At 31.9% G+C, this 127,485-nt stretch overlaps 7 protein-coding genes, 1 long non-coding RNA gene and 1 pseudogene across 15 annotated transcripts in view; 6 read left to right on the top strand and 3 right to left on the bottom strand.

Moving 5' to 3' along the window:
• The first annotated feature begins 21,550 nt into the window (after positions 1-21,550).
• LOC146919660 (cyclin-D5-1-like) lies at positions 21,551-23,774 on the top strand. Its single transcript, XM_085713091.1, has 5 exons — positions 21,551-22,113; positions 22,224-22,310; positions 22,410-22,698; positions 22,784-22,917; positions 23,013-23,774. The coding sequence occupies exons 1-5, from the start codon at positions 21,781-21,783 to the stop codon at positions 23,226-23,228; spliced, it is 1,059 nt and encodes a 352-aa protein (XP_085569217.1). The 5' UTR covers positions 21,551-21,780; the 3' UTR covers positions 23,229-23,774.
• Positions 23,775-39,228: 15,454 nt separating this feature from the next.
• On the bottom strand, positions 39,229-42,283 carry LOC146919659 (uncharacterized). Of its 6 annotated transcripts, XR_015011575.1 has the most exons (4): positions 41,702-42,283; positions 41,007-41,047; positions 40,364-40,454; positions 39,229-40,193 (listed from the first exon to the last, which is right to left on the bottom strand). It is a non-coding gene; the product is annotated as an uncharacterized LOC146919659 (long non-coding RNA). The 6 variants fall into 6 exon arrangements; XR_015011574.1 differs by having other exon boundaries at positions 40,364-41,499; XR_015011572.1 differs by having other exon boundaries at positions 40,364-41,047.
• Positions 42,284-43,207: 924 nt separating this feature from the next.
• HEB1 (ARM repeat superfamily protein) lies at positions 43,208-49,020 on the top strand. The gene is made up of 5 exons (XM_085713090.1): positions 43,208-44,342; positions 44,831-45,295; positions 45,397-46,461; positions 47,156-47,375; positions 47,916-49,020. Exons 1-5 carry the CDS (start codon positions 43,284-43,286, stop codon positions 48,887-48,889), a joined length of 3,783 nt encoding a protein of 1,260 aa, XP_085569216.1. The 5' UTR covers positions 43,208-43,283; the 3' UTR covers positions 48,890-49,020.
• Positions 49,021-50,444: 1,424 nt separating this feature from the next.
• Positions 50,445-56,078, bottom strand: LOC146919657 (calcium-transporting ATPase 2, plasma membrane-type-like). Of its 2 annotated transcripts, XM_085713089.1 has the most exons (8): positions 56,032-56,078; positions 55,515-55,750; positions 54,183-54,237; positions 52,163-54,105; positions 51,886-52,044; positions 51,583-51,754; positions 51,151-51,449; positions 50,445-51,013 (listed from the first exon to the last, which is right to left on the bottom strand). In XM_085713089.1, the coding sequence occupies exons 2-8, from the start codon at positions 55,692-55,694 to the stop codon at positions 50,774-50,776; spliced, it is 3,048 nt and encodes a 1,015-aa protein (XP_085569215.1). In that variant the 5' UTR covers positions 55,695-55,750; positions 56,032-56,078; the 3' UTR covers positions 50,445-50,773. The 2 variants fall into 2 exon arrangements, with proteins under 2 accessions (XP_085569215.1, XP_085569213.1); XM_085713087.1 differs by having other exon boundaries at positions 55,515-56,078.
• A 9,184-nt stretch (positions 56,079-65,262) lies between these two features.
• Positions 65,263-70,455, top strand: VDAC2 (voltage dependent anion channel 2). The gene is made up of 6 exons (XM_085713086.1): positions 65,263-65,421; positions 65,505-65,572; positions 69,220-69,330; positions 69,410-69,496; positions 69,581-69,789; positions 69,883-70,455. Exons 1-6 carry the CDS (start codon positions 65,373-65,375, stop codon positions 70,187-70,189), a joined length of 831 nt encoding a protein of 276 aa, XP_085569212.1. The 5' UTR covers positions 65,263-65,372; the 3' UTR covers positions 70,190-70,455.
• A 6,451-nt stretch (positions 70,456-76,906) lies between these two features.
• Positions 76,907-77,549, bottom strand: LOC146919655 (large ribosomal subunit protein uL24z pseudogene; annotated as a pseudogene). The gene has a single exon (XR_015011569.1). The product of XR_015011569.1 is annotated as a large ribosomal subunit protein uL24z pseudogene (transcript).
• A 1,409-nt stretch (positions 77,550-78,958) lies between these two features.
• Positions 78,959-85,465, top strand: LOC146919654 (Phototropic-responsive NPH3 family protein). Its single transcript, XM_085713085.1, has 4 exons — positions 78,959-79,361; positions 79,493-79,562; positions 82,008-82,499; positions 84,518-85,465. Exons 1-4 carry the CDS (start codon positions 79,222-79,224, stop codon positions 85,238-85,240), a joined length of 1,425 nt encoding a protein of 474 aa, XP_085569211.1. The 5' UTR covers positions 78,959-79,221; the 3' UTR covers positions 85,241-85,465.
• Positions 85,466-94,571: 9,106 nt separating this feature from the next.
• LOC146919653 (adenylyl-sulfate kinase 3-like) lies at positions 94,572-99,983 on the top strand. Its single transcript, XM_085713084.1, has 7 exons — positions 94,572-95,023; positions 96,175-96,315; positions 97,507-97,656; positions 97,742-97,860; positions 98,006-98,090; positions 99,194-99,240; positions 99,420-99,983. Exons 1-7 carry the CDS (start codon positions 94,720-94,722, stop codon positions 99,519-99,521), a joined length of 948 nt encoding a protein of 315 aa, XP_085569210.1. The 5' UTR covers positions 94,572-94,719; the 3' UTR covers positions 99,522-99,983.
• A 25,230-nt stretch (positions 99,984-125,213) lies between these two features.
• The window catches only part of PUB49 (plant U-box 49), a 6,501-nt gene continuing 4,229 nt past the window's right edge, over positions 125,214-127,485 (top strand). Inside the window, exons 1-3 of the mRNA XM_085713083.1 lie at positions 125,214-125,528; positions 125,609-125,671; positions 126,134-126,237. Of these exons, the coding sequence (XP_085569209.1) occupies positions 125,401-125,528; positions 125,609-125,671; positions 126,134-126,237 (295 nt within the window). The 5' untranslated portion in view covers positions 125,214-125,400. The remainder of the gene's footprint in view (positions 125,529-125,608; positions 125,672-126,133; positions 126,238-127,485) is intronic.

Genomic DNA, 127,485 nt, shown 5'->3' with positions numbered 1-127,485 from the left:
ATCTACGTTGGCATAATTAAGGAAATGAGCAATTTTAAAAGGGAGAAGAGCAATTTCCATCGGACGCAAAACCACAACTATAACAAAAAAATGAATTTTTCAGATTTTAAGGCATAGACAACCAGGGGCGGATTTGGACTCACAATATTAGTGGGGCAAAAAAATTTTGTCAAATAATTAAATAATACTAAATTTAATAAAGACGTTACACGAGATCAATCAAATGCTCTAGCAGAATACTCGTGCATAGGGACGGTTGAGCGTGCTGTGTTCTTTTTTTGGAAGCAAGTCGCAATTGCGTATAAATTATATAAAAAAAAATAGATTCATGTATTAATATATGAGTAAAAATATAGACACATTTATAAACATAAAAGATGTTTGTATTAATATATGAGTAAAACTATAAAGTAAACTAATAAAAAAAAGTATAAAATCCTTTAAAAAAAAAGTATAAAAAAAACAAATAAAATTGGTGTGGCACTTGCCACACCATGCCCTGGCCAAATCCGTCCCTGTAGACAACACTTATGCTATTTTTAAATTTATTTTAGAAAAAAATAAATATGTTTGTTTTATAAAAAATTCAAAATCAATATGATCTGCCCATTGTTGAAAAATAAATATGTATTTTTTTTGAAGGAGAAAAATAAATATGTTGTTAAATATAAATTTGTACAAAAAAATGTTCGACCAAAATGGACCGCCCAACATTAGCAGTTGCATGGGCGGATCCAATGTGTGGCTATTTAGTTACACTAGAATTTTTTCAATTTTTTTTTACATGTGTTAAATGTCTATTAAAATAAGTGAAAGATGAATATTTTTCAGAACTGTAGGTAGAATAAAATTTCGAGGACGGTGTCAGCTCATTTTGTTACATTAGCAATTATTAGAACTACAAATGAAAATGATCTAATAACACTAGCTCAAATGAAACTATTAAAACTATTATTTTAAGTGAAATATTACATAGTTTTTAATTTCATAGGGTAAAAAAAAAAATTACACTATTATTTTAGCCACATCAAAAAATTAATCATGGATCGGTTCCTGAGTAGTTGTCTATAGTAATTTGAGAAATTCCCTTTGTATACTATGTTATTATGGTATAGATTAATAACAAAAAATAGTTCATCTTGAGAGAAAAGGTTGACTTTGCTTTTTATTCTTGTCAACGGAATTCTCAACAAGAGAATTTTGCTCTCAACTTCTAAGTTTCCAACAAATTAGCATTGGAGAAAATGACTCAATGGTAGAATTATAGCCTCATAGGCTTTAGAGACAACCTCATAAGGTGTTAGAGGTTTATAGAGACGCAAGTAAGCTGATGACCCAACCTAGAAATATTGGAGAATCACTCTTTAGGTTCCTAGCAATTGTTTACAAGTATCTTGAGTTTTCGAAAATACTTCATACGGCAGTTAACTCTCGTTCAGCAACGAAAAATAGTTAACTACCGTTGGAGAAAAGAACAATCTTTTTTGAACATCCAAGAATCAACAACTATTAGATAACCAATATAAAAAAATATTTATAAATGACTAATTAAAAATGGGAATAGATAGTGAGTGTGTGTGTGTGATGTTGGACAAAAATAAATTGTCAACGTGGCATTTCTCTTTTGGAAATTCAAGGTGCTCATAAGCAAAATAAATTATTTTTGAAAGGAGGTGCTTGTGAGTAATTGTTAGGAGTCCAAAGAGCAATTTTTAATATATTGACACCAAAAAATCAGTTCAAAAATAGCCCAACAGCAAAAATAGCCCATGAGCTAAATTTGTGAAGTTCGAAGAAAATTGTTCTTTGAGCACTCTTGGTTTGCTCTCAGACACCCCAGAATATAAAAAATACCCCGATGGTAGTAAATTACCGTTCAAGAGACTTATTAAATCGGTTAAACTGATTTAAAAAGTAATTGTATCAAAGCAAAAAAGTATCGAACGACACTTAACTGTCATTTTGTAGAAAACAACAAATTGTCATTCATCCAACAGTAGTTGCAAAATAGAGCAATTTGAGGGTACATGAAGAGCAATCTTCAATGTTTTTTTGAAAAGATCAAAATGGGATATATTAACAACGGTGTTGGGAACTCTTCAGTACAAGGTGTACTAGAGAGTCCAACCCTGGAAATCAGTCATTACAAAGTATAATTACAAAAATAAGGTCAGTCGATACCCAAACAAGCTAAAGGGTCCGACCACCATCTCTGAGAACCGTACACCAAAGTGGGATTATTGGCCTTTAGCCACCACAACGAATGAAATTTAACTTTGTCTAAAAGCTGCTCAATAGAGCTTATTTCGTTCAATCTTCAATGTTGAATAGATCAACATAGACATAGTTATTTTCCATACTTAGTAGTACTAGTTCATAATTTACTTGTTGAGGCAAACATTACTATAGAATGTAATGTTACATCTCTAAACTTCACAACTTCTAAAATTGTTTATAACCATCATTGAATGGTCATGAGTGCACTAATAAAGAAGCTCTATATTTTATCAATATAGTTGAGATAAGAAATAATTTCATGGTAAGATACTCCTCTAAAATAAGCCATCTACGAGTAAAGTGAGTAACATAAATTATTGGTAACTAAATCAATGATTGATATTACATGTGTACGTTACAAATTATGGACTATTAAAATATCATTTTTTGATTTTTTTTTTTCCCGCTCACTAACCAATAGCTATGGATGGGAATTGGCCAGGTCAGGTCAGGCTTTTTTTCTTAAATAGAGAAGGCCTGGGTTTTTTTTTAACCCTATTTAGCTTAAAAGGTCAGGCCACATGCCTCTCAAAAAGCCTCATAAGCTATTAGGCCGGCCTATTTAAGTAATATGAATAATATTATTTATTATTATATTATATTTTGTACTTTGAATTAAAATATAAATTTGTAAACTTTTTCAATAATTTAACCTTTTTTTGGTGGTGGCCGGGGTTCGAACCCCAGACCTTGCATATTTTATGCACTGTCCTTACCAACTAAGCTAAGCTCACGAGGACAATTTAACCTTTATTAGTATACATTAATTTTTTGCATATATAAATGTGTTATTATAAACTAGAATAGAAATATGATACAATATATAGTCGAATTCCCTAAAGCCTCGTGTTGATTATCAAAAGAGAATTTAATCTAATTGAACTATTAGTTCGCTAGTCCATTTAAACTTAGACCACATTACTTATTTAAAGATGTTTATAAGATATAGGCTTTTAAACAGGCTAGCAGACTGTATCAGGCTTTCAGAAGACCAGGCCGCAGGCTTTAAAAAAATATGACAGGCCAGACTTAGACCTTGCAAAGTCTAGCTCGGCCTAACCTATTCCCATCCCTACCAATGGCTTTAGAGAAGATAGAATTGTAGCATACTCCTCTAAAATATAAGGTTCATTTAATGGTAACATACTCCTCTAAAACATGTTTTTAATACAATCTCAATAAATATTTAGAATTTTCTTTTTACTCCTTACAATACAAGAAAAAAACACACTTTTTAGTTTCTGAAACATTTTTCTTTAGCATATTTAGGGACCAAAAATATGTAAAAGTTTGACAAAGACTAAAAATACCGACGAAAAATTTTAAAATGACTAAAAAGTGCAATTTTTTGTACGGACTAAAAATCAAAATTCTTAATAATTGTAAGAACCATTTACTTAATTAAACACTATAATATATTTTAACTACTATTTATGCATAGCGACAATACAAAAGTTATGCACATTTATCTAATCAAATTTATGTCAAATATCATTTGCGATCCTGTAAGTTATATGATTATAACAAGTTAGTCCTTTAAGTTTTTTTTTTTTACAAATAGTCTTTTAATTCATAAAATATATGCATCATTATCCTATTTTTATCAAACTCAATTAAAAAGTGTTTATGTCGACATTTAATGTTAGGTTGGTATGTTCAAATTCATCGCTCTCAAGAGTTCATATGTGTATTATTCAATCTTCTTGATTTGAAACAAAATTTACTGTTTACTAGATTTATAATATTATTAATGATATATTTATCTGTAAAATTAGATTTGATATAATAAACAAGAAGAAAATGTGTGTTAATAATCATATTTGATGTCATAAACACTTTTGAACCTACCACCTCAATGATAAATGGTCCGTAAACAATTTTTAACGAAGTTGATTGAAAAAATGGGTATAAATGTAAATATTCTATGACTTAAAGGACCAATTTGTAACAAATAAAAACTTAGAGACAAATTTGTAACAGAAAATACTTAAAGGGTTAATATGTTATTAACATCAAACTTGAAGGATCGTGAGAGGTATTTTGCCTACTAATTATTATTTATGTGGCATGGAATGAAGACAGTTTTGGGGGGTGACTAGTCACAAATTTTATGCCGGAGAATGACTCTAAAGTTGTTGATTTGAAATATTTTCTCCACAACAAAGAAACTCAAAGAGCAACCTAAGATACAAGTAAAATCCTTAAAAAAGAGGTTCTTAGTTGGCAGGTTTACGTGATAAACTTGCCAATCGAAGAAACCTGCATGATATTTCATCACGTAAACAAGGGAAATGACAACTCACAAGTGTGCAAAATGAGAAATTCTATTAATCTAGGGATGAGATTCATACATCGTTCTTTAAGTGTCGCCAGCAAGAGTATTATGTGTTGAGAGTGGTGGATGTGTTTTAATTAGTGGGCGTAGTTTTTTTTCAAGTGAGTTTTGAGATTACATTATATAGACAAACTAGTTTGGACACCCGTGCCAAGCACGGGCTAGAATTTGGTTATACTTGACGTAGAGAATATTATTATGTATCATGTATTGATTAAAGTTAAAGATTTGATAAAATAGTGGAGGTTGAACAACAAACAAATGGAAAAAAAAAACTCATACTTAAAGCTTAAAGTTTTGAATGAAGATGTGGTATCATTCTCACTTGTGTGGTTGTTCTTTCTCCAATGTGCCGATCCACACCAGTGATGTCTCCCCTTGAAGGTCCAACGACGGTATCATATACCGGTTCAACAGTGTGGGGGAACGGTTCTTGGTGGTGGATCACGTATACAGAGACTATGATGCTTAGTGGAGAGATGTTAATTTGTCAACTATGAGTAACAATTTCACATTATATGCAAGAATAGATGTTGAGCAACATATAAGTATGGTGACTCATATATCTAATATCTTACGATTGGTGCAATATCAATTTCACTTATATGATTGGTCTTAGTCTAATGTGATGATACAACCCATTGTAGGCTTCCACAGAAGACATAATATTATGATGATTTTTTAGTTTCAGTTTTTGGTTGTCATTTGTTGAATTTTTAGCCTTAAATTTTAATTTTTAGATGTCATTCGCTTTCATGCAATTTTTTTTATTCAACCTTTGTTGCTATAAATTTCTTTACTTTTGGTGTTTGGTGGAATCATAGTGGAAAATATAGATGTGTTAGGTCACAAAATACATGTTTAGTAGAAAGTTTATACTGATGTGGTATTTTTTTAATGGGTCTAATATTTTGGTAGCATAATTACCAGCAATCGCCAACGCCTTCAACAAATCCATAAACTATCAGTAACTCACTATATTACTGATACTCTCATGGGTAAAACATACTTTCCTTAGTTTGTTCCCTCGTAATTTCTCTCATGTTCAAATTCCTTGTTCATCTTCTTTCTTTTATTAATTTACTTTCTTTCTTCGCATGAAAGAAACAAACAAAAACACTCCTCTATGAAACCACCACCAACCAAATTTTTTTACGATGTTGTATCTTTGATCTAATTTCGCTATCTCACTATATCACATACACAGAGGTTCCTACCCTTAAGGGAGATATGTTAATGTGTCATGTGAGTTAAACTTCTATTTTGGATGCAATAATATATATTGAGCAACATATGAATGAGTTGATAATATGCCTAATGTCTTGAGTTTTAGGTGAAGATGTGGCGTCAATCTCACTTCTGGAGTTTTATTAGTCAAATGTGATGATTCAATTCATTGTAGGCTCCCTTATAACTACAAATATTATGATGAATTATTTAATTTTTTTATTTTTTTAATATAATATCTTAATTTTTTAATATTCAATATATATTTTTGGATGCCGTTCGATTTCATTCAATTTTTTATCCAACCTCTATATTTCAAATATTTTCACTTTTGATCTTTGATGAGATTGAACAATAGAAAACTACATATATGTTATGATGAGTTGATAAAGTACATGTGTACATGTTTATTAGACATTTTAAAATGATGTGGAGTTTTTTTATTGAGTCTATTTTTTGGTGAAATAATTACTCATAAATCTCTTACTCCTTCAAATAACCCATCAAATTATCACTAACAAACTCTTTTCTTAATATTTCCACAGACAAAACACACACTACTTTTTTCCCGTTATCATTTCTCTCATGTTCAAATTTCTTTTTCATATTATTTCTTTTTCTATTTTTCTTTCTCTCTTTTTCATTAAATATGGTAACATAAATCTTCTTCCATGAAACCACCATCAACCAACCTTTTTTACTATGTTTTGCCTTTGTCTAGCTTTATTTGGCTATGTCACCAGATCTCAAACGAAGAGAGTCTCACAATTAACGATGATATGTTAATGTGTCAATTGTTAAGAAACAGATACGTGAGATGATCAATATAACTAATGTGTTAAGATTTTGGTGATGATGTGGTGTCAATCTCACTTTTATAGTCGCACTTAGCTTAATGTGTTGTTCTAACCTATTTCAGTCTTCTTCAAAACTCCGAACATTATGATTAACTATTTTGTTAGTTTTTTGATGTCATTTATTTCATTTTTATATTAAATATAAGTTTTTGGATGTTATTCATTTTCATGCACTATTTTTTAATCAATCTCTATTATTTCAAATTTCTTCACTTTTGATCATTGGTTGGATTTAACTATAGAAAAATTCTCATGTAGAATGTTGAGTTGACATAATTCGTGCTTATTAAAAAGATTTAAATGTTGTGGTGTTTTTTAATTAGGTATAATTTTTTGGCAAATTAATTACCCGAAAATATCAAACTTTTTCGATAGACCTATAAAATTACCAGCAACTCACTTTATTTCTTATAACCTCATCGACAAATACACAATTCTTTTTTTTTTTTACCTGTATCATTTATCACAATCTCAAATTTATTTTTCATCTTCTTTCTTTTTCAATTTCCTTTCTCTCTTCTCATAAAAGTAAGAAATATAAACCTCCTTCTATTTAATTATTATCATCCCATCTTTATGACCATGTTGTGCCTTCATTTGACCTTATTTGCCTATGTCACATAATTACATACGTGGAGACTCTCACACTTGAGAGAGAGATGTTAATATGTCAAATGTGAGTTAAAATTATAATGGAGAAAAGAGAAGATGTTGAATAACATATAAGTGATATGAACTAAAAAAATTGTATGAAAATGTGGTATCAATCTAATTTTTGTGGTTTCTCTTAGCATAATGTTACGATATAACCTAATGTAGGCTACACCGGGAATTCCAACATTATGATAATTTGTTTTGTTAGTTTTTGCGTGTTATTTTTTTAATATTTTTAATCTTAACATTTAGATGTTGGACGTCATTCATTTTCATGCAATTTTTTTTGTCAAGGCAATATATATTTTTATTCAACATCTATTATTTCAAATTCCTTCTCTATTGGTCTTTGGTGGAATCTGAAAAAGAAAAATTATAGATGTTTATTAGACATTTTAAATTGATGTCGACTTTTTAATGAGTTTGATACTTTGATAGCATAATTACTTAATTATCTCAATTTTCTTCAACGTAACAAACCCATAAAATTACCAACAACTCACTATTCTCCCTTACTTTTTCTCTCATATTCAAATTCTTTTTTCATCTGATTTCTTTTTCTACTTTATTTTTTCTCTTCTCATGAAATAAATGAGTGAAAACATCTCTCTACGAAATGGCCTTATTTGGTTATTTCACCATATCATAGATACAAAGAGTCTCACGCTTAAGGGAGAGATGTTAATGTGTCGTGTGTGAGTTAAACTTCTACACATTAGATGCAAAAGTACATATTGAGCAACATATAAGTGAAATGTGGTGTCAATCTCATTTTTTTTAGGGGTGTGTCAATCTCATTTGTGGGGTTTGTCTTAGCCAAATATGAAGATCCAACCCATTGAAGACTCCCTCGTAACTTCAAACATTATGATGAAATATTTTGTTAGTTTTTTAATCTCATTAGCTTAATTTTTTTTATATTAAATATAAAAAAATCATTTTATTTTTTTGCGTTATTTTAAATTCCTTCATTTTTTGTCTTTGGAGGAATCTAAAAATGGAAAAACGCTAATGTGATATTTTGAGTTGACAAAATACATGCTTATTAAAAAAATATATGATAGATAAATTAGGGAAATAATTTGATGAGTTACATATATACTCAAAACCTTTGATTAGTTTTAGGATTAAATAGAAGCTGACCCACTTGTGTTGTTTTAATTTTTTGTATTATCCATTTAGGGTCGACCTACACTTTTGCGTGGATTTACTGGGTTAGGTTTATGTCCCCCCTAATTTGTATTTGTATCTCCCCCTTTTTTAATAATATATATATATATATATATATATATATATATATATATATATAAGCACAAATGAATAAAGTCTAGTTGAGACGTCATATATTCTCTTTAAATTGTGCTTTTAATTTAGAAAAAAATATTATAAATATGATATGTAAAATTTACATTTAGATGTCAACGTATATTGAAGGAGGACACAATCGAAAACCAAACTCTCCACTCAACGAAAAAGGGATTTGAGAATTCGAGAAGACTTTCAAATTTTAGAATGAACGTTGAATTTTGAAACAATGTGAAAATGTTGAAAGTTAGAAACAATATTTTATAAAATAAAAATCAATTAAATAACCTGAATTACCCCCTTCCCCTCAAAAAAGAAAAACATCAATTACCCCTTTAATTTTGTGATATGATCAATGTATGGATATCTTATAGGATAAATGCATAGTTGACTAATGATATGATAAATGTCTAATCTTGAATATTATATTAATGCATTCCTTTCTCACTAAAAACTGAAAATGTACATGCTGATGTGGATTAGTTTGATAACATTTAATGAGCTTAAGCACCATAAATGTACACGTGTACTTTTGCATTTTCTGAAGTCAAATCTTTATAATAGAGAAAGTTTTTTTTTATATATATTAAAACACATTTACGTGCATTTGTTATTTATTTTTTACAATTACGTGCATTTGTTATTAAAACATATGACATAATTTTAAAAAAAATTCAAGATAAACATTGTAGGAAATTCGTAAAATTGAAATTTGAAAAATTACCTAGTTATTGGTAAAATTTAATTTTAGATATCATTCAATTCTCCTTTTAAATTATCTTTGTTATTATTATTTCACAAAAAAATTCCTTTAGAATCTGGCAAATAGACTTTAATTTTACATAAAAAAAATTGAGGACACATCAAGGTCAGGACATGTCTCATGACTCAATAAGCACTTTCAAATTTTTTAGAGATCCCTTGTCAAAGAGATCTTCACGCTAATTGCGGAGATTGAATCCACACCCTTGAAATTGAGTCAACTCATTATTAGCAAAACCAATCTTGATTAGGAATGCTATTATTAGTATTATCAGTAGCAAAAATAGTGAATCAAAACATGATATATAATGGTATCATTTAAATAACATTTTTTCATCTGACTAAATAAATGAGACATTTAACAAAATCATTTTATTTTAAATTACCACATTAATGACTATTATTTAAAGAACCTTTTATTTTTTAGTCTATTATTTGTCTGACCTATTAAACGACACAGTTTAATATTTATTGGATCAACCCAATTAAAATGACACATAAAATATAATTATTTTAAATTATAAAAATATAAATTTCAAACTTTAATGAATTTTTTTTTGCGAATTTGTCAAAAACTTTTTTATGTAAATTAAATATTCCCTTAAAACAAATGAATATAAAACATTAATTAAAAGGTTAAAAGATTCAAATAATTCCTTTTTTTTTATACAGATAGGAAAATCGAACTATTTGAATTTTAAATGTCTTTCGTTTATTTTTTATAATATACTACTTCAATATTTGTTTGTTTTCATCTTTTTTTTTTGGTTTAGTTGTTTCCTTTTTTTGGTAGTGTTTAGTTGTTTCCTTTAATTAAGGGTTATAATTAACGCTATCATTTAATTGTTTTTTCTATTTCTTGTTTTATCCATCAAATGAGGCATTTTCATTCTAAATAATTAAATGACAAATTTTAACCTTTATATAATCCTTCTAATTTAAATGACATATTAATTAATCTTAAATTGCTTTATCATTATATTATCCTTAATAAATGCGAAAATAATTATATTTGAGAACTATATTAAATTATTAAGTATACAAAAATACATGAAAATTTTGTGTTAATATAATTCATTTTGTGTTATATTTGAGAACTATATTAAATGGATTTTTTTCTCAAAAAAAAAAAAATTGGCTTGTTAAAAATACCAAATACGTGAAACTTAGAAAGAAAAAAAAAAGAAAACAAAAAGAAAAAAGGCATGACATTGAGACAAAAGATTGAAAATAATACACTTTTTTATTGAAATGGTGGGTGGAATTGCTTGCAAATGGATGATATTTATAATAAAGGGTAGATAACAAAATTAACAATATTATTTAATAGTCCCCATAAAAAAATTATTTAATAGTAACTATCTAATTGACAAATTAAAGGAGAAAAAAATCATATATTGATTGTCAAATAAATAAGAGGAAATGACACTTAAATGATTGTGTATTATCTCATATATGGTCAAAAGAAATAAAAAAGAAACCATGTATATTGCTCAATGGTTGATTGAAGCTTTTGATACATTCATTCTATTGAAGAAACCATGATAAGTGAAAAGCCGTCATAGTAAAACATGATGATTTAAAATGTCTTCTTATTAGAAAAGGTTTGTCCAAATTAGAAGATGTGAACCAATTGTATGCAACCTTTATGATGATGTTTAACATGTCTGAGATGTGTTTAAAATCATCAATTAGGATTCATCAAATAAGAGTTCATGTGTAGGATTCATCAAATAAGAGTTCATGTGTAATATACGTTTTTGTGCAAGACATAAATTCATAAAATAGATATAGATAAAGGCTAAATCAATTTATTGAGATTAGTTTATCAACATATAAATTCATTAAATAATATTCAATAAACCTAAGGTATCTAAACTCTAACATCTTGATTCTATATCAAATACAAAACATTGTCTTGACTAAAAATTATATTGTTGATGTTGAACATCTTGAAGTCGTAGAATGTAGACACATGCTCTCCAATGAGATCCTGAGAAAGTAACATTATCAATTAACAATTAGATACAAATAAAAAAGAAAATCAACCCCATAATCTACGACCAATTGATTAAACTTCTATGATTTCAAAACACATAAAAAATAATGAAAAAAAATAAGGATTTGTTGATGGGGGAAGAGACACATGAAAATAATGAAAAACAAATTGTCTATATATAGGGGAAAAATCATGGCATGATCAATTTTGATTGGTTGATGAAAACTAAATGAGTCATTGTCCATCTTGATTGGCTAATAAAAAACCAAATGAGTCATAATTCAATTTGATTGGATGATAAGAAAACATTAAATGTGATGAAGAATGTGAAGATGCCACATGTACTTTTGCCCATAGAAGTAAGCTTTTGTATTATATAAAGATGAAACTAATTAAGAGAATGCAATTGTGCCAAGTGTCTCCTAACTTCCAAGAGGAACTTCTTTGGTAACTTCTCTTGTGTAAATTCTCTTCTGAATTTGAATACTTGGCTCTTTCGAATGGATAACTGATATTGTTGACACTTCTTGAGCAATCTTCCAGTGGCCGTATTCGGAAGTTACATCATTTGAAATCTTCAAGAGAACATAGCAGTTGTCTTCGACACGTTTGATTTCAAATAGTTCCTTCGCTTGAGGTACTTTCGCTCAAAGCATTTATTTGAATTTTTAGTGTAACAAAAACCTTACTACTTGACATGATCACTTATAAAACTATAGAATAACAAACTTCGCCTACTTTGGTTCGAAAAATTCGAAAATTATTCTGTAAATTGGCTCGCAAACTTCAATCTTGGTTTGAACAATATGCATCTGCTCATACTTCACATTCCTTTCGATGAATTAAAGATTATGTTAGTCGATGATACCTCTAAGATCACTTTTCCTAGGCTTGTTAGAATTTCTTTTTAGTTGGTATTTTGTTGTTTCTTCTTTTGGGTTTTTATGCCCTCTTGTTTACCAAAAATTTAAAATAAAATGTTAAAATATCTATAAAAAGAACATTGTATTTCAACGAGGCAACATTTATTTTTTTAAACTCAATATCTGATCTAACAACCGACTAATTCGAGAGGGAAAATTCCACCACCCACTTGCAGGGGACATTTAAAGTGAGAGCATAGCTCTGTATGGATTTAGTCCACCGAAATTGACACCAGAAAGAATCGAGAGAATCACACTTCAAGATCTCGAACCAACCACTAGGTCAACCTTAAATGGGTTAAAAAAGACAGCATTATCAAATAAAAAACATTTTTCTTTACAATTATATATTCTAGTAGGGTATTATTGGTTATGATATTTTGTCTCTCAAATTAATGAGATCACAGTATAGTACTAGCAACCATCCATCATCCATCGTCATACAATTTGATAAGGATAACAGTTAGCAATAGTATAAAAGTGGAAAATGAATAATGGTGGTGGTTGTGAAATGATGAAAACTAACACTGAATAGCTTGACGAAATGGGGGATTGATGAATGGTAACCAAACAACATTCAATTTACTAAATGCTACCAATGCAATATCACACATCCACTCTTAATAATACTAGTATTTCTCAAGCTCATACAATTCCAATCACACATTTTTATTTTTATTTTATTAAAGAGTTTTCCATAAACACATGCCACATTCATGCACAGTACATGTCTCTCATAAGTTATAAATCGTTTTTTCAATGAAAGAAAGAAAAATATCACGCACTCATATGATATGATATGGTACATACAAATTGAGGTTTGTCCTTATTCTTTGTGCAAGTGTGTGCAAGCCAGGCCATTCAATGACACATACATAGTGGATTGAATAAAAGCAATGGTCTTGGAACTATGATTTTACCCACCCCCATTCTGCATCTGTAAGCAAGAGAAGTGAGCATATAAAAAACGGTCAAACTTGCTGACCATCTTGGGCTTGCTGATGTTTCAGAGTCAAAGGTTCTAGTTTGCTAGTCTTCCCATCACTATTACCTAAGCTCAAGACACAATAGAAAAAATAAAACAAAACTCAACATAGTATCATCATATTTTCTTCAATTATTTATTTGTATATGCTTGATGTAGGGATGACAATTGGATCCAAATACGTTGGCTCATCTAAAAAAATATTCACAAGGAACCGGATGAATACCCGTATTTATGAGTTTGGATTTGAGCTTAAATAACTAACAACAAATTTGAATGAGTATGAATGCGGACACAGACAACCCACCCTGCAACCCACACATATATAAATATACAATTTAATTTTATAGAACACTAAAATGAATCCATTAATCATAAACCTTTAATTTATTTAATTTATTGTAATATGCAGATGTTTTTTTTAATACTTTGGATGCTTTCATTTGACTAAAAAGTTAATTTAAAAGATATCGCATCATATTTTAATTATATTGCGATGTTTTTTTTTTTTTTTTGTTGTTGTTTATTGTCTTTATTTGTTAAAGTGCGGGCAATTGCCACAAATGCAAACACTTAGGTGTCCAAAGGGTATGAGGATGAACACAAAACTTGTTACACAAGATGGTACGAGCATGGATACAAACATTTTTTAGAAACGTGTGTATGGGGATCGACGTTATGATGTCCGAGAGTTTATGTCGAGTTTGAATACCAACAATCTCTCATCAAGTGTGAATATACCACATCATTATACTCATGTAAACACGGGCACATCTCAAAAATGACATTTAATATGAGACGAAGGGAGTATATTCTATTGTATTGTGAGTGGGTGGCAAGTTAGGATAGAAGAGGAGCGTCTTCTCCTGCATCAGTCTTCTTCTTTTTATAAAAAAATGTTTGATGCTAACACCACACAGACTGGAAGTGGTCCAGCCTTTCACACGTGAAGACGCTCCTCCCTGCTAATGCTATTTTATTCACGTGTGTTATCATACATCCATCAATTCTTTTCTTAGCCTTCCTATTTGTGGCCCTTCTAAACCCTCCTCTACATCATTTTCCCCTTCAAATTAATCCCTCTCCGCCTCTACTTAATTAACCATTTAGGCACAAAAGACTATATAATCTATAGCAACTCATAGCTAGAAACAAAAATATAATTAAGATGGGTCAGTTTTGATCTCCCTTTAATTTACTTTCCATTGTTGAAGAAAAATAATTCCTTTTGCAAATCAATTATAGTACTCAAAGTGGGATTGAATTGATACTTATTTATATTGTTAAAATTGAAAACACTTGTTATGTGAAAATGTAACTAGTTAATTTATTAATAGATGTGGGGTTTAAGTTTGACCCAAAAAATGTGGGGTTTAAGTGTGATTGGTTAGTCTCACGTCGACTAAAAATGAGAAAAATGTTTGATATATAAAAGAGGTGACACGTATATTCCTAGTGTCTTGAGTTTTTAGGTGAAAATGTAACATTATCCTCTCTTATGGTCCTAAAGTATTGACATGTTTGCTCGAGGTTGCTCTCCCATGGACACTATCCAACAAATGGTATTAGAGCCTTGTTTCAACTTGGTCAGAGAGTAGAAGTAGATCATGATGTTGGATCAAGTTAAGATGTGGAAGACTCACTTGAGGGAAAGATTGTTAAATTCAAGTGTAAATGGTTCGTTCCACATTAAGTTCAATGTTGGGTGTATAAGGGGGTTGGACTATTGAATTCAAGTGTGAGTGGTTAATTTAACATCGACTATAAATGAGTGTTCAATGTTGGATGTAAGATAGGTACTCATATACATATTACCTTAAGATTTTGGGTGCAGATGTGGCGTCTGTCTCTGCTCTTATCTTGAAGCAACGATTCATTGTTGCTCATGACACTCTCGTAGACTCTCCTAAAATAGAGAAAGGAGAAAAATGTTAACAATAGACATTAAACTATCAATCTCTTCTCTTACGCGATACTATTTCAGGATTTAGGTGGGAGTTTAGAATGGGTGGATATAAAAAAGGCTTTGGGTAAAATAAAATAGGAGTGGAAAATAGAAAAAAATGATATTCATTCAATTTAAATGAGTGAGTTTAAATTTTCTTCCTAATACAAAATTCTATCAAATTAGGAAACTAAAAAACTGTTTTGAATAACTCCGATCCAAAATATGCTTCCATCCACCGATTAAATAAATGACTATCATGAACAGAGTTTTCTCTCAAAAAAAAAACAGAGTTTTTTTAAAAAAAAAAGGCTTAATTGCATGTTTTGTCCCTTATGTTTATTTTAGTTTTCAAGTTGGTCCCTTATGTTTTGAAAGTTTCAAGTTGGTCCCATACGTTTATTTTAGTTTTCAAGTTGGTCCCTTACGTTTTGAAAGTTTCAAGTTAGTCCCTTATGTTTATTTTAGTTTTCAAGTTGGTCCCTTATGTTTATTTTAGTTTTCAAGTTGGTCCCTTATGTTTTGGACCGACTTGAAAACTAAAATAAACATAAGGGACCAACTTGAAAACTAAAATAAACATAAGGGACCAACTTGAAACTTTCAAAACGTAAGGGACCAACTTGAAAACTAAAATAAACATAAGGGACCAAACATGCAATTAAGCCAAAAAAAAATTTAAGTCCGTTTTTCATAGCACAAAAAATTAGAATAGGAACCGAAAAAAGGAGATAGACTTAGATGAGTATTTATATATATATATATATATATATATATATATATAGATAGATATTTTAGTCATTAAAATAGTATAAATTGGTCAACTAACTAGTCTTTCAAATTTACTAAATAGCAATTTAACAATTTTAGAGGGATATGATAATTGATTCTGAAGGTGTAGATTGATTCTGATATGTTTGATTCTGGAGGTGTAGATTGATTCACTTTTAGAGGTATAAATAATCCATAATCACTCTTAAATTTTTAGAGGTATAAATATAGATTGATTCTACAGTTTTTTTTTAATTTAAGTCCGTTTTTCATAGCACAAAAAAGAAGAATAGGAAAAAAAAAAGGAGATAGACTTAGATGAGTATTTTTTTTATATATATATAAAAGACTTAGATTAACTCTTCAAAATTATATAGATATTTTAGTCATTAAAATAGTATAAATTGGTCAACTACCAAGTCTTTCAAATCTACTAAATAGCAATTTAACAATTTTAGAGGGATCATAATTGATTCCGGGGGTGTAGATTGATTCTGACATGTTTGACAAACATACACTAAATTGATCGATGTTTTACAATTTGATAACCTAAATTGCCATTTTCCAAACTTGAGGGATTAAATTAACTAATCTTTACTATTTTAATGACTCAAAGTCGATTTAGTCTTAATTAATTACTGATTGGGGTAAAAATGTATCCATGTGACATGCTATAAGATAAAAACTCATGAACGTGCTTGCAAATTGCAATGTATATGATGGAAAGATAATAGACTATTTATTTGGGGGAGACTTGTAGTGTGATATCTTATCTGGCAGTCAAGGACTGTTAAAGATGCCATTCCACCAGTTTTAATTGTACCCTAGATTTTGGATCCTGTGTCATTCAGTTTAATTTAATTCCAACATATTCAACCAGTTAATTTTAGTTATTTGACCTGCTATGTCCATTAAGAACTATATACTAATGACATAAAATCTAGTCTCTTTGATAAAATAAATAAATTAAGATTCACTATGTGACAGTGTTCACTGATTATGTGATTAAGAAAATGCTTTAATGCAGAATTTAGAAACAAAAATGTGAAGACTTGATATGGTGAGTCAATAGGTGAGACTTCTATGAATCACGGATACAAACATCGGATACGACACGGACACTGACATGCCAACACCGTTAATAATTTGAGAAAATCATATAATTCAGTGTAATTATAGGTGTCGGTGTCATGTCGGTATGAGATACGATACGTATCCGACACCGAGACACAGCTAATTCAAAAAGCGTCTTAGCTTCATAGGGTGAGAGTGAAAGCATGGCTCACACCATGACTGTGGTTACAGAGATATTGAACATGGACCAAAGAAACATAAGCGACAAAAAGATAAACTACATGGACCAAAGAACTGAAAGAAAGGCAACAAAAAGCATATTAATAAACTTTATCTTCATGCCTGTAATAGCACGCACTATGAGTTAATGCTAGCAGAACTTGTTGTTCTTCTATTACTATAAGTTTTTAACTGAATCTAAGATTTACTTTAGGGTTAAATATGTTTTTGATCCCTATAAATATACTAAATTTTCGTTTTAGTCCCTCTAAAATTTTCCTTCAGCTTTTAGTCCCTATAAAATTTTCAATCACTACTTTTGGTCCCTATTTTAAAGTTAATTTTTGTATTTTTTTAATGAAATTGTGCAGAAATGTGTAGAATATTGAAAAAATCTTTCTCAAAAAAAATTAGAATTTTTTAACAAAACATAAATTTAATATGAATTTTTAACCATAAAAAATATAAAAATTCATATTAAATTCATGTTTTTTTTAAAAATTCTAAATTTTTTTGGGAGAGATTCTTATAATATTATGAATTTTTTTGCAAACTTTTATTCAAAAATATGAATTCTACATATGATTTTACTTTAAAATAGGGACCAAAAGTAGTGATTGAAAATTTTATAGGGACTAAAAATTGAAGGAAAATTTTAGAGGGACTAAAATGAAAAGTTGGTATATTTATAAGGACCAAAAATATATTTAACCCTTTACTTTAATGTTCAAATATTGTAATACAACTAGTATTTTACTAGTTAAAAATAAATCAAAATGAGAAGAAACAAGGGAATAGCAAGGAATGGTTTTTATGATGACACGAGTTTGAATCATAGTTGTGTTAAATAAGTACGTGTGGTTTATGTGTTGTATATATTGTTGTACATGTCGTGACTATAGAAAATATAATGTCGATCCAATTGTTTGTATTTGATGTTGATGCTTTGTTTTTACAAATGATGTTGATGCTTTGACATACTAGTAGACATTATTAGGTTGTAAGAATCAAACTAAATGTCTAACGAACTCGAAAATTCAATTCAAATCAATTAAATTGATTTTGCAAACCGAACTAAATTTAAACACGACCTCTATCGGTTTGGGTATTGATGCATCAATTTTAAAATATTTAAAACCGATCATCTGAAACTCGAACGAAACTGCTATATTTTATTGATATTACAAATATTCTTTTTATATACTCCCTCCGGTAACATTTATAAGCAAAAAACAATTTTTTAGGTACATTGAATAATTAATGTATCTAACTTATAAATGTGATCGGATACATTAATTATGCAATGTATTTAAAAAGTCATTTTTGGCTTATAAATGTGACCGGAGGGAGTATGTTTTAGTTTCAATAATTGTTTTTTCTTTCTCTTTGTAGCTATGTACTTATTTAAATAGTATAAAAAATTGTAGTGTATAAATTTTCAAAATATCAATCCAATTAAACCGAATTAAATCAACTCATTATTTATGGTTTGAATTTCATGAAAAAAAATATTATAAAAGTCACACCATACCAAGCTGCTTATTTTTAATTAGTTCAATTTTTCCTAAACTAAATCGAATTAAAATGGTCTGCTACACCATAGACATTTATTAGGGGCTATTTTTTCTTTTATTGAAGAAACATTAGGGGATAATTTAGCACACAAAGATGTCTGAAACCAAAAAAGAGAGAGACAAGGGAGGCCAACAAGTGAGACCATTGATAATAATGTGCAATTGGAACTTGGGTGACAGGTAAGGTCACGGATCAACTTATAGAGACATAGTTTATGATAAAAAAGATAACCTAAAATCGACATATTTAAATAATAGGACTAATTAAAAGTATTATTTATTTTCTATATATTGTCATTTCAACCAACTGAATTTTAATGAAACATACAATCTTAGTGCCTATTTGATTGTGCGGCGTATTTTTCATGTTTACCTAAAATTGCGACAAACTTTCTGCATTCAGTAGAAGCTTGGTTTTTTTAGCTTCTACAAAAATTGTGACGGAAACATATTGAAGGTGTGTTCAGTGTCTTTAACGTCAAACCAAACATACTCTTGATGGTGCATTTCAATAATACACCCACTTTAGAAATTTTGTTCCTCATTCCTCATAATTTACAACATTTTGTACTTTCTGTTGTTTGTATATTCTTTATAACAAATTCTACTTTAGTATGCTAGAGGATAGTAGGATTAAGCTTTAGTCGCTTTCTTTTTTCTTTTCTTTGATATAAAAAAGCTTTGGTCGCTTTCTTTGTTTTTTTTTTGAAGCTTTGGTCGCTTTCTTTATTGATGGCTAATGTAGGCAATGAGAATATATACAACATATCAATATATATAATGGGTAAGCTACCTACTGTATTGCATATTAAATTGAGCAAAGAAATGTGACTCACCTCAACACTATTATATATGGTATTGTCTCTTTTTAAGCGCATTATTCAACAAAAATAAGTTGACATGAAAATTGGCATTGCCAAAGTCATGATTCAAAGGACTTATATGTGGGAATGGGAGGAAAAACAAGGGATTAGGCAGAAACAAGGTGGACGATGATGAACACTAGTAAGACACTAAGACCAAATGATATCATTTACTGTGGCAAAAGTGACCATTCTACAGCTGTCTTAAACTATAGTGAAAAATCAAAAGTGGTGTAGCATGTAATATAGCACTGGTCTATTGAGTTGGAAAGGGATTGAGAGTAGTGATCTCGTGTGTAGTTAGCCGCTCATATCCGTCCGATCAAAATTAGACGACTCAAATATCAACGCAGTTTTGAATTTTTTTGTAATATAAAATTTTGATTTTAAATTTTCTCAACCGTTCAATCTCGTTGATAACATGCAATTAGGGTGTCGACTGCTTCCAATTTGGATCATATAGAGTTGCGTTAGAATCATCTCAATTTCTCAAATAAAATTAATAGTTCTATTTAAAAAGAAATAGATAGAAAAAAATATTTATTTAAAAATATATATATTATTAATGATTTTTTTTTAAAGATATATTATTAATGATGGAATTTTATATCTATTTTTCATGTCTATCTCAACTTTGACCTTCGTAAATTCATTATTGAAAAGTCTATAATCCCCTAACTCCCAACATTTGGAGGTAATGTTAATCATTCCTGATTAAAATATCAAAGGATGATTGATACTCCTTATTATGGTCATAATTTCTCATATTGTATTCTATGATAAATAATGAATTATTTATGAGATAATTTTGTCTCAAATATTCAATTTTTATTTAAAAAAGTCTCTTTAACCCAGAGTTAGATATAAAAATAAGTAAAGTTTATGCAAAGTTGTCTCAACTATCAATATTATGTTACCTTGAGTGAAACTAAGTAAAGTCTTAACTTTGAACCTTATACTTTGAAAAAAAATGAGTATATCTTATTTTTATATACATCCAATCAAATAACATCATAATGCTACTTTTCTAGATTACTTCTAAAACATCTCTATAATTTTTTTTTGAATAATCTCTATAAATATTTATACGACATAATTTGATTAAATGTATGCATAAAAAATTACACCCTTTATGCATGAAAAAAAAAAGGTTAAAAAAACAAAAAAAAAAATAAGCTAGTAAATACATCTCATCAATTAGATCTTTAGGAAATGTCATTTCAACTACATATTGAATAAGTAGTAATATTTGAATAACCATTCGAGACAACTTTATTTTTTTCTATTTTTATTGGTAAAAAAGAATAGAGAAAGAAAAAGAAAAGAATAAAAATAATGTGAATATGAAAGAGAAAATTGTTAAAAATTTATCATAGTGGTACAAATATCATTGCTCATATTTTTGGGAGATTAGTCACTTTAGTCCCTGAATAGGAAAGAAGTCGTCACTTTAGTCCCCGAATGCAGATAAATTACAAAATAGTCCCTGAATGTAGACTCTGTTAGTCAATTTAGTCCCTGAATGCAGACTACGTTAGTCAATTTAGTCCCTAAATGTAGACTCCGTTAATCACTTTAGTCCCTGAAATTGACTAACAAAGTCTATATTCAGGGACTGGTTTGCATTTTCTTTGCATTCAGGGACTAAAGTTACTACTCTTTTTCCATTCAGGGATTAAAGTGACTAATTCCTCCGTATTTTTTGAACAAGAATTTATCATATTGAATTTGGGTCCTACATGAATTATTAAACTTGTACATATTAGTGAAGTTAAAATCATTTTGAAGAGTTTCAACCTTATATCTGCAAATTAACGTCCCATTATATCTGAATCTGTTTATTTTGGCGGCACCAAAACCGCAACTTCCCACTCACTCACTACTATCCACTCTTCCACTTAATCACACCACAAAACCTAACCTCTCTCCAAGCACTTCCTACTATTTATCACTTAGGTTCTTCCTCGACGAGTCTTAACTTTGAGACATTTTTTGTTCCAAATCAAAAACATGGGGAGCTATGTTGGCACCCCTTTTTCTTTGTCTAGTCTCATGTGTCATGAACAAGATGAATCCACTCTCATCTTCGAAGAAGATGAAGATGAAAACGCTTTCTTCATTAACTCATCACTTGATAATAACAATAACCCTTGGTTTCTTTTGGATGATGAAGAAGAATATATTCAATATTTGTTCAAACAAGAAACAGGACTTGGATTTGGATCCATCACTCATTTTTTATGTTATGATGATCATGATGTTGATGTTGAAGATGATGATTCAAGCAAAAGCTTATTCTGGTTGAGAAATGCTCGTTTGCATGCTATTGATTGGATTTTCAATGTTAGTTTTCACCAAACTAATCAAAATTTGTTTTTTCTTTTCTTACCTTTTTCCTCTTTCATTGTTTTTTGGTTGTTTTGTTACTAAAAATTTGTTATTTGTTGATTCAGACACAGGCAAAATTTGGATTCTCAGTTCAAACAGCTTATTTATCAATCAATTATTTTGATCGGTTTCTTTCAAAACGATCCATTGATGTAAGTTTAACACATATACTATCACTATAGTTTTCTAATTTCTATTTATTTATTTATTTATTTAATTAGATTTTTGCTAATTTAATTTATTTTATGCAGGAATCAAAACCTTGGGCTATTCAATTGTTGTCAGCGGCATGTTTATCAATTGCAGCAAAAATGGAAGAACAAAGTGTTCCTCCACTATCAGAATATCCAATAAAATATCGATTTGAGAACAAAGTTATCAAGAACATGGAACTTTTGATTTTGAGTACTTTGGAATGGAAAATGGGATTACCAACCCCTTTTGCTTATTTACATTATTTCTTCACCAAGTTCTGCAATGGATCAAGATCAGAAATAATAATCACAAAAGCCACACAACACATTGTGACATTGGTCAAAGGTAATTTTCATTAATTAAATGAAAAAAAAAAAGTGAGTATTTTTTGAATGAATAAAAAATAATGTTTTTTAATTTGTTTGTGCAGATTTTAATTTGATGAATCAACGGCCATCCACAATTGCATCTGCTTCTATACTAGCAGCTTTTGATTCCACATTAACCAAAAAGGAAATTGATCTTCGGATTAGTTTAATCTCATCATGTGGAAATCTAGAAAATGTGAGTTCAATTACTTCAAATTTTATTTTGATAGGAAATAACATAAATATAATAAAGTTTTATGATGTTAATTTTGTTTTTGTTTTATGCAACAGGAGCATGTATTTTCATGTTACAATGTTGTACAAGAAAAGATGAGAAACAAAGTTAACAAGACACCTTCATCGGATTTATTATCAACAGAATCAAATTCCACGAGTGTTGTTGTTGAAAACAAATCTAATGCTTGTGCAGGAGTTAAGAGAAAGCTTGGTTATGAGGACATAAACATTGAAGATTTTCCTCCAGGACAAAAGCTACGTCAACCTTAATTTTTGAGAGGATCAACCTTAATTAGTTTGTGATTTTTATATACAAGAAAATTAATTTGATTGGTGTTTATTTAATTGCTGATTGGATTATTATAGCCTATAGGATTTTTTTTTGTTTCTATTGAGAAATTATGATTGTTTTTTAGTTAAACATCATCCACTATTTTTGTGGAATGATTTGGTATTGATTTAGTACCCAACAACAAAAAAGTTTATGCAAGTGACTACCAAGAAGATAGGGGAAAAGAAAGAAAAAAAAAAAAGGAAGAGTAAATAAATAAATGAAAAGTTCTTGACCAAAAAAAATAAATAAATGAAAAGTTGTTATAGCTTTTGTTTAGCCAATAGTAAGTGATGAATTGGTTGATTGAAAGTTCACAAGGATTGTGGTGGTGAAGTGAAAGATGTTACATGAGTGGAACACAATTTATTATCCCTATTGTGTTTGCTTTTACAACTGTAATTTCTTTTTGTATTTTTTCTTTCATTTATTGATTAATTATTTTGTTGTGACTGGAATTATTGAATATTACTACTACTTGCACTTGGGATGCTTTGCTTTCTATGAACTGAGACAGGGTTGCATTGCATTGAGAATGGGAAAATGGTTTTGTGCGATTTGATGGGTATGTGTAACAATTGGGTTGGGGTGATTTGATAAAGCATGTTAAAAGTTGTAAGTGATTTAATTGATGGGTTAGGACGAGGGAGTTACTTTTCAGGAACTGGGAAACTTTTCCATTAACTGTTTTGGTTGTAGTGTGATTTAGTTATGTTAAGTGGGAAGATTGGATTTTGGTGCACTGGACTAGTACGGTGCATTGCTTTTTTTTTTTTTTTTGAAGAATGTACGGTGCATTGCTTCTTGCTTGTACTTTCTAAACTAATAATTAAAGGACATAATCTAACAGAATTTTCTCCTTACAATAATAATATTTTGTTAGATTAAAGGACATAAGCTTAATTAAAGGATACAAAGGGTATAAGCTTTGCCCTCATTACTATCAACCTATGAGACACGGATACATGTGTGGGTACATACGGGTACGCGGATACACATTTTTTTTTTTTTTAAATTTAGGATATGATACGATACGGTTAGGATACGGGGGCACTTTAACATTTCCCTAAAATTTATGTGTATTTTTTTTATGTTAAAACTTATATGTATGTAAAATACTTGAAGAAAATTAACACTGATTACTCTTCATTATTATGTTATTATAAAAGTTACAATTTTTTTTAAAAATAATACATGTGATCAAAATAATTTTTTTTAAAGTTTTCTTATAAACCATATTACATTTTCATATGTTGGGATATCGAGAGAAACATCATGAAAAGAACTCAACACAAATTTTATTTAATGTTGATTAACTGAATCACTACTCTCGCTACGTTCATCCATAAGAAGTATAATTTTAAGTGGTTCATCGAGAAACATTCTATTGATGCATGTCTAAAATTGAATCATATAATCTATAATGAATTTTTACAACATTGTCTCACTGTTTTACTTTTCATCTTTTTTCTATGATACGTATCTGTGAAGTAGTATCTTAGAAGTATCCTTGTGTATCTGTGGAGTGTCACATAAGTATCCTATAAAATATTTATTAAAAATTAAAATAATTAATTCTGATACTTCGCGGGTACGTATGCGCGAATATCCATGGAGTATCGGTATCCGATGCGTATCTGATACGGGTACGTCTCTGTTTTGGAGTATGCGGGTTTCATAGCTATCAACTAGGAGGACTGCTAGTGGGGTAGGGCACTCGAGGAGGATTTCGATCTTCTTTCCCGTGTTTTAAATTTTTAGGTACCTCTTAAGGTTAAGGTGTTTTGTTGACGGTTGCTTCATGATAAGGTGTTGACTCGTCTGAATCTCTTTGTCAGAAGGGGAAATCTCTTATTTTTGCTGTGATTATGTTGAGTCTATTAGTCATTTGTTTGTTATGTATGTGTTTAGTAGTTCGTGTGTTATATTCAAGTGGTTAGGCTGGGATTTTGTGTTACCTTCGGACGTAGATTATGTCCTTAGTAATGTTTTAAGATATAGGGTGGGAGGAATGTTAGGTTCGGTCATCTCTTGGTCTAACATTATGTTGTGTGGTCTTTCTCGAGGTTTCAGAAAATTTTCATCTTTTTGGATAAGGTGATCTTTGAACACGATCTTTGAACACCAATTGATGGACATGATTAAATTCATCTCGTGGAAGTGGTTTTTAGGAAGACACAATGGACACTCTTGCTCTTACTACAAGTGAGAAATGGAATCAGCTCTTTGTTGGCATCTTTAGACACTCGTGAGGGTGTTCGTATTGGGACTATGGGTGACCTTGCGTTGTTCTATCCCACGCTAGGTTGGATTCTTCTCGGTCTGAGACCTGGAGGTTGATAGGAGTATATCGTTAACATATCAACTAATATCTGATTAATGTTAAATTTTATATACATGATCTATGTAATAATAATTTTCGATCTAACGATAAATTGTTTAATACAGTTACACGATAAAGATTTATCAAATATGTCATTATTTAGATTGAAATTGTGGTGTCAATTAATCCTAACCTATCTACAGCTATCTTGTCATTGAAAAAAAAAAATCTCAGCTCCTCCATAGCTCTTCTTTCTATTTTCTCATTTTTATCCCTCTTGGTGTTGCAACCTGTTGGCAATGTTATTGTAGCCCTTTGGCCTATTAAATCTCTTTTGATAACTCGAAGTGAAAATAACTTTATTAAAATAACCCCTCAAAGAAAACTTCAAAAAGAAAAAAAAAATGTAAATCTTTAGATTTTTTGAAATTTGGTTGGATATCGGCGGTATTTCGTAGATCAAATTTTTTAAAAATTTAAATTTGTTTTAAAATAAATAGATATAAAAATATAATATGATCTTGAATGATTAGATGGAGGGGTAAATTAAATACTCAAACAAACTTCATAAGTACAATTCTGTTCATCAAAAAATAAAACTTGAAATAATTTGGATATAATTTATATATACAACGTGAATAGCTTATAACTTTATAACCACAAAATGATAGTAAACATTATGAGAGATATCAGCCATTGTTATAATATTAGTGAACGAAGTTCAAACCAAGCACGTTAACCCTCCCAATCCATAAGGTTTTGTTTAGGAGTTTGGAGGGAAGGGAAGAGGAATGAAGGGTTTTGGGGATAAAAAATGTGAGGGAAAATAAAAAAAATCTTTCACATTTTTTGAAAGAGTAGTTTTTTAAAGAAGGATAAATTAATCCCCAAAACCTTCTCTTTCCATTTTCCTCTACTTCTTTCACTTGGTCATTCCTTTTTTTTGCAAATCTCTCCCCTCTTTTCGCCTCTAAACCTGCAAACAAAGCCTAAGTGTTGATTTCTTTTGTGATCATAAAATTGATTTTGTAAAATTTATTATGACTAAAAATGAGGTAAAGGTAAAATCATTTATGTTCGGATATATAAACGAGTTAGCAATAATTTTGAGTACACAAATCAATTTTAGAATAAAACATGACAAAATCAATTATATTCCTATGTAATCAATTTTGGCTCCCATAAATATGGAGTGAAAACATTCACAACTCCCTAGCTCAATACCAACAAAACACCTTATGACTCTTATTCTAGTTTTAAATTAGAATCAATTTTACCGACAATATCAATTCAACTCGAGAACATGCATCACCATGTGAAAATTAATTTTACACTTCTAAAATCAATTATACCTAATCCAAAGTGAAATAAAAACACAGGATCCTTTTAAATACAGCATCATAGTACACAGTTAAAATTTAGTTACTTCTCAGAATCCTCTGAATTTAAAGCAAGTAAGCAATAGAGTTTTCAATCTTCATTCATCTTGGAATCACGGGTCAAGTAGTACTATGTGATGTGCCTAAGGAGCAGCTTCTATGATTGATTTTTTAACTGTCTAAAGTATGTGAAGAGTACACTACATACATACCATTCAAATATATATATTTTCAAGCACATAACATCAAAGATATTCAGTAGGTGAAACATCTTCAAGAATGTGTTATATGTGGTTATCAATTATTCAGCTATCATTGATCAAGTGAAGTCACTCTGCAAAAGTCTTATTTGTCAATACTCAAATAGGGTCAATCTCACTGGCCTTATATGCAATTTTAACAGCAACATGTAACCAACAACAAAGGTGGAGGGGCTATGTAACAGAATCATATGCTTCATTCAGTCTCCATGCATGTGAACCATATATGCAACAAAACAATGTGATCACGGTAATTATTTGCTTATAGCAAAATACAAGGTTTATGCCAGACTGTATATGTATGCATGCAATTCGGAAGGACTTGTGATGTGATCAAATTTCTGACACAAATTTCTTCTCATTTCCCATTAGTCTTATCTTCAATAAACGACCCCTCACATATTCCAAAAATAATTTGAATAAACGACCCCCCAAAATTGATTATTTTTCAATAGAAACTAATCCAAAGTACACATGATAAAATGTTTCATTTCAAAAATAATCTATAACTACAAAATGGGAAGCTGTATGAACATTTTGTAATTCCTAATTTATTATAAATATTTACATGTAAATGAACTCAAATTTTAATATTTTAATAAACAATTGCAATTATTTTTGTTATTTTTTCAAGAGCGTCATACCACATGAAATATGATATGAATATGTGTTTATATGCGGGTGCAATCTCTACTTCCTTTTAAGGATGAATTTGACCTAATATGTTAGTTAATCCGTAGGCTTCCGCCCAAGCGCGTAACTTCTAGAAAAGTGTTTATACGTGGGACCAATCTTCACCTTCTTTTGAGGATGAATTTGACCTAATATGTTAACTAAACTGTACGCCTCCGATCAGGCGCATAACAAATTTTGCAGTTGAAATTTGTTCCGGGTTGGCTCAATCCTTGAAAGATCCATAATCCAGCTACATGAATCCTACCATGTTCAGAGTCATTCTACGCATCACGTATAATAGAACTATCACCATGTGTGTGTGAAAGGTACAATTTCTTTGCAGGGATGGTAGAGCCGTTTGATTTTAATTTAGTTGGATCATTTTATGGCACCTACATCTAACTGATCCCGCAGTTAGTGCAGAGGATTAAGATCTGAAAAATACTAGTTTTGAACACTGTCGGTGATAAAGACCGTGGCATTGGATGTAACATTGTTTAAAGACCAAATTCATTCAAATATATACATACGTGTCACGGAATGGGATGCAGTGAGATGTCTGTTGGACCACAACAACATAGTATACATAAGGAAAACGTTCTTGTCGTTTTTTCATTTCTTTCTTGTCATTGGACAAATATTATTTGTCTCATTTGATTGATAAAATACTTGTGGACAACAATTGAATCAAGAGCATATATATGGTATAGAGAGGAAGGGACCAAGTTAAAGATTTTAACCTCAAATGACAAAGTATTATCCACGTTCTTTGTCTAGTCGATTGTCTCATATATCTTTCATTCCTCAATTTCATTTTTTATGGAAAAGTATCATATCAACGTATTTGTATAAAAAATATATTGATTTTGATCAGATCAAGAAAATGTTAGTAAGCTCCTAATAATAAGAAATAGATCTAGAATTTCTTTTTGGATGAAAATGGGAATTTTTTTTTTTCTACCGTCCATATAAAAAAAATGATGTATATGTCTCTCCTTACGAAAAATGATGGAAATTCCCCTTGTTCTCCAATCTAAATAGTTTCTTTAACTTCTTTATTTGTGTGGTGTGACCATATTATGCGTCGAGGTGGTGGAGAGATACTTTCGCAGTTAATCGGTTTAATATAGAGGTTGTGAAAAGGGTGAGAAATGGAAGAATGACCTCTTTTTGGAGTGATATTTTGGTGGGAGTTACTCCGCTTAGAAATCGTTTTCCTAGACTTTTCTCTATATCAATTTCTAGAGTATTTTAAAAAAAGTATGTACTTTGAAGGTCAAAATCCAGACCAACGATATTACAGTTTAAAAGTAGACTTTCAAGTTTCAAGAAAAGGATATTTTCGGTGTAGTGGCAAACGTAGGTGTATATAGTAACTCCTCTTCTCGTTTGCGTTTCAGAAAGGCCCAAAAAAAATACTATGAACCATAAAAGACAAATCCGTTTTGTTAAACAAAAGTTAATTATTATTATTATTTGACTATTACTTTTCCCACCATATCCATTTATCGCGCATCCTGTAAATTTTACAAAATGTCTATGAGTAAATTTTACAAAATACTATGAACCATAAAAGACAAATCCGTTTTGTTAAACAAAAGTTAATTATTATTATTATTTGACTATTACTTTTCCCATCATATCCATTTATCGCGCATCCTGTAAATTTTACAAAATGTCTATGAGTAATTAGGATTTTGAAATCCAAAATGAATTTTCACTAATTCGGATTTTATAATATGAAATATCCTTATGTATAATCAGAAATCAGAACCTCTTTCATTTCAGCAGTTTTGAAATTTGTTTTTAAAAACAACCAAAAAAACAAAGTAACAAAATGCTAAAAACCTATCAAATAAAATCATAAAAATATAAAAATATCACAAAAAAATTCTAAAAATCAAATAAAACTAATGCAAAATTTTTCGGATTTTTTTGAGAATATTAAAAATAAAATAAAAATGAAAAATGGGTCTAAATGATGGAATTTTGGATTTTGAGTGGCGGAGTCCCGTGAGAAGTCCCTTCTAAGGGAGTCTTGATCCTTGATTTTTTTTTCTTCTAATTTTCTATGAAAGTTTTGTAGCAATCGGATCAAGTAGCCCGAATATCATTTTTTTTTTACTGGGAACAACTAACAATGACCTAAAAAAGGAGGATGATAGTTAGAAAGATTAATATCGTCATTAAATTGGTTATACATATTACAAACAAGTTCAGAACTGGTGCATTCATTCATTCATCAAAATATTCAGCTCATACTTGCATGAGATCTCCAACTTCTCCACTACATTTTGAACAGTGACATCCCTTGTCATCCTTTTCTCAACCTCCTCTCTCAAGCCACTTACATCATACTTCCATGCAAGTTCTAGTAAGTCTCGACCACAAACCATGAGATCATCGTCTCTCACGATGTCGTAGAAGAAATCTACAAATGCTAAACAAGATCTAGTTCCCATATTGAAAATGGTAACCGTATCATTATACTTCAAAGCAATTTCATTAAAAACCCTTGATATGAAGGAGATATAGATTTTGGGCTGAATTTTTTATAATTTCAATTACCCTTAAACAAATTTTCCTATATTAATGTTATATTGTTGATGGTATTAAAAAAGATAAGGATTTATATTATATTTGTTAAATTATTATTGTCATTGAAAAAAATAAACATGTTTTTTTGGGTTTGTTACAGTATAAAAGTCACAAATATTGTACTTATAATTTTAATCAAAATCAAAATTTAATATAAAATACCGTTCATAATTTACACGCATTAGCGTAATAAAAAGAGCGAAAAAACGGGTACGTGAGTGCCCATCTTTTCACTAGTGTTTGATAATGCAAATAAGATTCTTAATAGTTTATTGGATTAGCTTAACAAATTAGAATTTAACAAGATGAATATGGGAAAAATGATTGGGCAATATTGGATATTAAATACAAAAATGTTGTGAAGATTAAATATTGAAGATGCAATTTAATTGTCACTTCTTTTATCGCAAGTTACAACAAAAATATAGAGAAAGAAGAACAACAATGCATGCAATCATAGTCAAAATATGATGTACATATATCATGTCCATTTTTAAAAAATAAGAATATAAAGAATACCAAGATAACACAATATCAATTTTCGATCAACAATAGCAATTTTTTTTAAAGAATGTTGCCCTAAAAACCAACTAAAAAGACATCACATTCATTTTAATCTATCGTATGATATGATTAATATTTTTTTAACACGATCATACCTCTTTTATATTTGAGCGAGTTCCTATTGTTTTCGTTGAAAAGAAACACAATTTGTTCTTCAAACACAATCCTACCCTTTTCTATAATTGGAAGAGTTCCAACTTAGGCTAGGAAATCAAAGGATTATGATGATAGGAACAAGAGGCTAGTTCACATCAAAGTTGCTACTGAAAGATTACGATGAAGACACATACGGCCGATTCATATGAGAGGAGTAAGCTGAAGAGTCTCGTGAGCTGTTGGTGAGAAACAGGGTACAGCAGCAAGAAATGAAAAGGGAAAGTAGGAATATTTTAATAATTAAATTTAGATTACACTTTTACCCTTTTCTCTTCACTTAATTTTAAATGGGGTCTTGTTAACCAGTGCCCCGTGCCCCCGGGGCACTGGTTAAGGAACCTAAAAAAGAAAATTTTAAAGTAAAAATAACATTTTTTATGTTTTTGATGAGTTGACAGCACAAGTTCTAATGTAATACTTTCTACATTTGATTCCTTAACCAATGCCCCGGGGCATCGGTTAACATTTCCCTTTTAAATAAAAATACGGTATTTATGTCCAACTTAAAAGGTGTTGATTGCTAACAAACACCTTCTTACAAGTGAATAGGTGTTCTTTAGCAATACCAACAATAATACTCCCCCCGGTCCTATTTACAAGAGAAAGTTGACTTTTTAGATACATTGAATAATTTATGTATTTAGTCAAGAATCTAAACCAAATACATAAATTATTTAATGTATCTAAAAAATCAATTGTCTCTTGTAAATAGGACCGGAGGGAGTAGATAGATAGATAGATAGATGTTTGTGACTTTTAAATAGAAACAAAACTATGTTGATCTTTTACCAACAATAGTAACAAATATAATGAAAATTCTTATCTTTTTCTATAATACCAACAATGTAGCATTTTTAAAGACAAATTTGTTCAAGGATATAACTGGAATAATGAAAAATTCAACCCAATTTTTTTTAGGGGTGCCAAAAAAAATTGTATTCTCTTTATATATTGTTAAAAATTATAATCAATGTTATTTATATTTCTATACTATATATAAATGGAGCATGCGGTTTTGATCTGACATGGTTCAGCTCTATGCTCAGTAATGTTTGGTTCAAAAGAATTGTTATTGGGTTATGCTATTCATTGTAGGGAGTTGATGGTGTATGAAACCGTTCCTATGTTGACGGTAGGTTCATTCTTTAGCGTTTAAACCTTTGGTTGGTGTTCGCAAACGTTCACTCATCATATTTTTTTGCAACTTGGTTTCACGCCCCTACATATATTTGTTTGATTGTGCTCGCGATTGGTGCTTGATTGTTAGGATTAACTAGGTTTAGATCCACTTGTGTTGATTTATGTATCTGTATTACTTGTTAAGGTTGACATACACCTTTGTATGGATTTATTGGGCCATGTTTTATGCCCTCCAACTTGAATCCTGCTCTTTACGCAAACAGTTTTGCTCAGAGGTTGAAGGTTCGGTGCCTTGATGTAACGTTAAGAGGTCTCAAGGATCAACTGAATGAATTCTACCAAGGAGTCAACCCCAGAGACACAAGGAGGATGCAAAACGTTCGGTATAAACGTCCAAAGCTCGACGATCGGAGGGTATCATTCACTTGGGTGGAGTTAAAGAACGACGAAAACGTGACGAGCATGTTTTGGGAGCACACCAAGTTCCAGTGGATCGATATGCGGGTGACGTTGCTGAGATCAACTGAAGATATCATCAACAGCTTGATTCAGCCAGAAGATCGTCGTTAGTTAGGGTAAGGTGCATTCCAACTACAACAATTGGCTTACCTCTGAAATGGGGTAATTCAAATTTGCCAAACGGCGAGGACTCAAGCATTTCGCTCGGCATTCATGTTTTTCCTTTGAAAAGATTAAATTCTTGTTAGGCTGGTTTAGATGAAGGTATTAGGTGTCAAGGAATGGACCTCATTTCGGTGGCACTTGAATACCTTAATCTAAATCAAGCCTAACAAAAATTTATTCTTTTCAAAGGAAAGCATGAATGTCGAGCGAAATGCTTGAGTCCATGATGTTTGGCAAGTTTGAATTTACCCCATTTCAGAGGTAAGATGATTGTTGGAGTTGGATTGCACATTCCAACTGCAACAATTGTCTTACACTGGATAGGGCAATTCAAACTTGTTAATCGGCAGGACTCCAACTGTAACACCCACAACGTGGCTTTCAATATCCCGCCAGTTGGATACGAAAGGTTCCCGCTAGTTGGAACGGGCACTATCCGTAAGGATGACCCCACGATAATAGGAGGAACCGAATCACATCGGAATGAGAGGGATCCGGAGGCCGTGTAGGTATGGGACTACATGGTTGAAGGAAGGCTTATAAGAATTGTTAGGTACTACCCATATCAACAAGATGCATCTTCTTTTCGGTAGCTCATTCCATAAAAATTCCACAGTTAAGCGTGCTTGGCTTGGAGTAGTACTAGGATGGGTGACCTACCGGGAAGTTTCCCGGTAAGCATGTGAGTGAGGACAAAGCATGCTGAAAAGACTCGTGTTGGTTTGTGGGGTTAGTCGGCAATCCTAAAAGCAGTCTGGGATGTTACAAATGGTATCAGAGCAGACCTCTCCCAGTACGGTGTGGTTCGGGGACGAACCAGGCGGAAGCTGGTGGGCATGTAACACCCACAACGTGGCTTTCGATATCCCGTCAGTTGGATACGAAAGGTTCCCGCCAGTTGGAACGGACACTATCCGTAAGGATGACCCCACGATAATAGGAGGAACCGAATCACATCGGAATGAGAGGGATCCGGAGGCCGTGTAGGTATGGGACTACATGGTTGAAGGAAGGCTTATAAGAATTGTTAGGTACTACCCATATCAACAAGATGCATCTTCTTTCCGGTAGCTCATTCCATAAGAATTCCACAGTTAAGCGTGCTTGGCTTGGAGTAGTACTAGGATGGGTGACCTACCGGGAAGTTTCCCGGTAAGCATGTGAGTGAGGACAAAGCATGCTGAAAAGACTTGTGTTCGTTTGTGTGGTTAGTCGGCAATCCTGAAAGCAGTCTGGGATGTTACACCAACATTCGATGAGCATCTTGAACGATGGTATTCAAGTGTCAAGGAATGGACCTCATTTCGTTGGCACTTGAATACCATCGTTCAAGATGCTCATCGAATGTTGGAGTCCTGCTGCTTAGCAAGTTTGAATTTGCCCCATTCAGTGGTAAGATAATTGTTGCACTTGGAAGGTACATTCCGGAATGTAATGTAATTGTTGACATACATGTCGTTTTTGTAATGTAACGATACCTCTATCGCAATTTTTATTTGAATTCACGCTATCGCAATTTTTATTTTATTCGAATTCACGCTATCGCACTTTTTATTCGAATTCACGCTATCGCACTTTTTATTCGAATTCACGCTATCGCACTTTTTATTTTATTCGAATTCACGCTATCGCACTTTTTATTTTATTCGAATTCACGCTATCACACTTTTTATTCGAATTCACGCTACTTTTTATTTTATTCGAATTCACGCTATCACAATTTTTATTCGAATTCACGCTATCGTACTTTTTATTTTATTCGAATTCACGCTATCACACTTTTTATTCGAATTCACGCTATCGCAATTTTTATTCGAATTCACGCTATCGTACTTTTTATTTTATTCGAATTCACGCTATCGCACTTTTTATTCGAATTCACGCTATCATACTTTTTATTTTATTCGAATTCACGCTATCGCACTTTTTATTCGAATTCACGCTATCACAATATTTATTCGAATTCACGCTGAATTTATTTTAATTCTTCAATACGCAATCGTAAAATAAATGCAACAATTAACAAAAATAAAGAAACAAAAATAATGGATATAAAATATCAATTTATTAATATAATTCTTATTACATTTACAATGGGGTAAAACTAAATCTGCGAAAAAATAAAAACCACCAGAAAACCTATCTTCCTGGGGTAAAACTAAAAATAAACCACAAGAAAACCAACCTTCCTGGGGTAAAACTAAATCTGCACATTTAGTTTTACCCAATGTGGTTCTTTTCCCAAGAAAGCTGCTCACTACTTATCTTTTCCCCAGCATTCCCACTACTTATCATCCTTTCTTTTTTTACACCAAAATAAAGAAGGAAAAAGAGAAGGAAAGGAAGAAGATTCATAGGGGGAGAGAGTGAGAATGGGAGATGGTGTGAGGAAATGGGGAAGTTTAGAGGTGTATATATAGGGGGAGATTGCAACATAGGTTATATCTACCATAAATAGGGTCAAAAAACGTGTAAAAACTTAACAAAAACGTGTAAAATCAATTAAAATGCATTGAACAAAGTCAAAAAAACGTGTTTTTGAGCCCAGGATTAACACTAGCGTGAGTTAACTCACGCCAAGGATTAACACTAGCGTGAGTTAACTCACGCACAGGTTAACACTAACGTGAGTTAACTCACGCTAGTTAGGCCGGTGGTCACAACTCAAGAACACGTTTGTTGGACTTTGGTCGGTTATTCAACCATGGTTTTATTGATTTTTACACGTTTTTTTTACTGTTTTTTGACTGCATTTAGTGCATATAAAAATTATGCACTAAATAATTTTCAATTAGGCCTTTTTTTTGTTTCATTTAAGGAATTTATTCTAAATTAATTTATTATAATTTTTTTTACATTAATCTAAATTATTTTCTTAACTTTATTCTAAATTATTTTATTAACATTATTCTGAAATTATTTTGTTTACATTAATCTAAATTATTTTCTTAACAGTATTCTAAATTAATTTTTTAACTTTATTCTAAATTATTTTGTTTACATTAATCTAAATTATTTTCTTAACTTTATTCTAAATTATTTTATTAACATTATTCTGAAATTATTTTGTTAACATTATTCTAAATTATTGATTCGATATTATTGTGTTAAACCTTTATAAATAAATATAAATATAAAGCAGATTTAAAATTATCCCAAGGGTCGATCACTTCCCCAAGTCGGCTACTCACTATTTTACCCCGACAATTTTTGATCACTTTTTAATCCCCCAAAGAGAATATTGAAAAAAAAAACAAAGAAATAAGAGAATTAGAGTGAGAGAGTGGGAGGAGATGATGTGAGGAATATGGGAAGTATGTGAGGGTATTTATAGGTAGAAATGTGAACCTAGGTTGTACCTAACATAAATGTGGTAAAAAAAACGTGTGAAAGTGGTAAAAAACGTGTACATTGAATGTTGAAAAGCTGACCAAAGTTGGAAAAACGTTTGTCCTTCACCGGCCAACTAGCGTGAGTTAACTTGCGCTAGTGCTAAGTGGTACATGACTTAAGTCACGTTCATACTACACAAACACATGTTAAGTCACGTAGCGTGACTTAACATACGCTCATAATACACTAACACATGTTAACATACGTAGGGGCATTTTGGACTTTTACTTTGGAAATGAGCAGAACCGTTTGGGTAAAGAGCAGAATTCCTCCAACTTTTGTACTTCTTTGTTCTTGTTAATCTACCTTTTTCTTTTGCCTATTTTTTTTTCTTCTTTCAATTTTCAATTTATTATATGTTATATTTCACACTAAACATGTTACTTTATCGTACCTTTATAACATTACTATCAATAACAAAAATTACAATTGAAGATTGGATTATTTAAAAATTGATTTAATCTAAACCACGCTTAATTTGATTATATCGTATATGATTTTTTAAATAATTATTCTAAATTGAATCACATGTGTTTTTTTTAATCTTTAAGTTAGATGTGTTTTTTACCCTAAAACCGATTTGAACCGAATCGTGAACACTCATAATCAACGGAAGTGAATGAAAAGCGAGTACAGTAGAAACTCTTTGAATTAATACTCGGTAAATTAATAAACTCTTTAAAATAATAAATTTGTCCGGTCCCGACTTGGGCCAATGTAAAAAATTGAAAAACTCGATAAAATAATAAGATAATAATTTTTCGGGAGACCCCTTTATAATTTTCGGTCCCAAGAAAATCATAAATTTATAATTCATAGAAACTGAAAAAAAATATATTAAGAATACATTGAACACATTTGTTCCTCTTGTTTACATTTATTGTACTTCAAAAGTCATTATTGATTTCCAATGCATATGAACACAGTAGTTACTAATTTGCGTTGAGTCCCAAGGTTCGCTGCAACGTAATTCCAAGAAGCACAGACTAATTTGCCTTTTTGTTTGGTATGTAGAGTATAATTACTTAAAAACTCTTTAAATTAATAATTATTAATTTATCGATAAATTAATAACTCTCTAAATTAATAAATTTCTCTGGTCCTGACATTATTAATTTATAGAGTTTTAACTGTAGTTACTAAAGTGAAATAAATATTGATATTTTAACTTGGACCGTCATAATCTTACTCATTGGCTTGGCATATACAGTAAAGATTCCTAGTCCCAACTCCCAACAATCAAGAATATTAGCTTACAACCGATTAAAAACACCAAATTTGTTCTTGACTCTGTAAGGAACTTTCAAATAGGTTCATGAGATTATGAATCTATACTATATATAAAGAAAACTAGACTTCTCACCCGTGCTGCCGCACGGGTCATATACAATGTAAATATAATTTGGAAAAACAAAAAAACATCTTATAATATTAACTTAATATTCAAATGTCGTAACTTTAAATTTAAGAATAATGGAAGTTTTCCGTGTCTACACATTTCTGAAAATTTCTTTAAACACTACATTCAAAGTACTATCAATGCAAACACCGTCTTCATCTATTAGCAAAATTCTTAGTCCATTTTTTAAAGTAACCTTTGATATTGATACATAAAATTGACCATGCGAGAACACTGACTATAGAAGGTATATGCCGACTTGTTTTAGTGACTGTCCTTGACAATGTTGCAATCAAAATCTTCCTAATACACCCTTTAAGGACACTTGGATCATATGATTTTTTTATTTTTTTGCGTATAATGACCTTATGAAAAATATTAACACATATGAAAATGGTATATATTGAACTTTTTTTTGGGAATCATATATTACTTATTAGTTTGCTTTAACAATAAAAAAATAAAATAAGTAGAACAATAACTGCATATTAAAGATATATAGTAATAAAGATGCAAGTAAGATCTATATCAACAAATTAAAAGCAAAATTTTTGTTGTTAAAAGCTTAATTTTTTTAACTGAGTTGCCCTATAGATTAAACATTATTATAATAGTATAGAAAAACAATTGCACACAATAAAATGAGTTATAATAGTATAACTACTTCAACGTTAAAAGAAACCACGACTTTAGAAAATGAATCAAAACGATTTACAACTGAATTATAGCACTTGTTTAAGGTATTGCATTGTGTTTTGTCTAAAATGCCACCAATAAATAACTAACAGATACAACATTGTAGTCTCGTAGAAGTATCACATCGTTTAGCATTCTCAGTATTAATGAACTTGCTCCCTGCACTAACCATACATAATTGTCCAGATATATGTATATAAGTTGTCCTTTTATCTAACCAAATAACAATTGTATGAAAAAAATTGTAATTAGAACCTTTCATGGTAACCAAAAAAAGAATCTTTCATGAAGTTGAAAAAACACAAATATACGCTGATAAACCTTTCACCCGATTGAATAGTAAATACATTTCATTTCAAATATTGTTGACATAGAATAGTTATAAAACCTAACAATGACACAAATTAAAAATATGACAGGTTGATGCCATCTCTAAAATCTACCAAAACTTATGGTGACTTGACAAACTCATCACAAATAGGAGGACTTGATTTTCCTTTATTGTTAGCGAGCTCTTGATTTCTATTCCATTGTCGTCTAAATAAGCATATCCAAAGGACCACCTCCAAATATTAATTAGGATATGTATATAATCATCATCACAAAAAGTAGTATATTGATTTCATATCCCAAAGAGACACTTCTTTCACATGGGATCAAATTGGCAAACAATGTTCTCCCACTCTAGATCTTTGACCCGTGCGTCGCAGAAGTCGAATCGACTATAATATATAAAAATAAGAACAAAGTATATAACATTATAGATCTAATGTCAAATATGTTGTATAATACAATTGAATTTACATTAACACATTTAAAGTTACATTAAAAGAATAATAATAAAGTATAGATCTAATGTTTCAACCCTTAATTTGAAATAAAATTTGAAGATACTGAGGCCTGACCCCATTTTCCATGGCCAAGTACCAAAATGATCAGCAGGTCCATCAAGATAATGAACAAAAGGCAGAGACATGCTTAGTAAAATTATAAATTTAAGTGTGTGGTTCCCATGTACAAATTCAACCACTTGTAACTTTTACTCCATTTTCTCCACTGCAAACATGACCTTCCATGGTTATATTCCTTGCAAAAATTGTAGACATAAGAGTGATAGCAGTGATTGATGTGGAGAATAATAAAACCAACACAAATACATTTCCTTGACCCAAAAAAACAGCTCAACAAAAAACACTTCCAAAACCAAAAAAAAATCCATTTCTCTGAAAATTACTACATTTTCTCTACAACGGCCAATTATTTACATGTAATCTTGATTTGTGAAAGAAAATTGAGAATTTTTCTAAAAAAGAACCCCGACTAAGTTGAACATTGAGAATTTTTCTGCACTAAAACTATTCATAATAAAGCTTGAAGAGATTGAAACTCAAATAGTAAGAGAGTAATGTACTTTGTTTCAATTGTAAGTGTTAGAGAAGGTATTACATACATGGTTATTGCATTCTCCTCCTATATATAATCTTATAGCAAATTAACACTTAAAATGATAATTTTAGTTAGAACTCCTTGAAGCAACCAAAGGTACAAATTTCCATCCTCAAAAAAATACCAAAGTTTAAAAAATGGGACATACCATTTATAATTGTGTCATTTTTAACTGTTATGTCAGTTTATGATGAAGCACAAAAAATTTGATCCGTAATTCAACTTAAAACATCTAAAACAAAAGGACTAACCTGCATAAAAGTTCAAAGCAAAAATGAATCATTATAGAAAAGTCATATATAAAAATGATGTTCAACAGAAAAGCAAATGTAGGCACAAAAAGTTATAGTCAATGCAAATTAGGCAGGGCAAAGACTAAGAAGCACAAAACAATAAAAGGAAAAGAGCTAGATATACGAACCTTTGTTCTGCTATTTATGGAACTCTCTCGGACGATATCATAAGCATGACAGTGCCTACATCAGTTGCACTGGAATATGAGAGGAAAGACTCTGGTGGGCTCGAGTTAGTGGCAATGAAAGAGAGTTAGAGAGGGAAGAAATTGAAAATTTTATTTTAGCAGCAAAAATTGAAATGAATACTACAAAGGATTGAAATGCATTAACTGGATTAATAAGAGTAGAAATCTTACATTTGATGCATTATTTATAGTAAAAGCATGATTAAAGAACAACTCAAAAGCTTACATTTGATGCAAAGTTCAATACTGTAACAACCATACATATATTTCCTCTTCTCTTTACTCTTTTCAATACAAAAAAGACATATATTAACCTCAAATAATGATATGACCTCCTTGATTTTAAACAAAAAGGTCAAATAACTATACTTGACATGATTTCAAATTGGAATTGGTAAGTTCCAACGGGATGCTTAACTACACAATGGAGAATGGCAATATTGGACTTGAACAATGGAGAATGGCAATTATTGAACTTGAATAATCAAAAAAATTAAAATAGCTCAAATTGAAAGGGCTTAAAGTAGGAGATGATCCAAAATGCGGTATAACTTCATGAATCAAAGCTAATATCATAGATTACCTCCCAAAAATCAAAGTCTCTTCAACTAAGCAAGTAGCAACCTACAAAATAGAAAAAATATAGATTAAACTTTGGAAACATAAGTGAAAGATTGAGAAAGAAATAGAGACTTATAATATTGGAAACAATACACATGACTTTAAGATAAAATGATCCAATGATAGTAAAAAATAATAAAGAAATTGGTAATTTTATAAAACCAATTTACCAAATTCATTAGATCTTATCACTCAAAACTAAATACAAAATATGCAGAGAAAAAAAGGGCTTGAGGAAACTCTTGGCACCAATTGGGACAACAATGGGGAGTAAACAGTGACAAAATTCCTAAGGTAATCTAAGTAACTATTTAGTAACCCGGTTAGAGAAAGTTATGAAATAGAAATGTTGGATTTTTTTGGTTGAGAGGGAGGCCACAACACACAGGGGAAAGCCAAATATATCAAACATTCGTGTTTCAAAATTTGTCTCAGTACCCTCTTGCTGTAAAATCCTAGAAAACCAAATTGCACAATCATATTAAAAAAACAATAAGGAGAAAACCAATGTTTCAATTGCTGGAAATAAAAATTGATATGTGAATGGGATAAAATAGCTATAAAATTAAATGGCGCAACACAACATAACAACCAAGAAGAACACAACAAAGAACCCTAAGAAAAATTAGAAATGGTTAAAGGAAGAACAAAACAAACCTATCACCGTGACACCGTCGAAGAGGTGTTCGATTTCGCGACGGAGAGGACATGGTGGGAAGGGTGTGGTTGATTTCTGATTCACAACCGGAGATTCTGATTCCGATTCGTCCAATCATGTGACCTTACACATCCACATCATCGTATTAAATCTCATAATGGTGGCATGAACACGCATCCACTGCTGAATCCGCCGGCGCAGAAGCTTTCGTATCAAAATTTTCCGTTGAGTCAACGGCATGGATGAGATTGTGAGATCGTGGGAAGGTTGTATGTTAAAGAGATAATTCTCAGAGTTTGAGGACTGATTTCTGATTCGTGAGAGAGAGATTGAGAGAAAATAGAGAGTGGGGTGAAGAGAGATTTTAGGTGTTAAAGTTGGAACAAAGAGGAGAGGGGTTGAAAATCAAAAGGTTGCATATAGAGAGAAGACCATGTCTCGGTAATAATCAAAAGATTTTAGTCTTCCAATGAATTAGCTCATAATGGAAATGTGGATTCAAACTTCAAATTTTTGGAGCCATTTTTTTAGGTTTAGGGTTATGGAATTAGGGTTTGCATGTTTGCTAGGATTAGATATAAAGGATAGGGTATTTTGAAAGGGTTTTGAGCTGCCTTTTTTGTTATTCCAATTATACCCTTAGACAAATTTTCTTATAATAATGTTATATCGTTGGTGTTATTAAAAAACATAAATATCATTTGTTGAGTACAAAAGAAAAATATGATTAGTTGAGTTTGTTACATTTAAAAGTCACAAATATCTATATCTATACTTATAGTTTTAATATATATATATATATATATATATATATATATATATATATATATATATATACACCCTTACACACAAATTATTATAAAACATCGTTGATAATCTACACGTGTCCGTCTTTTCGCTAGTATTTTATAAAGATCTTTGACTCTGTTAAATTTTACTCATATTAGTCCTTGTGATAGTATGTCAGGGACTAGATTGTTGGTAAGTAGTTAAATATTAGGATCTAATTGATAGTAAGTGGTTAAACACACGGGCCAACTTGAAGGTTTAACACAATCAATGATCTTTTTAAAATATTCATAATATCAATGACCTATTTAAAAGTGTTATTTAAAATCGAAGTTCGATTTGATGGTTTACTCACCTACTACACGAATATCATCATGTTGCACTTGAATAACACATGTTAGATTCTTAGTCAAAAACAAGAGAACATGATCTTAGCATAATGGATAGAGGATGGACGTTATCCGATTAAAGAGTCCATCCATTTACAAAGTTGCGACAAAGATAAGTTTGAGTTGATCAACCTAGGTAACTGTTGGTTTTAGTCAAATAAAACTTAACCTAACATTTGATAAGAAGAGAAATAAATTTCTAATATGAGTTACTTGTAAAAAAAATAAATAAGAAGATAATAAAAAAAAAAGAATTTCAAAACGGTCCCTCAAAAAAAAAAAAAAAAAAGAGAATTTCAAAATGGAGCTTTTCCCTCTCACAACACTATCCATAAACCATAGATTTTGAAAATGTACAAGTAACACTGAAAATCACATTCGAAGCTTTCAGCAAAAATTCACAATGGAGAAGAAGCTTCGTTCATCTCTCAATTCTTCACCACAAGAATTCATCTCTTTAGCCACAACCTTAACCCTAAAATCCTCTAAATCCTCTCTCAAAACCCTAATTCATTCAATCAAACCCTCTTCCAATCTCATTTCTTCACTCCCTCCCTCTCTCTACGAATCCATCACCACCACAATTCAATCCTTCCTCAATCTTCTCGAATCGAACAATTCCGAAAATCTCCAAACCCCTCCCACCGCCACCCTCCGCCGCTCTTCCCGCAAAAACACCACCACCACCACCGAACCCAGTTCCCAATCCGATGAAAAACATAAAATTCTCGAAAAACTTCAAATTCTCGCTCACATTTCGTTTCTATGCGTTTCGCATCCGAGAAAGGTTTTTGATTTTTCTGATTTGCTACCTGGAGTTCAAGCATTGCATGATAATTTGATTGTTTTGGAAGCGGATTCGATTTTGTCTTCGGGGATTGAGACTATATGTGAAGAATGGTGGAAGGAGAATTTACCGGAGCGCGAATCGTTGATTTCTCAGACATTACCTTTTGTTCTATCGAGATCGTTGACATTGAAGAAAAAAGTGGATGTGCATAGGGTTTATATGTTTCGCGAGGCTTTCGCGTTGTTTGACTTCGAAGATGAGAGTATCGAGGATTTGAAACTGTTGTTAAACAGGTGTGTAATTTCGCCTTTATATTTGAAAACAGAAGATGGAAGAAAGTTTCTGGCTTTTTTGTTTGGGTTGAGTGATCAGCTTGGGAAGGAGCTTTTGGCGATGATTCGTTCGCAGATTCCGTATGGACGGAAGTCGATGTTGGAGGCTTATGGGGATATATTGTTTCGAGCATGGAAAGCTGTGCCAGAAGATTCAAGGAGTGGAATTGAGAATGGGTTCTTGCAGGATTTGATTGAGGGTTCTATCCATGCAAGTTCTGGAACTTTTGCTTTGTATATTAGAAGGGTTTTGGGAGGGTTTATTAATCAGAGGACCGTAGATGGGGTTGAGAAACTACTCTATCGACTTGCCGAGCCAGTCATATTTCGGTCTCTGCAGGTAAATGCATTGTCAAAGTCATCTTTTTCCCAGCATACATTTTACTGTGTTTGAATGTTGATTTTGTAAATTTTCCATCTGAAGTCTTTGCATTACACTGGTGCTTAAGAAAATGTTTGTGCAACATTGGATTGGTCCTTAAATTTTCATAAAAGTGATTGTTTGCCGTGATGCTATGTTGTAAGCTTATGAGTTTCACAAATCTCTTTAGATGCCTTGTATGCATTATAATCTTAACTTGTATGCTGTAATCTTATGACTTTCGAGGCCTGGTTGGTATACCAGCTTATAATCAAGTTGAGCTCTCTTAAATTTGGGTTTTCTTTTTATAAAAAAAGGAGTATTTCTTAGAAAAGAAAATGCTTTTTGTTTTGGATTAGCAGTTTCGTAAATTGTAATAAGTAATGGGTATGAGCTATGACATCTAAAATAATGCGTGATTTGCGTTTCTATGTTCAGAATTTTACTTTACCTTCTTTTCAATATAGGCTGCAAACTCAAATGTTCGACAGAATGCTTTGCATCTGCTTTTGGACATATTCCCCCTTGAAGATCCCGATGCCTCAAAAGAGGATAAGGATACATTGCTTGATAAGCAGTTCTTTTTGTTAGAAAAGTTGCTTGTTGACGATTGTCCAGAAGTTAGAACAATTGCTGTTGAGGGTTCTTGTCGTGTCCTTCATCTATTTTGGGAAATTATTCCGTCACCAATTATAACAAAGATGCTTACAAAAGTAATTAGTGACATGTCTCATGATGTATGCAACGAGGTAAGGCTTTCTACGTTGAATGGCATCATTTATTTGCTTGACAATCCCCACTCTCATGAAGTCCTTAAGGTGCTCTGTCCAAGACTGGGTCACTTAATGCTGGATAATGTCCTCACAGTACAAGTTGCTATGGCAGAGCTCTTGCTCCATCTAAATGATATTCAAAATTTTCAGTTTAACAAGGTACATAGATTCTTAAACTCGCCTAATTCCCGTATCTAATGTACTTGCTAATATAATCAATTCTCACTGGTTAGCTGGACGTTGTTGTGTGATTCCTGTAGGTGGTGGTTCTCGATGTGCTTTTGTCTGTGCTTGCCAGTGATCAACCTCCTGTAGCTCAGAAGCTAACAAAACTGCTTATACCTTCGTACTTTCCCTCAATAGTGCCCATTGAGGAGGCATGTAATCGCTGCATTACACTAGTAAAAAGGTCTCCAATGGCCGGTGCAATATTTTGCAAGTATGCCATCTCGGAAGGAGCGTCTAAAACTCATCTTATGGAACTGGTCAAAGCATTCCTGAGTTTGGTTTTGTCACAAGATAAGCTGAATGCAGATCAGATAGAGGGCTTTCTTATTGCTGCTAGCTATCTTTGTGATAACTTAGTCAGTGAACCATGCTATATGGATGCCCTCAAAGAGTTACTTACTGCAGAGAAAGTGGAAGGTTTACTAACTGGGGCATCTACAGAACAAGCTCAATCATCTTTATTCAACATTTTCTCCACTGTTTGTCCAGATAATGTGGCAGGACTTCTTGAAGAGTGCATGAGTGTTGTCACAAACTGCCATGGTTTACCTGAAGATGTTGATCGCCAATCTAAAATTAGGTCTGCACATAAGTTGTTGCTTTCTTTGGGAGGTTTTGATGACATGTTTGAAGCCTTAACAACCCTGCTGCATAAGGCTGCCTATCGTTGTCACATTAAATTTGGGGCAGACATGCCATCCCACAGTGTTACAGCTACTAAAAGGAAAAAATCTAAATCCTCTGGAAAATTTTCAATTAAATCGAAGATAATTAACAGAAAGCAATCTTTTGAAGATGATTATTTAGTAGCTGTAGGAGTTGCATGGCAAGTTAGAGACTTGCTTCAGCATGAGGATACCAGGAAAGCAATCTTTAGATCTCAACCTTTAGAAATGTTGTTTTTTTCGCTTAAGATGGTATCTGAAGTCAGCATTGAGCATTGTGGGCAGTATGAATACATAGACATATCTCCTGTTTTGGCATATATGACCCTTGCTCTGCAAATGACGGTTGATAATGTTGGCACAAGTAGTGAAAAGAATGGTGATTCCAAGGGGAAGAAAACTAAGATTGATTCTTCTACATTACTTTCAGAGGCAAGTACACTCGTTTTGTACATAGTTTTATTGGATTGTTAGATGTTTAAAATTCATCTACCCTCTGGTTGTGCATTTTCTTCTGTTGCTTTGCATGTCAAAGCCAAATTGCTGGTATTCATTGCAAGTTTGTATTCGTTTGACTTAAAAACACGCTTTTCCTAAATTGCTTGTTTCATTTTAACGTGGCTGTAGAAATCCTTTCATTCCCAATTTGCACTGTGCTAGTTTATGTGTCTCACACAACCATTTTTACGAATTATAGAGGTCGGACGTCTCTTTTATTGCTAGATTAGTCGTGACCTTGTGATTTTGTTTTGCATTCTTACATTGAGCACCTTTTACTCAATGCATCACTTATATGATGCTTCAACTTCTTTTTTTCTTATGGTGTCTGAATCTTTTCTGTGCAGCGAATTTTGACCATTCTGGCCTGCTATAATTTCACGTCAATTTAATGACTAATATAAGTTTTCCTGGATTTTGGTTGTCTGCATCTTTTGTTCAGTTTCATTGGTTAATTTTCAATTGTCTGGCAAAATGTTTAAATTGTTTTTTCCCTTGAAATTTTCAGGTTTCCGGCATGATTGTTATGATATTGTAATCATAGTATCATACATACCTAGCTCACTCATTCATTTAACTTGAGTCCTTCCATTGTATTGATGAATTGATGTTTTTTTTTTTTAAACAGACTGTATTGGATCTGACAATCGAGCACGTGCTCAACTGCTTGGAAAAACTATTTGGATCAGATGACACTGTACAATATCACAATGTGGATTCACATAACTTGGAGTCAACAACTGGGAAAAATCGAAGTTCCAAAAAAAGGAAGAAAACAGGGAAAAATCAAAATTCCACAAAAAGGCGAAGGCTATCTCTGACAAATGCTGGGTACCCAAGTAATGGAGGTGAGAAAATACATTCATATTTCATATATTATACATATTGTAGTTATAATGGAATGTGTTGCTTTGACCAAATGCATGCAACTTGAGCACACTGTGCGAAATAGGAAAAAAGCTCAAGCACAATTCAATGCTTCAATTGTTTCCATCTCAGTCAAATTATAATTTTGTTTTAAAAGGTTTGTCTGTATAAATAGTTAGATGGGTAATTGGGTAGACATATGGGTATTAATATTCACAGATTTCTAGTTCTATTTTGAATTCTGGCCACTTCTCTACAGGTTTCTTCTCTTATGATTTGACCATTGTATTTTCAAGTCATTATTAGGCGTTTCATTTGTGAAGGAATATGGCCCTTTTGGCTAATCCACACTATAAAATCCGGCATCTATCTGTTTTCATTTGATTTAACCATGTGTTTGGCTCTTTTTGTTAATTCTGATTAAAACATTACAAGTACAATTTGAAGCTTTGAACTATGTGTATCGTCTCTGGATATATATCTAGTCGTTTGTGACTAATTGTCTAAATCTTTTTGTATAGGATCTGTACACAATGAACCTCAACAAGTGCTTTGTAAGGTGAAGATGATTACTGCTGTTCTGAAGTTCATGGCTGATGCCACTGCCATGTGTTTTGCTCCTCACAACAATGGATTATTCTTGAATAATACCTCAAAATGCATACAACATATCTTGTCTTCATTGAACCAGCTGTATCATCACAGAATTGAATTTGAGGAAGAGGATAAAAAAAATACTATATTTTGCCTGAAAAGCTCTTTCAGCTATGCTGCAAAAATACTCAATGTGATACTGACTGATTCCGGTGGATCCTCCATAATGACATCAAAAGCCTTCACTCTTGCCAATAACTTGCTTGATTTAATTGTTTCAACTGAATCATGTTTGGGCTCTGCATATGCATCACGTCTTGTTGCAGCCGCAAAGCCTTGGCTGCCTGATGTAGTTTTGGCACTGGGATCTGAAAGTGTTCTACAACACACCGAAAGTGGAAGTGAACATTTAACTGCTTCTGAACAAATGAAGTTACAATTTCCAAAATGGCCCTTGATTGTAGCCAAAACTGTGCTCTCTGCAGTGAATGAAGGTGAAGGATATGGTGAATGCTCTCAACCAGATAAATTCTCGACATTCAATAAACTTACGGCTATGCTGGTTATATTACTTAAAAAGAATAAGAGTATAATGGATGCAGTTGGGGATATTTTCTTGGTTTGTTCACTTGTTGGGCTAGAACAAAAGGACTTTGAGCTGGCATTAGGACTCTTGCAGTTTGTATGTTCCAAGTTGTTTAATCGTGATGACAGGGATTGGGGTGACATGATGTTATCTTCTCTGGAAGAAATCTATCATAAGATAGAGAGGCAAATTACAGAAGCTAGTAATAACGATGAACTGGAGAAATTGATGCATGTAAAGGGGTTGCTTGAACCTCTTTGGACGTATCATCTATATGAAACTGGAAAGGTCAACATGACTGATGACTATAATTAGTTTTCTCTTTGTTTTGTATGTTTATTTGTAGGAATTCGAGTATAATTTATAAAGACCTTTAGACACCTGATGTACCTTATGCTTTTACAATGCAACTGAAAATGCAACATAAATGTGATTTAGTTCGCTAATACTCCCTCCGTCCTTATATGTAACCCCCCATTTGATTTTATTTTTGTCCCGTAAACTCCTTTTCAAATTACTAGATGTATTTATTATTTTTTTCCTAAACATACCCCTAATTAATATTACTAACTTGTCTTGAAATATGTAAAGTCAAGTTTAATAAACATACAAACAAAGGACAATTTAGTAATATTAACACACAAAATAGACACATTAATTACACTTACAACTTTTCTTAAGAAATGTGAAAAAGGCAAAGGGGATTTACATATTGGGACAGAGGGAGTACACCGTAACAAATTATAAGAAATATTTGGCTCGTCTACTTATAACATAAGTTTACAATTTGCTTTCTATTTAGTGGTGTTATACCCAAAATGCCCTTTATTTTTATTTAAAAAAAGAATTACCATTAATGTTCTATTGATACCGGCAACAATCAAGGAAGAATAAATGACTATAACACTTAATCTTGATAACTTGCTTGTGCATTGATAATACTACTATGGAACATATAGTAAGGAGCTTATTCAATGTAAATCTGCTGTGATTTTAAGAAGCTGAGAATTGGAGCTTCTGCGTGTGGTTTTTTGCCGTGATTTCCAGAAAAACTTGAGTTGCATAACGCATAAAGATAGTTCCAACTATTAAACGTCTTTTCTTTCTTCCTGTAAATAATAATTTGAGGGTTATTTTGGTACTTTTTTTAATTGAAATGTGCAACAATTAATGTGAACAATCACTTGCCTTAATAAGCGTGAATTTGCAGTTCTTGCTTATAAATTGTTACAGAGTACTATGGAACGTTTACTAAGGAGCTTAGACTAGATCGTTTTTTTCCCTAGAGTTTTTCCTCATGCTCTTGCTTATAAGTTTCCTGTGTTTTTAATGTTCTACTATTTTTTCTTTAATAAAAATGTCACTCCTATTTTTATCTTTGCGCTGGTAACTTAGAAATTGTCCGCTAGAAGTAAAAGTTGAAAAGGGGTGACAAAGAACAACTTGTTTGACATTTTTACTGTCTTCTTTAATATTACAATAATATGTAAATTGGGTCGAACGAGATTAACGATAATATTATTGAGGTAACGCTTTGAAAAGAACAGAAAGACTGATTCAGAATCAATTATACAAAAAACATAATATAAACACACATAATTTATGAGAAATGATATTTGAACAAGCATTTTTTACAACTTTTGTGACAACTTTCTCTCTCATACTCACATTATCTTTTTACTTTCTCTCTCTATTGTTTTGGTTTTTGTGCCAATATATCATTTCCTTTGTAAAATTTTGGTTGTCACAAAAGTTGTCACATATATGGATGTTCAAATAACACAACTCATAATTTATCCATTTAAATTGCCGACTCATAATTTATCCATTTAAATTGCCCTGAATTGAAGAAGAATAGCTATTCGAGTCGTTTCCAGCAACAAGTCATCAATATACACAGCAACATGTTCAGGTTTTCATCAATAATTCTGCTTGCCTTGAAATTAAACAATGTACTGAATAAAATGGTTAAATGGTGATTCATCAGTCGCCTAAGGATAACTGCAGCAAGGCTCTAGAGTTCTACTTTGCTGCTCAATTCTGATTCTAACCCAAGGCAGCTCAAACAATGCCACATGAGTTAGTGAATGTACACAGAATGAGAGGGATCTAAGATCTAAGTCTAGTGACTGTAACCATAACAACTAACAATTACAAATGTTCACTACTTTTTGATGAAGAGTTGTTCATTCGCTTTCTTTAGACGGGGATCTTCTTTAAGCGAGCAGCAATAGGCATTCCCATAAATCCAACGAATAAGCAGAAGAACCACTGTACCAGAGTGAGAGGTGTTGTGTTTGCAAAGGTTCCCAAGTACTCCACGATTATGATTTGAAAGAAGATTGTAGCACTGATCACACCCACGAAGACATAGTTATCCAATATGCCTTTAAAAACATTAATTTTCTCCATCTCACGTGAGTTTATCTCATTGAAAACCTGCAAAACCAGACCAACCCAAAACTTGTAAGCCACATTACAACCGTTACATATGCTTTTAACTTGATCTTTCCTAATTGGACATGGACTCAACTATTATTCGTAAACAAGTTGTTCGGCCTTTTCAGAAAAAGTACCTGGCAGAATACAAATGCGTTGAAGATAAGTGTGTTTAAGACTAGATCAGAATTGGGGCCATCAAGCGAAAAGATGGTTTTTCCTTTTGACTGAAGAAACCATATCACCATAAACTGATACAGTGATTGTCCCAAGATATTCCTCCACATGACATTGCTGATGAAATTCCCTTTTCTTCCAACAGGTGCACGCTTCATTAAATCATCATTTGGAGGTTCAGTTGCAAGTGCAAGTGCTCCCAGTGTGTCCATTATCATGTTCACCCACAAAAGTTGAACAGCAGTGAGGGGAGCAGTTCCTGAAGACAAAATGCAAATTATATTGTTAGATAAAGTTGTACAAGGAATAAAATGTTTCTAAATTTATATCATATCGTGCAAAATGATGTGAAGTCCATAATCAAACTAGACAAATTAATCTAAATTTCTAACCTGTCAAGCAGGCTGATGTAAAGTTCACTATTAAAGCAACGATATTAACCGTAAGCTGAAACTGTACGAATTTCTGAATATTTATGTAAACAGAACGCCCCCATTTGGCCACGGTTACTATTGTGGAGAAGTTATCATCCAGAATTATGACATCTGCACTTTCTTTTGCAACCTGCACACATAATACGTAATTAGCCAGACTCTTGTATTCTCATTGCAATACAAAATTAATCAATGACTAAAATGTAGCACAAGTGCCCATCATCTTTTGTTTTATTTTGGTTTCAGATATTTGAGACTCACCTCAGTTCCAGCAATACCCATGGCAAGTCCAATGTCTGCTTCATGAAGGGCTGGTGCATCATTTGTCCCATCACCAGTTACAGCTACAACTTCTCCAAACGTTGTGCGAAGGTGTCTCACCAATGTATGCTTGTCTAAAGGTGAGGATCGAGCCATAACCTAAAAGGAATTAAACATTTGTGTTACTGAAAGGATCCACCATGAAACATCTGTAACTGTAAGATAGATTGGTAATGAAGCAATCAAGGTGTAGTGCATAAAAGAAGGTAAGAAGTACCTGAATTTTGGGAATCAGTTCAAGCAACTCTTCCAAACTCTTCTCTCTGAATTCAGGACCTTCAATGGCTATGCCATCATCTGTTAAAATCCCACATTCCCTAGCTATAGCCTTTGCAGTATTAATATTGTCACCTGTAACCATTCTTACTGTTATTCCAGCTGAACGACAAAGAGCTACAGACTCCTTAACACCGGGACGAACGGGATCTTTGATACCAACAACTCCTATACAAGTGAATCCAGTAACAGGAATGGTGTCTTCAGCAGAGAACCCATTTTCCAATTCCATATAGGCAAGGCATAAAGTTCTAAGTGTCTCATTAGCAAACTGGTTTATTGTAGTAGTGAGATGATTAGTTGATTCTTCATCAAGTGGGACAACCTCGCCGTTTGAATTGAGAACTTTGTCACAAGCAGCAAGAACTATTTCAGAAGCGCCTTTACAGTGAGCTCTTAAACCTCCACTAGGGAGCTCCACTACTGCACCCATTCTTTTCTTAGTAGAGTTGAATGGCTCAACTTTAACAAGTTTGCATGCTTGTCTCTCTCCTTGAAAATCACCACCTAATGATAAGCCAAACTCCAATATTGCAGTCTCGGTTGGTGTCCCTAAAATTTCGTGTTTCCCTTGTTTGTTAACCACAACCTCACCTCCAGTGTTGTTAAATATTGACTGTTGCAGCAGTTTCACAACAGATTCTGGGAGTTCAGAGCTCAAACTAGAAGTTTTGTTGCTTACTTCCTTGCTTTTCATGCAAATGCATGTTTTCACAACAGTCATGTGATTGGTTGTTAGTGTCCCAGTTTTGTCACTACATATAGTTGTGGCTGATCCCATTGTCTCACAAGCTGCCAAATTTCGGACAAGGGCCTTGTCATTCATCATTTTTTTCATAGCAAATGCAAGGCTCAATGTCACAGCTAATGGAAGCCCTTCTGGAACAGCAACAACAACGATGGTAACTGCAATCGCAAAGTACTCCAACATCTCCAAAGCATCATCCCCATTCCAGTTCCAGAAGTTTTCTTGTTGAAGTTTAAGGCTCACAAGTCCTTGCACAAGAACTGCAAAAGTAACAATTGCAAAGAATAACCCTATTTTCCCAATAATGGTTGCCACTCCATTAAGTTTCACTTGTAATGGGGTTTCATCATCACCACCTTCACTGAGAGTAGCCATCAACTTACCCCATTGAGTCCTCATTCCAACTGTGGTAACCAACATCTTGCATGATCCATCTTGGACCTTGGTTCCTGAAAGAAGAAATGGATTTTCAGTGTTCACCACCACAGGCTCACTCTCTCCTGTTAAACTTGACTCATCAATCAACAGAGAAAATCCTGAAACAAAGAGTCCATCAGCAGGCACTTGGTCACCAATGGCAAGATGCACTATATCACCAGGAAGTAATTCATATATAGACATTTTCTGCCTATATCCATTTCTTGTGACCTGAATGGAAATTTTCTTCTTCTCCTTGTCCAAATCCTTGAACTGTAATGATTGGCGATAATCACTTGTTGCTGTCACAAAGACGACCAATAAGATACTGGCAACAATTCCAAGACCATCATGAGCACCCTTAGGCCATCCTTCAGTTGCAATGCCAACTATCAGTGACACAAGAGCACACACTCCAAGTATCATGAGAGTCATGTCTTGAAGTGCTTCCCAAACAAAAACCCAGAAGCTTTTAGCTTGACTTTCAGTGAATTTATTGATTCCATATATCTGTTGTCTCTTATCAAGCAAATCAGTATCATTGCTAATCCCCTCGGTAGCTGATGTAGAAAGTTTTTCTACAATGCCATCAATCTTACCATGGTATTTCAACTTCTTCACATCATGGCCTTCAACAATAGACCCTAATTCATCACCGCAGATTTGAAAACCTGCATCTTTAACTTCCTCCGGCACTTTGTAATCGCTTGGTTTCGTGCCTGTGTGAATATGAGCAAAAGTAAATATATTGGCTCTAATAATTTTAAGCCATGAGAATAACGTGGAAGAAACTTACCTTGGATAAATTGAAATGCTGCTTTAGAAACCAAAACTGCCACCCTCAGTTTCTCCTGCAGTAAGGAGAGAGAATAAGTCTTTTGAAAGATAAAAAATGAAGTATGTCACATTCTATGTAATGAAGAAAAAACTGAGGAATCACTGTTTATAGTACTTGATAAGCATTCTCAAATCCATTATTAAGAAAAATAGTTTTCATACAGTACATGAGCACATGCGTGTGGGTGATACGTGATAACAGAGTTTTGTGAAACCGCATTAGATAGAGAAGCTGCGGATGACATGTAATCAAAATGTTGGTTCTAATCTGATGCTTATAATTATTTCAAAAAGTTGTTTTATAACTTGTACGGGTAAAGTGCATTTAATGTTTGAATTTCATCCATACCCCATAAAAATTATCAAATTAGCTCATTTATGCATTTATGCTCATCCTGTGTTCTTCTTTATGGAGTGTAGCAACATTTTAATTGCTAAACCATTAACTAGATAAGCTCAAAATCTGGAATATACAAATTCTTAAGAGTCAAATACATACTTGTGTTCAGATTTCAGACTTTGACTTTACAAACGTGAAGTGAAATTGAAGGAAAGAGGGTGAAGGAAAGAGGGTAATGCCAGAGCCGAGAACAAGTCTCGATGGTATCTTGGTTCAAATTTGAATTTTTGAAAACCAATTAGAAGCCACAAATATTTGTTAGAGCCTATACCACAATTGACTAGTACTTAGAAATCACTCGAAACTCTAACAATGATCGACGTTCCTTGGAAGTAGAAGTAGAAGTTTTCCCCTCCAACACATCCGAGACGATGATCTAATCTTTGTCTATTCGGCAAAAACAAGGAAAATCAAATGAGTTGAGTTTTAAGACACGCATTCGCTTCCCTTATTTTTGTCAAATTGACACGGATCAAGTCATCGTCTCAGCCGTGACAACACAGAGGAACATGAATACCAGACTATCATCGTTGAAGTTGCAAATAATTTCTAACTACCGGTCTGCGGTGGACCCCATAGATTCATGTACAGCCTAATAGTCCAAGCAATAACAACAGGACAAATAATACACACAAATAAATGTGATATTGCGCAAATGTTCTTTTCATAAATGTTGACCAGTGCAGTATAAATTAAAAAATAAATATGATTGCGTAAACAATACAAAAATAAAAAATAAATAAATTAAGAACAACCAATGGAAAAGCATCTTTGAAATATAATAATGTAGTAACCAATTAATAATAAGAAGAAATTAATAATTGATCTATCTAAAATATAATTGGCGGAGCTATCTTATCTAACATGTGTTGAATAATAAAAAATAGAAACCTGATTGGTACGACGCATAGCAGCAGCTTCGCCTCTCTTGTCGAGATTGGCAGTGAAACGAAAACGTCTTTTGGGATTCTTGACGAATCCACAAACATCTCTCCATCTTCGAAGTGCTTCTTCAGATGAGTTTTTTGACTTCACTCCTCCAAAATTCTCTTGCAAATAATTCTCCATCATACTCAGTTTTGTTGCTATTTCTGGATTAGACTTTGCGTATATGTATGTAACCTAACCTGTTAGTTATTACGAATGAAATCAAATAAAATTGGAAAATCTGAGATCAAAGAAACCAATGGTGTTATATAAAAAGTGGGTTTATGTTTATTTATATGTAGTGACCGAGTCATGAACAAGGTTGCTTCTAAGAAAAGGAGGAGCAACCTTGAATGACATTTCCTTCGTGGAAAGAAGGGTTAGGTTGGTGGACCATATTTGTTTGTACCTTATCATACAAATAGTACAAATTAAAGCAAAAAAACGCGGAGATGTATTAAATGAAAAAGATTACACTTACAGAAACTTTTGGACCAAGCTGCGAAACTTCAAGTTTATTGCTTCAACGAATTTTGAACTTTGATTTAAGGTTTTTATTGTTTTTCTAGTAGGTGGAGGGGGTAAACGGCGTTAATTGTGTTTTATTAGGCGTTTGTGTGGGGTTTTAGACTTAGGTGAGTGATGGGTCTTTTTTTATGAATGATGACTACTGGCTGGTAGTGGGGGGACTCATTCGTACAACGTGTTTCCTTTTTTTTTTTTTTCTTTTTACAAAAACAAAGAAACCCCGAGTAGAAAGAAAGAAAGAAAACGCGTGACTATATTCTTTTGGTGTGCGTCAACCACGCGCTATTTTATTGCTTTTTGTCCTTCCTTTCCAAAAATATATATAGACAAGGAAGACAATTGGACGGAATAGGATTCCTGCTGTAACAGCAGGGTGCTGTAATCAGTGACAGTCGTCCGATTAAGTTGGATGGCAGAGATTGTTTGAACTAAAAACACAGTTTTCAATCTCAACCGTTCGATCTAAGATGAACGGCTGAGATCAAATACAGCGTGAAACTGCGTGCTGTTTTTACAGCAGCAGAACCTGGTCCCAATTGGACCTAGGTCTAATGGACACACGTAAAAAATACTCACAATTGGTGGATAAATATCCGCATTGTTGAGTATGGGTCTAGGCTCGAGTAATTACTTGCTAATTTAAATGAGTGTGGGCGCAGATACTAGCACTCTAGTGTCCACCCTATCTCATGCCCACGTATTATAAACACTATATCAATAATTTTATGTAATGTGCCCACTTTTGCCTTCAGTTATAATGACTGGTGGCGGCATCCGTTACTTTGCATGAGTGTTTTTGTGTAGCATTATTTTTGTCGTTTTTCTATAACATTATTATTTGGTAACAGACACTTGTAACTGCTTTTTGGTGGGTGGTTCTTTTTGGCACACCTTGTGCGACTTGAGCCACCTTCGGTGATCTAATATATTCCATTTTGACTCGTTCAAAAAAAAATCCTCTTTATTTTAGATATCCTCCATTTTTATTTTATTTTTTTTGCTTTTGCACCGGTTTCCGACCCACCAACGGTGGACGACTAATCTGGCTCGTGCGTAGAGGCATGCGCACTGGTCAAGCGTTGTTCCCCCTGAGAATTGAACCCGGTATTCCCCGGGTACGTCCTTGGAATGAGCTCTTTGCCACTGGAGCCCAAGCAACTCGGTTTTTTTATTTTATATAAAGAGATGAAGGTACAATAAAATTTAAAAATTAATAATGATGGGACCCATTTGTTGGTATGACACACAATTTATATTCTTTTTTTTTATCTCTTTTTAAATGAAAATTTCCATTTATTTTTATAAATGGAGAAGATCCTCACTCTTAATTATCTATGGGATATGTTTTGTAGACCTCAAAGTTGAAACTGTGTGTTTGTTTCAAGTTTACCAAATTTATTCTAAGGAACAATATTCCTTGGAACATAGAGAAGAGAATTTTATTCCAAGGTATATAGAAAAAAGATGTTTGTTTAACATTATAATATTCCCGGGAACCATAAAAAGAAGGATTATAATAGGTAAGTACATATGAAATTATTCTCATCTTCATGGGAACTTTATTCCCACCCTTTTCCGTGGGAAAAAATTTCTATTCCCATGAACGTGTTTTATACCCGGAATAAAAATTAGCAAACTTGTAACAAACATAGGCATGCATATTTCTATCCTTTTATTCCAAGAAATCTACGAATATAACTTGAAACAAACGCACCAACATTGAAGTTCTACCATATTAAAAAAAACACATAAACTTATTTGTTCTTTAAAATATAAAACTAAGGATGTTTATGAATTGGATCTCACTAGTTCTACAATATAAACTTAGATATTTTTGGATTGGATCTCACTAGTTATTTATCAATTGATTTTTAGATAGTTTTTAGCAGATATCAGAAATTAATTTCAGTCTTAAAAACATATGTTTTTTTTAGAAGGTTTTCTGCCTTCTAGGTTTTGACTCCAATATTCCATCATGTGTTTCCTATAAAGGAGGTGTTTGTGTTCAAGTTATATTCGTAGATTTATATGAATAAAATGATAAAAATAAACATGCATATGTTTATTACAAGTTTAATAAATTTTATTTTCGGATGTAAAATATTCTGAGAATAGAAAAAATTTCCAAAGAAAAGGGTTTGAATAAAGTTCTCATGAAGATGAGAATAAATTTATGTATAAGTTATAACTACCTAATATAATTCCAATTTTTAAGGTTTTTGAAAATATTATAATGTTAACCAAACATATTTTTTCTAAATATCTTGAAATAAATTTCACATCTTTATATTTTAATGAATGTTTTTTTTATGAAGGAAATGGATGTTATTCTTAAGAATAAATTTGATAAATTTAAAACAAACACACCGTAAATTTTGAAATTATTAGCAATAATCGTTAACAAATTATTTATCAAATTAATGATTCACCCAAAACATGTAGTATAGGACGTTCCAAATATTAACGCGGAAAGAAGGACGTCAACGATTCTAACGTGCCTTTTGAAGACGTCTTCTAGCAATGTAAACTTTAGGAAAAGCCTTGTAAGAAAAAACTTTAGTAAAGCAAAATGTTTGCACTTTGCACTGTCTAATGGTATACTAACCATAAAGAAATTTTATATTAAAAAATAGTTAAGTATGATTGTTCAAAACATAATGTTTTTATATCAAACTCGTACCATTCCAAAATTATTTCAAGTCTGACTGACATATTAAGTAAATATAAATGATATAAATAATATGCTTATTCTTCATCAAATCTAAAACAAGTCTCTAGTTGTAACCACTTCTCTGTTATTTTCATCTTTAATCACACAGCTGTTATGTTCAAATCTTTATATAATACAAAAGCTTACTTCTATGGGCAAAAGTACATGTGGCATCTTCACATTCTTCAACACATTTAATGTTTTCTTATCATCCAATCAAATTGAATTATGACTCATTTGTTTTTTTATTAGCCAATCAAGATGGACAATGACTCATTTAGTTTTCATCAACCAATCAAAATTGATCATGCCATGATTTGTTCCCCTATATATAGACAATTTGTTTTTCATTATTTTCATGTGTCTCTTCCCCCATCAACAAATCATTATTTTTTTCATTATTTTTTATGTGTTTTGAAATCATAGAAGTTTAATCACTTGGTCGTAGATTATGGTGTGGATTTTCTTTTTTATTTGTATCTAATTGTTAATTGATAATGTTACTTTCCCAGGATCTCATTGGAGAGCATGTGTCTACATTCTACGACTTCAAGATGTTCAACATCAACAATATAATTTTTAGTCAAGACAATGTCTTGCATTTGATATAGAATCAAGATGTTAGAGTTTAGATGCCTTAGGTTTATTGAATATTATTTAATGAATTTATATGTCGATAAACTAATCTCAATAAATTGATTTAGCATTTATCTATATCTATTTTATGAATTTTTGTCTTGCACAAAAACGTATATTACATATGAACTCTTATTTGATGAATCCTACACATGAACTCTTATTTGATGAATCCTAATTGATGATTTTAAACACATCTCCGGACATGTTAAACATCATCATAAAGGTTGCATACAATTGGTTCACATCATCTAATTTGGACAAACCTTTTCTAATAAGAAGACGTCTTAAATCATCATGTTTTACTATGACGGCTTTTCACTTATCATAGTTTCTTCAATAGAATGTATCAAAAGCTTCAATCAACCATTGAGCAATATACATACACAATCCTTTAAGTGTCATTTCATCTTATTTATTTGACAATCAATATATGACTTTTTTCTCCTTTAATTTGTCAATTAGATAGTTACTATTAAATATTTTTTTTTTTGTGGGGACAACTAATTAATATTGTTAATTTTGTTATCTACCCTTTATTATAAATATCATCCATTTGCAAGCAATTCCACCCACCATTTCAATCAAAAATTGTATTATTTTCAATCTTTTGTCTCAATGTCATGCCTTTTTTCTTTTTGTTTTCTTTCTTTTTTTTCCTTTCTAAGTTTCACGTATTTGGTATTTTTAACAAGCCAAAATGATTTTTTTTTTTTAGAAAAAAAATCTATTTAATATAGTTCTCAAATATAACAAAAAATGAATTATATTAACACAAAATTTTCATGTATTTTTGTATACTTAATAATTTAACATAGTTCTCAAATATAATTATTTTCGCATTTATTAAGGATAATATAATGATAATAAGAGTAATTAATATGTCATTTAAATTAGAATGATTATATAAAGGTTAAAATGTGTCATTTAATTATTTAGAATGAAAATGCCTCATTTGATGGATCAGACAGGAAACAGAAAAAAAAAATTAAATGATAGCGTTAATTATAACCCTTAATTAAAGGAAACAACTAAACACTACCAAAAAAAAGGAAACAACTAAACCAAAAAAAATATGGAAACAAACAAATATTGAAGTAGTATATTATAAAAAATAAATGGAAGACATTTAAAATTCAAATAGTTCGATTTTCCTATCTGTATAAAAAAAATGAATTATTTGAATCTTTTAACCTTTTAATTAATGTTTTATATTCATTTGTTTTAAGGGAATATTTAATTTACATAAAATTTTTTTTTGACAAATTCACAAAAAAAAATTCATTAAATTTTGATTTTTTTTGAATGGATTAAATTTTGAAATTTATATTTTTATAATTTAAAATAATTATATTTTATGTGTCATTTTAATTGGGTTGATCCAATAAATATTAAACTGTGTCGTTTAATAGGTCAGACAAATAATAGACTAAAAAATAAAAGGTTCTTTAAATAATAGTCATTAATGTGGTAATTTAAATTAAAATGATTCTGTTAAAAGTCTAACTTATTTAGTCAGATGAAAAAATGTTATTTAAATGATACCATTATATGATATCATGTTTTCATTCACTATTTTTGCTACTAATAATAGCATTACTAATCAAGATTGGTTTTGCTAATAATGAGTTGACTAAATTTCAAGGGTGTGGATTCAATCTCCGCAATTAGCGTGAAGATCTCTTTGACAAGGGATCTCCAAAAAATTTGTAAGTGCTTATTGAGTCATGAGACATGTCCGGACCTTGATGTGTCCTCAATTTTTTTTATGTAAAATTAAAGTCTATTTGCCAGATTCTAAAGGAATTTTTTTTTTGTGAAATAATAATAACAAAGATAATTTAAAAGGAGAATTGAATGATATCTAAAATTAAATTTTACCAATAACTCGGTAATTTTTCAAATTTCAATTTTACGAATTTCCTATAATGTTTATCTTGATTTTTTTTTAAAAATTATGTCATATGTTTTAATAACAAATGCACGTAATTGTCAAAAAAATAACAAATGCACGTAAATGTGTTTTAATATATAAAAAAAACTTTCTCTATTATAAAGATTTGGCTTCAGAAAATGCAAAAGTACATGTGTACATATATGGTGCTTAAGCTCATTAAATGTTATCAAACTAATCCACATCAGCATGTACATTTTCAGTTTTTAGTGAGAAAGGAATGCATTAATATGATATTCAAGATTAGACATTTATCATATCATTAATCAACTATGCATTTATCCTATAAGATATCCATACATTGATCATATCACAAAATTAAAGGGGTAATTGATGTTTTTCTTTGTTGAGGGGAAGGGGGTAATTGAGGTTATTTAATTGATTTTTATTTTATAAAATATTGTTTCTAACTTTCAACATTTTCACACTGTTTCAAAATTCAACGTTCATTCTAAAATTTGAAATTCTTCTCAAATTCTCAAATCCCTTTTTCGTTGAGTGGAGAGTTTGGTTTTCGATTGTGTCCTCCTTCAATATACGTTGACATCTAAATGTAAATTTTACATATCATATTTGTAATTTTTTTTCCTAAATTTTTTTTTCCTAAATTAAAAGCACAATTTAAAGAGAATATATGACGTCTCAACTAGACTTTATTCATTTGTGCTATATATATATATATATATATATATATATATATATATATATATATTATATTATTAAAAAAGGGGGAGATACAAATACAAATTAGGGGGACATAAACCTAACCCAGTAAATCCACGCAAAAGTGTAGGTCGACCCTAAACAGATAATACAAAAAATTAAAACAACACAAGTGGGTCAGCTTCTAATTAATCCTAAAACTAATCAAAGGTTTTGCGTATATATGTAACTCATCAAATTATTTCCCTAATTTATCTATCATATATTTTTTTAATAAGCATGTATTTTGTCAACTCAACATATCACATTAGCGTTTTTCCATTTTTAGATTCCTCCAAAGACCAAAAATGAAGGAATTTAAAATAACGCAAAAAAATAAAATGATTTTTTTATATTTAATATAAAAAATTAAGCTAATGATATTAAAAAACTAACAAAATATTTCATCATAATGTTTGAAGTTATGAGGGAGTCTTCAATGGGTTGGATCTTCATATTTGGCTAAGAGAAACCCCACAAATGAGATTGACGCACCCCTAAAAAAAATGAGATTGACACCACATTTCACTTATATGTTGCTCAATATGTACTTTTGCATCTAATGTGTAGAAGTTTAACTCACACACGACACATTAACATCTCTCCCTTAAGCGTGAGACTCTTTGTATCTATGATATGGTGAAATAACCAAATAGAATTCAACAAATGACAGCCAAAAACTGAAACAAAAAAATCATCATAATATTATGTCTTCTGTGGAAGTCTACAATGGGTTGTATCATCACATTAGACTAAGACCAATCATATAAGTGAAATTGATATTGCACCAATCGTAAGATATTAGATATATGAGTCACCATACTTATATGTTGCTCAATATCTATTCTTGCATATAATGTGAAATTGTTACTCACAGTTGACAAATTAGCATCTCTCCACTAAGTATCATAGTCTTTGTATACGTGATCCACCACCAAGAACCGCTCCCCCACAATGTTGAACCGGGATATGATACCGTCGTTGGACCTTGAAGGGGAGGCATCACTGTGTGGATCGGCACATTGGAGAAAGAACAACCACACAGGTGAGAATTATACCACATCTTCATTCAAAACTTGAAGGTTTAGGTATGAGTTTTTTTTTTCTTTCCATTTGTTTGTTGTTCAACCTCCATTATTTTATCAAATCTTTAGCTTTAATCGATACATGATACATAATTATATTCTCTACGTCAAGTATAACCAAATTCTAGCCCGTGCTTGGCACGGGTGTCCAAACTAGTAATATAATAATAGTATTTGTTCAACAATTGAACAATAATTAAAAGATTTTGATCAATTCCAAGAACGTATAAAATACTTGATTGCTTTTTAAGTGCAACTGTTCCATTGCCTTCTACTGCGATGTGTACTTCATTCCCAATCCGACTTTGAAAATAGCAGCTTTGTGGAGCTCTTTGAAAAATATATTGATCATAAATCAAATCGCGTTTGCAACCATGGTGAATAAAGGGTTTGTCAATTTTAACGTTGCAAGTAGTTCCTTAAAAAAAAACGTTGCTAGTAGTGGTTCCTCTTTCTCTTTAATTTTGGTGATCATCAACAATGTTACATTTCCATTACTGCTGTTGAAACTTGCATACATTTCCATCAACAATTGACCGCATCTGTAACTTTCTGCGTCAAATCTCTACCAACATCTCTTGGATTCGTCTATTTTAAAGTGAGTAATTCGCTTTAGAATATAAAGTGAGTAATATCAACCATTAATAGATAGATCAAGGACATATATTGTGTGATTAGTCTTTATATTTTACTTACTTTATAGGATCCAAATTTTATCTATGTCGTTGGTGATTAGTCTTCTTGCAATAACTTAGGGGGAAAAGTAAGTAAATTTTTTGAAGAATTTTGTTTTGGGTATGTTTGGATTGACTTATTTGAGTCTATCTATTGACATAAATTTTGTGGGACTGTTTGAAATAAATTTTGATAACAACTTATGACACTATTTTTTTAAACAACTTATGACGATATATAAATAGCATATGAAAACAACTTATATAATATAAAAAAAATAATTTAACTTTATTTAATTATTTGTTATAAAAATAGCCTTTGTTAGCTTATACATAAGCGCTTATCATGATAATTGTTTATGTTATAAGCCGTAGATAAGTTGTTATACAAACATGCCGCTAGTCTTCTTTCCATTTTGTGGTTTTACCATTGCGAGACAACACAATTAATGATTTTTTTCTTCACATGTTCTTTCTACTTGAAGTAATCTTATTCGAGATGTATTAATTTTTTTTGTCATGTCATGAAAGTCTAATATTTTCCGTTAAAACTCGTTGATCATTCATTTAACAACATAATACCTACAAAGAATAATTTGGTTCGTCGAGGAGTGGTTCCATTAGGTTCTATGTTGTGCTTCGGAGGTTGCAGTTAAGAAGAAACAATCAAAAATCTTTCCTTGGAGCGTGACTTTTACAACGACCTTTAACGTCTAGTTCTTTGTTGGTTGGGGATCTACACTGCTCAACCCATTGATATTGGTTCGCATGCGCTTTAGTTTAGCAGCGCTCATGTCTTCATAAAGGAAATTTGTTCAGGCGATTTGGTTGGCTAGTATTTTGACTCGTTTGAATAGAGTGAACGTAAGAGTCTTTAACGATAAACAAATTTCTTCGGGGCAACTTTTTGAGTGTGTGAGACTCTATTCTTGATGATGGCTGAATGCACACAAACCAACTCAATTTGTTGATTTTATTCTTGATTATGTTTTGAAACTTGCTACTTTGCATTCGTTATTTTTTCTTTAAGACATATCTTATGCCTCAAAGGGGTTTATTAATCTAATTATCTTTTTTCCCCTAAAAAAAATCTAATTATCTTTTGGCATCTTAAAAAGAAACTGCATGAAAAAATAATTTAATGTATGACTAACAAATTAAAATAAAATGCAATTAACATTTTCAATCACCCTTTCAAAAAAAAAAAAAAAAATTTCAATCACGTTAGGTTAGCAGATTCAGGACCGCTGGCATGCGGGCCCACGCATCATATTCGTTTTGAAAATCAACGGCTAAAAACGTCCGGTTGATCACTCCCGCATGATTGGACACAACTGCTTCTAAGTTAACTAACCATCCACATTGTCTTCAGAAACTTTTTTTCACATTTAAAATAAAAATAAATAAACTTCTTCTTTTCTTCGCCACACCCTGTTTCGTGAAGCACAGTGCATCATCAAGATCTCTCTACCTTTCTCTCTCTAACACACATTCTCTCTCTCTCTCTCTCTCTCTCTCTCTCTAAAATCGAAGATGAGCAAGGGACCGGGTCTCTACTCCGATATCGGCAAGAAAGCCAAAGGTGAATTGAATCGATTCTTCTTCGTTATTGATTCGATATCGTCAGTTATTCTGATAATTTCATTTTTCTTTTGTTTGTTTTAGATCTTTTGACAAAGGACTATAACTCCGATCAGAAGCTTACCGTTTCATCTTACAGCACTACTGGAGTTGTAAGCTCTTTGAATTTCCACTACAATTTATAATTAATAAATCTATTTATACAATTCAATTCACATGCTAATTGCATTATCAGATGTCAGGTTACTGGATTTCTAGTTAAGATCTAGCTTCATGTTATATGTCACAATTAATTTGTTAGCCGTTGTCGGCTATGTAGCACCGATACTTCTGATGTGTGATTAGTGTCTGGCTTATGTTCAATTAATTCTTGGGGAAATAGTCACTTTAGTCCCTGAATGAGGAACGAATGAATAGTAACAATAGTCCCTCAATGTATCAAAATTTCAAAATAGTCCCTGGTTGTGCATTTTGTTAGTCAAAATAGTCCTTGATATTAAAATATTTCGTTAATATTGTCATATTAGTTCTTCAATAGACTTACTTATTATCATATTAGTCCTTATACGTACTTACTTATTGTCATTTTAGTCCCTATATAAAAAGAGTTATTGTGAGTATTAAGGGATTATTTAAGCGTTAGGGACTATTTTGACTAACAAAGTGGACAATCAGGGACTATTTTAGAATTTTGATATATTGAAGGACTATTATGACTACTTGCTACACATTCAGGGACCAAAGTGACTATTACCCCATTAATTCTTTTTTGAAAATTTTGACCGGTGTCGCCCTGTCTATGTTGTGTCCTGTCTATATCTAAGCTTCATACATTGAGCATTTGATGATGATTGTCGGCCGTTCCTTTAAAAACATCGTAAACAGTTGCCTATCTTTTTATTTTAATGTATTATTTCAAATTTGTTTATCAAAAAGCTACTAATCTCATCAGAACTCCACACTTAAACGTGATTTGGCAAGAGTAGTACCTGGATGTGTGACATCCTAGGAAGTCCTTGTGTTGCACCTCTCCCGCCCATCCCACTTAGTGGGAATAGGCTTGGTGGTTGTTGTATTTCAAATTTGTTTATCAAAAACTCGTAAGGCCTAGCACAAGCGGTAATACCGACATTGTTAGGCTGAATATCTTTTGTGTTGTCCTTGGTTCGAACCGGGATCTTCCATGTCGTGTGTTAGTTTTTTTAGTTTACCCGCTTCGTCTATAGACAACAAAACAACAACAGCAACCAAATTTTATCCATCCAAGTTGAGTCGGCTACATGAATCAAACTACCCCATTGTGTTGAACCAAACCGCTTTGTCTATAGACAAAACAAAATTTGCTTATCAAAATAATAATAATAATTGTTCCCTCTTTTATTATTTTTTCTCTCTCTCTGAAATATGACGTTGAATCATGTAGTTACGCCTCAGAAACATTTAAAGCGAGCTCCAGTATTTTAGTCTGTACAAGCGGTAATACCGACATTGTTAGGCTGAATATCTTTTGTGTTGTCCTTGGTTCGAACCGGGATCTTCCATGTCGTGTGTTAGTTTTTTTAGTTTACCCGCTTCGTCTATAGACAACAAAACAACAACAGCAACCAAATTTTATCCATCCAAGTTGAGTCGGCTACATGAATCAAACTACCCCATTGTGTTGAACCAAACCGCTTTGTCTATAGACAAAACAAAATTTGCTTATCAAAATAATAATAATAATTGTTCCCTCTTTTATTATTTTTTCTCTCTCTCTGAAATATGACGTTGAATCATGTAGTTACGCCTCAGAAACATTTAAAGCGAGCTCCAGTATTTTAGTCTGTACATAAAGACTGATTCATATTTTATTACGTGGTCACCTTGTTAAGGCTGATGTTTATTGTGTAGTCAAATTCATCCCTGTAAGTAATAAAATGTAAATGTAATGTAGGATGTTTGACTTTGCTGTATCATCACAAATCACTAACTCTGCTCCAAATCCAATGCTTCTGTATAAACTTGTTTCACGGTGTTCTACTTTTGTGAATTTAGTTTTGGCTTTCTGCTAGTCATAAGAGCGGAGCATATGGTTTTCAAGACATGTTGTTGGACTTGTGAAGTTGTGAGTCCCTACGAACCATCCATTATCGCACTTATACAGAATACAACCTTTATTTTATTATAACACTTTCGTTTTAAACAAAATAGCAATATCTTGGACAAGAGTTGAGTTGAGGAATAATACTATATGAACAATGTCTGGGAACACAAAAAGAAACTGAATGTTTAGAGACAATTGGATTGAATGTAGACATGAACTTTGACAGAAGGGTTTTTATATGTTGATGTAATAATGCTACATCAAAAAACAGCGCCACCCTTGGAGGCTTGGATGGTTTTAGGAATCAGACATGGAAGAAACAGATGGAGAGATAAAATCAATGTAGAATATAATTTAAAAAGGGGGGAATTCTTGGTAGTCTCTGCTGTTGAAAGTTATCACGCAGGTTGCGCTGTTTTCATGTCTGAAATACTTGGGTTTTGAATTCTGATATATACCATTTATGCTCATAAATCGTTTTTAAAAGTTGACATGATAACAAGCTTTCTTAGTTGTGTAACATGTATTAGAAACTATCTAAGTAGCTGTGCAGCTTTATAAATTAATTGTCTGGTGATTTGAAGTGTCGATTCAGTGCATAAGAAAAATCACAAATCAATGGCCAATAATAGACAGCAGAGGCTCAGAAAAATTGTTGGTGGTTGAAATTTGATTTGTCAATATCTAAGTAATTGAAAGCATATAATTAAGACTGAGAAAATGCGAGATTGAGTGATTGATCACTGGTATAGTGAGTTGAGAAATCTGTAGAGGACAGGACATAGATTCAGTACTTTGTTAACTAATAATGCCAATGCGAGACTGACAAGGTGCACTGATGATCAATTGATTTGTCTAAGGGAAGTCTATGTTGCATTCATAAATGTTGGAAGCCTTTTGTATAGGCCACTCAATACGTTTGAATCACCAAATGATTAGTGTTGCCATTGTACATTTCCATAATTCCTTTTGGAATTTCTCCTTACATGATGCGTACTGCATGCTTATTACCTAAAATTTGGGGATAGTGGATACATGTTGATAGCAATGAAAGCTTTTCAGCTTGGTTGTTCTGAAGGCGATTACTGTCAAGTTCATTTTTATTTTACCTTTATCCCTTTCTTACTTTTTCTTATTAAGAGATGCTTAGTTGCTGTTATACATTTTCATAATTCATTTTGGAATTTCTCCTCACATGTTGCATACTGCATACTTATTGGCTAAAAAATTAGGGACAATGAATGCATGTTGACAGCAACGTAGGCTTTTCAACTTGGTTGTTCTGAAGGCAATTACTTTGAAGTTCATTTTTTATTTTACTGTAATCCCTTTCTTACTTTTTATTATTAAGAAATAAGCGCGCACACATGCTTTCCATAATCATCAATAACGTACAAGGCATGAATCAGAATTCATTCTTAATGCCGTACTGCAGCGGGTTCATGTTGAAGGTGGCAGATGTTTACAGTTTTATTTTTTTAATAGGGGGATGGTTATCTACAAACAGTACTCTATTTCCTCCAAGCTTTGTGTCTGGAAATTATATGTTCTTTTTAAATTCATGTCTGGCTATTGTACTTTCTGGTTATCATGGTGGCTTTCCAAATACTAAGAATGTGCTATGGTGCCCAGGGTCACGACTCAGCTGAGATCATTTTTTATGAGCAAAGCATGTCTAAATCTAATGTTCATTTCAATATGGCTTCTTCCTTTCAGGCACTCACTTCAACTGCTTTGAAGAAAGGAGGACTCTCAACTGGGGATGTGGCAGGACAATACAAGTATAAGAACACCCTTATTGATGTCAAAATTGAGACAGCGTCAATTGTGGGTTACTTTGTCTTTTAGATTATAATGATAATATATGTCTTAAGTAAATCATCTCATGTGGTTCTCCCTCTTCCAGATCAATACAACCCTCACATTCACTGACCTTTTTCCATCCACAAAGACGATAGCTTCAATTAAGCTGCCTGATTATAGTTCTGGCAAGGTACGTGATTTTTCATCTTTTGTATGGTATATGACTGATTGCTGTACACTGTCTCTGAAATTGTGTGGGATTTGTCATTTGCAGTTAGAGGTTCAATACTTCCACGACCATGCTACCTTAACCTCAGTCGCTACACTGAAGCAATCCCCTATCTTTGATGTTTCTGCCACTGTTGGTTCTCCAACCCTTGCATTTGGTGCTGAGGCAGGCTATGATACTAAATCTGGTAGTTTTACTAAATACAACACTGGGATTAGTTTCACGAAATTGGATTCATCTGCTTCAGTAATCATGTAAGATTCTAATTTTACCAAGATTTCTGTTACAAATCTCTAGCGGTAGTTCATATGAGCAACATTAATATTGAACATGTTCTTTCCTATCAGTGGCGACAAGGGTGACAGCATTAAAGTATCATACCTCCACCATCTAGACCAAATCAAGAAGAGTGCTGCTGTTTTGGATATTACCCGAAGGTTCTCAACAAATCAGAACACTATTACGGTTGGAGGGTCTTTTGCTGTTGACCCTCTGACACAGATCAAAGCTAGGTTTAACAATCAAGGAAAGGTTGGGGGACTCCTACAGCACGAGCTCTTCCCAAAGTCAGTGCTGACTATTTCTGGTGAGGTTGATACCAAGGCCCTGGAGAAAAAACCCAAGTTTGGGTTGGCCATTGCTCTCAAACCTTGAAGTTTTCCTTTATTTTTAAAACGTGTGATTTGAAATCTAAACTCTATTCAATACTCCATTTTTTTGGTGGCCCTTGAAGGGAGGGTAGAATAATAAGTTCCACAGATGAGCGTTTCTAGGTTCTTTCTGATTGGATGAATTATTTCAATAACTTGAATCAACCTATGGCTTCCGTTTCCCATTTTTGATTAAATTTCCTGCTTTGCTTCTTACATTGTAGTAGACATTCTGATATATGGAAGTCTTGTTCTCCGAGAGGATCCTTATCTATTGTGTTTTACCTTTAAGTTCTATTTTCATATTTGCTGCAACATTGATTTTTACATACGCATGGGTTTTTCCATATTTGCTGCATGTTTGTGCGTAAGGACTTGACTCCATAGCACAAAGTAACTTGGCCTCATCCAAGTTTTTTAAAACATGCAGCCAATTCCACACTCGGGCAACACCCTTAATTGCCGGGTGTGTAGAATCCTGTATCTGGTCCGAAACCGTTGCCTATATTTTGAACATTATCTCGATCTCTCGTGGTCATTTCTCTGTTTTTTCTTCATATTTCATTTCTTTCCACCTTCAGTTTTCGCCCTGAAGGGAGCTTGCATGAGGAAAAAACTACGTTAAGTTTTAATGAGGAAAAAACTTGGATAATAATGGATCCATAAGGAAAATTAAAAATTGAAATGATCTAAGTTCTTCATTAACAAATCTATATTCATCTCATACAGAAGAGGTCTAAATATATTGTAAAGTACATCTCTCATGTCAACATTCGTATGTTGAATTTAATTTACATGTCAACATTTGCAACAAAAAAAAAAAAAAATGAAACATTCGTATTTGACAGAAATCAGGAGGGTATGAGCTATCAGCTATGTAATAGACTAGTAGCTAATCATGTGTTTCGTTATGAGACGTTATCTGTTTGCTATATCCCCTCTCGCTACAAATATCATTTCTGCATACAAAACATATACCACCGTGATTTGTCATTGCACGTAGTAAATGTCTTCCCTTTATTTTTTATTTTTACAATTTGGCAACAAAATTACAATTATTTGAAGCAAAACATTGAACTAGCATAGTGTAACGTTTCTATTCATTAGCAAAATATGTTAAGATTTTTAAGTCGCCATGCCAGAGAAAATTATTGACCTAAGACAATGGTCAAATTGGTTATAAGGACCATCCATGGTTTTGATTTAGAAAAGAAACCGAATTAAAACCTTACAATTCATAAAAACTGAACCGACAAATTGGTACATCAATTTCTGCAATTTTGAACCAAACTAAGATTACCTTAACAAAAAATCGAACAACACTTTTTCAAACCAAATTGATTATAACAATGGACATGAAACGCTAAGTGCAACTTTGATTATTTTTTTTTTTTTTTTATTAAAGGTAGACACACCCGTTCTCCATGCAACAACAAGCACAGCATACAACTAGAATTACTGTTTAGATATAAATTAATCATAAGATGTAAACCTACCTGTCATGGGAAAGCATGGGAAAGCAAAGTTTTTTCCCACCATGGGAAAGTTGAATTTTTACCACTAGATTAAAAGAAGAACATGCTATTATCATGCATTCTCTACACTGGATTTTTTTATACTATCTTCCATAACCATTCTCTCTCATCTCTCACCCACCACAACATCAAGCTCACGGTCTCAACTCTCCTCCATACTCTTCTCATTCTTCTGAATAAGCAACATCGACATAAAGATCCTTAAAGAAAATATTGTAAGAACTAAGAACATCTTAACAAAATAAAACCACTACCAACTTCCTGATTCAATTTGTAGAATAAAAAAAAATTGAGGTCAAATTTCATGTTATTAATACCCAGACTTGGCTATTTTTGCATTAAGATGGAAACAAATGCATCAAGTTTACCATACTTTGTTTCACTCTAAAATGCGGCAAAATACTTCCATTCTGTGATAATCAATATGAACTAATTGAGTAAGATCTGGAACCTCATAAGCACATGGTGACAGCATAGTCAAAACCACTGAAGTTATTCTCTTGCCAGAGTGGATTCAACACAAGAACAGACAGGTTTCACTCGTCATACTTGATGATAGTACACAAAGAATAGAAGGGGTTGTCCCTAGTACACAAAGAAATTCAGAAGAATGAGAAGAGTATGGAGGAGAGTTGGGACCGTGAGCTTGATGTTGTGGTGGGTGAGAGATGAGAGAGAATGGTTAGGGAAGATAGTATAAAAAATCCAGTGTAGAGAGTGCATGATAATAGCATGTTCTTCTTTTAATCTAGTGGTAAAAATTCAACTTTCCCATGGTGGGAAAAAACTTTGCTTTCCCATGCTAAATCCCACCGTCTAGCACAGGCAGAAGACTGATTGCAAAATTGAATCATGAAAAAACCTAGGGGGTACTTTAGCGATTTCAAACTTTTGATCTATTAGTTGACACTACAATGCAATATCACCGCGATTTGGAATTTGCAGCTGCAAACACCGCACCTGCAGAACACGGCTCGCTGGCAGAATGCAACGAGACCGCCCCACCAAGGGCTATCAAGCCGCAATTGACAACATGGAACTACAGTTTACATATAATATCAACAATTTATTCGATGAAAAATGTGTAGCTTAAACCGCAACTAGATTCTTCTTAGCTCTGCTCTTAATACTAATTTAACTTAACAATCTAAGATATGCCTCAAATTAACTAAATTCAAGAATCTAAGCTTTACCCCATAAATGCAAAGGAGCTACATAACTAAGAAAATAAACATGTGCCAAATCAAAGACACAAACCGCAAAGTTAGACCAATAAGTTTGTGAATAGTCGGTCATATACCTAACAAGCAACAACCATTTGCACATAACAATATATGCCCAGTTAAGTTACATTTCCCTGCCCAGCTCTAATTCAAAAACACAAATATTAACAAGCAATAGCTACACACATTGGATATCATTATCCAAAATAAAGCTATACAGTATTTTTTAAAATCTTTTCCACATTGCTCAAATGATCTTCACTTGTAGATTGAAACAGGATTGACTATGCGCATGATTGAAACAATGACAGTAAAATGAAGATTACAAGTATTGAAGTTCCATGTTGCCATAAAAGTTGTGAAAGTTTCATGTCAAGCAACGGCACAGTCAAAATGAGTTCTCCATTCAACAACAAGCACGCTATAAAACTAGAATTGCTGCTTAGAATTGCTGCTATACAGTATTTTTTAAAATCTTTTCCACATTGCTCAAATGATCTTCACTTGTAGATTGAAACAGGATTGACTATGCGCATGATTGAAACAATGACAGTAAAATGAAGATTACAAGTATTGAAGTTCCATGTTGCCATAAAAGTTGTGAAAGTTTCATGTCAAGCAACGGCACAGTCAAAATGAGTTCTCCATTCAACAACAAGCACGCTATAAAACTAGAATTGCTGCTTAGACATGTAATAAGATAATAAAGTGTGTGCGATTGTTCAGATATTGGGACAAGTTGTATCAAACATCCATTTCAGACAGTATCCTGTCTAGCATAGCATGCAAACCTACCTCCATGCACAGACAGAAGACAGTAATTGCAAAATTGAACTATGAATAAATCAAGGGGATAATTAAGTGATTCCGAAAATCTAACTTAAATGTAGAGGTGTCAATATCATGGGGCCTTGAAGTTTTGGCCCCAGCCCACATAGTAATGGGGCTTAAAAATCCATAAGATTAAAAGGTCCACATTCATGCAAGCCCACAAATCAAAAGCCCCCAAGCCCCAAAATTTCTAGAAACATTTTCTTTTAAAGTTTTTTTTTAAAAAAAAAACCTATTTTTAAAGTTTTTTTTTAATTCAAAACAAATTATTTATACAAAAATACCTTATTACGATTTCATTTTAAAAAACAACTTATTCAAAACAGCTTATTTATGCAAAACAGCTTATTCGAAACAACTTATTTATACAAAACAGCTTATTTGTGCAAAACAACTTATTCAAAACAACTTATTTATACAAAACAGCTTATTCCGATTTCATTTTAAAAAACAACTTATTCAAAACAACTTATTTATGCAAAACAACATATTTATGCAAAACAACTTATTCAAAACGGCTTATTTATGCAAAACAGCTTATTCGAAACAACTTATTTATACAAAATAGCTTATTTGTGCAAAACAGCTTATTCAAAACAACTTATTTATACAAAACAGCTTATTTGTGCAAAACAACTTATTCAAAACAGCTTATTTATGCAAAACAACATATTTATGCAAAACAACTTATTCAAAACAGCTTATTTATGCAAAACAGCTTATTCGAAACAACTTATTTATACAAAATAGCTTATTTGTGCAAAACAGCTTATTCAAAACAACTTATTTATACAAAACAGCTTATTTGTGCAAAACAGCTTATTCAAAACAGCTTATTTATGCAAAAACAGCTTATTCGAAACAACTTATTTATACAAAATAGCTTATTTGTGCAAAACAGCTTATTCAAAACAACTTATTTATACAAACCAACTTATTTGCGCAAAACAGCTTATTCAAAACAGCTTATTTATGCAAAACAACATATTTATGCAAAACAACTTATTCAAAACAGCTTATTTATGCAAAACAGCTTAGTCGAAACAACTTATTTATACAAAATAGCTTATTTGTGCAAAACAGCTTATTCAAAACAACTTATTTATACAAAACAGCTTATTTGTGCAAAACAGCTTATTCAAAACAGCTTATTTATGCAAAACAACATATTTATGCAAAACAACTTATTCAAAACAACTTATTTATGCAAAACAGCTTATTCGAAACAACTTGTTTATACAAAACAGCTTATTTGTGCAAAACAGCTTATTCGAAACAACTTATTTATACAAAAAAACTTATTCAAAACAGCTTATTTGTGCAAAATAGCTTATTTAAGAAAAAAACAACTTATTCGTAATAAGCTGTTTTGCATAAATAAGCTGTTTTGAGTAAGTTGTTTTGCATAAATAAGATGTTTTGCACAAATAAGCTGTTTTGAATAAGTTGTTTTTGCATAAATAAGCTGTTTTTAAAAAAAATATCGTGTTTTGAATAAGTTGTTTTTTAAAATAAGATCGTAATAAGCTGTTTTGCATAAATAAGCTGTTTTGAATAAGCTGTTTTTCATAGATAGGTTGTTTCGAATAAGCAGTTTTAAGAAAAGTGATCCTAATAAGTTGTTTTGCACAAATAAGCTATTTTGTATAAATAAGTTGTTTCGAATAAGATGTTTTGCATAAATAAGTTGTTTTGAATAAGTTGTTTTGCATAAATATGTTGTTTTGCATAAATAAATTGTTTTGAATAAGTTGTTTTTTAAAATGAAATCGGAATAAGCTGTTTTGTATAAATAAGCTGTTTTGAATAAACTGTTTTGCACAAATAAGCTATTTTGTATAAATAAGTTGTTTCGAATAAGCTGTTTTGCATAAATAAGCTAAGCTGTTTTGTATAAATAAGCTGTTTTGAATAAGCTGTTTTGCACAAATAAGCTGTTTTGTATAAATAAGTTGTTTTGAATAAGCTGTTTTGCACAAATAAGCTAATTTGTATAAATAAGTTGTTTGGAATAAGCTGTTTTGCATAAATAAGCTGTTTTGAATAAGTTGTTTTGCATAAATATGTTGTTTTGCATAAATAAGTTGTTTTGAATAAGTTGTTTTTTAAAATGAGATCGGAATAAGCTGTTTTGCATAAATAAGTTGTTTTGAATAAGCGGTTTTTAAAAAGTCATTCTAATAAGTTGTTTTGCATAAATAAACTATTTCGAATAAGCTATTTTGCATACTGTTAAGAAAAAAATTATAACATGGGGCTTTATTAGGCCCACAAATAAAAAGATTTTATAGTGGGCTTGGCCCCAAATAATTCTTTTCAATTAGGGGGCTTTAATTTAGTGGGCTTGGTGGGGGCTTTTTTAAGTGGGCTTTGAAATTTGGGGCTCTATTGACACCTCTACTTAAATGCAGCTGTCATAGTGCAATATCACCCCAAATTGGGAACAATTCACAGCAGCAGCAAACACAGCACCTGCAGAACATGGATAGCTGGCAGAATACATTACAGTTGACACCATGTTCACTCGGCCAAACGCTATCACAGTTAACATAAAATTACAGTATATGCCTATAAATAAATACCAACCCTGTTTATTCCACAAAAACTTTATTTAACTTAAAACAACTAGATTCTTGTTAGCTCTACCCCTAAAATTAATTAAAATAGTCTAGGATATGCCCTTAAAATTAACTAATTGCGGCCCCTAAAGTGCAATATAACATTGATTTGCACACAGCTCTCGACCGCAAATGCCACCCCTGAATACCATATGGCTAGCTGGGAGAATACATTGCAGTGGACACAGTCCACTCGCCAAGTAGCAATTGACAACATAGAATTACAATATTTATATAAATATCAACAATGCATTCTACATAAACTATGTTTAGCTTCCTCTACAAAAATAACTATGTTTAGCTTAAAATGTAACTGCATTCTTGTGAGCTCTGCCCCTAAAATTATTTAAACTCAACAATCTAAGCTCTCCATCTAAAATTAACCAATTTCAACAATCTAAGCTCTGCCCTTAAATGCAAAGGAATAACACAACTCAAAAAAAAAAAAAAAAACCACAATTAATAGAAGAGGTATAAAACTAAAAACAGCTAAATAAAACAGAACATAACAAACTTTAACAGTGATAATGTCAAGCATTTCATAAATTAAACAAAACATAAACTTCCCAAAATTCTGCAAATAATTCAGATCTAAACCACAAAACATTCAAACCACCAACAAAATCAAGTTCTAGGAACAAAAATACAACCAAAATTAATAATATAATTAAACTAATCAACGTTTTGCATAATGTCTTCAGGAGCAAACTTGGTACCCTTTTCCTTATCAGCAGCGGCACGACCCTTCGCCTTACGATCAAGCAAGCTTTTCCTATCCTTATCCAAACGAATCTTGGTAATCACAACCTTTGAAGGATCAACACCAACATTCACAGTTTGACCATTAACCTTCTCACGTGTAATCCTCTCAATATGAATCACCCATTTCCTGCGATAAACTTGCACAACCTTCCCTTCACGTCCCTTGAAGGTTCCTCTCACTACCTGAACTTCATCATCCTTACGAACGGGAAGAGAACGCACGTTGTACTTTGAACGGAGGTCACCGGAGAGAGGTGCGCTCATCAAAACACGACGGACGCTTGATGGGGCGGTGAAATGAGCCTTGCGGCTCTTGCGACGGCTGCTTGAAACCCTAGGGTTGAACTTCATTGTGTTTTCTCTGGTTCACCCCTTTGTTCTGAAATTAGGGTTTTGTGTTTCGCTTTTTTTCTTTGAATATATGTGTTGTTTTTGGGTTGGGTTGTACCCGTTTTGAACAAGTTATTGGGCCTTAACCAACTTTTGTAAGTTTTTTAGTTGGAAATTTCTTTTCCCACCGTTCTCTTTTCTTACGCGCTCTCTAATATTTTGAAACTATTTTGTTCAGATTATATAATTGAACTCCTTTTTGGACATTTTTGAATTATATAATTTAAATTCTTCTTATATTTAAGCCTAACTCGAAAACATTCCTCATTTTCAACCGTTTCACTACCCAAAATACAAAACTTCTACATTGTGTTATTCTTGAAGATTTTTTTGCGCCAAATCATTGCATTTCAAACATTTTTAAACATCAAACACAATGTATGGTCACATTCCTTCAATGTATTGTTCTTTGATTCATCTTGTTTCTTTCTGAAAGCCATACCCGTTTGGATTATATTATCTAAATCAGGTTGTTCATATAGTAATTTTGTTGATTTGTATATGTGATTGTGAATGTTTGAGATATGGACCAACAACTGAATCGTATTAGACACGATATACCTACTATGACTACATCTCCTAGATGAAAGCGGAAGGCAAAGTAAGAAAAAGTACGAGCATGGGACGTAATATTGATGGATCCTAACCATCTCATGTGCATGAGCTTCAACACCAATACTAGCATCCAAACGAGGATGAGTATGTTTCTGACCATGAGGAGGATGCGCTGAATGACGATGATGTCCAGTTGCAACATATAGAGGAGGAACTACAAACACTAGATATCTATATTGGTAGTCCATATGACGAAGGGTTTGAATGGGTTAAAAGAATTTGGTTTAGTTCTCCCCCAAGCATTAATTATAACTCTTGCACTAAGTTAGAATTCTCAGATGGGCTAACACATGTGATTGGAATAACAGACGAAGAAAACTTAGCTTTGATATCCAATGTCATTGATTTTATATGGTTTGCAAGAAATGCTAAAATATACACGAGTGGAATATGTTTTACATTTTTTGGATTATATAATCCGAACTTTTTAGAATGTAAAAAAAAAAATCTATAGGGTGAAAAAAGAAATAGTTTTACTGGATTGAGAAAACTCCACTCGTAATCCATATGCTCTATTGTATTTTTTTTACTTTTTTTTTGGTTACAATCCATACTCAATTGTACATGGACAAACAATTCTAATAAAATGTAATTGTTTATTTAGAAAAAAAAATCAAGTGATTATACTCAAATGAGGATTAAGTTTTAGTTAATATGAAGCATGTCGAATTATTAGGTTTCTTCAACAATAAAAAAATGAAGGAAATAAAAATCAATTTGAGATGTAATAAAAAAAACAAAATCAAGAGATTTTTTTTTTGAAAAAAATCAATGAAGATATTGTCAACATCTGAAATATAGGGATTTTATTTGATGACATAAAAATGAAAACGAAAAAAGCTAAACCAAATTAAAGTGAGCATTTAAGAGCCATCACATGTGTCATTAATACCCATCCCAAACCATATTTAATATGACCTCCCAAAAACGTACTCCATGGAAGAAATACCAGTAGTAGCTGCCTGCACCATTATTATTATTATTATTATTATTCAGACAATATTGAAAACTGTGATTTGTAGAGTGTGATTCAATTCAAAGGAATTGAAACAGGGGACACAAATGAAGGGTTGGAACCAAATTGGTGTCATTGAAACCATCTACGAGGAAGAACGTGAATTCTCCTCCACTTCTTCTTCTCCTTCACTTTCACCTTCTTTTTCATCCTCTCCTCCATCACTTTACTCCATAGTTAATGCTTGGTTGGTACTCTTTCTTTCTCTCCTTCTTTCCTTTTTCTTACTTTTTTTTTTCTGTAAAAAAATCCCCTGCATATTCATTCATGTATATATTTTTTCTCTAAATACAAAATAATTATGATGATTTTATTTAGGTCCATCGATTCTGGATGTGAAACAGATGTTTTGATACGTGTAGAAGGAACTTGTTTTCGTCTCCATAAGGTTTGTTGATTCACCATTGATGTCAGTTATTTGTTTTTTATTAGTAGTAATTAGCTATTAGCATGATAGTATTTAACACAATGCCCTTTAATCTTTTTACCATTGGTTCTAAATTGCGGCTAGGTTTGCGCGGTGAATCTTTATATTGTGGTAAAATGTGGACAAATGCGACCACAATTGCAGTTGTGAGACCACCCTGAAACTTCTAAATCTGGTTATGTTGTAGATGCAATTACATTTGAAGATCGCAATTTAAAACCATGATCCTCCCTTGTTTTCAATCGAAATAGTTTAATTCCTTATATATCTAGATTTTTTTTTTTTTACAAGTCCTTATACATCTAGATGTAGTTTCAATATTTGGATCAAATTAATTGCTCACCTAATTCGCTACAACCTTAAGGAGTAGACTTTTTTTAGCTGCACTAATTTTTATTTAAGGAAATATTTGAAAGGATATGACAATTTTTTTTTTTTTTGATAAGCGAAAGGATATGACAATTGATTTCAAGGGAACATCAATGCCGGAAACCAGGAGCTATAATTTCACAAAAACGAAATTATAGTAAAATTTGCTAATTTTAGGGTTGGTGTGATATCATGAGTTAAATTATTGGGGTAGTGTTTGTTTGAAATTATACGATATGATATGATTGATTAAGCTTTGTACTGCAACTTAGATTCCAATTAAAAGTGGTACATGTCCTACCAAACATGCTTTATGAATCAATTGGACCTATGGAAAATATCACACCAACAGTAGAAGACACTACTCTCTAACTAGAACTAGCAGTAGGTCCTGGAATCAACAGCCTCATGTCCTATGTGGAACCAAATTTGACACGAGGAGCTGGTTTCTTAAGCTCTTCTTAGAATTGAATAAGGACACTACATATCTACAGTTATGCACACACGATCATAGACATCTTTTACGGTGAAAAAAGCTTAAATTCTCCTCGGTTAGGATAACTCAAAACCCAGATTCCCCATCTTAAAGAAAACAACAAGAACCCCACTATATATAGTAACTTTTTGGTTTTTGTTAAAAAATGCACTATCTTACTAGAATCAATGGTAAGTTCATTTCAACTTTTTTACGTTTATTAGTTTATAAGAGAAATTTGTGTTACTTCATATTTTGTGTGTAATAATCCCCCTTTATTTTTTTTGAGAAATTTATGATCTTTAAATTATTATAAAATTGTATGGCAAACAACCATTTTTGTTCCACCTGTGAGATGATGGCATTATAGTCTTTTAATAAATATAAATTGTACATACCGTAAGTTTACATTTGTTTGTAATTTTATTAAGGTTTAAATTGACTAACGAAAAACACATTTTATGACCAAATTGACTTATATAAGAAGAACAAAATAACAAACTAAAACGACACCGACAATGTGTTAATAACAATTTTGATATATTATAAGGACGATCCTTCACACATTTAGATATCAAAATTGTTTTTACCCAAAATCCTATCCTAGTATTATTTTAGATTCCATGTTTCCCATTGCCAAAAGGGATAAATATTTGTTCTTAGATTCCATGTTTTAGAGAATTACTCATCAGTAGCAATTATGCTATCAAGACTGTCACGATTATGAGAGGACAATAAACTTTACTTACATTTTATATCAATGATGATGACATGGATAATGAAAATCATAAAAATCCAAAAACATTTTCATATCTTTTTTAGAACATGAAAGAAACAAACAACACACTAGTAATTGTCCAATGACCACATGTAAATTTTGCAAAGCCTTTTCACTCTGAGTAACGCTCTGTTTCATCTGAAAAGGTGTTTTAAAGTTCAACTTTTAAAATCCCAACAAAGTGTAACATTCCTTTAATCCCATCAAAATACGTGCAATAACCCATACACTTTCTTTATTGTCGTAGTAATTGAGTTCTAGTAGTACTATTGTATTGATTCATCACTAAACGACATGTCCATATAATATACCCCAAGAAACATGTCCTGGATTAGACGTGTTTCAGTGTTGGATACATATCGTTTCTCACAGGACACCGACACATACAATTATACTTCCTCCGTCCCTTAATGTAACCCCCCTTTGCATTTTTCACATTTCTTAAGAAAAGTTGTCAGTGTAATTAATGTGTCTGTTTTGTGTATTAATATTACCAAATTGTCCTTTGTTTGTATGTGTATTAAATTTGACTATTCATATTTCAAGACAAGTTAGTAGTATTAATTAGGGGTATGTTTAGGAAAAAAGTAATAAATGCATCTAGTAATTTGAAAAGGGGGTTACATTTAGGGACAAAAATAAAATCAAATGGGTGGTTACATTAAGGGACGGAGGGAGTATTAAATTATGTCATTTTTCAAATTATTATTAGTGTCAGACATATCTGTGTCGTGTCTTGTGTCTGTGAGATGATATATACCTTACTATGTTTCTCTTTTTTCAGGAACGTTTCATATCAAGAAGCTCATATCTAAAACGCCACCTAACATCCCTTTCAGACTTCACACTCTCCCCACCGTTAAACATAACAGCTTCAACATTCACAACCGTTGCAGAATTTTGTTACAACCGTAAAATCCATTTAACACCAACAAACATTGCAGCCGTTATAACGGCAGCAGAGTTACTAGGAATGAAAGAAGGGGACATTAATCTACGTGACGTGGCAGAATCTTATTTTCAAAGAATTGTTTGCATGGAAGGGTTAACGGTTCTTCGTTCGTGCATGGCTTTGTTTCCTGAAGCTGAAACCACGTCGTCTCTCGGTAGTAGATGTATTGAAGCATTGATTTGGGAAAACGATGATGTTGATGATAGTGTTTTGGATTTCATTGTAGAAATGCAGCTGAGAGATTTTCAAATGGTTGTTTGTTCGTTGAATGGAAGGTTGGTCAACCATGATGTTTTGTACAAGTTGGTCGATCTTTATCTCAAGGTACGTGACATATGTCATCATCTTTTTCTCTGTGTATATGTGTGACATCTAGTATGATGGAATGGCCAAACCAAACTACTAGACATTTTTCTTGCATCATCTACAATTTTTCTTGCATCACATGCAATAAATCTCAAGATTAGTTTTCTTAGACGTTTAGGCTACATTTTTTTGATATTAAATTTGGGCTTAACCTTAAAATTGGATTCATATATCAATACTCTATTTAGTGGTACTTTTCAATTTACAATTGAGATAGTAATATTGACTGAATTTAGAAAAAAAAACATTGACATAGATTAATTTTCAAAGCTCTAAAGTCTAAACATATTAAAAAAAAAACTTATAAAAGAGACATATTTTTCTAAAGGAATGTAAAAGACATGTTAAAAACATTGACATAGATTAATTTGTATTGATGCCCCATGCTTAGTTTCACTTGGATGTATAAACTTGTTTGGGCACCCCATCCTTTAAACCCATCCTTTAAACTAGCTTTTAAGATTAGATTCAAAACTCATTTAACATAGTATGAGAGTCGAGTCAAAGATTGTAATATGAGAATTGGACTCGAGATCTACGATAAAAATGAAGCAATTGAAACTATATAGGCACAAAAATCATTAGCAAAAAATATAATTGTTTAATTTGTATATGTTGTCAACATATCACCATCGCTCAATTTTATTTTTATAAAAAAGATGAATAAATTGAATTGCTTTTAATGATCAACGATTATGATTGATCAACAATATAAAATAACTTTACACTGTGATAATGTATACAAATTAAACCCGAAATTTAATTAAGTTTAAGCTTAGTATTCTCTATATAGTATTTTTTTTTTGAAAGATCTATATAGTATAAACTATTTTATAAATTGAATACTTTTAATTTATAAATATTTGTTATATCAAATATTGATCAGAAAAACCATTAATCAAATGATTGATCAACAATATAAAATAACTTTACACTGTGATAATGTATACAAATTAAACCCGAAATTTAATTAAGTTTAAGCTTAGTATTCTCTATATAGTATTTTTTTTTTGAAAGATCTATATAGTATAAACTATTTTATAAATTGAATACTTTTAATTTATAAATATTTGTTATATCAAATATTGATCAGAAAAACCATTAATCAATTGGCACTCATAATCAATATCATTATTTTAATAATTGGCACTCTTTATGTGAATTTATATTTGCATAAAGATTAACCTTAAATATAAATAGGTAAATAGACAAATACAATTTTAAAATCGTAAGCATTAGTCAAAATAGTCCTTCATATTTGCAAATTGATAAATATGTCATTGAAATTGTAAAATGTTAGTCAAAATCAAAATGATTCCTCTATTAACTTTTACCTTGTGTTTGCAAATTGATAAACATGTCATCAAAATTGTAAAGTGTTAGTCAAAATAGAAATGGTTCCTCTATTAACTTTTCCCGTTAAGTACTACTACGATGTAGCACATTAATTGAATGTGTGGCTTTTACTTTGATCTTACATCAACCTCACCACACTGTACTAACTTTCCTATGAAATTTGGGCATCTTAGTATCTGCACTTTTTTTTTTTTTGACAACTCAAGTTTTATTAACAAGTTCATCACTGAATTGACCCAAATTTTGTGGACCAATTAGGTTCTTGTTAGTTCGCATTGGTGTGGTCACTTAAGATCGATGTGCAATGAGAGATGTCTAGTTTATGTTCCACATCATAGTCTATAATGATAGAAGTTAACCGATGAAACCATTTTAAATAACGTTTTACAATTTTTTGATGTTTTTATTCATTTGCAAAAGTGAAGAACTATTGTGCAGTTGCTTACAATTTTGATAATGAATTTGTTTACTCGCTGTACATAAACCTGAACAAAAATAAAAATAAACAAGTCTAAAATAGTGTAACCTTAGTAGCATAACAATAATGTTCAATGTTCCACTTTAGTTATTAATATTACTGATTTTTCAATTCATGGATGTTGTTTGCTATATGTGTGAAGGAAAACAAGCATGGCAAAGTAACAGAAGAACAAAAAACAGAAATATGCAATTCAATAGATTGTACTAAGCTCTCACCTCGTACCCTAGTGGAATGTGTTCAAAACCCCATAATGCCACTAAGATTCATCGTTCGAGCAATTCTTGTCGAACACCTCACCACTCGCCGCTCAATTACTGAAGCAGCAACTACTACTACCACCACCACTAATGCTCGACAACATGTAGAAGTACAAAGAACCACACTTAGAGAATTTCTCCAACTCGACACCACTCTTCGCCAAAATGCACAACTAAAAGAAGCTATGAATTCAACCTACTCGCGTATTCAAAGCCTTGAGAAAGAGCTTAGTTGCATGAAGAAGTTTCTTCAGGATCATCAAGCTGAAGAAGTGAAGGAGAAAGAGAAGGAACAAAGCAATAGTGTCTTGAATTCAGAACGTTCCGCGAGTTTTCATTTTGTTCCAAATGATGAAAACAGTAAAATACAAAGAGGTGGAAGAGGCTCTATTTCTTCCTCTGGTTTTGTACTTGATAACATGATCAAGAAAAATAATGAAAGTGTTAGGTACAAATATAACGTTGATTGTTCCTTAGGATCATGTCATGAAGAAAGTGTTACTCCAACAAAGAGTGGTACAAGTTTTCGCCATAGGTTCATTACTGGGCTCAAGAATACTTTCAAGATTTCAAATTCTTCATCAAATTTGAAGGATCACCAATGACTGTGACTGATTGAGAGTAGTGTTGCTGTTCATCGGAGAATATATATTCAAGCTTTCTTGCTGTAAAATATTAGTCTTTATAAGTTTTTTGAAAGATTTTATTTTTGTCCTAATAGCTAGGTCTAAGCCATATTAATTAATTCGTCACTTTTTTTATTTCATTTCTTTTTTTCTTAATGTTGTTTTACATTATCTAAACCTAAAAGTTTATATTGTGTTTTAAAATTCTTTCTTTTGAGAGGATGTTTTTTTTTTTTAAAATTCTTATTTACCCATGTTGTTACATTTGAATTAATTCAATATGTTCCATTTGAATTAATTCAATAATTAGAATATACCTTATCCAAAGATCAAAATGACGTGTGAAGTAAATTCGCACAATTTATAGACAATGAGTCCTATTAACATTTTCTTTCTGAAGGATCAGTTTTGAATTCAAAACATTTAAATTGATGAGAATAGTAAAATAATGAAATGGTTGAGTGTAAGTAAAACGTTAATTCCTCTCAAGGAACGTGTCCTGAAGGGAATGACATTGAGTGCAACAAATTTCTGCTATAGGTTTATAGAGGCAGGGTCGTCCCGATGAAATTGAAGGTCCAACTCTTATTGTTAAAATATGACCCTAATTTTTTTTTTGTTTAAAGAGTAATCTCTTATTTAATTGAAAATAAAATCTGTAAATATAAAAAAATCATGTCACTAACACAAAAAAAAATTCATATTCCAGTAAGTTTATAATGTTTTTTTGTTAGAACTTTGTTATTTGATACAAGAACTAAAAAAATTACAAGAAAAAAAAAATCACATTCCTAGCCTGGGAGTTGAAAGAACTTTGTTATTTGATACAACAAGTATGAACTAAAAAAATTACAAGAAAAAAAAAAATCACATTCCTAGCCTGGGAGTTGAACTCTGGACAATTGGAATAAAAATCACATTCCTAGCCTGGGGATTGAAAGAACTTTGTTATTTGATACAACAAGTATGAACTAAAAAAATTACAAGAAAAAAAAAATCACATTCCTAGCCTGGGAGTTGAACTCTGGACAATTGGAATAAAAATCACATTCCTAGCCTGGGAGTTGAAAGAACTTTGTTATTTGATACAACAAGTATGAACTAAAAAAATTACAAGAAAAAAAAATCACATTCCTAGCCTGGGAGTTGAACAAAAAAAAAATCACATTCCTAACCTGGGAGTTGAACTCTGGACAAATGGAATTGCAGCACACAAGTATACCACCAAACAAATCATGTGAAATTGATTAAATATAACCACGTTATTCATTTATATTATTTTTTATGTGTATTATATATAAAATAAATATTTTGGGCCTCCAAATTAGCTCTATAGAGTTTTTTTGGGAAAAGCCAAAATGATATATTAGAAAACACAACTAGACACTTTCGCGCAAGGGGTGCGAAAGGGCCTAGACAAAACAAATTTCAACAACAATCACCACAATTAGCTCTATAGAGTTGTTTGCACCTTCAAGGACGGACTCAAAAATTTGAAGTACCGTAGGCACATATATAAATTTTGAAGAAGAAAAATATTTATATATTTAAATATTATATATCATTTTTAAAAATAAATAAATATACATCATAATCATTCTCTTCGGTTTTCATACTCTAAAAATATTAAATAATTTCTTTTTCATTTTCAAAGTCAATAAAAATCAACAAATTGAGAAGGAAATCAAAACTTCTGGTTTCATGTGTGATTGTGGGGATCTTGCTTCTCATTAGAATTGAGAAATTTGGGGGTTTTCATTTTTGTGTTTTTGATTGAAATTGGGGTTCTCATTTTACAATATATTCATTGGTAAAATTAAAATATTATTAATTTTTATTCTTTTTTGGTAGATAAACGAAGTAACAACATTTGAAAATACACACACAAGTGGACGATCTGGATTTATATACGGTATCCAACTTAATCTTTTCTTTTTGAAGGAATCCAACCTAACAATTATTAGTTGAATAGATTTCCTAAAAAAAAAATTATTAATTGAATAGATAGATTTGTTTTATAATTTATAGTGTGGCCTTAATGACTTAGTCAAGCTTCACCGTAAGAGAAAGACTTACATGGCCACAAATGCATATAAAATTCTTTAAGCACACACACAACAACGACATAAATTAAATGATAAAGAAATTGATCACATCATTAAATCATTTTATCTTCTTCTTTTTTTTTTAGCAAAAAACCCTTTTATCTTTAAAAAAAATGTGAGCATTGTTTATGATTGCTATTCATCGGAGAATATTCAAAGCAAATTTTTATGTTTGTTCCCTTTTTATTTATGTTATTAGTCTCCTTTTTTTTTTTTAAAGATTCTTTGTATGAATTCGTCACTTTTATTTTATTTTGTTTTTTCCCTAACTGCTTTTTAAATTATTTAAATATAAACGTTACACTAAAAAGTGTCATACATTATGCACAAAATTAAAATCTTTTGATTCCATAAACGTCTTTAACATTTTTCAAAATTTCTTACTCTCTATGCTGTTACATTTGAATTCATTCTATCAATTTAGAATATATATACTCAAACATTAAAGTGTCTTCTAGAATGACATGTATGTATGTAGTGGCTGACTTTAACATGTACTTAAGAATGGATGATACTTTTCTTTGGTGGTTTTGATGGTTGTATTGTATATTTTGGCTCTTATTGGTAAAAAAAGAGGATATAGCTGATGACTGATGGATGATGACGGATGACTGATAAGTTAGTTGAAGTGTTTGATAAAATTATCGGTTCAACTAGCTCATAAACGTAAAATGACATAAAATAGTATTTTTAATTCATTATAAAATTTGTATCAATTGATATTTAAAATTTAATAGTTTACATATATTAATTTAATATGTCTTTCGTATATTTAAAATCATAAATTGGCTAATGTTTTATTTAAAATTTATTTTATTTTAGTTTTTAGACTTCATAAAAAAAATTAAACAAAACCTTTAAAAAAAACAAAAAAAGTTAAGTGTGACCTCTGAAACAAAATTAAACGTAACGACCCAAAATAAAACACTTTTTTTAAAGGAGAATAAAACAAAATTTTGTTTTTAGACTTTAAAACAAAATTAAACATAACATAATATATTTTTAGGTAAATGTAACATTTTTTTTAGGAATGATATTTGAACATCCATTTTGTGGCAACTTTCTCTCTCATACTCACATTATTGTTTACTTTATTTCTATGTTGCTTTGGTTTTCGTGCAAATATCTATTTTTTCTTTGTATATTATGGTTGTTCAAATAACACTCTTTTTTTTATTTTTTATTTTAAGGAAAACATAATTTTTTATTTTTAGTAAACATGAGCATATATTTAGTTAAAATAGCTATTACTGAAGGTGAGAAAAACACAAGAAATGGGTTGAATTGTGTTAGTTTTTTCTTCTTTTTAACTAAGTTTAAAGTTGAGAGTCTGATAGAGTTCAGAATCTAAAACAATGATCTGAGTCAAATGCAGCAGATAATAGAGAGAGAGAGAGAGAGAGAGAGAGAGAGAGAGAGAGAGAGAGAGAGAGAGAGAGAGAGAGAGAGAGATACAAGCAGATATCTTGGTCTCTTTCACAATTCGGAATTAGTCTAGTCCCCTTGCACTTCCAAGGAGATTTTTCACTATAATCACACAAGATTACAATTGCTCAAGCACACAAACAAGAGACTTCCTATGCTCAAGCACATAAGCAATTGACTTCCTAAATTGACTTCCTAACAAACAAAAATTACAAAGAAATAGCTGTTTGGTTGAACACTTGATATACAATCACTGGTGTTCTCAATACAAAACAGTTCATACTCAATGACTTAAGAATTTCTAAGATATGAAAATTTATAAGAGATTATAAGTGTTTGATGCACAATGATTTTGACAGAGTTTTGGCACACGTAAAAATATTGCAGATTCTCTTATAATCTTCAAGTCTTCATTCCTTTATACAGAGGTATGAAAAAGACGTTGTAAAGGTGCCAGCGCATCAAAGAGTTGTTAGAGAAGCTAGATCAAACATCAATCAATTGTTGCTTGATTTGGTTAATGTCCTAGGAGGGAATAATTTGCAAACCATTCCTTGATAGGGAATTAATCGTTCCAATATAGTAGAGACACAACTGTAGCTTGTACTATCCGCAGGAAATGTTGGAGTAGTGGAAGTAGTGGTTGTACAATTGTGCTATTTGTCCTTCACTGTCCTTTATATGAGAATAAGCATCCAAAGCCTTCTAATTCTTCAGAACCATCGTTGCTCCAGTCTTCTAATCCTTTCTGCATTTTTGTGTCTTCAAATAACCATAATAACTGACTTCAGGGACTTCACATCAGCTTCTGATAACACTTCAGACTCTGGGTGATCTTCAGACTCTCACATTCAGCTTTCGGGTAATCTTCAGATTCTGACTTCTTCAGACTCTGACTAGCAACTTGGTTTCTCTTGAAAATTCTTTTGCTCTAATTTGTTCGTTCATAACCAATACTTTGTTTTAAGACATAAATTTTAGTCTATGGTCCTGCACACTTAACTAATATTAACATGTCCAATTGAAATTTTAATACCTTGTTATCATCAAAACTATGCATTGCTTAAACTCATTTTGTCCCAACAATTACAAAGGGTAAAAATGAATTTTTGTTAAAGTGATAAGGGTAAAATTGAGATAAAAGATGATAAGCTATAAGTTTAAATGCTACTTGAAACAGCGTCTGGAAAATAAGCTATAAGCTCCCAAAATAAGCTATAGGCTCGTTGTGAAAAAACCATTACCAAGTGGAGCTTTTTTTTTTGTCAAACAAGCTTATAAGCTATCTGCTATAAGCTAGCTTTTTGGTTTTGCCAAACAGAGCCATGTATGTTTTTTTCTTCTGAAATGCACATTTTTCTCTGCATGTGATTCATCTTTGTTAGACTTCTAAGTTTCGGGCAGTTATATGCTAGGAAAATAATTTTGGACACTCAAATACCTCATCAACTCCTTAAGATATAGTGGTTTATAATTGATGTTGTATGAAGATAGATTTGCTATTTTGACTCGGATTTGTTTGTGGTTACTGATGTGAAGCAAATATAGTAATTTTCTTTGCCATATTATTGTAACGCCCGAGGATAACGAGAGCGAGGAGTGGTCGCCGGTGTACAGGGCATGTCAATGAGCGGCTCCTTACAGCTTCTAGGCAAACCGAGTCTACATCGAAATAAGAGGTATCCTAAGATCGTGCAGGTATGAGACTGTATGGTTCAAGGAAGGCTTATAAGAATTGTTTGGTACCACTTGTATAAACAAGATGCATCCTCTTTTGGGTAGCCCAAACCATAAAAACTCCACAATTAAGTGTACTTGACTTGAAGCAATTTTGGGATGGGTGACCTTTTGAGAAGTTTCTAGAAAATGTCGAGTGAGACAAAACACGTTGAAAAGTCTCGTGTTGGTTTGTGGGGTTAGTCGACAATACTTAAAGTCGACTGAGATGTTACAATTACCAAGTTACTCGACTAGAATCAAAAAGTGTAGTTGCATCATATACCTTGTTAACCATATTATTCTACAAATGTTTTAGGAAAGATGGGAGCTAGAGTCAGAAACTAACGCGACTTGATGCATTTTGCATGAGGCACCTCTATTGGAGAGTTGGGGAGAACACCAGGATCACAAAAAGATTAAACATTACATCTTCACCCAAAATTTTAAAATATTAGGTATATGAGTCACATCTCTTTTGTATAAAATATTTAGTTCATTATAGTTAATGTGGGACTAACCACTCTCACTTGATCTACATCCAACATTTAACTTGTTCATACTCGACGTAGGACTAATCACTTTCACTTGAACCCAACAATCTTTCTCTCAAATATGAGTCTCTCACATCCACACTTGCACCACTTTTAACCAACAAAACACACATTATGACTACACCGCCAATAAGAATTTTAATACAAGGATTCGATAATAGGATCCCACTCCAATTTATGCTCCTTTACCAAACCGAACCATACTTTGATACCATTTTTTGGAGAGTCCAGAGTGATGCTTGAAGCAACAATCTATTACTAATTTAGGACCATCAAAAGATGAGATGTCACATTTTGATACCCAAAAACTTTTAAATTATTTGTTCGACAATAGCTAATTTTCCTTTTTTTTTTGTTCCCTTTTGTAAAAAAAAAGATCGAGAAAGGAAACATCAAGCCACATGATGCTTGTTAGGTAGGTTAATGAAACCGAATTCCTCACTGTAAGAACACTCCACATTCATGTATTTCAGATATTTGTGATTGTCTGATCAAGAGACGTCTCAACTTAAATATAAGACATCCAATTTTGATTGAAAGATTGCCAATATTCAAAATACATAAATACATACAATCCACTAGGGGAGTCAGATCATTAGGTTCTTATACCTAGCACCCATTTATCCGTTAAATCTCAATAATTGATTTAACATAATCAACTCAGGCCTCACTCTTGCCAACGGTCACACCTCAGTTGATAATTCATAATTTCTTAAAGGGTAAAGGATGTGCCATATCCATCCTAATTATTCTTGGCCGCATCTATTTATATAGTACTACCTCCGTCCCAATTTAATTGACACAATTTTATTTTTCACACATATTAAGAAAAATGTATAAATAGGGGAAAGTGAAATATATTGTATTGGGAATGATAAAAGTAATATTATTTAGTGTTATATTGTATTGGGAATGATGAAAGTTGTATTGAAAATTGAAATGAGTCAGTTATTTTGGGACACTTTTTTTTAGAAAATGGGTTAGTTATTCCGGGACGGATGAAGTATATCACTTAACAAACCGCAATGTCTTCAATTTAATCACTAAAATTGCAGCTGTCTTTAGCTGGTTTGAAGAAATAATAATTGGTTACACGTGACCATGTAAGTTGCAGATACTACAAGCTAAAGTGCTAAACAGGTAGACAAATCAGATAATCGTGATTACTGATGTGGCTGCACGCACAAATTGGAAATCCTACACACTCTCCAAATCAAATAAAGTAACCCATTTCTCTAATCCACCACACCATCCTAATCATTTTTCCACCAAACGTGACCACATACAATACGCATCTTCATCTACCCCAATCCATCACAAAATGATATTGAACCATGTCTCTCTCATTTCTTTCTTTGTTTCTCATAGTTTTTTTTTTTTTTTTCTACAGAAAGAAACTTATTGCATTTCATTCATAATAATAGTAGAGATACAAGATGGAATCCTAATATGAAACTAGCATGACGCAAAGCCACTCTAGCAAAGCTATGAGCGACTTCGTTGGCTTGTCTCCGAATAAACCTAACATCAGAGGTTACTAAATCAGAAGCTAACAGACGTCTACAGTCATTGATTATTGCGTTAAAACTAGAGACCCCACTTTTACTGCCATAAAGACTATCTACCACAATTTTGGAATCAAGCTCAAAGTCCACAATACCTAGTTGCAGATCGCGAACCCAGTACATGGCTGATAATAACCCTAAAGTCTCACCCAAATCCACATCAAGGAGCGGAGACATCCATTCAGTTTTGGCCAAACCATAACGACCTTCATCATCTCGAATGCACACACCAATGCCAACCCGATTTCGAGCTTGAGAAAAGGACGCATCAACATTACATTTAAATCTTCCGGGACTTGGTTTAATCAACTTCAAGTCGTTCGGGGTAGCGGGATGTTGAGGGATAGGATGGCGAATAGATTGAGCATTCCTCCAACTAGTAAGAAGAGATCCTGCACGAACACAAATAGCTTGAGCTGTTTCAGTAACATTGTTCCATACTTTGTTGTTTCGATGCTTCCATATACTCCAGAGGGTCACACTGAAAACTTGCTTTTGCTGCTGGTCCAGGTGTTGTAAGATAGCAAACACATTGGTTGGAAAGTTTGCATCAATATCAAAAACAGTCATCAAAAGACTCCATAATCCACTCCGCTGCCAAAATCATCCCACACTGCACACCTATCAGTACACTGAACTCCTTTTGATTGCAATCAGATTCTTGTGGGCAAACAATTACGACAAGCTCTCCATAGGAAATTCTTGACCTTCAGGGGCAATTTTAAACTCCAAATACAATTCCAAATACCCGGTACACGGTGCTGTACAACTGCCACATCATGATTCAGAATATCCTTATAAGCACTTTTAACTGAATAGGCATAATCCCTCTCGAACTTCCAAACAGGCACATCATGGGTTACCAAAGGGAATAACGAGGTATTAAAAATATTTCTAGCAGTAGCATTGTCAAAAAAATCATTAATTAGCTCCATATTCCATTGTTTTTGGGGTGTAACCAACAAGTCAGAAACCCTGATAGATGGCCCTTCCAAATGATGATGAGTAGACGGTAAAATTCGTGCAGCATTACTGAGCCATGGGTGATACCAAACTGGAATGTGTTCTCCTGTGCCTATACTCCACTGAAAACCACGACGAATCACGTCTTTGGCACTCCATATGCTACGCCAAACATAACTAGGATTATGGCCTATGCTAACTCCAAAATAGTCACTTCGAGAAAAATATTTAGCTTTGAGTAAACGAGTGATTAGAGACTCTGGAGAGGAAATCAACTTCCAAGTCTGCTTGCCAAACATAGCCATATTGAAAGCCTTAAGGCCCTTAAAACCCATACCTCCAAACACCTTAGGAACTGAAAGACGTTCCCAAGATAGTCAGTGCAATCCTCGAGAATTCGCTGAATTATGACCCCACCAGAAGGAGTTTAACATTTTCTCTATCTCATTAATGAGGGATCCCGGAAGAAGGAAAACACTCATCTCATAGTTGATAGTTAAATTATGACAAGAAACATTAATTTTGCTTAGTAATTACTAATATGTACACGCAACGTTATAAATTATAAGTCGTTTTGGTAAAAATATTTAAGTCATTTTACAATAGTTATAAAACATTAATGTTTTTTTTGAAGGATTATAAAACATTAATGTTATTTTATCTTTTATACCATTAAATAATTTATTAATCTCTTTTTTCAAATCTTCATTTTATATTTTATAGGAGTATATCATTAATGAAATTGTTATGCGTCCACAACCCAAATTATTTGGTTCAACCCAAATTATGATGCTTCCATAAGTCATAGCTCAACTGATAAAATGTTCGAACCCCGGTACTTCTACGTGTATTTAAGTTTACAATGGCTTTGCCATTTCGTCTATCTACCGAACAAAAAAGTCTAGTATAACCTGACTATGAGTTGTCGCCTTCGTTCGAATCTGAAAGATTATAAACATTAATAACGTGGATATAAAAAAATAGTTTTGCCAGGAAACACTAGCTGGAACTGAAAAGTATACATAAACCGTTACAGAGCCTGAGCCACTTGCGCTTCGTGCTTCGTACCAAACTACTTTCAATCTTCCTATTTCGTGCCATACCATTACTGAATCTATCTTCTCTTCGAGATGTGTTTCGTACAAGCACTGCAGCCACAGTGTGGTGGTGGAATTTTCCAGAACATCGAATGCGGAACTTCGACGGCGGAGAAGTTAGGATTTGTTAACTTCCGTCATAGATTCAATGCCGTTGGATTAGGTCGTCGTCGAAGAAGTTTGTTGAAGCCGATCACGGCGAAAGAGGAGCATGAATCGTTTATTGTTGATGACGGTAACAGAATTCCGAAATACAGGGGAATTTCTGTGAATAAACGGAACTGTGTTAAAAATGAACCTGATTCATCTTTCATTGATCATTCTTCTGCATTTTCTGGTACTTTATTTATTCAATTATATTGTTTTTTATTAAGTTTTATTGAATCAACGAGTTCAATTCCAATCAAGTGTGTGATGAATAAGGAATATTCCTATGCTTTTACAATAGATGTGTTTAAGATTCTATTTCTCTCTACCAGCTAAATAGGTTGCTTCACAGCCGTTGGATTCAAGTGCAGTCCGAATCTGAATCTGAATTTATCGTTTCAGGGAGAAATTGTATTTGAATACTAGTTTTTGAAAAGAAGCTTGAAATGGACTTTATTCAAGCATCCATGTATGCTGCTTACGGTCCTTGACAGTTTGATTCCTTTCAATAGATAAAACGAATAAGAATTAGGCCATGATAGCATGAAGAAATAGCGGATAGATAATAAGTTAGTTAATAACGGATGAACTTATAGCGAATAGCTTATAGTGGATAAAGTAGCTAATTGAATTTGTAGTGTTTGGTTAAATGAGCGGTTGAACTAGCTTCTAAAAATATAAAATAACATAAAAAAAAAATATGTTTAATTAGTATATAATTTTATTTTCAAGTAAGATAACATGAGTAAAGTTGAGAGGGGTAAAATTGAGAGAAAATATGATAAGCTTTAAGTTATAAGTTATTCGAATTAGCTTATCAAATTAAGCTATAAGCTAGTAAAAACAAGCTATAAATCCGTGAGAAAAAGGTTACCAAACGAGTCTCTTTTGTCATATGAGCTTACAAGCTCAAAATCTAGCATTTTAAAACAGAGCCTCATAATAAACAACTTAATTTGCAGCTTATAGCATAAACGCTTATGAATAAACTATTTCTACTAAACAAGATAAAATAAAGTTAAGTTGTACTTGCATGAAGTTGTAAGTTGTTTTCATAAACTATAAGTTGTTTTTCCACTACACAAAGTCTTATGATAAACAACTTAATTTTCAGTTTATAGCACATACGCTTATGAACATATCATAAGTTTTTTTTTTTTCTTTTTTCTGATCATCCCACAAGTTGTTTACACAAGTTCTCAGAAATGGTTATACCGTAGATAAACTCAAATGAACCAGTACAGACAGATCCTGATATAGTAGCTTCTACTTTTAAGCAATGTGATTGTATGATTTAAAGAGTGATAATTCAAACTTTTGACCCAGCTATCATCTAGCTAGGTAAAAATCTCAGCAATTTGACAACAAATGGCAATTCAACAAACATTTTGTGGCATGAATGTTCAATCCAGAAGCTTGATAGACAGCAACTACTTCAACAAAAAGGCTGTGTCGTTTGGGTAACTGGTCTCAGCGGTTCAGGTTTGTGAAATTCAGTTTCATTTTAGATACTTGTTATTTCTGCTTGTTTGCCATAGTTTATTGCTTTCAATTTCGAAGCACTGCAATAAGCACACAGTTGTGTGCAATAATAGAGCCTTAGCTTCCTTTTATCAGTTTTTAATGTATCTAGGATTTCATTGGTGATTTGATTTGTAGTTCTTGTATTTCATGTTATTTTCAATATGCAGACATTTGTCTTACATCATATATATGCACATGAAGAAACAATAAAAATCTATTTTGATATATGCTCTTCTTTATTTGAAATTTATTCAATTGTTGTATAATTAAACAGTTTAAATGCATTGCACCATTCTCTGCTAGTTTTGGCTTCTTCTATTCCTTTTTTCCAACCACGTGCTAATTTTTTGCCTGATAGAAATGATATGATGAACACACTAATAACCCTGCAATTTTTTTTTCTAGTACGCAATAAAGTATACGCAGACTTTCACATTTTTGGTTTACATCTAACATTGAATACTTGACATATATGCATTTGAAAGAAGAAAAAATGCACAAAGATTAATAGACTTCATATCTGTCTATTCAGCAGAAGCATTTTAAAACGGGACACGGGACACATACTTTGGTCTATTTTCCATCACATGGTATTCTGTCTCTATAGATGGATTATGCATCCATATTATAGAGTACGTAGTTACAATGCTGCAGTGTACTGATCTTTTGTTCATCTTCCGCTAACTGAAATCTATATTTTAGTTTTTTCAAGTTCCACTTTTAATTTACGGCTTATAGTTTTAGTTGCAGTTATTCATGTGAAATTAAAATTGGACATTGTCAAATTACCGAAACATAAAAATGAAGCTGTTTTGAAAATAGATCAGCAAGCATGTCAATCCTACTGATCTTGGCTTATGAATCATAAGCCAAGTTGTTATGAAAGATTTAAATCACATATGTAAATCATTCTTTGAATACAATATAGACTTTACTGAAGACCTTTCTTTTCCAACTATAACGGTCACTGTTGTAGAACATCTACAGATGGTGAACGAACAACATGAAAGTGTTCATGTTCAATTTATTTAGAATATCAGCATATTGCCTTTTTTTTTTGAACAAATATCAGCATATTGCCTTACTTGTCATTCTTCTAGATAGTATATACCAGCACTGTTTCTAGATATACTTAGACATTGATTTCAGGAAAAAGCACTCTGGCATGCGCTTTGAGTCGAAGCTTGCACTCGAGAGGAAAGTTAACATATATCCTTGATGGTGATAATATTCGACATGGTCTAAACCGTGATCTTAGTTTTAGAGCAGAAGATCGTTCAGAGAACATACGAAGGATTGGTGAGTTACTATACATTTTCCTTATTCTTGCACCTTTTTTGCTATTTTGTTTATGAGTAGTCTAACATCATGAATGATGTTTCAGGTGAAGTAGCTAAACTCTTGGCAGATGCAGGAGTTATTTGCATCACCAGTTTGATATCACCATACCAAAAGGATAGAGATGCTTGCAGGGCTCTACTGCCCAAAGGAGATTTTATTGAGGTACATATACTTATTGAGGTGAACCAAATTTCGCAGGTAGTTTGTCATCTGTGAATGCGACAACTGCGAACACTATGATTCGTGAACAACACAAAATGCTCTTCATTACCTATGCAATCTTACATCTCTCAAACCCGTGTTGTAGGTTTTCTTAGACGTGCCACTAGCTGTGTGTGAAGCAAGGGACCCAAAGGGACTATACAAGCTTGCTCGAGCTGGAATGATCAAAGGTATCTTAGTTTAGTTTTTTTTTTTTGGCTTAAATGCAATTTTAGTCCCCCAAGTTTTTAAATTGTGCAATTTTGGTCCCCTTAATATTTTTTGAGCAATTTTAGTCCCCCATGTTTACCCCCTTTTTGATTTTAAAGTCCCTACACCCATATGTGGTTTGATTTGTTTTAAGTCTATGATGGTACGATAGACCTTTCACACCTGATCACTTTTTCCCTTTTCATCTCTTCTATTCTCATCTCAACAAGTACCATGGCTCTGATGCTTCTCATTACCACCAAACACAAACCAAGATTGTCCAATTCAATGCAATTAAGAATTTGATTTAGAAAAATCAAATTATTTCTCATCTCTTCCTCTCTATGTTTTCTCTTTCTCCGTGTTGTCTCCCCATTCACTACACTTGCGGCAAACTATGGGGGGAGTTTGGATATCAAAGTATGTGTGAGTTTGGTGGTGAGGAAGAGAGGGTATATGGGAGTTTGGATGAGGTTATGGTGGGTGATGGTGACAGGTTAAACCGTTGCGGGAAAGTATTTTTGAAGGAAGACAGTGAAGGGGATGGAATGTGTGATGACGATGGTTGTGTTGGGTGGTGGAAGGTTGTTGTGGTGGTGGGGATGGGAGTTGTTGATTTTTGGTTGATGAATACGGCGGGGCTGTTGTCGGAAACAAAGAGGGTTCAAGGAAGTCTACTGGGGAGGTAGAATGGAAGAGAACGGATGAAAAGGGGAAATTGATCAAGTGTGAAAGGTTTATGTTACTATCATAGACTTCAAAGAAATCCAACCACATATGGGTGTGGGGACTTTAAAATCAAAAAGGGGGTAAACATGGGGGACTAAAATTGCTCAAAAAAAACTAGGGGGACCAAAATTGCACAATTTGAAAACATGGGGGACTAAAATTGCATTTAAGCCTTTTTTTTTATTTGCATCGCGGCTTTATTTGTGTGGCACCTTCTATTCTATGTATTATGCTCACATTATGTTTATGCTGGGTTGTTGTTTAAATATATTAGCTCCAGCAGTTTAGCTTTATGAATTATGTTGATTTATCTTTTTTGTCACCAGTATTGAATTATCTATTTGGAAATCTGCAGGTTTCACAGGGATAGATGATCCTTATGAACCCCCATGTAGCTGTGAGGTGTGTATTTGTTGTTACGTTCTAGAAATATTATTGTTGCTAAAAAGGAAAAAAATGAACTAATGTATAATATTTGACCTTATAAACAAGATGTCAGAGTAGTCCAACTATGTTTTTCCTTTGATCAAACGTCGGCTAAAATTTCAATAAACTGATTACACTTTTGCATCCTCTTACAGATAGTATTGCATCAGCAAAAAGAAAGTGACTGTATGTCTCCAAGTAATGCGGCAGAAAAAGTAATATCCTACTTGGAGAAGAATGGGTACCTGCGGGCCTGACGATGCTTGAACGGTGTCTTTCTTGTTTGTTGTAGGTATGTGTATGTAATACAGTCTGCGAGTAGACAACTGCTTCTCCAAGCAGCAAGGAAATCATTGTTCACTATGCATCTGGCTCCATCCAAGCCACATGCATCCGGATTGTATTTATGCCTTCATTACATCAGTAAGTGGAGTGGATCGGTGAGGAAGGAGCTGGTCTTGGTTGGTATAATGATGTAACTTGTAAGATAAACGAAGTCAGAATAAGTGTATATTAATATGATCTTATCTTTTGGCAAACAAATGCTTCTTGTGGAAAGTGTTGCATGTAAAGATTTGTTTGTTATCCAATGTAACATATCTATCTACAACCAGTCACTGGAAATAGCAGCATAATCATCAAGTATGATCTTTGACGTTTTTGCTTGAATACTTGATGTTACTTTGCTGGTATAATGAGGACCCTTGATGTTCTGCTAATTATTCTCCGAGTTCTGCTTTGAACAATTAATTATATCATGCTAATATGATCTAGAAAACGAGCTCCTTACTTTATCATGTAGAAAAATTATTTGTGTATGTAATGTAAGTAATTTATTTTGCAAGTTCTATGACAGCTAAACGGTCGTCTTCCACATGCTTTTTTTTTTTTTTTCCACATGCTCTTTTAATGATCTATCCTTCACTTAGTGCATGTTTGAATTCATTTTTGAGATGGTCAACAACGGTTCTGATGACTTAAATTGAGTTTGTTGACATATGTAAAATGTTTCACAAACCCATTAAAAATAGTAAAATTCGATTTATCCGGTTCAATTGAGTCAATCGGCTTACACCGGCCCATGACATCATCCTAATTCAATATACATCCAATCGATTAACTTAAATTCTCGGTTCAATTGGTCAAATCAGAGGACTGCTTAATAAAGTATGGAGGAACTACTAAGTAAGTATCGTATGTCAAGAAAAGTGAATTCTTCCCTCAAAAAAAAAAAAAAAAGAAAAGTGAATTCTATGTCAAAAAATATTAATAAGTGTTTGCAAAATACTATAGACGATTTTTAAAGCCAAATTACACTTTTTGTGATAACTCAATGTTATTATTTCACTGTCTACCATAGTATTCCAATCACAAATTCCGGAACGATGCTACTGGCACTTTTATATGAGACATTAGAGTATCTCCAATGCTAGAACCATATTTGTGTTCTTGAAGCATTTTGGTGGGGTTACATGTGTATTAAGAACATCCTTTCATTTTTACTCCAATGCAAAGAACAATCTTTCATTTTTACTCCAATGCAAAGAACAATGAAAATTGTTGTTGACACATTAGAGAAGGCTGGGACACACATGTAAAATACGTTTTTGCCCCCTCGGCAGTTAACTACCGAGGAATTAAAAATCCGGCTGCAGTTACCTGCCGAGGAATTCCTCGGTAGTTAACTGCCGAAGTTTTCTGCTACAAGTCTGGCAGAAGCTCTCTCATCTCCATTATTCATCACATCTTCAAATTTTTTTTCTCAAATCTCTCTCACAAATCTCTCTAAAAAACCCAACCAAATCCAACCAAATTTATTCAACAAAATCACAAGTAAGTAATTATAATGCTATTAACTTAAATTTTAGTTGTTATAAATGTTTTTATTTTTTAGTTTTTGAGTATATTTATTTTATTTTAGTTTTTGAGTAGATTTACATAGTATAATTCATTTTTAGAGTAAAATGTTTGTATGATGTTTATGTTATAGTTTAAAGTTTATTGGTTATATTTTAATTTGGTGTTTTAAATTAATTTTTTATTTTAGTTTTTAATTAGATTTACATGTTATAAATCATTTTTAGATTAGATGTTAGTTGATTAATTTTGTTAAAATGTTTGCATGATGATTATGTTATAATTTAAAAAATTTAGGATTATTTTTTTATTTGGTGTTTTATAATTTTTATTTTATTTTAGTAAGACTATATGATTTATTTTAAGAGTAAATATAATTTGAATAATTTTGCTATATTTTACGTTAATTTTTTTTTTTTAGACAATTACATTTTAGGGTTATTTTTATGATTTTTAGAGTCTATGTATAATTTGCACATTAAGTGTTTGATGAAATGTTTGAATGAGTTTTTCATTGATTCTTTTAAATTTCTATGTGTGTAGATTTGAAACAATGGCCGGATGGATCGACGTTCATGCAATATTCAACGGCGGAGAACCTCAGAGGTTGAAGGTTCGGTGCCTTGATGTAACGTTAAGAGATCTCAAGGATCAACTGAATGAATTCAACCAAGGAGTCAACCCAAGAGACACAAGAAGGGTGCAAAATGTTCGGTATAAACGTCCAAAGCTCGACGAGGGGAGCGTATCATTCACTTGGGTGGAGTTAAAGAACGACGAAAACGTGACGAGTATGTTTTGGGAGCACACCAAGTTCCAGTGGATCGATATGCGGGTGACGTTGCTGAGATCAACTGAAGATATCATCAACAGTTTGATTCCGCCAGAAGATCGTCATTAGTTAGGGTAAGGTGCATTCCAACTACAACAATTGTCTTACCTCTGAAATGGGGTGATTCAAACTTGCCAAACGGCCAGGACTCAAGCATTTCGCTGGCATTAATGTTTTTCCTTTGAAAAGATTAAATTTTTGTTAGGCTTGCTTAGATGATGGTATTAAGTGTCAAGGAATGGACCTCATTTCGTTGGCACTTGAATACCATCATATAAATCAAGCCTGACAAAAATTTATTCTTTTCAAAGGAAATCATGAATGCCCAGCAAAATGCTTGAGTCCTGTTGTTTGGCAAGTTTGAATTTACCCCATTTCAGAGGTAAGACAGTTGTTGTAGTTGGAATGCACATTCCTACTGCAACAATTCAAACTTGAACGATGGGGCAATTCAAACTTGTTAATTGGCAGGACTCCAACATCCGATGAGCATATTGAACGATGGTATTTAAGTGTCAAGGAATGGACCTCATTTCGTTGGCACTTGAATACCATCGTTCAAGATGTTCATCGGACGTTGGAGTATTGCTGCCTAACAAGTTTGAATTTGCCCCATTCAGTGGTAAGATAATTGTTGCAGTTGGAAGGTACATTCCGGAATGTGATGTAATTGTTTTTTTTTAAATACGTCGTTTATGTAATGTAACGAAACCTGTATCGCAATATTTATTCGAACGAATTCATGCTATTGTAATATTTATTCGAATTCACGCTATCGCAATATTTATTGGAATTCACTCTATCGCAATATTTTAAATAACATAAAATAATTTTTAAAGAATTTCTAATAATTTTCTACCACAATTCTATTCTAAACAAAATAAAACACAAAAAAAAAAAATTTAAAAAAAACAAACTCGGCAGTTAAGTGCCGAGGAAAACCACGGCAGTTTAGTACCGAGGAAAACCTCGGCAGTTTACTACCGCCGGTTTCATCATTTCCTCGGCAGTTAACTGCCGAGTCGTCCTGAACCTAGAAATTGGCAGAACCTGTTGAAGGCAGAATTACATGTGTTTTTACACATTGTAAACACATTGTTTGGATGCCAAAGCTAGTCAAAGAAAATAAATTTGGCTCAATTTAAGTGGCGCAGCTGTGTTTAAATGGCAAAATAAATTTGGCTCAATTTAACAAACACTAATTAAACGAACAAACTAATGAACCAAATCATCAAAATGTCATAAACAAAAAAGAACATAATGTCATCAAAATACATACATAATGTCATGAAAATCCGAAATGTAAACAACAAGTCCTAATCCTACTGCTGGTCCTGGTCCTGCTGGTGCCTCCTCCTCGGTCTCTGGGCTCTCCTCCTGGTAATGATCGACGCGATCTGCTGCCTAACATCCTGCAAGGCCGCATACAACTGCTGAGGGGTCATGCTCATCACCTCCTGACCCAAAAACTCATCAGCATGGGCAACAGCGCCGCTAACCATGTCATAGGTGTCAGGGGAGCTTCTCGCCTCGTACCGCTCCCACTGCTCTGCAACGATCTGCTCCTCGTTTGGAGGCCTCGGAACATCTCCCGGGAGAAGTGGCAAAATCTGAGGGTGAGACACAACCGTGTACCATCGTACATAGCCCTCTGCCATACGCCATGATTGCTTTCCTGCCTGCTCACCCCAATCATCCGCCTTAAGCGTGTGAGTGCGGAAGTCCGTGAAGGCCTGCACAATCTCAGCCGGTGTCAGCGCTGGAACATCCGTCGGAGGTCTAGGTACGGACTGGACATATCCGTACTGCCTCAATACCCTCTCCGGCAGGTGACGGTACACCCTACGATCGCCGCACATGATCCAGCCAGAATACCAAAATACCTCCTCGAAAGGCTGGAACTCCCTGTGCCCTTCGTACGGCCTCCAGCATACGTCATCAAACGTAATGCGATCAAGCAATGACCGATACGTGGCCCCCTCTCCATGACCCTTCTGAAGAGTCCACCTCGCCGCAACCGGTAAATTTTCAATGTAGTCCGGGTTTGGATCAACAGTGTAAAACTTAGGGAAGTGCGACAAAAACCATGCCTGCATAAACCATACAAATCACATATAAATAAATTAAAGTTAACTAAAAAAATAAAATTTACAATTAACAAAAAAAATATAACAAAATATAACAAAATAATAATAGTTAACAAAAAAAATTTAATTTAAATTTAATTTTTACTTACAGTGAGCAGTGTCACGCTTCCCCCAAGCTGTCTGTCTCCGGGCAAACAGGCCTGAGCTAACTCATCGTACAGGTATGCAAGTGCCATCCCTCCCCATGAATAAGCACGCATCCCCGCGTAGCCGTCCGCCATAGCCGTCAAATAGATCAACTGAATGCGTTTGTTGCTTCTATCCCCAAACAACAAGCATCCAACCAAGTATAGAAGGTAGGACTTCACACAATAAGTCCTAACCCTCTCCAACTCCTACAGCTCCTCTGGATCCTGTGTATCCGCCAAAAGGTTGGCTCTACCAAGGTGCGTCGTATAAAACTCCCTCAGCTTAGGATAACTAATGTATCCACCATACTCAGTATTGCAGATTTTCTCTGCCTGCGACCTCGACGCACCCAAGTGAGTCATCAGTAGTGCCTCTCCCTCATGTCTCAGCATCTTCTTCCGGTGGCCCAACATCCGCCCTTCAATCGGGACATGCATAAGACATGCGACATCATCCAAAGTCAGAGTCATCTCCCCCATAGGCATGTGAAAAGTGCTGGTCTCGGAATGCCACCTTTCGCATAGAGTCATCAGCAAAGCGTGAGGCACAGTGGCGTAGCCCAAGTATACCAAATCATGTAAGCCACTCTGCATAAGCGGATCCCAAAACCATCTCTGATTGGGGTTTGGACGTCCGAGACTCAAAATCTTGGGGCCATGATTAATTGGTTTTACAAAACGCTTCTTGCGGCACTGCAAAAATAGAAAAATAAACATAGTTTAAACAATGTAAACATTTAACTAATAAATATTAAACTTAACAAATGCTAAAATAAAAATAAAGAAAACATATAAAGAAAACATATAAATAAAACATATAAAGAAAACATATAAATAAAACAATTTAAAGAAAATCACATATAAATAAAACATATAAATAAAACATATTTAAAGAAAGTCACATATAAATAAAACATATAAATAAAACATATCAATAAAACATATAAATAAAACATATAATCTAAACATATAAATAAAACAATTTAAATCAAGAAAGGAAAAATAAAGAAAATAATTAAACATAAAGAAAGGAATTAAAAAAACATATATAAAAGTTAACTAAAAGAAAGAACACATAATTGTTTTTACTTACGTCATCCATATAAAAAAACACATATAAAAACACATATAAAAAAACACATATAAAAAACACGTAATTAAACATAAAGAAAGAACATTTAAAAAAAAAAAAAATACTTACGTCATCCTTATTATACCAAAGCGGCAATGCCACATGATTGGCATAAGAGTGAAGCAAAGATATGTCTTGCGGTCCTCCAGGAAAGGGAGCGTCCGTAGGCAACACCTCCGGGGCAGCCGCCATAGCAATGTCATCATCGTCTGGCTCCCCTGGCATATGCGGCTGCTCTGGCTCGTCGTACCCACCATCAGTCACATCATGGTGATCCTGATAGTTCAGGTACTCCACCGCCTGGGTCGGGTCAACCACCTGCGGCTCTTCAGGCTGTGCCTGAGAAGCCTCAGAAGGCTGAGAACTCCCTGAACCATCCCCCCCCCCCCCCCCTCCGACCTCTTCCCCTCTTTGGGATATGTGCGTTTCTCCTCTCCTTCTCCTTCCGGTAGCTTTGTGTCTGAGCACGCCTACCACCTATCATCTTAGATGGATCAATGGGCTCCTGATCGGCCATGTCTACACAAATTTTTAATAAATTAACATCATTTTCCATAACATAATCAAACACATTAAACACACTAGTCATAACTTAATCATTAACATTAACAACAATCAACATCATTTCCATAACCTAAAATCATTCATACAATCATCATTACAATAAAATCAATAACCTAAACTAATCATTTCTATACACTTACAATAAAATCATTCATACAATCATCATTATGTCCATCATTTCCATCATAACTTAATCATTTCTATACACTTAATCATTCACATCATAACCTAAATACACTAAAAAATCAATATACACTTAATCAAACTATAATTAACATCACTTCTATCATTTCCATAACCTAAACTAACTAAATAATCAAAATAATTTTGATTGAGGCATTTGATCAAACACTTTGTGTGCAAAGTATAAAACATATTCAAATTGTGTTCATTTGCCACCATTCAAAGCCACATTACCATTTAAACAGCATAGGCAACATCTACATTCATTTATCAATTCAAAAACTACACATGCAATCATCAAATTGTCTATTTTAATCATCAACTCATCATTAACCTAACCACATGCAAACTACTCTAATTTTTATAAAAAATAAACCTAACAAACTAACATTAACATTGCAATGATTAAGGGTACTTACTTGTGATAATGTGGTGATGATTTGCTTGCAATTCGTGAAAATGTGATTTTGGAGAGAATTTGTTAGTGTTTGAAGAAAAACAATGAAACTGGAACTGCTTCTGTTCGTGTTGTTTATGTTCAGAAAACTTCGGCAGTTAACTACCGAGGAAATCCTCGGCAGTTAACTGCAGCCGGATTTTTAATTCCTCGGCAGTTAACTGCCGAGAGGGCAAAAACGTATTTTACATGTGTGTCCCAGCCTTCTCTAATGTGTGAACAGCAATTTTCAAGAACAATATTTGTGTTCTTAACTTACATTATAGGTCCCACAATTGGCCCTACATATTTTTATTTATCTTAATACTTATTATTTTTCAAAAACTTAACCCATTTCCCATGTTTTCTCTTTCCCTAGCGTCCCACACTCCCCACCCTTCTTTTCCTTTTCTTTTCCTCTTTTCTCTCTCTCTTTGCTTTCTTTTGTCTGACACAGAACCTGCAAGAACGTGTTCCCCCACAGGAACCGTTCTCCAACCTGTCCTCCAGCTCACCCTCCTCCAATGCATAGAACCAAATTGCTGTGTTCTTGTGCTTAGAGAACAGTGTGTAGAACAAGCACTAAAGTTGCTCTTAGTTCTCTGTTTTCTTTTTTTCTTTTTCTGTTCCTTTTCTTTGCTTTTTTAGCCTTTGTAAACAAAAAAATAGTATTCCAATCACAAATTTAACCAGGTATTTCAATCACAAAATAAATACAAAATACTGTTTATGTAACAATCACATGTTTGTTTAAACCGTCTAGAACTTGTAACCAAAAAAAAACCGTCTAGAACTCGTCTAGAACTCTTCTAACATGATTTCTTCGCTGATAAATCGCTTTACGCACGTCGTATACTGATAAATCTTAGGCCTCATCCCACTCTCAAACTTCACACACTTTGACACGATAGTATAGTCCGCTACAGAGATCCTAACTTATCTTTTCCATTATTTCCGCTCAACGTCTATTCAACCAAGTTAAAATATTAAATTAAACCGCGTCACCGTTGAGACAGAGACTTTGTATGATATTTAATCAAGGAAATTACGGTGGATAAAATAACAACCGCCACAAATGAGCGATCCAACTGAGCAAATGGTGGATAACACATATGCCAACCTCAAATCTACGGTCATTGCACTGAAAACAACAAACGACATTCACATGTCAATATCGAAGAAAGCCAATCAGTCTATAACAAACTAAAAAGAAATTAACTGAAATAAAGCAATATGCGAACACAAAACCATAAAATAATTATTATAAGAGATCTGGATTGAATTCCTCAAAATAAAACAGTTGAAGATAAATATTTATGAAAAAAATATAGTACCTGTTAATTATGGAAAAAAACAACAACTGCTGTGATTGTGAGGAAGAGAGTAAAATTGCATGTTATACAAAGAGAAAAAGGCAGTACATTATGTATGTGCTGTTTTGAAAACGAGGATGGCAAAACAATTGGCTACATATTGGTACAGGATTTGGAATGAATGAATGAATGTTAAAATAGAATGTTGTAAATAGCAAAAGGCTGGTGGTGGTGGTGGTGGCGGCTGGAGAAAGGATATGGAGTTTGTAATTGTAATTGTAATTGTAACCCTAGTCCTTGGGAGAGTGAGGTAGGCTGAGGGTGAGTTTAAATAGTGAATGAGTGAGTATTTGGATTTGTTGGTTGTTGTGACACATTGACACGTGAGCGGTTAGATTATTAAGTCAACCTCTCTCACACATCAAAAGAAGAAGTATCTAAACCTGTGACGACATATTTTAAACCTGTGACGACATATTTTTCAAATCTATATTATATAAATTTAAGACCTATTTCATTTTTCTTCTCTTCTCTTCTTGACATGTGTCACCACATTTTAATGTTTTAGAATTTCTTTCAAGTCACGACACGTGGCACTCTAATGTTGTTTTATTCTTATGCATTATTTTTGGAATTATTATAACTTTGCATGATTATAACTTTCACTATTAATTTTTGTAATTCATTTTTGGTATCATATGTATCAATTATATTATATCATTGTGTTATATTATTTGTATTATAATGTAATGCAATATATAAATTCTCTAAAAAAGAAATTAATAATAATTTTTTTAATGAAAAATATTGTTGTAACATTGACCGATTGATACCCTATTTAAACTAATCTTTTTTTTTTTTGAGAGAAACCGATTAAATTTAAGACTGTCGTTGTATATTTTATAACTTATATCAAGTAGCCATGTTATTAACAAAAAACAAAAAAACATGCATTATTTTTTTTATGTTTTTTTTTAAATGTTTTATAACTTATATCAACGAGCCATATTATTAAAAAAAAAAATATATATATATATATATATATATATGTTTTCTTTTGCTCGCAATGAATTTGACATTTAATGCTGTTAATTTTACTTTTATTTGAGTTTTATAAAATTATTCTAATTTCATGTGTTGCTATTCATGGAATATTAAATATATAATATATTTGAACTATTATTTTAATTGAATTTTTTCTTTTCACACACATATACACACGAATCTATTTATATCTAAATTATTTTGTGTTTGAAATTAAAAGTAACAAAACCAAATGATACACTTCATTATGTTTTGTATTTTCGTTCTTAAAAAATAGCATATGTCGTTTTTCGTTAAGAAAATAAAGAAGTTTATATATTGTAATATTATTATAAAAAAGGGTCAAACTTAAATGTCACTATAATGTGAAAACAATAATGAAAACAAACTATTAATAAGATTTATTATTTTTAATGAAACATTTAGTGAGAAAATGTTCACTATTATCACTGATCAAAATTTTAATTGTTTAAGCTTGGATCATTACATATATTATAATAATAATAAAAAAAAACACATAATCGGAAGAAGAAAAAAATGACCTCTATTTTTACGATATTTTTAAATGATTATGTTAAATATATATGTCAAAATCACCTCAAACTTAGCATAGGAGATTTCAAAAAAAAAAAAAAACTTAGAATAGGACACTTTTTTATGATACGCTTTTAATGGCTATTAAAATAATTTAAGGACATTAAAATTGATTCATGACCAAATAATTTTGTAAATGAATACCTTATATAGAACAATTGTTTTTTAAGAATGTTAAAAAAATAATGGTTATTATACCAAATTACGGTGTGAAACAAGTGTATAAATTAGAAATTAGGATTGACATAATTTCAATCACAATTCACAACTCTTATCCCCCGTTTATTTTTTCTATGTCACTCTTTCTTTTTCTTTCTATTTTGTTTAGTTTTTTATTCTTTGTTCTTCATTTTTTTTTTTACTTTGATATCAATGCTACAAGATTTATATTTCTTTTATGTTGTGATATCAATGATTTTTTTTTTTTACTTTGATATCAATGCTACAAGATTTATATTTCTTTTATGTTGTGATATCAATGATACAAGATTTATATTTCCTTTATGTTGTGATTTTGATGATTCAAATGTTCACACAAAGATTGTTTAGTTTTTTTATTCTTTTTTCTTCATATTTTTTTCATTGATGTCAATGTTTCAAGAGTAATATTTCTTTCATGCTGCGATTTTGATGAATCAAACGTTCACAACATAAAAATAGTTTCTTCGTCTCTCCTATATAAAAAATCTTCATTTCTCCTTTAATTTTTTTTCCGGTGACTTATTTTATTCTTCCTTATGTTTTTATGACATTGTTTATGCTTTTTTGTTTTCTTTATTATTATGTTTAAATTTATGGATGGTTCATAAATGAATACTATATATTTTTTTTTTTTGCTTTTATGGTTCTGATGCATACATGTGATTTGAATCAAGAAATCACGAACAAGTACAAAAAAATAAGAATATTGAGATATTATTTTATAGATGAAACCGATTATTTGGTGGTTGAGTTCAAGACAACATATTCTTCACACGAGGGCCTAGAGGAAAAAATTAGATGACATTATGACAAACTTTGAGATTAAAAAAAAAAATAGTCGTTCTTATTAGAAAAGAATCTAGATAAATTTTCTACTATGATGAGTCACTTTTTATGTCTCTTATACAAAGAAGAATTGTATAATTTTTTGTTATAATTTATATGTAATCAGACTGAAAAATCGAACAAATGAGTATTATTTTGATGAAATTAGTTAATAAATTAATCATCATTTTAATGCTTTTTACTACAATTAGTTTATAATGGAGTTTATCATTTTCTCCATTTTTTAAAGTCGGTTTAGTCAAAATAAAAAATAAACATCATGCACACACACTATCAAATGGCAACACCCACGTTTCAATTCCAAACCAACAATCTTATGTCCTCTTTTCTTCGGTAAATTGTATATTTGTTTATTGCTTACAAATTTTAGTATTTAATTTGTTATGATTTTATTTTTTTTGTTGAGGGAAGTAATAATCTTAATTGACATATTTAATTTATCCATCACAACACCATATATGTTGTAATGTAAATGGTAATTAATAAAAATAATAAAAAAATATTAATTGATTTATATAGTTACAGCTCATTTAGTCATTTTCACAAAAGAGTAAAGAGAAAACTCTTTTTTCGAGAAAAATTTAAGAATGCCATGAAATAAAACTTTTTTTTTGTAGTGCCATGAAATAAACCTTTGACCAAATAATTAAGGAGTTTATATTTTATGTTTATAAATTATGAAAATTCGAGACATTATTATTTTTTAATTAAGACAAATATCTCTAAGGATCAACAATATTTTGAATGTAATTAATTTGGTATAAACTTTCTAAATAAGTGATCGCATTGTAATATTTGAAATAAACATTGTAATATTTTGAATGAAATTAATTTGGTACAAACTTTCTAAATAGGCTATCTTTTTTTTCTTTGTTTCACGACATTTGATTCCAAAGACTTGGGAGAAATAAAATAGTTCAAGTGATTGTTATTAGTTGTTGTGTATGCTTATAGCAAGGGATCGTGACTTCCGCGTGAATACGACATAAAAAATTGTTAGAAAGTACCTCTAAATAACCTTTAAATAAGCATAAAAAAATCCTATTTTGTTCTTTCAAAAATTAAACACATACTTTAATTGTATTAATTATAAATGATTTGTTGAAACTTTGAAATGCTACAATCAGGGCTATCTTAAAAAAGAAATTCACTGAGTTCTTTAAATCATTTGAGAATATAAAACAACTTTTCCGTTTTCCATAGTCAATCAACTTTAAATGACTTTTAAACCATCATAAAAAAAAATCCTCTTTTATTTTTTAAAAAATAAAACCCATGAATTAATTGTATTAAAGGTAAACAAATTGTAGAAATTTAAAATGCTTCAATCAAGTCAATCACAAAAAACAAATTCAAGGAATATTTTAAATCAAGCAATAATAAATAGGTATGTCTCATTCTCTTAGTTGTGTTTACTCTTGACCCTCATCCGAATCTTCAATACATGTTTCTACTATTCTTGGTAAACAATAGATCATTAAACCATCTTTCAAATAAAAAATAAATCAAACCAAGCAAGTTCTTGGTAATCATGAGAATCAATCAAAATATGAACTTCATACTGATAAAAAAATTGGGAAAAATAACTTATTTGATATTATGTGGTTGCTAATTTAAAATTTAACAGAAAAACAATGGTCACCCTTAAATTTTAAATGAAAGTTAAAGATAAGCTAATTAATTAGTTGTAGAAATTTCTATTATACTTATAAATGATTATTATAGTTTTTTATTTACAAGAATTGAAATTTTTAGTGTTTTTATTATGAATTTTTTTATTATAGAAATCATTAAAAAAAATTATTTCTATAATCCTAATGTGCATTAAATCAAAATTAAAAAAATATATTTTATCAGAAGTAAAATGAATAAAATTGGATATTTAAAGGTTTTGAGTTTTTTTTTTTGGTACAAAAAGGTTTTGAGTTTTAATATGAAAAATAATACATAATAAAAGAGAGTACAACGGACACTCTAACTCATATTATACCATGCAAACCATTCTTTTTCCTAAAAAATAAAATAAAAATATACCTGTTTTTCTCCTGAATTTTTTATTTTTTTAAAATAAAAGTGGGATGGGCACTTTCAATATGTCTTTGTTTTTAATGAACTGAATAGAGTTCCATTGATGAGGGAAATAGAATCATTCAATTCATTCGTCGTCTAATTAGAAAAAATATTCAAAAAAAAAATTAAATTTAAGCAAATATAATTTTATGATCGTTATGGGTATGAAAAAAATTAATTATCGATGAGGAGACCTATTTCAAAATAAGCAAACGTGCTTTTGTATCCGCGCCTACATGTGTTCACATGATGGGTCGGTTTTCATTGTAATCTATTACTTGATGCAATCAAGTTTCATTAGGATGGATTAACAAATAATTGCACATAACTTTTTAACAAATATCTTATATATATATAGTTAAAGGGTGCATTATTGCACATGTTAAAGTATCTAAAAGCAGCAACTATTTATTGAAAAACAATAATTATTTATTAAAAAATTACATATTAATAGAAAATACACAAGTTCCAAATCAACGATACTACTTTAAACTTCTTAACATGTGTAAATTTGCACATGATAGAAAAACTCTTTAATTAAATGTTATAAAAATTTCAAGACTTGGACTAGATTATACTGTTTAAAACTTGAACACTTGAATTTAATTGAAACACTTTGAATCTCTATGGCATGGACCAAGTATATAATAGTGTGAACATTAGGTCAGTGCCCAGAAGAAACGTGTTGTATAGCTCAAGTACAATGTTAAATGAGCAAAGGTGGATACATCGATGCCTGAGTGAAGTAAAAAATAATGAAGGGTCCCCCACCTTTGTGAACAAGTGTGGGTAAAGAAGTTAGTTCATGAGAGTATGATCTGTTTTTGAACATGGAATAAAGGCACCCTTACTTGAACATATATGGAAATCATTGACGTTATGACTAGGAAGAAGATTAATTTTAAGTGCCAACAAGAAACTAAGTGGGTGGGTGAAAAGGTGAAAGAATTAGATAGTTCAGTATTTAAGCATTGTTAAACTGGAATAGTTAGATCGAGAAATGGTGTAGGCATTATTGAGGATAAGAATGAAAAAAAGATATTGTGAATGTAAAGAGGATATGAGATTGGATTGTAGCCCACAAATTTGTAGTTGTTAGATTAATCTTTACTCTTTCGTTTCAGTTTGACCACAGTATCTCAAACTTCTTATTCCTTAACTCAAACCATTTGAACTATTCAACCCCTTGAAACAATTTATTAGTTAGGATAAAGATACTAATTTAAAATAAAATATAGTTGTAAACTACATATACTTTATATTTGTAAAAGCAAATATCTTAATAAAACTATATAATATTTTTACAAAAATTACACAAAATTACGAGTTATATTTTTTGTAAAAAAAACTACAATTTATACTAAAGTTACTTTAAATTTATACTGATTTATATATCAAATAACTTAAATATTCACTAACTTTGTGTAGATTAATATTCAATTAAAATATATATATATATATAGTTAAACTTAAATAAATATGTAAATTGTTCGAGTAAAAGTAAATAAAATAAGTACGTTAATTTCCGTTGCATTGCTTATATTCTCTTACTATCATTTTTAGTTTTTATGACAAAGACAGAAATGAAAATACGCATGTTTCAAGACATAATGATATGTTTTTCTTTTTAACGCTAGAACATGTTGTAATTGTCATTGATGAGAATTAGAACAAATGGCGTGTCACTATGCAACTTTAAAAGGAAAAGCTGCACTTAAAATGCATTAAGAGGTAACATTAAAATTCAAAGTAAAAACATGTCTCCACTGAGATACGCTTTGTTAGTGTTGTCTCCACCGCACTTTTCTTTGTGTACTCCTTTGTTGTTGTTTTTGAAGCAACACAAGCCAAAATTGCTTGGAATTCTGTGATGACGAGTTTATCATCAGGGTGCAAATGACATGGACGAGGCAATTATTTTTATAAAAGTTTCTTAGACAAATAATTTATTTCAAATGGTTCTATCTCTCTTTTTCTCAAAATGAAAAGCTAATGCAAAGGAAGTGGAGAGAAACTACTCATGTTATTGTTGAAGATGTGAAGAAAAACAGTACTTCACTAACAAAAAATAAGGATAAGGGTGATACATTTGAAGACTATTATACATTAAGAAATTTAGCACATTCCAACCTTGATGACAATGTTGTTTTCGAGGGGTGTGTTTTCAAGGATATAGTAAAGGCTGATTAGAGTAGTTTAAGTAGTTAAGAGGTACTTTTTTAGGATATAGTAAAGAACAAACTAAGAGTTACTAACTCTACGATACCATTCAGCATTTTCCACATTTTTTAGGCTGATATGTTTAAATATAAAGGATTCTCATATAAAGCTAATATTTTTTCTTTCTCTTCAACGTGCACACATATGCATGCAAGGGTGTTAATATTAATTTCGTGACTTTACATTTAATATGAAGATCTGCATATCAGTGACGATGACGTGAAGAACCTGTGTTAGATTGAAATTGAAATGATGCTTCAGGAAAACAGACAGTCGCTTACTGATTTCAAATCTATGCCCAGGCCAAACGCAACAGACATGCCAACTTTCACAAATAAGCTTATCGTTGATGAGCTAAATTACAACAAAGATGAACTGGAAAAGACACACGCTGATATGTTACTGATGCTAACTGATGAACAAAGATGTGTGCATGACAAAATCATGGAGTCCGTTGATTCTGACGACGGTGGTTTCTTTTTCTTATATGGTTACGGTGGTACTAGAAGAACCTTTATATGGAAAACATTATCGGCTGCTGTTAGATCGAAGGGGTTAATTGTATTGAATGTTGCATCCAGCACTATAGCGACTCTTCTATTACCAGGTGGAAGAACCGTGCACTCGACACTAACAGTCCCTATTGAGATTAATGAGGCATCATCGCTTACGATGGAAAAGGATAGTCCTAGGGCAGACCTGGTGCATGCTGCAAAGTTGATAATTTAGGATGAGGCTCCAATGATGCACCGATGGTGCTTTGAGGCAGTTGACCGATCAATGCATGATATCATGTCCAAGAATGATCTCATGTCCAAGAATGATCCCTTAAACGAGTTTAGACATTTTGGTGGAATGACAGTAGTTTTAGGTGGTGATTTCAGGTAGATATTGCCTGTTGTTCGAAAAGGAACGAGGCAGGATATTGTTGATGCCTCAATCAATTCATCAAAGATATGGGCTTATTGTAATTTGTTGAGGCTTACTGTTAATATGAGATTAGGTGCATCTTCGGTACCTGCAGAGCAGGAAGAAATTGTTAATTTTGGTAATTAGAGACGTCAACGACACTTCGGATGAGAATGGTGAAATGCAGGTAGAAATTCCTGAAGATTTGCTCATATCAGACACAACAAATCCGTTGATGTCACTTATAGACTTTATGTATCCCGATTTGAATGATAACCTTGGTGACCCGCTATTCTTCCAAGAAAGGGAATACTCGCACCAACGCTTGATTCAGCTGAGCATGTTAACGAATATATGATGTCACTGATTCCAGATGAAGAGAAAAAGTATTTAAGCTCTGATTCTGTTTGTCGATCGGGTGAAAATTCTGATGTCCAAAGCGAGTGGTTCACAACAGAATTTCTTAATGGTACTAAGAGCTCTAGAATTCCAAATCACCGGTTGAAACTAAGGGTGGGATGTCCAGTTATGCTGATGAGAAACATCGATCATGCCAATGGACTGTGTAATGGTACGAGGCTGACAGTTACACATCTAGGGAAGAGCATGATAGTTGCTACCGTAATTACAGGAAAAAGGGTAGCTACCAGGGTATTCATTCCGAGGATGAATCTTATTTCGAGTGATCCAGGACTACCCTTCAAATTCAGGCGCAGACAATTTCCATTGACGCTTTGTTTTGCAATGACAATAAATAAAAGTCAGAGTCAATCTTTATCTCGAGTGGGAGTTAATCTTCTTAAGTCTGTGTTCACGCATGGACAACTCTATGTCGCTGTCTCTCGAGTTACTTCTAGAAAAGGTTTGAAGCTGCTCATCTTGGATGAATATAATAATGTTTGCAAGGAGACCACAAATGTTGTGTATCGTGAAGTTTTTCAAAAAGTATGATCATTGGTTATGTTTTACAATTGTTGTTGCTATAATTTAGAAAACAAAAGTTGCGTATTGTTTGGAAGTCATTTTTTTTTATTTCTTTGTAAGGCGTACTGGTCATTACAAGACATGCAATTTCTATATAAGCAGATCCTCCTGTCATTGACTTTTAATTGATGCACTTTTCAGGTATAACAATACGCGGAACGTTTTTTTTTTACATCGTTGTTACCCTAAAATACAATATTTACTTTAGACCATTGATTTTGTAAAAAATAAAAAAAATAACAATCGGCGTTTCTGTAGCCCAAACTATACTTATACACACCCGTAAAAAATTTAACGTTTGCATTCACAGACTAGGTGTATACATCTGACACTGACTATTATATAAAAAATATAATTTTTTTAGTTTTTATGATTAATAAAATACATTATGTCAACAAATAATAATATACAGTACGTTGACGTATTTTTGCAAAAATATTACATATGCTAAGATGATATTTTTTTCCCATGTCAAATTTAAATTATAACCACACTTATATCTTTAATACTATAACATAATATAAAATCTATACATTTGATCCTAAAAGTTTTTTATTTCCCGTGCTTGGCACGGGTCACTATACTAGTAGAATGCTAATTAGTATCTTGAGGGTATTGGTTAAGTATTTAAAATAAATAAGCTTTTATCAAAAAATTGTGTAATATTATTTGATCAAAAATAATATCTTATATGTTTAAGACAAAATTTCTATTTGTAGATTCGTTAACCATTACCACTGGTTAACAAGACCTATTTTTTAATTAGACAAAAGCAATAGAAAGAAAAACTAGTTAACAAGACCTGTTTTTTAATTAGACAAAAGCAATAGAAAGAAAAACTAAACACACGGTGAAAATATAAGAGAGAAAAGTGTTCAATGTTGTTTTAAAATTGTCGTACAAATAATTTTTTTCATCTTTTTATAATTTATTTTAATTATAAATTCAAATCATTCATTGTCATAATTTATATTGATTTTTTTAAAATAAATTTTATTCACACTAGATCTAGTGTTCAAACACGGGCACTCCGTACTTGTCTGTCTGTTCTTTTTATTGTGTTAATGTGTATAAATTACGAACAATATTTTTTTTATAAAATTTTGATTAAAATTATTTTGTTTTTGATTAAAACTAGCAACAAACCCGTGCTAAGCACGGGTTAATTCGAAGTGGGGGCTATGCATCAAAGCGCATTGGAATGCTATATGAATTGAGAAAATAAGAAGAAAAAAACTGATGATAAAGCCGACGTTAATGGTAAAAGGGCAAATTACTTTGACTTCTCTTCAGGGGCGAATGGTAGTATAAGGGAGGGGTAGCCCTTGCTACCCCAAAAAAAATTATTTTTTTGAGTGAGTAGGTATATTTTTATATTTAGCTACCCCCAATAATATATATCTAGCTACCCCAAGTTTTATTTTAAGTGAACTAATTTTTTCTATCTTTATTTAACTTCCGGTTGAACTTCAAATTATTTAATCGTGTCGTATAGGAACCGGAAGATTAACACCCAAAAGAGATAAATAATAATAATCTTTATAGTTTATCTAACAGTAAAATAATACAAAAGTGGGCACATACCCACAGTCCACCACACAATTATTATTAATAAAAAAACAAGGTAAAGTGGCTTTTTAACTCTTCAGATCACGACACAACACACAACACGGGATCCCCACGCAACACAATTACACAGTACACACGAGAGAGACAAACAAACAATCCGTGCGGTGCCATGGTGACCTAAAAGTAACAGGTTAACAACAAGCAACATTAATTAGATTCTCAATTCACCCAGGTTACCAGGTATGATCTCAATTCACATTTCACAATACTCTCATTTAGTTTGAAATCAATTTCTTATGTTTTGCTTTGGAATTTAGCGATAACAACACAAACCGCTAAAATTTAGTTAGTTTTTATGGTTACTATGTTTCTATAGTTAGTTTTTTATACCTTTTTATGTTTTAGTTTAGCAAATTTATAAAAAAATTAGTTTTAGGTTAGGAAAAACAAATTAGGTTAAAATAATTTGTGTTATACTGTATAATTTTACTTCCGGTTCTTATGTTTTTTTTTTGTTGTTGTGATATTTGAGTGATGATTTTCTTTCAAATAGCTTGGTTATCTACATTGAAAAGGACATTGCAAGTCAATTTATCTCAAATGCAATTATGGATGAATTTGAGTCTTTGAAGGGCCGTCGAGTTCAATTTTCATAAATAGCTACTATTAGTCTTTATTTCTTTTGTTGTAGCTTTTTTGGTACAATCCGCTATTCTAATGTGGCTTTTTTGGTACAAAATAGTTTATTGCCGCATTTTTTGGTATAATCCGTTCTTGTTGAATCAAGTGTATATTTTATTAAGAACATTTTATATAAGTAATAGTTATTGTGAATTTTTTTGCCTACTGCATTAGATTAGTTTTAAAAAAAATTATATGTGGCCACCTCATAGAATTATCGCTAGCTTCGCCGCTGCTTCTCTTAAGATTTTTTTAAATAACACAAGCTCCCTTTCTAATTTTCCAAACACATCAATCTTCCCTCATTTTATCCATTTCAATAACTTTGTAAATGTACGATTTAATTTCAGTTAGTTTTGTTTTTGTATCTGTTTTCTCTTTTCACAATTAAGATAAATGAGGTTTTTTTTGTTTGTTTGTATTTGTTTTCTCTTTTCACAATTAAGTTAAATGACATTTTTTTTTCACAATGGAGAAACAATAACTACATTTTTTTTACCACCAAATAGAATCAAACATCGGCAATTACAGGAGAGATCAAAAGAGAATATAGAAATGAGAAGAATTTTAGTAGATGGACATTATGGTTTGATCAATGAAAAGGAAATAATCTTTGATATATCAGTTTTATTACATTAAAGTTTAAAAATTAAACCACCTTGACTGAGTAACAATGAGTTGAGAAAAATCACCTAAGTGAAAAATGGAAAGAAAAAATGGTCGAAGATTAAATGAGTTCACACTCGTATGAAGAAGTTAATTGCTCAAAATAAATGGAATTAACAAAGTTTAAACCGTGTTATATTATAAGAGAAGTGGTTGTCAATTTGCTAAAATAAAAAAAGGAGATTAATGTTTAGTTAAAAAATAGAGCGGGTGTTTGTGTTATTTAAGAAGACTTTAAGAGATGTTAGTGTAATATTTCCATGATAAAATCATTGAAATAGTTGTTATTAAATATTATGAAATGGTAAACTAAAAATATGTAGAAATATTTAAAGGGTAATGTTAACCAGTGCCCCCCCGGGCCACTGGTTAAGGAGTCAAATATAGTAAATATTACATTAAAACTTGTGTTGTCAACTCTTCAAAAGCATAAAAAGTGTTACTTTAATTTTAAAACTTCCCTTTTTTAGTTTCCTTAACCAGTTCCCCTGAGGCACTTGTTAACATGACCCATATTTAAAATAGTAAAAATTTCATTATCGATAAAGATGTCGTTATGAGTCTTGTGTATGAATTGTACAACAATATTATTTAGTGACTAATTTATCATGTTTTTAGTGTTTTTTATAGTCATCTTTCTAAAAGATATAATAATTAATAATCTACAACAATAAAAAATAATATTTTATAGTGTAAAATATGCTTTTCGTCCCTGCAATTATAGGCCATTTGAATTTTCGTCCATGAGCTTACTAATCCTCCCATTTCGTCCCTGTAAAAGTTAATCACTTGACATTTCGTCCCTCTCCCCTTTTAATCACTGCCACGTCAGCAAATTACCAAAATGGCATGGGAATTGACGAAAATACCCCTGACTTATTTTTTTCCTTCAAAATTTTTTTTCCCGAACTTTTTTTTTTACGATTTTTTCTCCGAAAAATTTCAGTTTTAATTTTAACATTTTTTTTCCGAAATTTTTTATGATTTTTAATTATTTTTTCAGATTTTTTTAATTTAAAAAAAGAATTTTCAAAATTTTGAAATTTTTTTTAAGGAAAAAAAATAAGCCAAGGGTATTTTCGTCAATTCCCCATGCCATTTTGGTAAATTGCTGACGTGGCAGTGATTAAAAGGGGAGAGGGACGAAATTTCAAGTGATTAACTTTTACAGAGACGAAATGGGAGGATTAGTAAGCTCAGGGACGAAAATTCAAATGACCTATAATTGCAGGGACGAAAATCATATTTTACCCTATTTTATAATATCACATGGTGGTGACTTCTTTGATTCCCTATTGTTTCTAAATATGTTGAGATCTGCAAGTTTCAATGTGTCTTGTTTATCTACACTCTGGTTCTTCAAGCTCGAAAGAGCTTTTATGCATGCTGATTTGTTTAGGTAGCTGTTTATCTACACTCTGGTTCTTCAAGCTCGAAAGGTCTTGGATTGGTATATCATCAGCTGATCTGGATTCCTTACAGGATCATCTTGTTCAGTCTATTCATTCTTCGGGAAGATTGTGAGCTCATCGTTCATTTTTGCAGCTTATTTGGTTATGTTGTGTTTGGGTTATATGGAATAAGCGGAATAACAGAGTTTTCAAGGCTAAAAAAAGCACAATTCACCATATGTTAGATAAAGTCAAGTTACATTCATTTTGGTGGTTGAAAGTTTATAATGACAATCTTAGTTTAAACTTTCATATGTGGTGGTTGAGCCATTTTGTTTGTATGGGCATCAACTAAGTTTTCATGTTACCTTGCCTTTGGTTTCGTTTTGACGGCAAACTTTAGAGGTTCTTTCTGGCACACCTTGTGCTAGTAAGAACCAGAGCTTTTATGCATGCTGATTAAGTTTCATAATTTTTTTCGTACAAAATTTCATGATTAGAGAATTAGAGAATAGAAGATTGTAATTTTTTTAACTCTTTAGATATTTAGAAGTTGAATTACAGGAAACTTTGTTTTGATTGAGATTAAGATTAAGTTTGTTTGTTGTTTTAAAAAAATTAAGTTAGTGTTTTAATCAACTGAGTTTGTTTTAATTTGTTTTTAGGAGAGAAATTAAAGGGGGAAGTTAAAGCAAAAGACGCAAAAGGATATAATTTTGATGACGTGTCAAAAAATTAAGAATGTGTAAAATTGTATTTTCGGTAGACATTAAGTTTCATAAGAAAATAGATTATATATAGAAAAATATACATATTTTGCACTTTCGTAATATCTAAGAGCTGCTATCTCGAGATTGGCAAGTGGAATTAGTTTATACACTAGGGAATGTAATACCTCTATCGATTACCTTGCAAAGATTGAGGCTAGCTCTCATGTGGCTTACTAGTTTTTTGTTGCACCTCCTGTTGAAATCAACAACCTCCTACTGGTGGATGCAGTTGGATCTTTTACCTAGATAACAATTTTTTCTTTTTGTTTTATTTCTTTTTTCATTCTGCTACCAAAAAAAAAATCTATACTTATTTTTTTAATGATATCAACAATATGATAAATACTACAATAAATTCTTATCTTTTTGAATAACATCATCAACATAATAATATTCTTATAGATAAATTTGTTTAAAAGTATAATTTGAATTGAAAAAGTCATTCCAAAATCATGTATTCTCTTTTATAAAAAAATCATGTATTCCTTTATTTTTTTAAGGAAAATAAAATAAAATAAAGGAATACATGGTTTTTTTCTTTATATATAGTAGAGAATAAATAATACATATATCAAACTATCTATGAATTTATATTTTTCTTTTGTTACAGAAATAACACTTCCGTTTTTTTTTTGGCCCAAATATCGTTTCATAACGGAAAAAAAAGTGGGCAATTAAATAATGAAAAATGTTAACAAGTGCCTTTAGAACATTGTTTAAACATCTAAAAGTATTAACTTTTATATTAAAAATTGTGTACTTATAACTTTTGACTTAAATAATTCAAAATAATTTCCTCGAGCACCTTGTTTTATGTTTTTTTTCTTTAAATACCGTTTTAGTGTTTTATTTTGGTCAAACCCTAAGAGCATTTTTTTAAGAGTTTAAAATATTAAGTTTTTCATGAAAACGTGTGTATGCAATGTATCGAAAATTGAAATATTTACTTTTTTAAATAAATATATTGAAATAACTTCTTTATTTGAAATCCTTAAGAGATCTTATGACACTCCTTAACAAGACCCGTTTTGATATCATATTTTTTAATTGTGCAATCAATTATAGTTCCCATTTTAGAAATTTTGGTCAAAATATAATTTTACCAAACTAGATAACTTGGCAATAAATTAGATGGCTTGATATTAAAAAAGGAAGAAGTGGAGACCACGTAGTATATATTTACCTTTTTTTTAAAATAAATTAAACGATACAATCTCATTCTCATTTTTTTCCCCTTCCATTAGATACTGAAATTGCTCTAGATTCATTTCAAGTGGCAACTCAATGCTATTTGAAATTGAGCGTTGTAAAGAATTTTGTTATTGCACATGTTTAATATTTGAGCTTATTGTACTCTTTAACACATGCATTTTCCCATTTTCAAGTCAAACTCAACTTAGAACATCTAAAAATCTAATAAAAAATATTTTGTAAGTTAAACTATAGTCAACCTTAATAATCCTAAGTTAAACCGTCTCACTAACATCTTCAAACCCCCTCACTAACATTAAACCGTCTCACTAACATCTTCAAACCCCCTCACTAACATTAAACCGTCTCACTAACATCTTCAAACCCCATATGTAATTTTCACTCTCAAAGGACTTCAATCGGAACACATGCATATAGATCTTTCACAACAATCACCCATGTTCAACTCTATATTCACACTCTCACCAATTTCTCTTGACTGTTTTAAAAGATATTCTCTCAATCAACATGCAAGTGTCATAAAAAAAAATCTACCATATGCTTAAAAAAAATCTAAACATGTAATAAAAAATGTTACAAAAAACACACACTTTTGATATCTTTGAAGTTGTAATGTGGCTTAGTTAAGAATGTGATATATCTAGGATGGTAGATAAAAACATGGAGTTAAGTGTCTGCTACAATTTCCTTGTCTGAAAAAACAGTCAACAATCACACATCTTTTTGCAAGATTAATCAAAATGACATAACAGTCAACAACCACTTTTCTTTTTCATTTTTCTTCAAGACACCAATATTTGACCATTTTTTTAGTAGTATGTTTTTAGCCTATTTTTTGCAACTAAGTGTAACTATGTTTTTTAATACCCCACTCCAAACTTAAAAAATGTTGTTTATTTTAAGAGCAACTCCAAACTTTAAGGACTTGTTATGACAGGAAATGAAAATTATATTTAACTCCAAAAAGGATGGAAAGGTTAGTATTTGAGGTCATTGACTCATAACGTCGATATGTCAGCAAACAAAAGGGAATTTTAAAGGCTCAAAGGGGTTTAGTAATTTTTTTTTAGGGTAATTGTACTATATTGAAAATAAGCTACACCCAAAAATATATTTCCTTTTACTAGTAGTACAAATTTAAATCTAAATAAAATAAACTAATTTGAAACTAATTTGGAGATAGTTTGTCATGTTTTAAATATAAGCAAATAAAAATCTTAATATTTGATCTAAATTTAGGCCAACTATATACCGTTTTCCTTCATTGTTTCCTAGAATCTTTTTTAAAATTAATTTTGAGATATATAAAAAAAAGGGTTCTGCTAGGTGTCTTTTGGACTTGCTAAAAGACACCAACTAATTTTTTATGAAGGTGTATTTTAGCAAGTTATAACTAAAAAGTGGATAATCACACCCTGAGGTGTGGATTTGATTGTTAAAAGACAAATTCATGGGTTGCTTCTAGCAAAACCCTATAAAAAATTACATATGAATGGAAGATAAGCCGGAACAAGTTGCACTGTTGTTTTTTTAATGGCAACACCAATCATCTTAAAAATAACATTCACAAACTTAATTATGAGACAACATTACTGTGGACGACCTTTTGAACTCTTTGTATAAGGTTAACAAACTTTATGTTGGGAAGTCAAAATTGTCAAGAACAGATGAAATAAAAACATATTGATTGTCAGAACAAGCTTTCTTATGACTCGTCATTTTGGTTGAAACGACTTTGTGGGCTATCTGTCCCACAATAAAAGTACCAGTCACCAATCCTTAAAAATACCTTTGTCAAGTTCACACATGCATATTTTCTCATACTGCTCTGTCAATATTCTATCTTATGAGTCGAACAAGAAGTTCACAAGCGTCTCATTCTTACAAATACTTGTGCTAGTTTAAATATATAAAAAAAGTGATTCTAACAAAGTAATGTTTGTTTGCTTAAAAAAAAAACAAAGTAATGTTTGTATTCATAGTCGAGAACTCTACAATAAATCTATTTTTGACTATTTTTTTCTACAATTTCATTTTCTCCATTTCATCTTTTTCTTTTTCTAATTTTATTTATTTTTGACGAAATTTTGATTAACTTTTGATGATTCTAATTATTTTCCCTCAAAAAATGATTCTAATTATTTAAATATTAAATTCTCTGCAAAAATATATATTAAATTAAAATTAAAACACCGAAGCCGAATAGATCAAAGATTTCTCTCGATTCCACCCAAAAAACTTCCACACGGCGGTGCAAATCAAACTTGCGACACCAATAACACGCCGCTGAAAATCGCCGGAAACCGGAACCCAATCCCATAGATTGTTATCTTCAACTTCGAAAGTAAGAAAATCCACCACAGAAGTGATAAACCAAAACCCTAGCAATGGGGAAGAAGCAACACAGCAAAGACCGAATGTTCTTAACCAAAACAGAATGGGCAACTGAATGGGGAGGTTACAAATCCAAAGAAAACCGCACCGTTTTCAAACGTCTTCCTTTTTATTGCTGCGCGTGCGTTCTCTCTTTACACCTTCATCCTTTCATTGAATCAATTTTTCATTCAACTAATAATTTTGTTTTGATTTATTCAGACTTACTTTTACTCCGTTTGAGTTTCCAGTTTGTACACCTGATGGCAGCGTCTTCGATGTTATGTAAGTATCTCTCTGATTCGATTATTTGCAGCTTATAGCTCAAGCGCTTATGTATAAACCATTTATATAAGAAAAGATAAACTAAAGTGAAATTGTTTTTGTATAAGCTATTAGTATACTTTCATAAGCTATCTTGGAGAGTTTATGAAAATAAGGTGAAATTAGTTTATGAACATGTCATGAGCTGTTTTCATAACTTCTCGCTAACAGTCTCAGAAGTGTTTATGTTAAATTGCTAATAGATAAGTTCAAATAAGCCAATCCGAACAAGTTGTATGTCATGATTTTAAGTTTTTTATATTTGCTTCATTGTATGTTTGGAATCGCAGTGAGTTTGTTGAAGCTCTAAAATGTAGCTTTTATATCAAAATCTCAGCGGCATTGTGTGATTATGATAAACTCACCGTCAATCCAAATATGTATTCTATTGATAATAACTTGTGGTTTTCAACCTGGGTTCAGGAACATAACTCCATATATTATAAAATATGGTAAACATCCTGTTACTGGAGCTCCCTTGAAGCAACAAGATCTCATTCCACTAACTTTTCACAAGAACTCAGAAGGTAAATACACTTCTGCATCATTTTTGTGCATTCTTTTGGATTTATTTTCATTTTTGTTTCATGATTGAGTTCATTGCTTAGGTGCAGTTGTGAGTTGAGCTTCGGATTGACGTAGGGGATTGATTGTTATTGTTGAAAACTTAAATATCATATATGCGTATTGCCTATTGGCCAAAATGGTTTAGACTATAGTAGTATCTCTCCTATTATGTTTTGGGATGATGGAATATTTTTATTCCATAAAAAGTTGTTGTGTTTGTCAAATGGTTTTCCCTTAAATATGAAAATACAATCACAGGTCGAGTGTAGCGTACTTGGTAGGAGCATAGTTTTTTTTTTTTTTTTTTTGAAATATTGGTAGGGGCGTAGTTAATTAGTTAGTTAATTCCCTTGGCATACTTTTAATTTCTGGCACTTATGTCATTGAATGCAAAAGCTCGAGGACCTTATTCTGCCAAACGTAATGGACATTTTTTTCTTTGTTCTAGTATGTGTGTTAATTCTTTATCAAGGTTTTTTCTTTTCTTATATATAGTTGTTTTAACATTGATCAGGAGAAAAGAAATTTAATCAATCGTAATAATGGTGGATGATGGGTCATGACAGAAGCCTAAATCTGCCGTAGCAACATACTGACATGGCATGTTATGCTGTAGCCTATGGTGAAAGCAGGGTGGCTATAATAAAAATATGGTATATGCAAAAAGTGTAGAAAAAACAGCAGAATATAATGAAATGAAAAAGATTTAATAACCTATTGTAATAAATAAGATTCACCATAAGTATCTTTATTAGCAGCCCTTGAACCACTGAACAACGGGTACGGGATCGTAATGAAATAAATAAATATGACAAAACGGAGAAGGAAATACAGATTGACCGAGAGTAAAAAAACAGAATACAGGACAGGGATTGAGACCCAGAAAAGAGGTAAATGAAGAAAAGGAAATGACTAAGATACTGGGTAGATAATCAGGGATATACGATTTCTGAAGATAAGCTGTTTGCCAGTTACGATCCATGCAAATGAGATGATAGAATGTGGGAGCAACTGAGCTTGAACCTTTGATCTATACGACCGGAGCATTGGAAATGGGAGTGGTCTGAAATGACGTGTGAGAGTGGGAACAAAGATATGCGGTTTTTTGTTGGCATTTCATAGGTCATCATTACTCATTAGAGTTTTTCAAGTGTTCTCTCTGTTTTTTTTTTTTTTTTTTTTTCTCTTTTCAAAATTTTATTTAGCGA

The sequence above is a fragment of the Medicago sativa genome, chromosome 5, assembly GCF_051527215.1.
Source record: "Medicago sativa cultivar Bolivia chromosome 5, Bolivia_mono, whole genome shotgun sequence".
Classification (NCBI taxonomy): Eukaryota; Viridiplantae; Streptophyta; class Magnoliopsida; order Fabales; family Fabaceae; genus Medicago; species Medicago sativa.
The sequence above is the reverse complement of the archived record's forward strand: the minus strand, read 5'-3'. Positions and strand labels throughout refer to the sequence as shown.

What these genes read in the sequence shown, in the direction of transcription:
- LOC146919654 (XM_085713085.1), top strand. Translation starts at nt 79,222, where the DNA reads ATGAAGGGTTGGAACCAAATTGGTGTCATTGAAACCATCTACGAGGAA. An exon ending in TACTCCATAGTTAATGCTTG is followed by an intron (nt 79,362 to 79,492) that starts GTTGGTACTCTT and finishes GATTTTATTTAG; the next exon opens with GTCCATCGATTCTGGATGTG. An exon ending in TGGTCGATCTTTATCTCAAG is followed by an intron (nt 82,500 to 84,517) that starts GTACGTGACATA and finishes ATATGTGTGAAG; the next exon opens with GAAAACAAGCATGGCAAAGT.
- LOC146919653 (XM_085713084.1), top strand. Translation starts at nt 94,720, where the DNA reads ATGTGTTTCGTACAAGCACTGCAGCCACAGTGTGGTGGTGGAATTTTC. An exon ending in AACTGGTCTCAGCGGTTCAG is followed by an intron (nt 96,316 to 97,506) that starts GTTTGTGAAATT and finishes CATTGATTTCAG; the next exon opens with GAAAAAGCACTCTGGCATGC. An exon ending in AGAGAACATACGAAGGATTG is followed by an intron (nt 97,657 to 97,741) that starts GTGAGTTACTAT and finishes ATGATGTTTCAG; the next exon opens with GTGAAGTAGCTAAACTCTTG.
- HEB1 (XM_085713090.1), top strand. Translation starts at nt 43,284, where the DNA reads ATGGAGAAGAAGCTTCGTTCATCTCTCAATTCTTCACCACAAGAATTC. An exon ending in TCATATTTCGGTCTCTGCAG is followed by an intron (nt 44,343 to 44,830) that starts GTAAATGCATTG and finishes TTTTCAATATAG; the next exon opens with GCTGCAAACTCAAATGTTCG. An exon ending in AAAATTTTCAGTTTAACAAG is followed by an intron (nt 45,296 to 45,396) that starts GTACATAGATTC and finishes TGATTCCTGTAG; the next exon opens with GTGGTGGTTCTCGATGTGCT.
- LOC146919660 (XM_085713091.1), top strand. Translation starts at nt 21,781, where the DNA reads ATGGGGAGCTATGTTGGCACCCCTTTTTCTTTGTCTAGTCTCATGTGT. An exon ending in CTATTGATTGGATTTTCAAT is followed by an intron (nt 22,114 to 22,223) that starts GTTAGTTTTCAC and finishes TTGTTGATTCAG; the next exon opens with ACACAGGCAAAATTTGGATT. An exon ending in CATGTGGAAATCTAGAAAAT is followed by an intron (nt 22,918 to 23,012) that starts GTGAGTTCAATT and finishes TTTATGCAACAG; the next exon opens with GAGCATGTATTTTCATGTTA.
- VDAC2 (XM_085713086.1), top strand. Translation starts at nt 65,373, where the DNA reads ATGAGCAAGGGACCGGGTCTCTACTCCGATATCGGCAAGAAAGCCAAA. An exon ending in CTTACAGCACTACTGGAGTT is followed by an intron (nt 65,573 to 69,219) that starts GTAAGCTCTTTG and finishes TCTTCCTTTCAG; the next exon opens with GCACTCACTTCAACTGCTTT. An exon ending in AAATTGAGACAGCGTCAATT is followed by an intron (nt 69,331 to 69,409) that starts GTGGGTTACTTT and finishes TCCCTCTTCCAG; the next exon opens with ATCAATACAACCCTCACATT.
- LOC146919657 (XM_085713087.1), bottom strand. Translation starts at nt 55,694, where the DNA reads ATGATGGAGAATTATTTGCAAGAGAATTTTGGAGGAGTGAAGTCAAAA. An exon ending in AGCATTTCAATTTATCCAAG is followed by an intron (nt 54,106 to 54,182) that starts GTAAGTTTCTTC and finishes ATATTCACACAG; the next exon opens with GCACGAAACCAAGCGATTAC. An exon ending in TGGGTATTGCTGGAACTGAG is followed by an intron (nt 51,755 to 51,885) that starts GTGAGTCTCAAA and finishes TTATGTGTGCAG; the next exon opens with GTTGCAAAAGAAAGTGCAGA.